The 124,723-nt window shown below is 35.3% G+C and overlaps 19 protein-coding genes, 3 long non-coding RNA genes and 1 other non-coding gene across 36 annotated transcripts; 15 read left to right on the forward strand and 8 right to left on the reverse strand.

The window, feature by feature from the left end:
* Positions 1-2,381: 2,381 nt before the first annotated feature.
* On the reverse strand, positions 2,382-5,095 carry LOC106379396 (SHUGOSHIN 1). 2 transcript variants are annotated; one of them, XM_013819362.3, is made up of 13 exons: positions 4,932-5,095; positions 4,542-4,714; positions 4,424-4,461; positions 4,241-4,349; positions 4,122-4,145; positions 3,959-4,027; positions 3,836-3,880; positions 3,677-3,743; positions 3,516-3,573; positions 3,330-3,422; positions 3,146-3,247; positions 2,984-3,067; positions 2,382-2,897 (listed from the first exon to the last, which is right to left on the reverse strand). In XM_013819362.3, exons 1-13 carry the CDS (start codon positions 4,981-4,983, stop codon positions 2,621-2,623), a joined length of 1,191 nt encoding a protein of 396 aa, XP_013674816.1. In that variant the 5' UTR covers positions 4,984-5,095; the 3' UTR covers positions 2,382-2,620. The 2 variants fall into 2 exon arrangements, with proteins under 2 accessions (XP_013674816.1, XP_013674814.1); XM_013819360.3 differs by having other exon boundaries at positions 2,382-2,900; positions 4,932-5,093.
* A 222-nt stretch (positions 5,096-5,317) lies between these two features.
* LOC106380357 (F-box protein At3g08750) lies at positions 5,318-7,234 on the forward strand. Its single transcript, XM_013820120.3, has one exon. It carries the CDS (start codon positions 5,473-5,475, stop codon positions 6,676-6,678), a length of 1,206 nt encoding a protein of 401 aa, XP_013675574.1. The 5' UTR covers positions 5,318-5,472; the 3' UTR covers positions 6,679-7,234.
* A 50-nt stretch (positions 7,235-7,284) lies between these two features.
* Positions 7,285-10,851, forward strand: LOC106380365 (putative F-box only protein 15). The gene has a single exon (XM_013820127.3). It carries the CDS (start codon positions 8,535-8,537, stop codon positions 9,678-9,680), a length of 1,146 nt encoding a protein of 381 aa, XP_013675581.2. The 5' UTR covers positions 7,285-8,534; the 3' UTR covers positions 9,681-10,851.
* Positions 10,852-16,151: 5,300 nt separating this feature from the next.
* LOC106351146 (putative F-box only protein 15) lies at positions 16,152-17,345 on the forward strand. The gene has a single exon (XM_013790967.3). The coding sequence runs from the start codon at positions 16,152-16,154 to the stop codon at positions 17,343-17,345; it is 1,194 nt and encodes a 397-aa protein (XP_013646421.2).
* Positions 17,346-17,983: 638 nt separating this feature from the next.
* On the forward strand, positions 17,984-21,297 carry LOC106443516 (putative F-box only protein 15). Of its 5 annotated transcripts, none has more exons than XM_048744746.1 (7): positions 18,016-18,120; positions 18,281-18,358; positions 18,429-18,653; positions 18,738-18,834; positions 18,929-19,035; positions 19,110-19,314; positions 19,906-21,297. In XM_048744746.1, exons 3-7 carry the CDS (start codon positions 18,651-18,653, stop codon positions 21,129-21,131), a joined length of 1,638 nt encoding a protein of 545 aa, XP_048600703.1. In that variant the 5' UTR covers positions 18,016-18,120; positions 18,281-18,358; positions 18,429-18,650; the 3' UTR covers positions 21,132-21,297. The 5 variants fall into 5 exon arrangements, with proteins under 5 accessions (XP_048600701.1, XP_048600705.1, XP_048600704.1 ...); XM_048744745.1 differs by having other exon boundaries at positions 18,032-18,120; positions 18,270-18,358; XM_048744744.1 differs by having other exon boundaries at positions 17,984-18,358.
* A 13-nt stretch (positions 21,298-21,310) lies between these two features.
* Positions 21,311-23,016, reverse strand: LOC125580373. The gene is made up of 2 exons (XR_007318130.1): positions 21,715-23,016; positions 21,311-21,577 (listed from the first exon to the last, which is right to left on the reverse strand). It is a non-coding gene; the product is annotated as an uncharacterized LOC125580373 (long non-coding RNA).
* TRNAY-GUA lies at positions 22,720-22,809 on the forward strand. The gene is given in 2 exon segments: positions 22,720-22,756; positions 22,774-22,809. It is a non-coding gene; the product is annotated as a tRNA-Tyr (tRNA).
* Positions 23,017-23,034: 18 nt separating the features above from the next.
* LOC106381202 (serine carboxypeptidase-like 49) lies at positions 23,035-25,874 on the forward strand. Its single transcript, XM_013821085.3, has 9 exons — positions 23,035-23,430; positions 23,752-23,923; positions 24,006-24,125; positions 24,219-24,362; positions 24,434-24,584; positions 24,671-24,759; positions 24,973-25,231; positions 25,397-25,530; positions 25,610-25,874. The coding sequence occupies exons 1-9, from the start codon at positions 23,081-23,083 to the stop codon at positions 25,760-25,762; spliced, it is 1,572 nt and encodes a 523-aa protein (XP_013676539.2). The 5' UTR covers positions 23,035-23,080; the 3' UTR covers positions 25,763-25,874.
* Positions 25,875-26,428: 554 nt separating this feature from the next.
* Positions 26,429-35,253, forward strand: LOC106346179 (exocyst complex component SEC8-like). 2 transcript variants are annotated; one of them, XM_013785435.3, is made up of 27 exons: positions 26,429-26,645; positions 26,938-27,059; positions 27,221-27,433; positions 27,659-27,832; positions 28,041-28,145; positions 28,380-28,489; positions 28,580-28,759; positions 29,141-29,258; positions 29,339-29,445; positions 29,669-29,976; positions 30,061-30,221; positions 30,341-30,456; positions 30,845-30,915; positions 30,993-31,123; positions 31,203-31,252; positions 31,408-31,508; positions 31,882-31,991; positions 32,167-32,274; positions 32,886-33,068; positions 33,154-33,239; positions 33,523-33,694; positions 33,799-33,876; positions 34,103-34,204; positions 34,348-34,422; positions 34,515-34,610; positions 34,694-34,743; positions 34,837-35,253. In XM_013785435.3, the coding sequence occupies exons 2-27, from the start codon at positions 27,018-27,020 to the stop codon at positions 34,922-34,924; spliced, it is 3,135 nt and encodes a 1,044-aa protein (XP_013640889.2). In that variant the 5' UTR covers positions 26,429-26,645; positions 26,938-27,017; the 3' UTR covers positions 34,925-35,253. The 2 variants fall into 2 exon arrangements, with proteins under 2 accessions (XP_013640889.2, XP_013640890.2); XM_013785436.3 differs by lacking the exons at positions 26,429-26,645; positions 26,938-27,059; positions 27,221-27,433 and having other exon boundaries at positions 27,696-27,832; positions 28,585-28,759.
* A 231-nt stretch (positions 35,254-35,484) lies between these two features.
* Positions 35,485-38,837, reverse strand: LOC106346180 (glycerol-3-phosphate dehydrogenase SDP6, mitochondrial-like). Its single transcript, XM_048744743.1, has 6 exons — positions 38,221-38,837; positions 37,515-37,988; positions 36,805-37,136; positions 36,570-36,730; positions 36,037-36,295; positions 35,485-35,974 (listed from the first exon to the last, which is right to left on the reverse strand). The coding sequence occupies exons 1-6, from the start codon at positions 38,585-38,587 to the stop codon at positions 35,675-35,677; spliced, it is 1,893 nt and encodes a 630-aa protein (XP_048600700.1). The 5' UTR covers positions 38,588-38,837; the 3' UTR covers positions 35,485-35,674.
* Positions 38,838-43,189: 4,352 nt separating this feature from the next.
* Positions 43,190-44,653, reverse strand: LOC111213942. The gene is made up of 3 exons (XM_048744749.1): positions 44,417-44,653; positions 43,830-44,204; positions 43,190-43,750 (listed from the first exon to the last, which is right to left on the reverse strand). Exons 1-3 carry the CDS (start codon positions 44,457-44,459, stop codon positions 43,374-43,376), a joined length of 795 nt encoding a protein of 264 aa, XP_048600706.1. The 5' UTR covers positions 44,460-44,653; the 3' UTR covers positions 43,190-43,373.
* A 403-nt stretch (positions 44,654-45,056) lies between these two features.
* LOC106346183 (ATPase GET3B) lies at positions 45,057-47,446 on the reverse strand. The gene is made up of 11 exons (XM_013785438.3): positions 47,163-47,446; positions 46,857-47,068; positions 46,727-46,789; positions 46,535-46,645; positions 46,365-46,439; positions 46,217-46,285; positions 46,070-46,135; positions 45,907-45,981; positions 45,722-45,820; positions 45,471-45,605; positions 45,057-45,323 (listed from the first exon to the last, which is right to left on the reverse strand). The coding sequence occupies exons 1-11, from the start codon at positions 47,332-47,334 to the stop codon at positions 45,186-45,188; spliced, it is 1,215 nt and encodes a 404-aa protein (XP_013640892.2). The 5' UTR covers positions 47,335-47,446; the 3' UTR covers positions 45,057-45,185.
* Positions 47,447-56,867: 9,421 nt separating this feature from the next.
* On the reverse strand, positions 56,868-58,478 carry LOC106346185 (probable calcium-binding protein CML49). Its single transcript, XM_013785439.3, has 5 exons — positions 57,790-58,478; positions 57,618-57,664; positions 57,359-57,534; positions 57,254-57,272; positions 56,868-57,163 (listed from the first exon to the last, which is right to left on the reverse strand). Exons 1-5 carry the CDS (start codon positions 58,394-58,396, stop codon positions 57,059-57,061), a joined length of 954 nt encoding a protein of 317 aa, XP_013640893.2. The 5' UTR covers positions 58,397-58,478; the 3' UTR covers positions 56,868-57,058.
* A 1,062-nt stretch (positions 58,479-59,540) lies between these two features.
* On the forward strand, positions 59,541-61,452 carry LOC111214030 (UDP-URONIC ACID TRANSPORTER 1-like). Its single transcript, XM_048744750.1, has 4 exons — positions 59,541-60,291; positions 60,669-60,772; positions 60,843-61,071; positions 61,143-61,452. The coding sequence occupies exons 1-4, from the start codon at positions 59,797-59,799 to the stop codon at positions 61,287-61,289; spliced, it is 975 nt and encodes a 324-aa protein (XP_048600707.1). The 5' UTR covers positions 59,541-59,796; the 3' UTR covers positions 61,290-61,452.
* A 649-nt stretch (positions 61,453-62,101) lies between these two features.
* Positions 62,102-63,812, forward strand: LOC125580374 (reticulon-like protein B8). 2 transcript variants are annotated; one of them, XM_048744752.1, is made up of 6 exons: positions 62,102-62,340; positions 62,551-62,732; positions 62,839-63,019; positions 63,120-63,261; positions 63,346-63,415; positions 63,503-63,812. In XM_048744752.1, exons 2-6 carry the CDS (start codon positions 62,555-62,557, stop codon positions 63,670-63,672), a joined length of 741 nt encoding a protein of 246 aa, XP_048600709.1. In that variant the 5' UTR covers positions 62,102-62,340; positions 62,551-62,554; the 3' UTR covers positions 63,673-63,812. The 2 variants fall into 2 exon arrangements, with proteins under 2 accessions (XP_048600709.1, XP_048600708.1); XM_048744751.1 differs by having other exon boundaries at positions 62,153-62,340; positions 63,117-63,261.
* Positions 63,813-64,595: 783 nt separating this feature from the next.
* Positions 64,596-72,451, forward strand: LOC111197976. Of its 5 annotated transcripts, none has more exons than XM_048744755.1 (8): positions 64,596-64,684; positions 65,385-65,467; positions 65,982-66,087; positions 66,291-66,473; positions 66,594-67,088; positions 67,173-67,259; positions 71,997-72,060; positions 72,156-72,451. In XM_048744755.1, coding segments are annotated over exons 2-8 (987 nt in total). In that variant the 5' UTR covers positions 64,596-64,684; positions 65,385-65,416; the 3' UTR covers positions 72,157-72,451. The 5 variants fall into 5 exon arrangements, with proteins under 5 accessions (XP_048600712.1, XP_048600710.1, XP_048600713.1 ...); XM_048744753.1 differs by lacking the exons at positions 71,997-72,060; positions 72,156-72,451 and adding exons at positions 67,343-67,406; positions 67,507-67,823; XM_048744756.1 differs by having other exon boundaries at positions 64,634-64,739.
* Positions 72,452-74,832: 2,381 nt separating this feature from the next.
* Positions 74,833-78,562, forward strand: LOC125580375 (MLP-like protein 328). Its single transcript, XM_048744758.1, has 2 exons — positions 74,833-75,099; positions 78,037-78,562. The coding sequence occupies exons 1-2, from the start codon at positions 74,913-74,915 to the stop codon at positions 78,303-78,305; spliced, it is 456 nt and encodes a 151-aa protein (XP_048600715.1). The 5' UTR covers positions 74,833-74,912; the 3' UTR covers positions 78,306-78,562.
* Positions 78,563-85,452: 6,890 nt separating this feature from the next.
* LOC106351149 (MLP-like protein 328) lies at positions 85,453-87,107 on the forward strand. The gene is made up of 2 exons (XM_013790970.3): positions 85,453-85,707; positions 86,517-87,107. The coding sequence occupies exons 1-2, from the start codon at positions 85,521-85,523 to the stop codon at positions 86,783-86,785; spliced, it is 456 nt and encodes a 151-aa protein (XP_013646424.2). The 5' UTR covers positions 85,453-85,520; the 3' UTR covers positions 86,786-87,107.
* Positions 87,108-88,724: 1,617 nt separating this feature from the next.
* LOC125580100 (tubulin-folding cofactor B-like) lies at positions 88,725-90,470 on the reverse strand (the record flags this gene model as incomplete). The annotated part of the gene is made up of 3 exons (XM_048744074.1): positions 88,725-89,963; positions 90,226-90,287; positions 90,329-90,470. Coding segments are annotated over 3 exons (480 nt in total), but the record flags the coding sequence as incomplete, so codon positions are not given.
* An 11,449-nt stretch (positions 90,471-101,919) lies between these two features.
* On the forward strand, positions 101,920-102,896 carry LOC125580376. Its single transcript, XR_007318133.1, has 2 exons — positions 101,920-102,543; positions 102,636-102,896. It is a non-coding gene; the product is annotated as an uncharacterized LOC125580376 (long non-coding RNA).
* A 10,370-nt stretch (positions 102,897-113,266) lies between these two features.
* On the forward strand, positions 113,267-116,554 carry LOC125580377. The gene is made up of 2 exons (XR_007318134.1): positions 113,267-116,192; positions 116,277-116,554. It is a non-coding gene; the product is annotated as an uncharacterized LOC125580377 (long non-coding RNA).
* A 708-nt stretch (positions 116,555-117,262) lies between these two features.
* LOC106451270 lies at positions 117,263-119,171 on the forward strand. Of its 3 annotated transcripts, none has more exons than XM_048744760.1 (3): positions 117,263-117,656; positions 118,194-118,302; positions 118,486-119,171. In XM_048744760.1, the coding sequence occupies exons 2-3, from the start codon at positions 118,270-118,272 to the stop codon at positions 118,750-118,752; spliced, it is 300 nt and encodes a 99-aa protein (XP_048600717.1). In that variant the 5' UTR covers positions 117,263-117,656; positions 118,194-118,269; the 3' UTR covers positions 118,753-119,171. The 3 variants fall into 3 exon arrangements, with proteins under 3 accessions (XP_048600717.1, XP_048600718.1, XP_048600716.1); XM_048744761.1 differs by having other exon boundaries at positions 117,263-117,527; XM_048744759.1 differs by having other exon boundaries at positions 117,283-118,302.
* A 2,241-nt stretch (positions 119,172-121,412) lies between these two features.
* On the reverse strand, positions 121,413-122,330 carry LOC106351152 (gibberellin-regulated protein 13-like). Its single transcript, XM_013790971.3, has 4 exons — positions 122,109-122,330; positions 121,919-121,999; positions 121,799-121,832; positions 121,413-121,720 (listed from the first exon to the last, which is right to left on the reverse strand). The coding sequence occupies exons 1-4, from the start codon at positions 122,196-122,198 to the stop codon at positions 121,563-121,565; spliced, it is 363 nt and encodes a 120-aa protein (XP_013646425.2). The 5' UTR covers positions 122,199-122,330; the 3' UTR covers positions 121,413-121,562.
* Positions 122,331-124,723: the final 2,393 nt, after the last annotated feature.

The raw sequence follows: 124,723 nt of genomic DNA on the forward strand, positions 1-124,723 counted from the left end.
AGTTTAGATGTAAATACTGCAAATGTTGTTCATTTGACCAATTTAACATTGCGTTTGAATGATTCTGGTTTATGCTATATAATTTATTTATTTCAGATGAACGAATATGATTTACTGAAAGAAATATCTAAAAAAAAGCTGATCAAAATATTTATTAAAAAATAGTTGACAGGTGAATCAATGTATATACATTATCAAGGGTTGATTCTTACATATTCCGTCGAATGAATCATAATACCAATATCACATTAATACACAATTAGTTGAGAAACATACAAAACACACACACATAGTATATAGTATATATGAACATAAAAAGAGATCATGATGAGACGTCCCCTTATTATAAAGGTGTACCAAACCAATGATACTTGAATTTCCAAGGCGTTGCACCATCGATAGATTCATAAATACCATCTCCCCTTATAGACCATCTTATCCAATTGCTTCTGTTTTTATATTGCTTACCTTCGTACGCGACGAAAGACGCATTGCGACTGAAATTAGGACCTGACCAGACGTTGCACCAATAAAGCGTTTTATCAAGTATATGATCTTTGAAATCAAAACCGTAAAATCCTCCGAATTTCCTCACGTGCCATCCCAAATCGTTGTCTCCTGATTTGCAATGGACTTTCATTAGGATTCCATGGCGCACCTGGTTATACAGAAAGATCGACCCTCCACTTGCTTGTTCTGTGTATACGCTTAAAAGGATCAGGATTATTGTTAGACGAAACATTTTTTTTTTTTTTTTTTGTTTTTGTTTCTTTTAGTAATTGGATGTTCTGATGTGTTTATAAGCGATTTGGTCATTGTTTGAAAGGCTGCCCGTAAAAATTTGACTTCTCGAATAGAAGTTGGTTGGTCCACCGTCGGTTTTTATATACTGATTGCATTTTACCATTAATTAAAAATAAATAAAGAAAACAATATGTTTAGCAGTTCTGTCCCAAAAAAAAAATTCTTTTGTGAGGTTACGGTCTTAATTCTTAAACTAGATTTTGATCTGCGCAACCGCGCAGATGTTTGTTTTCACTTTTCTATACATAAATTATTATTTTATAACATTAATGGTATATATTTTAACGTTAATCATATACTTAAATGTTTATATAACTATTTCAAATACAATAATTTTATAATTTACATGTTATAATTAATCAATTGTTTAAAACCGTATGTATTTGTCACTTCTTATTATATGTTTATCTTATTATATTTGCATTTAGATATTAAGCACAATTTTAATATATTCATGAGAAAACATATTTCAAAATTATTTTGTATTTAATTTATGCTAAATTCTGACCCGTCTTTCAAAGTTGGATTTCTTTTTACCAATATTTTTGTACTTATTCATTTTAGATAATATATTATTGTATATATAAAAGTCTAAGATATGTTAATTTTTAGACATGTATTATACAGTCTAAATTTATCAATTGAATATACTTTTAACATATTTAAGTATAATAATTTTATGTTAACATGATCATGACTATAAAGTAGATATAATTTATTTATTTTTTCATTTTATAATCGATAACTTAAAATACGTTAAGTTATTGTTAAAATATTTTACACAGATTTATTAGAATTTTTAAAATATAATATATAAATATATATTATATTTAAAATGAAACTATATTATGATTAAAGTAGTTACAAATTTTTTATATTATTAGCTTTAAAGAAATACATGTTAATTTTTATAAATGTATTATATAGTTTGCTAATGTTAACCTATCTTACCAACATATTAGATTTTATTTTTGAACATAAATATTTTATACTTACGAAAATAAAATATTTAAAATATATAAATTTAATATAATTTTATTATATTTAGCTCAACATAGTAATTTTCTTTTAATATGATTGATTATGATTATATAATAGATAAAATATTATATAAATTTTTATTTTTCATTTTATAAATGATAACTAAATATTAATGTATAATAATTAATTTTGAAATTAATGAAAATATTTAAATATAATTTCAAAAATGAAGATCTTGTAAAAATCTTTTAAAACAAATTTGTTCAAATTTTAAGATAAATATAATTATATTTAAAATGAAAAGATATCAAAAGATATTATGATTAAAATATTTTAAGGATTCTATGTATTATTAGTCTTAATAAGATTTCTAGTAATGGTCCAAATTAAAAAATCACGCATGAAAGAAGTCATAACTTCTATTTTAATATATAAGATAAATCAAATTCAAATGATGTTAACTAATCCGAATTTAAACTCGACGAAGTATATATAATTGATGTGGACAAAAGTATAACTTTGATTTGGTGAACTCCAAAATTGTATAACTCTAATAATGCAAGTGTCAGAGACCAGCTACACTAGTTAAAAACAAGAACAGCAGAAAAAAGTAAATCCAGATTAGGTTCCAGAATAAGAAGACAAGACAGCACCCAAGTTTCAATTTGCATACATAGCCGTTACAATGTCGCTTGTATAGTTGTATAGTAGCAAGATCACTCGTTAGCTCTCATTGAAGCAAAAACGCCCTACACATATTATAGAACATTGTGAATTTGTGGTTGGATTATAGCACCTGTTTCAACAAAGAATGAAGGCTTTAGACGATTTTCCATCAGAAGTCCCTTCGCATCTTATCCTTAAGTGAGACTTCTTTGTATGATTTGATTTTTCCTGCAGCTTGCCTTGAAGGTCTCCCAACATATGTTTCTCTCATCTCCTCTGCTTCATCGCCTGTTGGTTTGTTCTTTGATTCTCTTTTAAGCTCTGTTGAAACTGAAGATGATACCTGACTAGACTCCTCAACAATGTCATCGTGCAACGGAGGATCTGTGGATACTTTGATGTCTCTCTGAGATGTAACTTCTGTCGAATGTCTTCTTGAAGAGACTCTTCTGTCAAGTATACATTTAGTTACAACAGTCTTAACTCTTTTATTCTGAGGAATAGATGAAATTTTATCTATCACTACAAAAACCTGCTTCTCCCGGTTATCTCTTTCGTGTCATGTAGCTCTACTGTTTCGGGCTTAGACCCGATGGACAGATCACTCGCAGAGCATCTGAAATGGCATCATTTATGAACAAGTTATCAAGCAAGAAGAGTGGAAAAGGAGAGAACAAATGGAGCTTATACAAACCCGGCTTTTGCAGCAGATTCTTGATCATCATGTATACCAAAGTTTTCAGTCACGCCTAGCTCTTGGATATTAAATCTCCTAGACTGTCTTCTCAAAGAAACCCTGAGAAATATGAAAATCGCAATTTTAGCAACCTTCAAAACGGCACTCTACTTATAAACATGGCCTAACGCTTATTGCAGACCTCCTGATCATATTGGTTGTCTGTGCTGACTCTCCTGGTCTGCCAATTATATCTAATACTTCGGAATTGGCGGGATTCGACCTTCCAGAAACTCTGCTCTAAGGAAAAAAGACAAATCCAGAATGACAAGTTTGTACAAGACAGTGGATGTAACAAAAGGCAGACTTAGCAAGAGAGAAACTGGACCTTTTATTGTTGGCTTTGTCATTTATTTGCAATGAGTTACAGTCAGAACTCTCTGAAGCTTAAAACAGAACGGTGATAGGGTAAAGGTTTTAAGAGGTTCCAATGCTCCACAATGATAGCCAAAACGCTACCACTATAATCTTAACCGTTGCTTTTCTTACCAGCCTTATGATCCTCGCCATTTGGATGAAAGACTCCGGAAGCCCCATGAGAAGCGTTTGCACGATCCTGAGAGTTACAACAAAAAGTTTGAACAATCTACTAGTATGGTGCTAATGTCCTACTTTCAGAGGTTCGCAAAAGCCAATGCTCATAAGTACCTTGTCTTCTGATGCATCGTGGTGTGTACATGGAAGCTTTTGTGGCTGGAAAGAAAAGTTTACACCCTCTCAACTATGTAATAAATATGGTAATCGGAAACTAACATACAAAATAAAACAGACCTCAAGCGGCAGTTTCCTAGCCATGAGTACCCCGTTCTTGCAACTAAGTTCGTGCTGAAGTGCCTTCAGCTGAAATACACAGAAAATTCCCGCTGAAGAACTTATAGTTATTGATTAAACAGTCCTGTGTTTAAGCAACTTGGGTTCCAGACTAGGAACATACTTGGTCTTTGCTTGTTCTGATCTCCTGAAACAATAATGAAAAATAACTTTGGAAACCCATTGTAACCAAAGAGCTCCCAAATCATATATCCAAATCAATCAATCAAAAATGAGATATACCGCCAAGATACGAGTGTTGGTCTGGGAAAGCTGCAAGTTCTGTGCTTGCACCATCTGTAAGTTGATCCTATATCTCTGCAGCTCACTTCCAGTCCTCTCAATGATTGCACTATGGTCACAAAAAAAACAACAATAATCATTAGCAGCAAATCAACGTACACAAAATAGTCACAAGTCTCATACTTTCTCTCCGTGAGGGCTTTCATCAGTCTCATGTTTTCCTGCAAAAATAAAAAGAGAATGCGTTTGAATAAGGTAGAGAACGTCATAAACATTTTTAATGAACTCAATAAACATTTGCCTTCTGAAGTTTTTCAGAGAGTGACAAAGATTGCTGCTGCTGATTCGCTCCATGGTTCAGCATCATTTTCTGATTCGGCAAGTTAGTTATATCTCCCAGTGTTCTTCTCTGTGCACTGTTCATCGGAAGATCCTGAATCATCTTCTCTCCTTTCGCTTTGTTAGTAGAAACACCTATATAATTTCAAACGCAACCAAATCCAAACGTAGCTAAATCATCATACGAACACTCCAATATAACAGAATCAAACTCTAACAATCGATAAAGAACAACGAAACTCCAAAGCAATTAGCTGAGATTCAATTTACAAATCTAGATCGAAACGAAACCATATGAGATCCGATTGAAAGGATCTCTCGAAATGTGAGCTAAGCAAGGCTAACATCGAACCTTCAACGGCGTGATCGTCGACTTTAAGCACCGCCGTTCTCGTTCGCACCATCGCGAAGGCGGAGTATAAACCCTAATGCCCCCTTCGCGTCGCCTCTCTCGGGATCGGAATTGAAAAATTCCGGAGGGAAAATAAGAATATAATGTCACCAATTTGGTTCGGTTTAACTTTCACCGGTTCGTTTGCTTTATTTAATTTCACCCAGTTTAAACGATTCACTATATTTTGACACGTGAGCGGATATATTTTGACACGTGAGCGGATGAGGATTGATGTTTTTGGTTCGGTTAAATCTTTAACTGGTTCGCTTGGATTATAGGAATAGACTATTAGATTGGTTTACGCGAATGTCACCAATTTGGCTCGGTTTAACCTTAACCGGTTCGCTTTCTGTATTTAATTTTAATTAATGTGCTTAACCGATTTCATGGTTTTGGTTTTTAACAGTTTTAACGGTTAAAAGAACCACAGATTGTTTAGTTAGTCGTTTCCTTCTTTCAAGAACCTCTGAAACGACTCGAATCTTTCAGAGCGGGGTCCATGGCGTCTTCGAAGCGTTCGTGGACGTTGTCTTCGTTGCCACCGGAGATAATAGAAGAAATACTCTACAGGGCTCCGCCTGAATCTCTACTCCGGTCAAAACCGACGTGCAAGCAATGGCACGCTCTCATCACCAGCAGAAGATTCATCTACGAACACTTGCGTCGCTCCCCGCAAAGATTCATAAGAACCGATGAGACAGTAGTACAGATCATGGATCCGGTGACAAGAAGACGCTCAGATTCACCACTCCCGAAAGAGCTCCAACGTCCGTACGATGTAAATGTGATGATACACTGCGATGGACTCATGTTGTGTATGCGTGGTCACTTTCAATATAGAAAGACCAACCTCGCGCTTTGGAATCCCGTTTTGAGGGAACTCAGATGGATCAAACCGTCCAAGTGTTTCACGCCTTCTGATTACTACGGGATCGGATACGACATCAACAAGTCTCGTTATGATTACAAGATCTTGAGGTTTTATGAGCGCCGCTATGATCATTATATGCGTCATGATGATTATTATGATGAAGATGAAGATGACGATGACGATGAAGCAGAGGTTGAGATATATGAGTGCAAGACTCGTTCGTGGAGAACTCTTGGCGATGCCAAGGTTGATTGCTGGGATGTAGATATCACGTGCAAAGGCGTGTCCGTGATGGGTAACATGTACTGGTTTGCTCAGAAGTATTGGGAAGCTGAGAAGAAGCACAGAAGCTACATTCTAGGTTTCGATTTCTCAGCTGAAACGTTCAAGGACGTATGCTTTGCTCCTCCCTCTCGTGGCGATAATTATCTAGCCTGTTTCGATGGAGATAGATTGTCTTTGCTACAGCAAGATCAAGAAACGACAAGCCCGATTGAGGTGTGGGTTTCAAGCAAGTTGGCTGGTGATGGGGATGTCTTGTTCAGCAAGTATTTCAGCGTGTCCCGCCCCGATCTTCCGGCGTTACTGTTCCATACAGATATGGCTCATCCGGTGTACTGCGTTGGGAAGCACAAACGCGTTATGGCATGGTGCGAGGGAGATGTGTATGATGGTGATGATAAGATTCCTCCTACTTGCGTCATTTTCTATGAAATTGATGAGGGTGGGGTAAGAAGACAGCTTGAGACAGAGCGACACTACGGGTCTGGCTATTCTGGGACTTTTCTTTGTGGCTACGTATACGTTCCAAGTCTAGTCCCTCTTCCGGTATAAGGGGTGGATAAGAGGGTTTTGGTTCTGTCTTCTAAGCTTTCGTTTTAGTCTTTGTGTTGTTGATACTCTGCGCTGTATATATGTTACTGAAAATGACATTGGTTTTGGTTTTTGTATGACAATCTTGAGAGGGTTTAGGTTATGGTTCACAGATACTTATGAAAATGCAACTTATGAAAAACTGCAATTAGCTCAATTTGATAAAGAAAAAAAAGAGAAAAAAAAAAAATCATTTTGTAGTAAAGTTTGATTGAATTCTATTTATATATAAAGAGTAAAGAAAAATCTACAGATTACCCCTAGAAAATATTTGAAGAATGCAGAGCATTGTGTTTGTAACATTTTTCTGATAAAAACATTTGTATCGCAAATGAGTAACAAACTAAACTTATTAACAACACTAACAGATTATTATTAGATTGAATTCCGGAGGGAAAGAAGCAAGAAAGACACGGTTCGGTTGGCTTTACTGAAACTGACATTGGTTTTTGTATGACAATCTTGAGAGGGTTTAGGTTATGGTCCATAGTTGTATCATTTTCAACAAAACTTATGAAACATAATAACACAATGCTACTAGTAGGAAAGAGCTTTTCGGAACAATGATAATCAGTCCCTTGTTGAGATTCTTACTCAGGTTTTTTCACTCTCTTATTAATCTTCCTTATTCTCTAACACTTTTTATATGTTTTCTCTGTTTTTGTCTGTGCAAAACTTTATTTTACCGAACTGATTTTTCATTCATTTTTGCTTTCTTTCTTACAATCATGTTTACCTGCGCTAAGCATGTTTCCTTGCTGACTTACATCTAATCTATACTTCTAGTTCTTATACTCATCTTACATTCTAGAGCTTATCTAACAACTCTCTTATCAACTCTCAATTATCAACTCTCAAATCATTTTTAAACTTAGTTATCTTACTAGTTACATACTTTTAGTTTCGTAGACTAATCTTATTAACTAACTCTTAACATGAATATTGTTTGAACCGATAAACTAGTAAAGAGAAAGGGACGAGAACTCGTCGGTGGGTTGAGACAAAGGCGTTTATTAGATCAAGGAATCGTTCGTGGTGTTACAAAAAAGGAAAGAAGTGGTGGAAACTAGCCGGCGAAAGCTAGTTCGCCGGAAGGTACAAGTCGGCGAGAGTAAAGATATAAAACCCTAGTTTCTAGCCGAAAGTAAGTGTGTGGTCATTTGCGGATCCCTCCTTCGCTACCTCTTTCTCCCCTTTTACAGGCGGTTGCTCGTGTACCTAATTCGTCTTGATCTAATGGGTCTTTTCGTCAATTGGGTCGAACTGTCGGGCCGCTGTTTCGAGTTGTCGAATCGACTGCTTCCAGTCGCTCGTTTGGTCGGCTAAAAATAGTCTCAAGTCGAGCTGATCGGTCGCTCTCGAGTCGACGAACCGAGTTTCTCCCACATAGTCATGTGTTAAGATAACTATCTTGTGGGTCTTTAGGGAGGGTCAGACCCATACCCAACAAATATTCACTTGTAACTACTACTTACATAACTCTTCTTTGGTTCGGTTTAACCTTAACCGGTTCGCTTGCTTTATTTAGTTTCACCGAGTTTAAACGATTCATGTTTTTGGTTCGGTTAAATCTTAATTCGGTTCGCTTGGTTTATAGGAATAGACTATTAATTTGGTTTACGCGAATGTCACCAATTTGGTTCGGTTGAACCTTAGCCGGTTCGCTTTCCGTATTTAATTTCATTAATGTGCTTAACACGATTCATGGTTCTAGTTCGGTTGAATATTTTTAACTGTTTTAACGGTTATAAAAGAACCACATATTGTTAGTTGCTTCCAAGAACCTCTGATACGACTCAATCTTTCAGAGAGCGCCCATGGATTCTTCAAAGCGTTCCTGGTCGTTGTCGACGCTGCCACCGGAGTTAATAGAAGAAATACTCTACAGGGCTCCGCCTGAATCTCTGATCCGAGCAAAACCGACGTGCAAGGAATGGTACTCTCTCATCACCAGCAAGAGATTCATCTACAATCACCTCGATCGCTCTCGCAAAAGATTCGTAAGAACCGTTGGTACGGTGCAAATCTTGGATCCGGTGACAAGAACACGCTCAGAGACACCACTCCCAAAAGAGTTCCAACGTCCATATGGTGTAAGAACGATGGTTCACTGCGATGGGCTCTTGCTCTGTATGTGTGGTTACTTTAATTACAGAAACACCAACCTCGCACTTTGGAATCCCGTTTTGAAGAAAATCACATGGATGAAACCCTCGACGTGTTTCACAACATCTGATTACTACGGAATTGGATACGAAATCAAGAAGTCTCGTTATGAGTACAAGATCCTGAGGTTTACTGATCACCGCTATGATCATAATGTTACGTATGATGAAGATGGACCGGAGGTTGAGGTATACGAGTGCAAGACTAACTCCTGGAGAACTCTTGACACCGAGGTTGATTGGCAAGTAGACCTCTCGTGCAAAGGTGCGGCTGTGATGGGGAACATGTACTGGGTTGCTAGTAAAGATGATGAACAATATATTCTAGGTTTCGATTTCTCTGTTGAGAGATTCAAGGACGTATGCTTTTGTCCTCCTCCCGCTTTCAATAATTATCTAGCTTGTTTCGATGGAGATAGCTTGTCTTTGCTACAGCAAGATGAAGAAGAACCATGGCATATTGTGGTGTGGCTTACAAACAAGTTGGCTGATGTGGATGTCTTGTTCACCAAGTATTTCAGTGTGTCACGATCAGATGTTCCGGCGTTACTGGACCATACAGATATGGCTAATCCGGTATACTTCATTGGCAAGCATAAACGTATCATAGCATGGTGCGAGCGAGAGGTATTTGGAGGTGATGATGAGATTCCTCCTACTTGCATCATTTTTAATGAAATCGATGAGGGTGGGGTAAGAACACAACTTGAGACAGAACGACACTGCGGGTATGGCTATTTTGGGACTTTCTTTTGTGGCTACGTGTACGTTCCAAGTCTGGTCCCTCTTCCTGTATAAGAGGTGGACAAGAGAGAGAGAGAGAGAGAGGGTTTTGTTTCATGTTCTAAGTTTAGTTTTAGTCTTTGTGTTGTTGATCTTCTCCACTGTAAAAAATGTTACTGTAATCGACATTGGCTTTTGTTTTATGACATTCTTGAGAGGATTTGGGTTATGGTCTGTCGGAGCAAATGGAAGTACGAGAATCATGGAGATGATAGAGTTTGAGTTGGTCATTATCGGTTTTGTTTCGGTGTTTATCTTGTCGAGTCTTGAGGCTCAAGTCTTGTTAGTAGTTATCCTATTTTAATAGCTTAAGTTTTCAGAGTTTTCTATTGAGTTGTAAGGCTATATAAAGCCATATGTTTTCTATGAATAAACAGAGAGGTTTTCATATTTCGTAGCAGAGCTTTATACTTTACAAAGTGGTATCAGAGCTCCGTTGCAAAAACCTGAGAGATGGGAGATGATAAGATGAAGTTGTCGCAGTTCTACGGCCATTGGGATCACTGGAGCGAAGTGATGGAGAATTTCTTCCGAGCCAAGGGATTATGGAGCGTGATTGAAACCAGCTACGAGGAACCGACGGACACAACAGTATTGACAACCGAGCAGAGAGAGCTGCTTGACAACGCCAAGACTAGTGACCACAAGGTGAAGCATTACCTTTATCAATCAATTGATAGGGTAACGCTTGAGCAGATCTTGGATAGGAGAACATCCAAGATCATCTGGGAGTCAATGAAAAAGAAGTTTGGTGGAAACGATCGTGTGAAGAGGTCGTTGCTTCAAAAGCTCAGAAGAGATTTTGAGTTGCTTGAGATGAAAGATGCCGAGAAGGTGGAAGAGTATTTCACAAGAGTTCTGGCTATCACAAACCAGATGAGAAGTAATGGAGAGGAGATGCCAGATGTAAAGGTGGTGGAGAAAATACTCAGAACCTTAAGTGAGAAGTTTATTTATGTTGTAGTCTCCATAGAAGAGTCTAAGGAGATCGAAAACATTACACTGGAGGAACTGCAAAGTTCATTGGTAGTACATGAACAGAAGTTCAGAAAACCAGAAAAGGAAGATGATAAGTTGTTGATTGTGACTCAAGGCAGAGGAACAGGAAGCAGAGGAAGAAGCTTCAATGGAAGAGGTAGGGGAAGAGGACGAGGTTGAGGCTTCACAAATAGAAGCACCGTCGAATGCTACAAGTGCCATAAGCTTGGACACTTCCAATATGAGTGCCCAAAGTGGGAAGAAGAAGCGAACTATGCTGAGGAGAGTGAAGACATGTTACTGATGGCTTATGTTGAAGAAGAAGAGGACGAAGTCACTACTGATCTGACATTAATGACTCAATCAGAAGCACGAGAGCCTACAAAGAAGACAACATGGTTTCTCGACTCAGGGTGCTCTAACCACATGAGTGGAAACCGTGAGCTATTTTCAACTATGGATGAGAAGTTCAGGCACTCAGTCAAACTGGGAAACGATAAGAAGATGGAGGTTGTTGGAAAAGGAAGTGTGAAGATATTGCTAAGAAACACAACCTACACAATCAATAATGTTTTCCATATCCCAGAACTCAAAAACAATTTAATGAGTCTGGGACAGCTGCAAGAGAAGAACATCTCTATCGTGATTCAGAAGGGCATATGCAAGATCTACCATGATGAAAGAGGACTACTGATTGAAAGCAAGATGAGTGCAAACAGGCTGTTCATGTTGATAGAACAGACCAATGATATAGAGAGATCAAAACAGCATTGCTTTCAGACAATAGCAGAGGACGTGCCAAAGCTGTGGCATGAACGCTACGGTCATCTTAGCCATCGTGGAATGAAGACGTTGCAGAGTAGAGACATGGTACGGGGACTACCTGCATTTGATACGCAGAGCTTCACATGCCCTGATTGCTTAGTGGGAAAACAACCAAGGAATCCTATTCCTAAGAAAAGTATATGGAGAGCTAAAGAAACTCTGGAACTGCTTCATTCCGACATCTGTGGACCTATAAGCCCTACATCTCCTAGTGGAAAGAGGTATATTCTTTGCTTCATCGACGACTACAGTAGAAAGGCCTGGGCATACCTCTTGAATGAAAAGTCATAAGCATTCACACAGTTCAAGATGTTTAAGAGAAAAGTGGAGATCGAAACTAGTAAAAACATCAAGTGTCTGCGAACAGATAGAGGAGGAGAATATACATCACATGAGTTCTCTGACTTCTGTAATAAGGAAGGGATCAGAAGGCAACTGACAGCAGCCTACACACCGCAGTAGAACGGTATTGCAGAGCGGAAGAATCGAACAGTAATGAACATGGTTAGGTCATTGCTCTCAGCAAAGAAAGCACCAAAGTATCTGTGGCCTGAAGCTGCGAACTGGACATTCTATGTCCTGAATCGGTGCCCAACAAGTGCTGTAAAGAACATCACACCTCAAAAAGCTTGGAATGGAATCAAACCAAGCGTCGAACACTTCCGTGTGTGGGGAAGTGATGTCTCGAGTTTTAACCCGATTATCTAACTGCAAGTGCACAGTAAAGTACGCAGTAGTAATACGGGATCGAATCCACAGGGACCGATGATCACACGTAGAGTTGCAGACAAGTTAATAGCTACAGCGAAACAAGATATATTTTTGTTGGTTTTTATTTAATTTTCTCTAGTGTCACAAAGCATAAACAAGTTGTAAAAAGATGATTTAAACGATTTGAAAACTATTTTAAAACAAACGTTGGGCATTGGGAATTCTCAGGGATTTCTTTTTAATCAAGATACAATTAATGGAAGACACAGGGATATATTAAGAACCGTCTAGAACTCAAACACGATATTAGAATTAACCTACTTCCGTAGCGTTAATTCTCTATGTTATAGAAATCTCCACACTAACTTCCGCTGAGTTTCAATTTCTAAACAAGCATTAAGAACAGGTTCAATATGTTCACAAAGCGCAATAACATCAACTTCCGAGGGTTAAGGACACTTTGCTCATCTAAAGTATTTTCGGAAGTTCAAACAATCACTTTCGGTGCATCAAACAATCTAATATCATGAACTAAGTGATCAATTCAGTTCAAGCAGTAAGAAATCCATTAGATGAAGAACCAAAACGTAATCCCTTAGTCTACACACGTTTTATGGATCAAAACATCAAGAAATCCCCTATGAGAACCCCTAAACCCAACTAGATGACTACTCACACATAACTAAGCAAGAACAAAACGATTTTGATGAAGAAAACATGATAAGATTGTATTAAAACAGAGTAAAGGTTCAGAAGATCTTCTCCAAATGGTTTTGAGATGAACTCCTTTACAAATCTTCACAAATCACACCAAAACAAATACAAAACACTCAAATCTTCTCTCTAGAACTTCTAAATCTCCTCCTTGGTCGCCCCTGGTCTTTTCTGAGTCTCCAAAGTCGAGTTCTTCTGTGAATTATTGAGGGGAGTGGGTAAAAAGGAGTGAAAAGCTCGTTTGTGCGTGTGGAGCCCGTAGCGCCTGAGATCGGTCGATCCACATGGACCGGATCGGTCGATCTAGGGCATGAAGGCGTGGGATCGGTCGATCCACGTTGTCCGGATCGGTCGATCTGTGGCTCTGTGCGATCAATACTTCTCGTTCGGTCCATCTTGCTTCTGAATAAATCCCGAATGCGTTCTTTTCTTTCAAGCTATCTAGTAACCTGCATATTACACTTAAGAACACCAAAACGCATCAAATAGACCAAAACATTAATTAAAACCGACCATTTATTTGCTCCAAAACGAGTTTAAAACCGTTAAAAACACGGAATATCAGGAAGCATTGGACATGTACATGTGCCAGATGTAAAACGGAGCAAGCTTGATGACAAAAGCATAGCGTGTGTTATGGTTGGGTTCTCTGAAGAATCAAAGGCATATAGATTATACAACCCTAGAATGAAGAAGATGATGGTAAGCAGGGATGTGGTATTTCAGGAGAACAAGGGCTGGAACTGGGAAGAAGAGACAGACCATCAAGCAGAGTATGTTCTCACTTGGAACGATGATGATGTGAGTTGGGAAGATAGTGAAGAAGAAGGAAGTGACAATGAGACTCCAGTAGCTGCGCCAGAACAAAACATCGAACCAGAACCACCTGTAGAAGCAACAGCAGAGCCTCACACCGAGCCAGTTGTACAAACCAGGGAGGGACAAAACACAAGACGTCCTCGTTACTTAAACGATTATGTCACTGAAGGTGCAGATCTAGACGACAATGATGAAGTCCACATGGCTAACATGGTAGAGTTTAACTCCACAGACCCAACCACCTTTGAAGAAGCAGAGAAAAGTCTGAAGTGGAGAGAAGCTATGGATGTAGAGATGAATTCGATTGTGAGAAATCAAACTTGGGAATTGGTGAAGCTACCAAACGAAGCTAAGTGCATTGGTGTGAAGTGGTTATACAAAACCAAACTCAACGAGAATGGAGAAGTAAGCAAATACAAGGCACGACTGGTGGCTAAAGGATACTCACAAGAACATGGAATAGACTACACAGAGGTATATGCACCAGTTGCTAGAATGGACACCATCAGGACTATTCTTGCAACAGCTGCACACAGATCTTAGGAAGTGCATCAACTAGACGTAAAGTCTGCTTTTCTCCATGGAGTTCTTTCAGAAGAAGTATATGTGCAGCAGCCAAAAGGGTACGAAGTGTTGGGAGAGGAGGACAAGGTGTACAAACTCCACAAGGCATTGTATGGCTTGAAACAAGCGCCAAGGGCTTGGTTTAGTCGTATTGAAGAATATTTTGTCAAGAACGGGTTTGAGAAGTCACAGAATGAGGAGACTCTGTTCCTGAAAACAGAAAACGGTGATACATTGATTGTGAGTGTTTATGTCGATGATCTTATCTACACAGGGAGCAGTCTCAAGATGATGGATGAGTTCAAGAAATCAATGCAAAGAGAATTTGATATGACCGAACTAGGTAAGATGAGATACTTTTTGGGTTTCGAAGTTCTGCAAACATCAAGCGACATTCATATTTGTCAATCAAAGTATGCTCTTGAGATACTGAGACAGTTTGACATGGAGAATTGCAACTCCGTTAGAAATCCAATGGTTCCAGGGAGTAAGATCGATGCTGATGATGGAGGGGAACGAGTTGATGAGACTTTCTATAAGCAAATCATTGGTAGTCTCATGTATATTACCAATACCAGACCAGACTTGCAATTCTCAGTAAGTCTTCTGAGTCGGTTCATGTCAAAACCCACGCAACTTCATGTTCAAGCTGCAAAGAAAGTCTTAAGGTACTTAAGAGGGACTCTGGATTACGGAATCTGGTACAAGAGAGGAGGAAGTGGAGAGCTGCAGGTTTACACTGATAGTGATTTTGCTGGAGACGTTGAAAGCCAAAAGAGTACTTCAGGTTATGTCTTTCTTATGGACGATGCAGCAGTCGCTTGGCTTTCTAAAAAACAACCAATTTTTACTCTCTCAACTACAGAAGCTGAATATGCTGCAGCATCAGTCTGCGCGTGTCAAGTAGTCTGGTTCAAAAGGGTGTTGGAGGAATTGGGACATCGTGTGAAAGAAGGCACTGTGATATGGTGTGACAATACTTCGACGATTAAACTATCTAAGAACCCAGTGTTTCATGGGAGGTGTAAACACATTGGAGTACGTTTTCACTTCCTGAGAGAGTTGGTTAATAATGGAGAGATATATTTGGAGCATTGTGAGTCACAGGAGCAAGTGGCAGACATTTTAACAAAACCATTGCGACGAGAAGTATTTGAGGACTTGAGAGACAAACTTGGAATTTGCTCTGCAGCGAGTAAGCTAAGTCTTGTGAACCAAGCTTAGTTTAGGAAAGATTTGTTGGAGCAAATGGAAGTACGAGAATCATGGAGATGATAGAGTTTGAGTTGGTCATTATCGGTTTTGTTTTGGTGTTTATCTTGTCGAGTCTTGAGGCTCAAGTCTTGTTAGTAGTTATCCTATTTTAATAGCTTAAGTTTTCAGAGTTATCTATTGAGTTGTAAGGCTATATAAAGCCATATGTTTTCTATGAATAAAAAGAGAGGTTTTCATATTTTCAACAACACAAATGAAATCATTTGGAAAGTGGTCATATGTGGTTGGACCATACAAATAATGCATGATCCACAACGTCATATATAGCCTTCCAACCGTTACTTCGCATTTTTAATTCGAACACTCACTATAAAAAGACTTAGAACCCAAGAAAAGAAATTTACCCTAATCATATATACGTGATGAATTCCCGCGAGTTTTAGTTGTTACTTTGATTTGATTGGTTTACGGATCCAATTTAGTTCGGTTTAACCTTAACCGGTTCACTTATATATTAAATCAGTGAGTTGCTTAAAAAGATTCATGTTGGGTTCGGTTTAATCATTTACGGTTAAAAAAACCATGCATGCATCTTCTTCCTATATACGAAAGGAAAAGATTTATCCAAGAAACTACGTCCAATCATTCAGAGAGCGCGTCATGGCGTCATCACAGCGTTCATGGTCGTTGTCATCGCTGCCGCTCGATATGATAGAAGAAATATTCCACAGAACTCCGGCTGAATCTCTACTCCGATCTAAACCGACGTGCAAGAAATGGTACGATCTTATCAAGAACAAGAGGTTCATCTACGAACACTTGCGTCGCTCCCCGGGAAGATCCCGTAGAACCGATGAGAGACGATTCCTAAGAATCGACAAGACGGTACAAATCATGGAACCGGTGACAAGAACACGCTCAGAGAAACCGATCCCACACGAGCTCCAACCACTAGAAAACATCAAAGCCATGGTTCACTGCGACGGACTCATGTTGTGTATGTGCAGCGACATGGAATCAAGAATCGTCCACCTCGCTCTTTGGAACCCCCTCACGAGGCATATCACACTGATCCAGCCCTCGACACGTTTCACGACTTCTGATTACTACGGGATTGGACACGGCGTTAACAAGTATCGAGATGGTTACAAGATCCTTAGGTTTTCTGATCGCCGTTACGATAATCATCATCATCATCATCATTCTGAAGTGGATTTTGAGATTTATTACTGCGAGACGAGTTCTTGGAGAACCCTCGATGATGCCAAGGTTGATTGGAATGTGGATTTCACGTGCCATGGTGTGTCTGTTATGGGGAACATGTACTGGCTTGCTCATAGGGATGTTGAGGAGGAGGAGGAGCTCGAAAGCTGTATTCTAGGTTTCGATTTCACCGCTGAGAAATTCATGGACGTATGCTTTTGTCCTCCCATTTTTGATTACAACTACTTGAGCTGTTTCGGTGGAGATAGATTGTCTTTGCTACAACAAAATAACGACGAGCCAAGTCTTATTGAGGTGTGGGTTTCAAGCAAGTTGGCTGATGATGGGGGTGATGTCTCGTTTACAAAATATTTCAGTGTGGTCAGCCCTGATCTTCCATGGTTACATATCGATAGATCAGAAAATGCTAGTCATCCGGTGTACTACATTGCCAAGAACAAACGTATCATAGCATGGTGCGAGGGACTGATGGATGACGGTGATAGACTCCCTGTTTGGATCATTCTCTATGAAATTGATGAGGGTGGTGTAAGAAATCAACTTGAGACAGAGCGACATTACGAGAATGACTATGTTGGCACCTTCCTTTGTGGTTACGTGTATGTTCCAAGTCTAGTCCCTCTTCCATGATAAGAGAAAGGAGGTTATGTTTTCATGTTCTAAGCTTTAGTTTTGGACTTTTAGTCTTTTGTTTGTTGATCTTCTGCAATGTAATGATGTTAGACATTGGTTTCCAATATTGAAACGGTTTAGGTTATGGTTCACAGTTGTATACTTTCAAAACTTATGATACACATGGTTCACTGTCTTCACTCTTTCAATTGTATGTTTTATTGAAGGAATAATTTTTTTTTTAAACTTTGATGGCATGTATTTAAATAGAGCAAAGAGGTGTACAGTTTCATAACATCCTTAGAGTCCTCGTATGTAGAATATAACATGGTGACCGTATCAGTCTATCCTACAACATAGACCAGCAAAATAAACACAGAAAAAAATCACGAAAAGCAATAATTTATTGTTATAAGTCCAGGAAAATTCATTTTTTTTCTACCCTATCCATTGCTCTTGTATATTATGTTGCCTGGCTGACCATATAACTAGTTGAAGTGTACGCTTTTCTCATTCTTAGAAACTAACCTTAGACCATCTCGCAGATCCTTAATAGGGGTTTTTAGCTAAATGAGTGATTTAATTAAATCAAAAATAAATATAATTATAGTTACCGATCCTTAAGAAGGGATTCTGGTGACCTCTTTAGTGGGTTTTTGACACCACGTATCAGCCAAACAAGATATATCATTTTTTTTTCTCTCATTTTTTTTCTTTTCTCTCTCGTGCTCTCCGTCGTCTTCTCTTGTCTTCTGCGCCGTCTCTTCATGTCGTCGTCTCTTCTCGCAAGCAGGTCCTCCTCCAATTCTCTGGTTTTTCTACCTATGAATCATCGAAAGTTTCCATCTTTTTTTCTAGGATTTAACATTGTTGATTCAAATTAGAATCTCTCCTTTCAGTAAGCTGTTTGTGTCTGAATTTGTTTGCAACATGATTGGAAAGTTCCGGTACAGTTTGAAGTCATATTTGTTGATTGATTATGGAGAATCAGCCTGACATCAACGTGAGGATAAGAGGCATCCTTGATTGAGGTTAGTACAGAGACTACTCTGGTTTGGTTTCTCGGAAATAGTTTACTAACTAAACCATTGTTATGTGCAGGTGCATTACAATTTTGAGCTCATGGAAGAGACGCTTTACCTCACAATCAACCTCATCGACAGGTTTCTTGCGGTTACTCAACATGTCCCAAGGAAAAAGCTTCAACTTGTTGGTGTAACAGCTTTGTTGTTCGCTTGAAAATACGAAGAAGTCTCGGTCCCTGTTGTTGATGATCTCATCGTGATCTCTGCCAAGGCTTACACGAGAAGAGAAGTTCTTGACATGGTAAAAAATCCTTCTTCACTAGATATCATAAACCATGGATGCTCTCTCTATAAATGTTTGTGTGATGGATTTGTTTACTTGCAGGAGAAGTTAATGGCGAATACATTGCAATTCAACTTCTGTCTGCCAACTCCATATGTCTTCATGAGGAGGTTTCTCAAAGCTGCACAATCTGACAAGAAGAATTGTATAATAACTTCTTTGACCATATCTTCTTAGTTGGTAGGTATATAGAGGAGAATCAAATGTGGGTTTTGTCAGTTGTGTGTGTTTTTAGGTGGAGCTTTTATCTTTCTTCATCATCGAGCTTTGTTTAGTTGAGTATGAGATGCTTCAGTACGTTCCTTCTGATGTCCCTGGTGTTTTCCAAACCCGGTTCCAGGTTAGTGAAGTTCACTACTTGTCTCATTCATACAACAAAACGAAAGCTCCTCATCTTTGTTCCCCTTTGTGCAGACTGCTCCATTGGACTTAGATACTGAATCCTTCTACCTAATCAGGAAAGAAACAATAGAGTCACAGCTAGAGAAAGTTGCAAATGGAATGGCTGAAGAAATACTCATCATATCATACGAAACACACCGTGGAACAGCGTGCAGAGGAATGGCATGGGAGCGGTTTTCGTTAGAGGAACTGAGAGCAGCAGTGGCTTGTGTTGGAGGTAAGTGTGTAGCATTGATTAAGAACCCTTAATTAAGAAACTCCCATTTTGGATTGGACCATCCAAAATGAGAGTTTCTTAATAAAAATTCTTAAGGTTAAATTTATTACTAAAAAATCATTAAAAACCCTATTAGGAGTTTTAGAGATAATCATGTTCTTATAGCTTTCTAATCTGAGTACTCACTACAGAAAACTTAGACCCCAAGAAAATAAAATTACCCTGAATCATGCATACAGAAAACTTAGAACCCAAAAAATAAAAAATAAATTACCCTAAGTTTTTTATAGGGGTAATTTTCTATAAGAAATAATTATGTATGAATAATTAAAAAAGACTTAGAATCCAAGAAAAGCAATTACCATAAATCATAAAAACGTGTTGCTTTTTAAACTCCCGCCAGTGTTGTTATTATGTTGATCTAATTGGTTTACAGAATCTGACAAATTTGGTTCGGTTTAACCTAAAACGGTTCGCTTGCTTTTATCCAATCAATGAAGTTACAAGATTCATGTTGGTTTCAGTTTAATCATTAACGGTTTTAACGGTTAAAAGAATCATGCATGCACCTTCTTCTTATATATATGAAAGGAAAAGATTTATCCAAGAAACTACTCGAATCTTCCAGAGCGCGGCTCATGGCGTCTTCACAGCGTTCATGGTCGTTGTCATCGCTGCCGCTCGATATGATAGAAGAAATATTCCACAGAACTCCGGCTGAATCTCTACTCCGATCTAAACCGACGTGCAAGAAATGGTACGGTCTCATCACCAACAAGAGGCTCATCTACGAACACTTGCGTCGCTCCCCGGGAAGATCCCTTAGAACCGATGAGCGACGGTTCCTAAGAATCGACCAGACGGTACAAATCATGGAACCGGTGACAATAACACGCTCAGAGAAACCGATCCCACACGAGATCCAACCACTAGAAAACATCAAAGCCATGGTTCACTGCGACGGACTCATGTTGTGTATGTGTAGCGACATGGAATCAAGAATCGTCCACCTCGCTCTTTGGAATCCCCTCACGAGGCGTATCGCATTGATCCAGCCCTCGACACGTTTCACGACTTCTGATCACTACGGGATTGGACACGGCGTTAACAAGTATCGAGATGGTTACAAGATCCTTAGGTTTTCCGATCGCCGTTATGCTGATCATTATCATTGTGAAGCTGATGTTGAGATTTATTACTGCGAGACGAGTACGTGGAGAGCTCTTGATGATGCTAAGGTTGACTGGACTATGGATTTGACGTGCCAAGGTGTGTCTGTTATGGGGAACATGTATTGGCTTGCTCGAAGGATTGTTCAGATGATTATAGAAGACTTCATTCTATGTTTCGATTTCTCGGTTGAAACATTCAAGGACGTATGCTTTTGTCCTCTCTATAATATTAACAATTACTTGAGCTGTTTAGATGGAGATAGATTGTCTTTCCTACAGCAAGATGAAGCAGAGCCAAACATTATTGAGGTGTGGGCTACAAACAAGTTGGCTGATGATGGGGATGATGTCTCCTTTACCAAATATTTCCGTGTGGTCAACCCTGATCTTCCGTCGCTACTGTTTGATTATAGAGAAATGTCTAGTCAGCCGGTGTACTACATTGCCAAGAACAAACGTATCATTGCATGGTGCGAGGGAGTGGTGCGTGACGGTGATAAATTCCCTATTTGCATCGTTCTTTATGAAATTGATGAGGGTGGTTTACGTAATCAACGTATGACAGAACTACACTACGAGAATGACTATGTTGGCACCTTCCTTTGTGGTTACGTGTACGTTCCAAGTTTAGTCCCTCTTCCATGATAAGAGAAAGAGAGTTTGTTTCATGTTCTAAGCTTTACTTTTAGACTTTTAGTCTTTTTTTTTTCTGTTGATCTTTACTGAAATTGACTCAGAATCTCAAGTCATCTTTGTTGTTCAATAAAAACTAAGATACACGCCGGAAAGAAATGCAATTGTTGTTCATTTATGTAGTTAAGTGATTGATAAAATCTATTTTATAAATGCAAGAGAGTAAAGATATATTTACAGATTGCACAAGGAGACAGAGCACTGCTGTTGTAACATACATTGCAAATGAGTAACAATAACCAACACATTATTTACCAAGACGACGGATTGATGGATTCTGTTTCAGTTCAGAACTTGAGGCTAGAATTGACATCTGCTTCTCCAACATCATCTGTCACTTCTATGTCTTCTTCTAGCCCCATAACTTCAGCTACTTGAAGGAGATCAGCTTCAAGTACCTAAATCACAATAACAGGGGACAATATACAGAGTTAGTATCTTTTTCAGTTAAAGATCAAAATCACTTTCCATGGATCAGAAAGATTGGGGAAGATAAAATCAGGTTCTTTACATTGTAAGTATAAAGATCACCAACCTATATCGAAACTGAATCCATCAGACGGCCTCCGGATCGGGAACGGAGACGCCGGAGACTTGGATGAAGAGATTCTCTGACGTGCTCCATGTGTTCGACGGAATGAGGAGGAGGAGTCGGATGAAAAAGCGGTTGCGGTGGCTGAGATTAATCGCCGAGATGCTTGCCATGAGAGGTTGATGTCGATCAGAACCAGCCGCGAGTTCAACGCCCTCATCACAATTATTATTTATTTAAATTATATACTTTTTAATTAAAATAATGAAATTTAAAAATGAAAAGATTTTGTTCTTTCGACTGGTGGTGTATGTTTCTGAGAGCTACGAGGAACGAAGCTAAAATGGAAAAAAAGTTAAGGCGGAGAAGGAATGAATCAAGCGAAACGACGACGTTTAGAGTTTACTATTTGATGCGTTTAAACTGAAACTAGGGGAGGATTCCAAAGGATCAAAGCATCTGTCTACGGAAGCTGGGAGCAAGGCAAAGTAGTGTCCATTTGTGGAGCGAAAGATAACATAACCGTTTAGACAGGAGGTTGACGTAATGCCACGTGGAGAGTTAGACAATCTTGTTGACACGTTTCTAGTAGTGGAGCTGCCGTTGATTACGAATATTCAGGAACTCTTTAAAGGAATGTAAAACAAACCAGGCGGTGAAGTTAGTGTTTCCCACGGCAGATGAAAAACTTGTAAACTTTTTTGCTCTGCCAGTGAAGACTTTTAGAAAATTGAAGAGACTAGATTAAACCGGACGAAAACCAAATTAAATTAGTGAAATCAAAGTTATGAGACCCGGTTCCTTTTTCTAATTTACGGGCTTAAATCGCTTTCAGTTGTGATATGGGCTGGGTGCTTTCAGTGGTGATGGTCTTCTAATTGTATCCAGCTAGATTCTTTTTCGATTTGGTTAAGAATACTATTTTTACATTTTAATAGGCCATTAAAGAAGTTTTCCCCATTTGCGTATCTTAATTATATAAAGCTTATTGCTACCAAAATTAGCAAACCGACCTTAGCTCAGTTGGTAGAGCGGAAGACTGTAGTGGGTTATCCCAAAGAAATCTTTAGGTCGCTGGTTCGATTCCGGCAGGTCGGACATTCTTTTTGTTTTTAATTTCTCCTTGTTATATCAATGGGACCCGCATCCATCTTGCTTCCCATTTAACTCGCCTGCCTAACCGTTGATTATCCCATACGCTATTTTCGCGTAACAGATCACTCAATACTCTCAGCCAGGAAACTCCCAAATTAGCCCCGATCATGTTCAGAAGATCCTTCTAATACTATCTTGCCACGTGTACACCTTCTCCTTCCTCGTATACAACCTCAAAAAAAGAAAAAATCACAGTTGAAAAAAAAAAACGAAAATGGAGAAACACACTTTCCTCTCCCTCCTCTTCCATTTCGTCGTCTTCATCGCTTGTTCATCACCGTCTTCCTCTATCCTCTTGAACGATCGGAGCTTCGAGATATCGAACTTGCCTTCATCGCGCGCGGAGAAGCTGATCCGCGAGCTTAACCTTTTCCCGAAGCTCGACGTGAACGTGATCGATGTCGGTGATTCGCCTCTCGCTTCGGAGGAGGAGGAGGTGCCTTCGATCGTCGAACGGAGCTTCAGATTCCCGAATATTGTATCCCATAGCGACGACGGCGCTTCCGTCGAGGATTTAGGTCATCGTGCTGGTTACTACAAGCTCCCGAAATCTCAAGGCGCTAGGTTTATAATCTAGTCTCTACCTCTTGTTGCTCATGTGTATCCTGAATCGTATAGTATGATGTGTACATTAGTATCTGATTTGTTATGCTTCATTCAGAATCTGCAGCTAGGTTGCGTGTTTATTTTGATCTTGAACATTTTTGCTAGTACGGATTTGTATCGTGGAGCTTAATCATACTGATTCGTGTACATTTGTGGATTTAGTATCTGATTTGTTATGCTTCATCCATAATTTGCAGCTATTTTTTTTGTGTGTTTATGTCTGATAAAATAAATTCTCAATTAAATGTTTTGTTCACTTGTATGATTGGTGGTGTTTAGGATGTTCTACTTCTTCTTTGAGTCTCGCAAGAACAAGAAGGATGCGCCTGTTGTGATTTGGTTGACCGGAGGGCCTGGATGTAGCAGTGAACTGGCTATGTTCTATGAGAACGGCCCTTTCAAGATCGATAAGAACATGTCTCTTTCTTGGAATGAGTATGGATGGGATCAGGTATTATGATCCTTATAAAACTATCTCCCCAATTCTTACTAGCTTTTTGATCATGAGAGTTGATTGAGAGTTGATGTTGCAGGCTTCCAATCTCCTGTATGTTGACCAGCCTGTTGGAACTGGTTTCAGCTACACCACAGACAAAAGTGATATCCGTCATGACGAAAAGGGAGTTAGCGATGATCTGTATGATTTTCTGCAGGTCTGGCCTTGACTTTTTTTTTTTGTGAATACAGAACCTTGACTTGGATAAATCTCTTTTAGATACTGATTACGTTTCCTCATGTTACCTCAGGCTTTCTTTGCGGAGCACCCTAAGCTGACAAACAACGACTTTTTCATAACTGGAGAGTCATATGCTGGGCATTACATTCCGGCTTTTGCTGCGCGAGTCCATAAAGGAAACAAGGCTAAAGAGGGACTGCATATTAACCTTAAGGCATGTGATTGTTTTTTTTTTTCTCTTACTGTGTTAATGGAAGGCTGGTTTTCACAAGTAAAATCTTGCAGGGATTCGCCATTGGAAATGGGCTTACTAATCCTGCACTCCAGTACCCAGCTTATCCGGACTATGCTTTGGAAATGGGTTTAATTACGCAATCAGAGCATGATCGCTTAAAAAAGATTGTCCCACTCTGTGAACTATCAATTAAGCTTTGCGGTACTTCCCCTAATTTCTATAAAATGCTCCATGCCTCCATGTGTTGTAACCTTTAATGGATACTGAATCCATGTTTTTTTTTTCAGGAACTGATGGAACAGTTTCTTGCTTGGCATCATATCTTGTTTGCAACACGTTGTTCAGTGGTGTAATAAATCATGCTGGTGGAGTAAACGTAAGTCCAAAACAACTGTTTAATTTTTATTATTAATTGGCCTTTCATATAATATTGTTTCTGGCAACATTGTGTGAATTTTCTTTTCCTTCAAAAATGTGACTTCCATCTATCCACAAGAGAAGCCATCACTTATAGAATGCAATGGTGTTTATTATTTCTGCATTTAAAGTAGGGAGAACTCAAAGAGTAATATGGTATTTTCTTGTGTAGTATTACGACATCAGGAAGAAGTGCGAGGGGAGTTTGTGCTATGACTTCTCAGACATGGAGAAATTCTTGAATCTGCAATCCGTGAGAAAGTCGCTTGGTGTTGGGGACATAGAGTTTGTCTCGTGTAGTACTAGTGTCTATCAGGCAATGCTACAGGATTGGATGAGGAATCTCGAGGTTGGTATTCCCACCCTCTTGGAAGATGGAATCAACCTTCTTGTGTATGCTGGAGAGTATGATCTCATCTGCAACTGGCTCGGTAAGTTCCAAGAGCATAACATAATCAAATCCAGACTAAATAATGATATAGACGGAATATAGTTGTGAACCAAACTAGATTAACTTAATTAGTAAAAATGCAATTGTTAATCTGTGTTTGGTAGTAGAGTAATATGCAAAACATGATATACTTGAATTGGAGCAGGTAACTCGAGGTGGGTGAATGCAATGGAGTGGTCAGGACAAGAGAACTTTAAGGCGACTAATGAAGTTCCCTTTGTGGTTGATGGTAAAGAAGCAGGGAAGTTAAAGAGTTATGGACAACTTAGTTTCCTCAAGGTCAGGCTTTTCTTACATAAAATCAGGCTTTCTATAGTTCTATAGACTATAGTAACAACAAAGAGTTTGATGACAACAGGTGCACGATGCGGGACACATGGTTCCAATGGACCAGCCAGAAGCTGCGTTGAAAATGTTGAAGAGATGGATGGAGAATTCGCTTAGTGGAGGAGATGATGATGATGTGGCGACTACTATTACAGAAGGAGATGATCTGGTTGCTCAGATGTGATCTCATCTTCTTTCCAATTGCAGGAAAACATAAATAGCAGCGAACATTGTGGACTGTGTTGTGTACACGCTTGACGTTTCCTTCTTTAATTTGATCTCAAAAGATAATTATATGTAGGGGTGTTAACAAGTTGATATGCCTTGATGAACCATAATAATTAAGAACTGGACAGAGTTGCCTTTTTCTAGTGATCCAGACCATCCTGAGTATTCATCAACCTCTCTCTGATTCGAGCCCTTTCAATATTCATCAGCCTTCTTCCTCTTCTCGTCTTCTTCCTCCGCCTCTCTCGTTCTCAGCCTCTCCCCAGCTTCATTGTCCACCACCGAAGCCCAATTCTCCTCCTCCAATCCATCATCAGTCACATGCCCCGACCAATCCCTTTCCTCAGCCTCTCCTTCATCCTCCTTCCGCCGTCCCCGTTTCTTCGGCGGAGGTGGTCTCTCTCCGAAGGAGGCAAGGGTGGTGCTGCGATGGAGGAATAACGGTAGTAGAAAGTGTCGACCTCTCCATCCTCGCTATGGTGAATCTTCTTCTTCTTCTTCTTATTCGTCTGCACCATCTCCACTTCCTTGCACAATTATTGCTTTACTAGTTTGCTTTGTTTTCGTATTCGAATTTGAATCTAAACGACGTCGTTTTAAAGGTTGTAACTGTAGTGGTGGTGAACATGTTATTGTCGTCCAATTAAAAAAAAAAACGTTGGTCTAATTTTTTGTTTGAAGAACTATTTTCCCACGATAAAATTTTGGAGAATTAGAACTTGGTACGGGAGAAGAACGCGTTTGATTTGATCCTCCATAGCTCGAGATTTTGATTAACTTCTTCGCCATCGGAGACGCACTGATCACTGATCAGATTCAAAGGAGGATTCGTATCCCAGGTTAGATTCGCAGCTGAAAACTTTTCTCTCTAGATCCACTTCGTGTTTGATTGCTATTCTCGATCTCTGTTTACGCCAATGTTTACGTATCCGTTAGATCTTTCGTTGAACTAGTGATGATGACTGAATGTTTTACATTGTCTTCTCCTCACTTGAATTATGTGTCCTCCCTTCGCTCCATTAGCTTCCTTTTGAAATTGAGCTACGTAGCACCGTGATTCTTCGTTGGGATGATGTTAACAGCGTCGTCTCTAGCTCATGTATGTGTTGGTTTTTGAACTTTTGATTTCAGCTACAGAGAGTTTGATTGGAATGTGCTGAGGAATAGCCATTTGGGCTCAAGGAAGCCAAAACGAAGAATAATCCACCAGCATGGGGATTTTCGACGGTTTGCCTGTTCCCTCGGATAAAAGCGTAAGTCCACTTTCTTCACTCCTAGCTATAACCTTATGGTCGCCCTTAATAGGAGGAGTGTGTTCTTTTATCCCCTTAGGAATTTATAGGGACACAGAGTATGTTTTGGAGTACATTTGTGGCTGTGTGTGTGTGTGTCTAAGTGATGATGGTTATTGCAGTACCTTAGGGATGAGCTGGCACGAATAGATGAGAGCTGGGCTGTTGCACGCTTCGACTCTTTGCCACATGTGGTCCATATCCTCACCTCAAAAGACCGTGCGACTGATGTTCTTTTACTAAAGGAACAAAGTGATGTTGTCGAGGAGGTTGTGGATGAAGTTGTGCATGCTTATCATGGTGGTTTCAACAAGGCCATTCAAAACTACTCACAGGTTGGTTTCTATTATCTGACCCCTCTTCCTTTTTTATTGGATAGAGCCTTTTTACCTTAGGCTTATTGCGTGTTTGATTTGGCTGCTTCTATGATTTCTAAAGTTAGATTTTTTTTGGAGTAATGCAAGACGAGAAATCATTTAGCTAGTAAAAGTTCATTCGTGAAGTAACTTAGATTTTGATTATGTCTTCTTTTGTCCTGCTTTCATTGAATTTCTCAACAGATCTTGCGATTGTTCAGTGAGTCCACTGAAAAATTAGGCGACTTGAAGCATGATTTGGCAGAAGCAAAGAGGAGCTTGGGTACACGCAACAAGCAGTTGCACCAGCTGTGGTACCGTTCTGTAACATTGCGGCACATCATCGCACTTTTGGATCAAATTGAGGGCATTGCAAAGGTTTGTTGGATTAGCCGTAACATTTCTAAGTTGATTTTTTGGACAGTGCTTGCTATGTAATTGCGGTGCTCTGAAGTTTTATTCTTCATTCATGATAGCACTCTGTATTTATGATGATACTTTTGTTGATATACTAACATTCTTTTACTTTGTGCTGTTTAAAAGAAACTGCTTTTATGGTGGCTCTGCCTTTTGAATCATTGAACAGGTTCCATCTCGTATTGAGAAGCTCATTGCTGATAAGCAGTTTTACGCTGCTATTCAAGTGTATCTTCAGTCGTCTCTGATGCTTGAGCGTGAGGGGCTTCAAACGGTAGTTTCCTAACTGCCTATCTTAACAATTCTGAAAAAGAAATCTCATGGGAACTTTTTTGGGTCTTCCCATTCACTTGTCAATTTGGTCTCTAGGACTGTTTTGTTATTTATCCGTTGAAGGGATCTGGTATCATCTAATTTCCATCGGGGACTTCTGATTATTTTTGTTCGAGATATATACTGTTGACTTGGATATTGTACTCATCTATACTGGTCTGGTACGTTGACTTAGGTTGGTGCTCTTCAAGATGTCAGATCTGAGCTAACTAAGCTGCGGGGAGCCCTTTTCTTTAAAATTCTAGACGATTTGCATGCACATCTATACAACAGAGGTGAATACAGGTAGGTTTCTTTTCAGTTTATCCTTGGTAGTTTGCCTCGTCAATTCTATTATTGCACAATCTTCTGTTCTTGACCTTGTATATGCTGCAGTTCAGTTGCGTCAAGCATATACGAAAGAGATGATGATGTACCAACAACAACAGCTGTTGCAGCTAGTCGAATGAGCTCACAACCACTGTCTCGTAGAACACGGACACTGAAAGGTGATAGTCAGTTTGGTGTTAGAGGGCTCACAAATGGTTCACATAGAACGTCGTCTATTGAGGAAGGGTATGAAGCAACCTTTCCCTTCAGTTGTTTCTGTATGGGATATTAGGAATGCTTTTTGTGTGTAATGATTTACCTTATTCGGAGTGCTCCTTGTTCAGTAATTGTCAGTTTAGTTTCGATTCTCCATTGAGGCTCTTGGAGCTTCATTTTTAATATAGATATTAGCATACTTGCATCATTTATATAGTCATTATGTGGAGGTTGTCCTTAATATACTTCATTAAAATTTTCGTCAATAAAAGAGAGTATGGTGTAAATTGATTACGGCAGAAGTGGCTTTGTCAACCTAAGGTTGTTCTGCTTCTATAAAACTGTTTTGCTTCTTTTGCAATTCCTCTACTTCGCTAATGTGTGTTTCTTTAATTACATTGTGTTTCTTAGTTCATCATTTGATGGACATGATGAGGACTCTGTCGAACATGATGAAGCTACTGATAGTAAACTGCTTTCTCACCAACTTCCGCCATGGCTTTCTGATTCCACGCCTGACGAGTTTATTGTACGTGCTTGTTACACTTATACAACTATCTTTTGCCCAATTTTTTCAGTGTTGTGACACTGCTTTTTCTTCTGTTTCAGGAAGCAGTAAGAAAGAGTGATGATCCACTTCATGTGAAGTATCTACAGACCCTTGTTCAGTGTCTCTGCATGCTTGGAAAAGTTGCAGCTGCTGGTGCTATCATATGGTTCGCTTTTAAATATTTTTCATTTTTCTAAATGGTCTTAAAAATGCTAGGATTTCTGTCTTGTAGCTGGATATAGTTATAGAAAATTGACTCCTTTGGTATTAGTTTTAGATCGTTAAAATTTGCTAGTTTTCCATTCAAAAACGTCACTTGGTGGAAATCAGTACATTCCATTATAGAAATCGTCAAACTTTATTAGTGATGTTTTTGTGTCCTCATGCAGCCAAAAACTTCGACCCACAATACATGAGATCATTATATCCAAGATTAAAGCCCATATGGAGACTAGAAATTTGTCAAAATTCGCCTGTATTCAGGGTGATCAAACGGTAGCGGCAGGATTGCATTTTGTCAAAGGACAACCAGAGGCCTACAGACTATCGAAAGAGAAACCTCAAAACGGGATATCAAATTCAGGAACTCACCTGGCTGTGAGCCCTGTTTCGCCTCTTATGGTTCCTGGAGGGAAGGCGCAAGCTGCAGCAAAAGACCTTCTTGACTCAATTTTAGATACTATTGTCAAGATATTTGGTGAGCAATTCAACTGTAAACGCCTCTCAATATTTTATGTTCTCTGGTGAAAGCTCAAACTTTCTCTTACTATTGCTTCTACAGAAAATCATGTTGTTATTGGAGAGCTTTTCGAGTTGAAGGCTTCACAACATGACATTAACACACCGAAGTCGCTGCCTACGAATGTGAACTGGAATATCGATTCTGAAGCATCCCAAGTTACTGGAGGCTACACTATCAGTTATCCCTTGACAGTCTTACAGGTCCGCCTATTGTTTCCAAAATATATAATATGCCGTGAAGCCAAATGTTTATAAATCTACATTGAACTAATGGTTTCTTATACATAAGCTTATTGAAATTTTACGTGTTAATGGTGAAGAGTGAATGCCAGCAACTCATATGTGAGATTCTACGAGCAACTCCAGAAGCTGCTTCAGCAGATGCTGCTGCACAAACTGCTAAAGGTGCAAAGAAGGCTTCCAAAAAAGACAAAAGGCAAGTAACCTCTAACGTTGGCAGTTCATACATTTACTGAGATGGTTTTCTCATTATCATTTAGATACATAAACAACGAAACATGTCCCAAGAATTAGACATTTAAGATTTTTTAAAGATAAACCTCATTTCCATGTAGAGGTATGTTTTCATTCGGCTGGGAATCACAATATATGGTCATCGACAATATAGGGAGGATATTAGAGCAGAGATTTATTCTGATGATCTAATAAGCAGGTTTACGAAACCCAAGTCCAGGAATTTTCATTTAGGTTCTTCTCAGAGCGCTAGTAAAGTGGAGCGCTGAAGTGTATGGCACAAATTTGAATGTAAAATTCTCTAGTTTGGTTAGTAGTATTGATGCTTGATTGATGATGGTGGACTGCAGGAATGCACCTGAAGATGGGCTAACATTCACCTTTCGGTTTACAGATGCAACTATATCGATTTCTAATCAGGGTACTAATCAACTATCCTGTCTGTTCTTATGTTATAATGCCTTGGGTAGACTTAATGACGTTTTGTGTTGCTGGCAGGAGCTGATCTAATTCGCCAAGGCTGGGGAATGAAGGCTCCAAATTCATCACAGGAAGGTTATGGTTCTGCAGCAGTATTGCCTGAACAGGGAATATATCTAGCTGCATCTATATACCGGCCTGTCCTTCAGGTTTTGATTCTGGTTCATAAGCTTTTTCATTCAATGGAAACTGTATTTCAGTAGACTTATAATCTTTCGTGTCTTGCAGTTTACAGATAAAATCACTTCAATGTTGCCCAAAAAGCATTCCCAGCTTGTGTAAGTTCAAAATTTCCGCTTGCCAGTGCAGGCTGTCATTCTGGCAATGCTGAACACCTTGCTCACTGTCCAAAATGAAAGTTGAAATTATTGTTTAGTTAAGTGCTGAAAAGGTGCCAGTATTTTCACCATCTGAGTTTTCGTATTTGATACAGGATTGATGGGTTGCTTACATTCACTGAGAACTTTGTGAAGGACCACCTGTTACCGACAATGTTTGGGGACTATAGGAAAGGCGTACAGCAAGCTATATCAAGTTAGTTCCGTAGACTATAGAGATCTGATCATAGCGTTTTTGTTGCTACTTTAGGGTAATTTTCTTCTAACAGTACATAGAAATTGCATTGTGAAAGGAGAGCTGCTAATTTGGTGTCAAACACTTGGACTCTTACCATCGCATGGTGGTAGTAGAAGCATTTGCTTACAAAAATAACTGATACAGTCTGCCTATATAGGGTATGGCAAAAAGTTGAGGCGTCTTTGAGAAATGCTGCACCTATTTTGAAAGATTACCCGGCAAGAAAGTTTTTATACGAATAGTTGCATTTTCACTAGTTTATGAATAAAATGAAAATGGAGTACCAGTGTGTATATCTTCATATATTCAAGGTCGCAAAATCATTTTGCAGGTGCCGCCGCATTTAGACCACGTGCACATACAACTACTTACACCCCAACCGTAGAAAAGGGTCGTCCTATCTTACAAGGACTTTTGGCAATAGATCTCCTTGCAAAAGAGGTAAGTTGTCAATGCTTTTAAAATGGAAGCTAAACTTTGTTGCTTTTCACATATTTGATCTGCCTTAAAAGGAATGGATGGTTACTTCCAGTTCATCATTTAGTCCCTTTTTCGTGTCCTCAGCTTCATGGTATTTTTGTTTTAATGAGCTAACTTTTCTTCAACCTTTTTCTAGGTTCTTGGTTGGGCTCAAGCCATGCCGAAATTTGCTACTGACCTTGTGAAGTATGTTCAGACATTTCTTGAGAGAACATTTGAGAGATGTCGAACATCATACATGGAGGTATGAATCTTCACCGTTTCTCATTTGTTTTCCTCTTCCTCTGACTATTATAATCTATTTATATGTCTGACATCTGGTTTAGGGTTTTGCACCGTTAGAACAAATCATAGACTAAAAAGTAGCCTTCTCAGCACGATATGATTTTTAAATCTCAGTTGGAGGTGTATAAGTTAGATTAATATGACGGTGTCTTTAGAGTCTACAAAGTCATGAACATCGTGAAGCTAGCTAGAGTTCAGTTTGAGCTACGTGAAAACTTGCCTACTTGATGAAGTAACTATAGTATTCTGTTTTAGGCTTTTGGCAGTGTCTTGCGTAGCCAACAGTGTAAATGTAGGTTATTAAGCAGCTTGTGAGAAGCCATGTAGCAGAACTTGACATTAAATGCTTCAAGAAATAATCCTGAGAAAGTTTGATTCAAAGAGAAAGGTGGTAGAGTATGGTGTTAGTCAATCTTATATGCGCCTTTACGTCCATCTTTGATAAAAATTAGCATTTCTCTTCACCATTTTCTTACCATTCTTTGCTTCAAGTGTCCCTAAATCTAAAGTGATGTATCTCGTCCATTGCGCACAATTTTCTGAGCATAAGTTTAATTATTAATATATCAGGCTGTGCTAGAGAAGCTCAGTTACAGGCTTATTGGGAGGCATGATATTGAGAAATTGATGCGACTTGATCCGGCGAGTGCTTGTTTGCCAGCTCTACTTGGCCATTCTGTTTCTCACTCTGAGGCTGTTGGCTCCGACGTAGAACTCTGTGAACTATTCTTAAGTTTGCCGTCTATCAAGCAGGTAAATTTCATGTCTTGTCTGAAACATATTCAGTAAGAAATTTTCCATTCGGTGAAGATTATTTAAGTAAGTGTGTTTCTTACAGGATAATCTAATTCGTGATGACAACAAACTGATTTTGTTAGCCTCTCTTAGCGACTCTCTTGAATACGTAGCAGACTCTATTGAGAGGTGAGTTCGTTGGATCAGATTCTTTATGCTTGCCGCTTGTCTTGTTCGTATCTGTCAGTACATCTTAGATGTTACCAGGACACAAAATGGGAAGTCCTTTGAGGATTTTATAAAAGAGGAATAAAAAGGATAGAGACTAAACTAGATTGATTGCTGTCTTTTCCATCTCAACTTTAAAGAAACTTGCATAGTTGGATATGTCTTCCTTTAGTCCTCTCTTCCTTCTCTAAGTAGCAAGCAAATAAAAACTTATTCTGAAGTCTTAATTTCTCAAAATCTTTAGGCTTGGACAAGCAGTTCCTCGTGCAGCAAGTCAATCTGAAGATAATAGCAGGAATCAAGCAACTTCTCCTAGGAATCTGGCATCATTTGCTGATGAGTACAGAAAACTTGCGACTGATTGCCTAAAGGTTCTTCGTGTTGAGATGCAACTGGAGACAGTCTTTCATCTTCAGGTATGTGATGGATGTTTCCTTTGTTAGGAAGGTGCCATTGGCTATGATAAATTCAGCATGTGACATGTAAAGCTTACGAAATGCTATGCTATGGGTTGGGATAGGAAATGACGAACCGGGAATACTTGGAGGATGAGGATGCTGAAGAGCCCGACGACTTTGTGATTTCTCTTACTTCACAGGTTAGTTATATCACTTTAAAAAGCCTTGTTTACTTTCGTAGTCATCAAATATTTGTATCACTCTCTTCTGTTGAGAGAATCTAGTTAACCAAATGATGAAGCCATCTTAATATGTTTGTGATGAAATTACATTCTTGTTTAGTGCACAATCTTATTTTGAATTGGTTCTTTTCAGCCTCTATATTATCTGCACCCAAGTGTTTGACACTTCCTCTTTTTTATACAGATAACACGTAGGGACGAGGGAATGGCGCCTTTCATCTCTGGTGAGAAGCGCAATTATGTTTTTGGCGGCATTTGTGGAATTGCAGCGAATGCGTCCATTAAGGTACACCTCTTCCTTTCATAAGATCTTTCGTACTTCTAATTCAAATGTCAATATTCCATATCACAGTTATATATCTAACATTTGATCATCATCATCATCATCTTCGAAACCGTTAAAAGTTTTTTATTACGTATTTTTGCTAGGCTTTGGCTGACATGAGATCGATAAACCTTTTTGGAGTTCAACAAATATGTCGGAACACTATTGCATTGGAACAGGTAAAGATCAGTCTATATGTTTAGGTGTCGAGCTTAATCATTTCCAAAAGCATTCACTTTCTCCATCTGTGTGTTATTATTATACATGGCAGGCCATGGCAGCTATTCCATATATCGATGGTGAGAGCGTACAACAGAACCTAGATCGTGTCCGTACATACTTTGAACTACTAAACATGCCATTTGAGGTTAGCCAAAATAAAAGATTGTTTCTTCTTGGTTTGTCCTTAGCATTCTTTTACTCAGATGTTTACATAATGTTGTTCTACAGGCGTTGCTTGCATTCATAGCGGAACATGACCAAATGTTTACACCCACAGAGTCTGCTTCTGAACTTTATTTCCCTTTAAACTTCTCACATTGTGGCTAATACAGTTTCTGACTTATTAAAATAAAAACTATATGGGCCTGCAGGTATTCTAATCTTCTAAAGGTGAATGTTCCTGGAAGAGATACTCCTACAGATGCTCAATCTCGCCTTTCTGAAATTCTTTCTCACTAATATCAACTCCTCGAGCCATTTGCGGATTACCGTGGATATAAGACAAAGCTTCTCCAGCAGCCATTCTGTTTCATTATTTTCATAAGCTGCAGAAAAAATCACAATGGCAAGAAACATTGAAATGTACATCGTCTTGGTTCTTATGCTGCGATACTAGTTCGGTTCCATTAATTATTTTGTTCACTTGTCTAGCTTGGCGAGTATCTTGTTTTGCCTTGCTTTGTTTTTGTCTAAATTCTTTGGTAGAGATTTCGTTTGTATAAAACTTTCAAAGGTGAGGTCATTTATCTTCTAAGTGAAAAACAAAGACTGAAAGTGAACTTTACTCACTCTCATTTGTGATTGTATTCTCGTAGACAGCATGAAATAAATTGCTATTGTCTAAAATATTATCAGAGTCTACTAGAAAATATAGCTCTCTACGTTGAATATGAGAAAAGGTGTAAAAAATTCACGATTTACTCTTTTGTCTGTGACCGACCAGGGACTGTTTCTGTCCTCCATCTGTTGAAGTCACTAGCTTATTCAGGGACTTTTATCTCTTTAAACTTCGCATCGCATCACATCAAAGTTCTGTTTAATACTTTAATCCAATAAACATTTGAGTAGTGGCAATATTATTCCATCCGCATACCATTTATTCCTGATCTCTAGTGGCTAGTACCCAAGAGCCACCAACAACTGGGAAATAGAAGAAAATAATAAATTCAATTAGAGTAGTTTTTAAATTTTCCTCAGATTCAGGCAGCTTCAGTGGTGTTTGCCATCGTGAAACTGTGCGTTTTTGGAAGACTTGAAAGTCTGAAGAAACTCTTTAGCCTTCTGCATCTCCTGCTTCTCCCTCGACTTATCCCACTTGTGTTCAGTCGCCATAATCTCCACCACACGCTGCAACGCCCTCGCCGCCGCGTCTGTGTCCAAGAACGCTATTCTACATCTCCTCGCTATGAAATCAACCGCTGACTCGCAGTACTCGTGCCTTGCGCAGTACGCAACCTCTGCTTCCAGAAACGGATGTCCATGTGCCAACCGTTTCCCCAAACCCTCCTCCTACATCAAATAACCAAAATCATAAACCGGACCTAAACGTTAGGAAGATAAAAGAACCGAACCTGAGCTATGGTGGCGACTCGTTCAGCCATTGAACCGTATGCATGTGACAAATGCTTTGCAGCAGCTGTGTCCATTGCTCCAGGAACCACTTTACCACCATATGTTTTCTTCATGCGCACGTATTGCTGCGCAAGAGCTGTGAAAGAAGATGGTTCCCATCCATGAGAACCAAGAAGCTGTAGCTTCTGTGTTACGCATCCATTGGTTGGACTCAGCTTCCCTGATTTGATTGCTGCATTAACCGCATCTTCAGCCATACTGAAAGAAATTTACAAATCAATGAGCAACAATAACAAATTTACTATAAACATTTTTAATTTTTTTTCCATAATTTTGGAGGCCTATACTTATGAGATTTATGGAGGACAGGATCTGAGATTTATGGGGCTATAAACATTTTTTTAAGAATTTTTTTAATTTTTTTTCCATAATTTTGGAGGCCTATACTTATGTATATAACCGGTCAAGGCAAATGTTTCATAGGACTATGCTCAAATCCGGCCCTGCCTGCTAGTTTCATCAACCCCCTCACCTTCGATAAGTTGTCCACTTTCCACCAGTGATTGTGACCAGACCAGGATGTTCCTCGAAGACAACGTGGTCTCTTGAGATACTCTCTGTGCTCTTTGCAGTTGGATCCATAGCCAATGGACGGATACCACTCCACGCCGAGAGAACATCAGTACGCCGAACCTAATGAAACTTCATAATGTTATGTTCCATAACTAAAAACTGATTATTAATCTCTGAGCTGAAACTGGACATACCTTAATGTTAAGATAGTCACTTATTGCGTCAAGTATAAACTGAATCTCATCCTCATGAGGTTCAGGAAGAGGAGTGATTGACGTGTTAGAGTCTGTAGTCCCAGCTACTGTTCTTCCCAGCCACGGTAACATAAACACAACGCGACCATCCTTGGTTTTAGGAACTATCAACCCCATCCCTTCTGGTGAATAGTAATCAGGCAGCACAATGTGTACACCGCTGCTTGGACATATCATTGGTTTTGTATCTTCATCAACCATCTTCCTTATGGAATCACAGAACGGTCCAGCCGCGTTAACAACTACTCTCGCATAGCTCTCAAACTCTTTGCCTGTCAAAACAAAAAATGTTCTAAAAATCAGTCTAGACGTCCAGCAAACCGGACCTAAACGAAACAATTTTTATTGAACAATTTTTTTAAAAATAGGTTAATCAATAATCTCCTATAAAATAATCTCCAATAAAATAAAATGCTTAATTACCGCCTAGCGTTCGAAAAACCTTTCTAGACGACCGACTAATCAATAATCTTCTATAATTACCGCCTAGCGTTCAAAAAAATATTTCTAGACGACCAACTAACCAATAATCTCCAATAAAATAAAATGCTTAATTACCACCTAGCGATTTTTTGAACATTGCGTCCATCACATTAACTGCACAAGGTATAATAATACTAAATTCAATAAGTTGCAAGTTATTGTACTACCTGTGAGATTGTTACGAACCCTGGCACCAACAATTCTCTTGGTAACATCATCCGTAATAAGCGAGACAACCTCAGCATGGTTAAGAACCGCAGCACCAGCTAACGCGGCAGTACACGCCAACCCCACGTTCAAACGCGAATCATTCATTTGCCCGTCGTAATACACAACAGTTCCCCTCAAGCTCTTGTCTTTCCCCTTCCTCGCAAGAGTAGGGAAGAGCTCAGCAGACTCTTGCGCAGAGTAGTACCTCGAGAGATGCAACAACCTTGGTCCCGCCACCAAGTCGTACATCTTCAGCCCCATCCAGTAGTAGACAACCTCGAACCAGTCGAAACAGGGTGTCATACAGGGGAGCGCGTGGCAGAGATGGGGCGCGTTCTCGATGAGCTGTTTACGCTCCTCAAGCGCGTGGAAGACAAGCTTCAGCTGTCCGTAGTCGAGATTGAACACAGCTTTCTCCAAGTAACGAACTCCTAATCAAATATTTAGTTGTAAAAAATAAGAACAAGATTAAATGAAAATAATATTTACTCTCTCCATTTTAATTAATCGAGGTTTTAGAATTATGTACACAAACTAAATATAAAATCATTTAATTAAAATGTAGAGTTACTTATCTAACTAACCACGATCCAACCAATAGAAAAACAGTCTATAAAATATAAAAAAAAGTATATAACATAAAATCAATAGATGATCTAATACCTCCATGGATTAGCTTTGTTGAACGTGAAGACGTCCCCGAGGAGAAATCCTCGCGCTCCACGAGACCTACGCGGAGGCCACGTGTCGCAGCGTCGAGAGCGACGCCAGAGCCGGTGGCTCCACCGCCAATGACGAGGACGTCGAGCGGATTAGAAGAGGTGGCTTTGACGAGAGCAGACTCTTGAGCGGATCGAGACGGTACGGAGGCGGAGGGATCGCCGAGAGTACGATTCAACGAATCTAGAATCGGACCGCCGCCGCCTCCGTCGCTGGAGGCAACGGAGGGGGAGAGGTAGACGGCGCCGCCGGATGCAGCGGCGATTACGGCGGCGGAGACGGCTAAACGGCGGATGGAAGAGACTGACATGGGAGATCGTGGAGGGAGTGGGTTGCGTTGGGAAGCGAAGAAGATTAATGAATGAAAAATCCACTGTAATAACAGATTATCCTTAAATTACGTTTTTCACCCTTTCGGACAAATGTGCGGTGAGTTGATGAAGGGTGTTTTCGTCATTTAGTTAGATAGAAATCCGAGTTCCAAGGAACAGTTTGTTGACTTTCTTATTTAACAATGTTTTAAGAAATGGTTTGTGTTAATGGTCGAATCATATTTACGTTGTTAGTGGAAAGTTAATACTACTACTACTACTCGGTATTACTTGAAAGATACTAACGACATGTTTGGTCTGAACATTCTGTTTTTTTTTTCTAAAAGAAAATCAAGCGAATAACGCTTTCTGATTAAGGGTTAATTTGCTGTGTAACTAATTTTTGAAGAGAAATTAAGTATATGTTAATGATTTTGACATAATTAACTCACTGACGATTAGTCTCTATTTTAGTCGGTTATACCCTCATCTTTTATAAGTAGCCGGTAGAAAAAAAAAGGTGAATGACGTAGCTGTTAAAATATATGGATGAGAGAAAAACACCATTATTACTATCATATCACGTAATGCCACCAACTTACACACTTATTTATGGCATACTATGCAATGTAATAAAACCCACATCACACACTTATTTGCCACAAACATATTTATACATGAAAGAAGAAGGAGCTATCTATGTCGCACGTTTAGTGACCACATAAATAGGTACAGAGCTTTCTATTCCATATAGCCAAAGTAGTATAAGACTATAACCATATCCATAATCCCTAATAGTATAAGACACCAACTCCATCTCAACTCCTAAATAATAAAGTTATCCTAAACCCACCTCCAACCTTTAAATACTAAACCCTAAACCATAATCACTAAACCATAAACCAAATATCAACCATAAATCCAAATAGAATGGAACAAAATAAATAGTATAGTATATATTGGAGAAGTTATGAAATGTTTATGCTGGTATGAAAGAAGTTAATGTTGACCAAAACCTCAACCCCCATCTTCCAAATACTAAACCCTAAATCCTAATCACTAAACCTTCAACCCAAATATAAACCTTAAACTCAAATATCAAAATTATATACATAATATTATGTAATCTTAAACTATATTATGTAATATTATACTATACAATATAGGCCATTCATTGTGATAATATATTTTTAAAATATAAAATATAAAATGACACAACAACAAAACATAATTCATGCTCATATATTGTATAATAGCATTTCTATTCTATGCTCATCAAATGAAATAGAAGTAAACAAATATTACATTGCAACAGTTAGAATAAGCGAGGAGACTATGGATAGCAAGCTCAAAGATGAGAGGAAAGTGGTATTCCTATATTTTTTTGTATTCCTAATTTTTCATTACAAATATGAGAACTGTTGAATTTAAAGAGCACGACAGACTGTTCTATTTCACATAGTATAGAAATATGTGAACAAAACATACTATATCTTAAATAGTATGGTAACCCATACATATGTACACAAATATGTAAGTATCTATTTCTTCGTCTTCACTAACTGTGATTCTGCAATCTCATATTCGTTTTGACTTCATCGCCTGATTTCAAAATCCCGTAATTTTTTTTCTTCACTTTCCGCATGAGTTATTGGAAGCTCTTTTCTTCACCAAGAAACTTCGCCGTGAATAAAAATAGTTTCTTCCAAAAGATCTGAGAAGAACTCCATTTACCTTCCATATAATTTACTATTAAAAATTAGCTTCAGAGTTATATGTGAATATTAGTTGTTCACGATGTAGTTTTGAAATGATTAATTATTTACTATAAACTATTGTCTCGACCGGTTGTTTTAGGTGTAGACAAAGGTAGAAATGTATTATTATATAAAATATACATTATATAATAACTATTTAGGGTTATTAGTTAGACAGTTAATTATTGGTTTTTTTAGCCATAGAGTGCAATTTTTTTTTTTTCCATCTGAATTTCATAGATATCATAAGAAGGATACACTGAAGCCGGCAGAACACATAGACCTCCCCGGAAGCTAAACCCAAAAGACAGGGATCTAAAACCCAAACACACAGGTGATAACAACTGAGACATAAACAAAATCCTAAACTCCTTCAGCAATCCACAAACAAATCAATACTAGATAGAAAAGGTAAAGACTTAACAATCTATGACTAGCCGGATTTCTTGCCATGAACTAGGCAAGATAGCACGCAACACAATAGAGCAGATACAAGTTCACAATGACAACGCCATAACCAACAATACCTCATCTGAACCACTTGTTCTCGATGACAACAACGAACCACAACGCCTACACCAAGGCACAACCCCTGAAGCGACACCATCCGAGATAAGCTCCACCTCAGCCGCACCTTCATCTGGATAACTCCACGCCTCAACCTCGTTATATTGCTTCACCATACGAAGCCATTGAGGAAAACAGAGACTAAAAGATTCCAGGAAGAACACTTATTCAAGGCGCGAAAGAGGGACATTCGTAACCGGGAGATAAAGAAGTAACCTGAAACCATCTTCATCTCAAGGACCGCGACCTTCCCTTGCTCACCACACACAACTACGACACTGCTATACCGTTGCTGAATCAAAGATTAGTTAAGACCGCCCCAAAATCCAAGAGAGATTCACCAGATTCAACCCTCTCAAGCTGTCGTAGAACCACTCTAAACAGGCTGAGAAACAGCCACCACATCACATGAGAACCACAAAACTTGAAACCTTATTTTGATCATAGACGCAGACGGAGACCGGACAAAGGTGAACCCTTATACACCACCGAGAAAACCGCTCCACGCCCATAGATCTACCAAAGTTTCATCAGATATGAAAAACAACGATTTTAATATTAGCTCCGGCGACCGTGAGATGCGGCGGCCGCCGGCCTTAGGGTTCCATACGAGAGAACTTTTCTACTTCCTTTGCCTATATCTTTCGTTCCACTTTTTCTTCTTTCCATAGAGTGCAATTTCCCTTCTGATTATTATATAAAGGATTTTTAATTATTAACTAGTCTTAACTTGTGAGTCTATATGTATAGCGTATATCAAAAAAACATTCTTTTCTCTCTCATAAACGCTTCATCTTCTCTCTTCTCCAAGAACTTTCAGGCTTTCAGATTTGCAGCTCCGGCGGCTTCCGTAGCGTCGGAGCTGTGCTTTCATGTTTGTAAATCTTCTCAGTGTGGTTATTTTAAGACTCGTCTTGTATCTGTTTTCTTTCTTTTTTTTCTATCTCAGTTGTAGCTATCTGCTTGTGTTAAAGGTGTAATTCTTTAGGTGTTGAGGAGATCCTTCAGTAGTCTCTAAGATGTGGTGTGGTTTGATTTCTTCGTCGCTGTGGAGGCTCGCTTGATTGATTTGACCAAATCTGTATTTTTTTCTGGTGTACGGTTGCTGGTTGATGCTGTCTCTGATGTGGGTTGTTAATTCTTCCATCAGATTTGGTCAAATCGTTATCGTTTGAGTCGTTTGTGGTCGGCGTTTTGGTCTGTAGTGCTCATCTCTTTTTTAGGTTCTGGCCATTCGAAGGAGCTCCTCTTTTGTAGTGTTGTGTCCTTACCAGATTTCTTTCTGGTTTCGGATTGTGTCTCCCCATGGTTGGGGCTGTTGTTTATGGGAAAAGGTGGTTCACATAACACCATTTTCGCCGGCTTTTGTCTCCAGGAAGAGGTGATTCCTTTCCACCGTCTTCGCTGGCGTATCACCGGTTTTATTATAACCTTGGCGGTTCTATGATTCTTGTTGTCCTATGAGCTATCGCCTCTTGTTCTGATTTCGGAGCCTTGGATTCAATCCTTCTTCTCCAGTTTGGCTTCGCTAATGGCGGAGATCCGGCATGCATGCTCTCTGTCTCCGGAGGAAGCTCATGCCTTCCGGTCTGACGGGTGTTTCACGTGGTGGGAGGAGCTGGTATCTTCCTCATTGTCTCATGTATGGGCTTTAGGCCTGGTTAATTTGAATGTTTTTTCTGGTTTGAGCTATGTTTGGCCTTTACGTTTGATGTAAGTGTTGGGCTTTAGTCCTTTAATAAAATACTAGACGACAAAAAAAAAACTTCGTGAGTCTACAATAACAAATAATAATCATGAGTGATCAGTACATTTACTAGGGCCTGCCCTTGCTTTTCCTTGGAGGAATGGTGTTCAACCACAGTACAATATTTACCATCATCAATGGCTTATTATATTTTTTACTATAAAATAGAGTAATTCTATAATAAAATTATAATTTGTTCTAATAGTGCTTTATTTTAGATTAAAAAATAGAGTAATGAACAAAAAACAAATTACTCTATATATTTAGAATAAACATATTTTCACTCTATTATAGAGCGAAAAATAGAGTAATATTAGAATATTTTTTATTCTAAATTCTACGTGTGGAATATGCCAATATCTATAGTGGTTTGAGTTTTCACAAAAAAAAAAAAAAATCCAGGATTCAACTGCCCATGTAATTCGAAGAGAAATGCTTCCATGATCAGATTTTTTTATGTTTTCGTATTCCTATCTTTATAAAATTCAAGTTTAATCTGTTGGGTCAGCTTAAGGGACAAAAGAAAAATAGAGATTGTGAAAGCAATGAACATGACTGGTCACAAGATTCCAATAACAAACACAAAAGCAGGAGGACACACACACACGTAACAATTGTCTCAACTTAAAACACACACTCTGCCTAAGTAGTTCAACTTAATAATGTCTCCCAAAACACTGAAATGAAAACGTAGTAGATAAGAGTGATGATTACTCAATTGTGGTTGTTGCGAGGAGGTGGTGAGACGCGCACTTTGAGAACACCAAACTCTGCATCCCAAGCGATGCCGTGGCTGAGAAGCGGAATCCCAAAGGAACAACACTGACGATTGCTGATGGCTCCAAGGAAAATACGGCAACTCTCGTCATGCTCATACACCTCCTTGTTCTCACCGTAGAACTTGATCTCGTTCTGGTTGGGAATCACGAACACGTCGTCGCTGCAGACACCAGGCATGTCCACGGAGAAGCGAAAACATCCATCAGATGTTCGGTTGGTAGCCAACGTGTCCTTGCGACCTTTCACCACATAGGGATGTTCCTCCACTTCAACCATGACAGGTGAATTCACATCGTATCTCCCAGATTTGCCTATCCAAAACGAAGAGTAGTAGTATTATACTCATACATACGCAAAATTAAAAGGTGTGGTATTGAATGGGATTCGAACCTGCGTTAGGAGGGAGAAAGTGAGTGCACTTGTTGCTGTCATGGTCTTTGACTTTGACCCTTGTGAGAATCATCCTCAAGACTCCATCTTTCATCTTGGCATCGACCCCGGTGATCTCGCAGCAGTCGCAGCCCAGACCGGCGGTTCCAGAGTACTCGCGAACGTCGTCGGCGTTGTCTCCGTCGCCGAGAACTTCCTCGCCGGAGAAAAAGACGACCTTTTGTCTCACGGCGTCGACTCTGTGGCGGATGGCGTCGTCTGGAACGCCGGGGAGGTCGACGCGGACGTAGAGGTCGTCGTTGGGGAGGGCCTTGATTTCCATGAAACCCTTTGGACCGTACCTCTGGTAAGGGTGGTTGGTCGCGTGCAACCTCCCTGAGAGTCAAAAAAACAAACAAGAGCTCTCAGTAAAGTAGGAAACTTTATTCTTCGGGGAGGATCTTTGTTAACAAGTTTCGTGTTCAATAGAGCCAAAGAAGACACTAAAGATTGAAACTTTACATTCCCGGAGGATCAAAAAGATTAAATCTTTGCGAAAGGGAGACGAAGAGAATAGGAGAAAGAAAGAAAGAAAGAGTGAGACAGACCAGGGATGTGGGGAATCCTCGACAAGTCAATGCATGCAGCCATCTCTCTTCTTCTTCTTCTTCTTCTTCTTCTTTCTCTCTATCTACTCTCTCGGTATTATGATTTTGTTGTTTGATATACAACAAATGTATGACGAAATAGGAGTGGGGCTCTTTGACTGGTCATCGCTTGCTTATCCTTTTTAACATTTTAACCACTGTTAAAATCATTGCTTAACCCGAGAGTACGGTACGATAGAGCTGTCCAGTGTCATCTCTTTTTTACTGCCTACAGCTCAACCTTCAGTGTCTTTTTGAATGCGACAAAATAGAGAAAATGAGGGAAACTCGTCTCTCTCGCTTTATTTCCAACTTTTTACACAAAGTTCATTTAATGCATTGCATGCAAGACGTCAATGATTCCATTCTCTGAGGTTAAAACAGAGCTCTCAAACTTCTCCCTCCTTATCTAATTTTCACTTAAGACAAAACAGAAGTTAACAATGCAATGCAACGTCTCTTTTCTTTTTTTGAATCAACCGTTTTTAGATGTTTATCCCTGCACTTGTTTCCAAGTTTATTTTTATGGCTAATTAGAGTGTCAAAGTAACCTCCGAGAACACTGGTTAAGACTTTTTTTTCATCTATCTCATACCATAACTATTGTAAATATCTTGCAATAGTTTATTCTTTTTAAGGACAATTCGTACATCTGTCCCAAAACTAATGTAATGTAAGTTGTAATAAACAACACTACTATCTCAATACAACTGAACTTTGCTTCTTCTTCTCATTTCCAAATGATATCTCCCAAGAAGCGCAGAGCAGGAACACCTCTGATCTCCATGTCTACAAGCGGAGCCTGCATTAATGTCAAACCTGAGAGTTCTGAATCCTCCCTGATCATATCAAGAGCTCGCATTTGGTCCTGCAAGTTCATTTTTTTTCATGTTTAGAATATGCATTTCACCACACCAAAACTCTCTCTCTCTCTCTGATTCATTGTGGTTGATGGGCAGACAAGACCAATCTTTGGTTTAAAGTTAACGAGAAGTTTGTGCATATATATATATACCTTTCTTTTTATGGAACAAAATTTGCAGTCAGAAGAGGATGGTGGGAGAATCTGATTAACAACAAGTCTTTTGACGGGGACACTTTCTTTCTTCAACGAAGCACTTAATCTAGAAGACTCGCTGACAGCCATTACCTAGGAGATTTCAAACAAACATTAATAAACCGTGAGATGCTACTAACTCTAGACTTGGACTTAACGCATGTTTGAAGATGGGAGGACTTCTCAGGAGATGCATCTGTATAAATTACCGTGGGGATAGTGACAATGACAAACTCTGTTGACTCTGTGTCACGAAAAAGCTCTCTAACTTTAACCATCCTCTCTCTTAGCCGTTCCAATTTGTCAGCCTTTTCACATCCACAGATTTTTTTTTTAAAAAGGAACGAACCGGTGTGTACTCACAAAGATGAAGACTAGTATTATAAAAACTTACAGCATCAGGTTTGTTATCTTCTTTCCCAAAGACTGATTTGATTGCTGAGGTAGCTGAGGTTATTTTCTGCCTAAGCTGTAGATGCAGAAGAAGAAGAACAAAGTCTCAGAAACTCATAAGCGCTTTGGTAGAAGAAAAGATTGATCTGAGACATCTCTCCCACCTTCAAGATTTTACCTATGGACGCGTCCAGGAAGTCTGGTAAGGAGAGTAGCCTCAGCGTGTGACCCTGTAAGTAGCAACAAGATCTGTTTCACACTTTTACCATGCTAGAAAAAAAGGAGGGAAGTTTTTAGTAAAGCTTGCTCACCGTTGGTGCAGTGTCAAACACGATCCTGGTGAACATGTTATACTCAGGTGATTCCAAAAACTGAATGACCTGTGAACAACCTTTTGACTATAAGCAAGAACCAATCATGCAGAAAGCAACAAAATCAAAGAAGGATCAGATAGATTACTTTAGAAATGGCAATGGCTTCATCCAATCCAGGAGGCGGTGTGTCAAGCAACTCACCAAGTTTTAGTTCCCCCAACTTCAGCAACCAAGTATAAAAATTACAAGAGCCATTTAAATCACAAGTAGTAATAACAAAATCCACTAGAAAGTGCACATGATGCTACTACATACCTGTTCAACAAGCATGCCAAGACCCATACCATCCATAAAATCTTTAACCCCAGTCCCTCCATTCGCCTGAGAGGCACTACGAAACTCCTCTCTAGCCTTCTCGGGGTTTATCTGTTGCATTGCTATAAAATTAAAACTCAATTTTTTGAGTGAAAAAAAAATGCCCCCCAAAAAACAAACATTGAAACATACTTCAAGAGCAAACAAAGGAGATTCAGGTCCTTCAACAGGCACAAGCATTCCTCCAGTCAAGTCCTACAAAAATCAACACCAATCACATACCTTTCAATCAATCAAACAAGTTCAAAGTCAACTCCTTTACCTGAGCAAAAGAGTCACTCAATGAATGAGCTGGATCAGTGGAGACAACAAGAGTTGGGTGACCATTGTTAGCAAACCTCACAGCCAAAGAAGCTGCGCAGCTAGTTTTCCCCACTCCTCCTTTCCCTCCAAGCATGTAATACTTCCTCTTCGTCCCGGAGACCATCTCATCGAACTCCGACGCCGTCTCCGCCGGACTAGCTACTGATCTCACTGGAACCCACAAACCAAAAAGGAGAAAGCTTTTTCGATCACTCTAATACTCAATTCAATGTTTTCAATCGGGAAGAATGACTAGAAAAGGAACCTTGGAAAGAGTTTCTGCAGCGATGATGTTTGACGGAGAGAGAGAGAATCGCCGGCGAGGCGACGGAGAGAGTTCTTCGAGGGGAGAAAGAGATGAAGTCAGTTCTCGATGGAGAGAATCTGGATTTGCATAGAGGAGAAGAAGATAATAGAGAGGACGAAAGAGTCGCCATTTTTGGGTCTGATTATCTCTTCTTCGTCTTTCACTTGTTAGAATAATGGTAGAGAGAGACACAGAAGCGGTGGTGACGACAAGGTATTGTTATCGTGTTTTTTTTTTTTTTTTTTTACGTCAATTGTGTTTTTTTTTTTTTTTTCGGACACAATAAATTATTGAGAAACTAGGGTGTATATACACCGTTTTGACCATAATTTGCAAGCTACCCGATCACTATTATATGAACTGTAGACTTTTTTATGTCTGAGCTTAGACATACTAGATCAAAAGAGAAAGAGAAAGATGAGAAATCAAAAGAAACCATTATTAGATCTACTCTGGAAAAACTGAAAAAGACCCTTGTTTGCACAGCCAAGATCCCCGACTGCTCCTAGTTTGTAAGTAAAATCACTATCAATATGTTATTATTTGTTTGTGATTTCTTCTCATTTTGTTCTACTAGTTTTGTCATCTCCAAGTCCTAACCGTAAAACTATTAGTTTTTATTTTTTAGAGATGGAGAAGATATAGTATCTTCAGACGTCAACACATGTCTGAATGAAGAAAAAGACAAAAAGACAGAGATCTGATTTTTTTTTGTTGGGAGATTAGGGTCTAATATCTTTCATCAACTTTAACTTATTGTTTCCCACTTAACATTATGCTTACTCATCTATATATAAAAAATATATTGTAACCACAGTGACAATTATTTAGTTTGATGGTAACCCATAGTGTATAGAATATATTATAGATAACTCAGTTGATAACTTTTTCAGTACTCTTCAACATCTGTTTATATGTTTTCGATTTATTCAAGTTATCTACGTTTTTGTTATTTGAATAGGAAAACCTATTTTATAATGGTAATTAGCTGACAACTTATATTGTAACATGTATTACACTTCATTAGATTTTAACTTAGAAGAGTTTAGTAGGTCATCTATTGAAGACGACAAAGTGTTTTGGAGTATAAACAGTTAGATGGTAACCCATAGTGTATTCAGTAATAGTAGTTGTAGACGATAACAATCTATTTAGAGTTACTGATTAACGTCGTCAGTTGTATTTATAATTGTCTCTTTGTTTCTATTTTGTGAAGTTAATGTATAATAAAGGATTAAGGCAATTAAGAATTTAATTTGGTCAAACAGTTTTATGTTTTATATAAGTTGTATGAATTTCTGCATATAATTCATCGATGATGTTTCATGATAGCTAGCGTGTTTTGAGAATAACTTAGGAGAAAAATTAAAACTTTCTTAGCATTCTTGTTATGTTAGTAAAAGTATTACTAGGTATTTTCACATATATTTTTGTTGCAGGTAAGTCTAAAGCTGAGTAAGGATCATTGGATTGGGGAGTATCAGATCCCATCATCTCTTAAAACTTCATAGGTAAAAAAACTGAGAATCTTTTACCAGTAATTACCTAATGTTGTCTTTTTAGCATCAAAACAATGACGTCTTCGTACTCTATGCGCTCTGTCTGATCAAATGCAATATGTGATGGAAAAAAAAAGTGATGGACTCGGTTCGTAAGAATTAACGGGTTCTAATCAATGTGAAACATAGAAGATTGATTCATGAGAGTTGGTGAAGTGTCTAGTGGAAGTGTGATCGGTAATGCATGTCTAGGCACATGTTTTTCTTTAACTAGCATTGTCAATGAGTCACTTACTATCATATGTTATTTGATACTTCTAATGTTAGTTGATATATAAAATGTTACAGTCTAAAATTATATGATGTATGAATGTTAATATCTAAATTTATCAGTAGATGATAAAAAAATATAAATGTTTGTGGTTAACACTTTTCTGTGTCTAGTAAATGTTACAGTAGTCGCTAAGATATATTTTAAAGAAAATGTTTTTGTAATTGATTCACATGTAAGAGAGACACAAATAAACATTTATCTAATATATAAGTTAGCAGATAATCACATGAATATATGAACATGTTATGAACAAAAAAGTGATAGACTCGCTTGGTAAGAATATGTTCTAATCAATGTGGGACGTGGATGAGTGGTTCATGAGAAGGATATGGTGAAGTGTCTAGTGGAAGTGTGATTGGTAATGCATATTTAAACGGATGTTTTATTGCTATATGGTTATCGGCATTTGGCTTACTAACATACGTTGTTTGATACTTGTAATGTTAATTGATATATAAAATGTTATAGTCTCACATTATATCATATAATGAATATTAGTGCTTAAATTTACCAGTAGATGTTAACAATTATAAATATTTGTGGTTAATACTTTGTAATGTCTGTAAATGTTATAGTAAACCCCTAAGATAGATCTCAGAGACAATGATTTTGTAAGTGACTCATGTGTAAAAGAGACAATGATTTTGTAAATAAATAATTCATTTAATATATAAGTTAGCATATAACCACATGAATATATGAAGTAATTATTGTGGTTGATATTTACTTGTTAGTTAATATCCTTGTTCTAAAACGCGGCGATTTGAAGCGATTTCTCGGCGATTATGCGCTCTACGCCCATGAACCGTGGCGAATCAGTCTGATTCGGTTAAAAAAATCGGGAAAAAATTTATGGGTTTATGGAACTCGAAATTGACTATTGCATCACGAATCTATCATATTTTCTTGTTAATAACAAGGAAACAAAGGTTACTCGATGTAAATAGCCAAGAAACTCGAAAAATCATGCTGAAAAAATCTGGAGCGGCCATGACTAGGGTTGCAGATGCAAGGAAGAATATGAAACTAGAATTACAATTTTGCCCTTCATTAATAAAAAATGGAAGAAAACACACGACAGTGCATTAACTGAGTTTCGAACCCGGGTTTATTCACGAGTTGTTGCACACTATACCGCTGGACTACAGCAATCTACACGTTATCATTTCAAAATGTATTTTATCTAACCCGTAATCAATAACTACTCTAAGAAAAAAATCCCCGATTACTCCCCGATTTTTTGCCCGATTTATTGTTAACTCGTTAGGCCCGGGTCGACCGCACGCGTAGCGCCTAGCGAGTTTCCGAACAAGGATTAATATATACAATGTTACTGGCTGATTGTAGATGATATACAAAATCTTAGTGTCTAAGTAAATGATATAACTAATGATGATACATGTTGTAGATATTATATATATAATACAAACGTGTGATTTAGAATATTTTTTCATATATTTGTGAAAATTTGCAATTTAAAAGTGTGGTGTGGGATCCTCTATTACAAACACCGCGTGATGCCATTACTCTACGATATCCTAGGTCATATCAAACAATATTCTCACTTCAGCATCTCTCCTCTTACGTGTCTCTATAGGTAGTGGCATTTTGGGAAGATCACATAATTTTGCTACAGGGAAAGGAGGGTTTTGAGCGTGTGTGTATATTTTGCTAATTTCGGTTCGTTTTGGATATATTCACCTAATTGTCTCTTTATACTATGAACGCCGTGGATTTTGTTTATTCAGGTCGGGTAATTTTGGTTTCGGTTAGTTCGGTTAAACCACAATTACACCGAAATAAACCAAAAACTTGGTTCAGTTCAGTTTAGGTTTTGGTTAAGGTTCTCTCCAATAATTCTAAAATACATTTTTTTCATCAAAGAGCTCTTAAATAAGAAAATGACAAAAAATAATTTATTAAAATGACAAAAAATATTATATCCTTACTTTCTAAATATATAAACATAAACAATTATTTAAATAAAAGTAATTTTTTTGTAGTTTTCGAATTATCCATTTTAGAATTTAATTAAAAAATTGAAACAAAAATTATAGAAAAGTTCAGATTGAAAATGTATAATTCGAGAAAATACAAAAAAATAAATAATTATTTATATTTATATTTAAAATTACAAAATGTTTTAATTTGATTAGTAAATTTGTAGAGTAACTAGGAGTAAAACATTTTCCATTTTGTTTTTTTACTGTAAGAGTGATATCCAATAATGTTTTTTGTTTTTTTTTCAAGTGTTATAAATGCGATGAGATTGGCTTTATGTTGTTTTATGATAATTCAACGGCTGATGATGTTTGGTGGGGATAGGCCTGGGCGTTCGGTTTTCGGTTCGGTTCTGGTTCGGTTTTTGGTTTTCGGTTTTTTCGGTTATAGGGATATAGGAACCGTTCGGTTATCTATGAAATTCGGTTCGGGTCCAGTTCGGTTCTTTTCGGTTTCGATAACAATTATAAGAACCGGCTAATATATGATAAATTTGTGGTTCCAATTCAGTTAGTTTCGGTTCCGGTTTTTCGATTAATTTTGGATAATTCAGGGTAAAAACAATTTATTGGAGATTTTTCGGATATCAATCGGGTAATTCAGATAAATTTTAATATTTTGGATAAAAACTATTCGGGTAATTCGGTTCTTTAGGATAATTTGGATAATTTAAAATACTCTAGATAAAAAAAATATTAGAGTATTTCGATCTTTTGGATAGTTCGGTATATAAGTAGTAAGTTTTGAATATTTAGTATTTTCAATACTAAATATAATTAATATTTTTAGGTATATAAATTTTATTTTGGATATTCGGGTACCCATTCGGTTCTCGGTTCGGTTCCGGTTCGGTTTCATTTTTTCAGTTATAGAAATATAGAAACCGTTCGGTTATTTTTGAATTTTTGTTCGGTTTCGAATTCGGTTTTTCGGTTCGGTTTCGGTTTGGTTTTTATGTCCATGCCTAGGTGGGGACATACATGGATAATAAGATAAATGGGCTTGTAAAATATAACTGACCCAACATTTTGTAACCCTAATTTCTTTTTGTCCAAGAATCATCAGCTTTTGTTCAACCAGTCCAATGATCATCATATTCATGAAAATGTCAAAGAACGTAGCATATGAAACTTTAACGAATAACATGAATCATAAACGCATATTAGTTTTACATAGATTAAGATACATGAACAATGGAAATTGACATTTCACATATACATGTACCATAACAATTGACAACATACATAAGACACAACACAACTATCAAGTTTGGCTCTTAATTCAAAATGTAATTAGGATATTTTGAATGATCTTTTCAAGTGTTTTTGATACTAAAATAAGTAGTTTGAATATTTTCACTGAGCTAGTTATCATCCTCTAATTAGGAGTATAATATAAAGGTTGTGTATATATATGTGGCGTCTACGATGAAAATCATGTGTTTGTTGATTTTAAGTTACACACTTTTCGAGATAATTTTATTAAGGGTTAAAATTTCCATTTTTATGTTCAATATGGTAGAAAAGTGAAATTTTAGAAATATCATTATCCAATATTTGGTCAAACTTTCATATGCTAACTCCATTTCTCTCAAACAAAATGCCTAATGCAATATTTTATGTAACATAAGTTTATTTCAAAAGAAGCTGATCTGATTTGAATATTTGATTATCTATAGTGATTGTGGAATTGGGATGACGAGAGATGAAATAGTTAGGATCTTCGTTAGCTTTTCTCAGAGTAATGTAATCACTATGTCATCTAGCGAACTTGGTTCAGTGTTTTCAATTGCAAAATCACTATATGTCTCAAGCAAAACAGAGAAGTGTGACACTCTTCATGTATTTGATGTTGTATTTGGCTCAAACTTCTACACTCTTCATAAAGAAGAGAGTGCCCAATCATCCCTCGTAGTTACAATACATGTTAATGTGTGTAAGTCATTGCTCTTGTCTAATGAATTGTTCTTTACTTTAATATCATTTGTGTGTGTATTTTCTTTCTCTTATGTACATTAACGTTTGTATTTTCTTTTGTAGGTGGATGAAATAATTTTTTTCCGATCCAAGGATTCTCCATAAACTTGTTGCTGATTATTCCAAGCTCCTTACATACCCTATCATCCTGAAGCAGACCAATTTTAGAGAAAAATAAGGAAGTGTCTCTGCATTTTTACAGTAACTGATTGCATTTCTAAAGAAACAAACGCTAGAAGCATTTGGAGAAGGTCTTAAGTCTTACCTTAAAGATGATATATATTTTGTCATGATACTTATGTCTCTTGGGTATTTCGTCAACAAGTGATGAAAAAAATATTTTATTTTTATGATGAAAAACCAACAAGTGAAAATACCACTTGATTTTGAAGAGAAAAATGTATATCACTAACTTTTGCAAGCTTGATTGAAAGGCTTTTAATTTTTTTTTCTAAGGAAAGGATATTTTGAATGATCTTTTCAAGTTTTTTTTTTTTAAATTAAAATAAGTAGTTTGTATATATATGGAGTCTATGATGAAAATTATGTGTTTGTTGATTTTGAGTTACACATTTTCCGAAATAATTCTATTATGAGTTTACATTTCCCCTTTGATGTTCGGTATTTGGTCAGAAAAGTATTTTAGAAATATTAGTATCTAATATTTGGTCAACTTTCATATGCTAACCGCATCTTTTTCAAGGAAAATGACTAATGCGATATTATATATAACATTAGTTTGTTTCAAAAGAAGCTGATAATTTTATCGTTTGTTTATGATACTTCGCATAGAATACAACACACCTACCACAAAAAAAAAACACTTATACTCATGAATTTGTCTAGTTCACTGCATGATAACAATGTTTTAGGTAATATTTTCAGTTATGTTATATATCTAATGTTTGAGACAAGAATGCATGTTATGTTTTAGACATTATATATGCATGTTATGTATTAAACATTATATATGTATTTATGTATATCATAATTTAGTTTTCTTTGTGCTTGTGTATTGGATATCTCGGACTTGAAGCTAAGAAAATTGTAAGTAAAACTTTTTTGAAAAAATTTAAGATAGTGAATCACTTTTATATTTTTAATTAGATCTTGTTCAAATTTGTTAGTTTTCCCATTACTGAGAAATAAACATCATTTTTAGCTAATCATCATATACTACATCCAAAAAGTGTTAAAAATGTTGTTTTAAAGGTTCACCTATCATTTGTATAAATTATAGGGATTAGTTTTTACAAAATTTCATTAGAGATACTAGTTTTCTAAAAATGTAACGTTTTTGCTTTTAATCTTGTACGATGGATTTGTTTCATCCTTTAATATTGAGATATTTAAAAAAAGATTATATATTAGCGGTCAATGTTTAACCTTTCTAAATAAAAATAATAGAGGCTTACTAGTAAAGGTTTACAGATTTTTACACCATATTTAAAATTAATTTCAGGATACAGTTTATTACTTATTATAAAATGCAAATTTTATTAGAAATCTTAGAGTGGTGCATGTAAAACCGTTTATTGTTGTTGTGTATTGCAAATAAAACATATCTGTCGAAAATGTCGTATATGCAGAACCGACTGTTGATTCAAACCGCAAACCGACTGTTGATTCAAACGTTGTGGAAAAGCTGCATTGTGGAAATGTTGTTGTTAATGAAATTATTCATCGAAAAATAGATGTGGCCAATGTTAAAGAAACAAAATAATAAGAATTAGGATGAGGGCAAATTTATATGAAAATTATTTAAAAAATATCGTATGAAAAATGAAATTTATATTATTGATCGAATTAATATTTTTGGCCCTTAAACAATATTTTAAAAACTTTTTTGTTAACTACATAATTTGTTTACTAATGAACTGGTCCCATTTTTAAAAATATTTTAGGTCAAAAAATTATTTATCACATAAAAACCTAACGTTTAGGCCGAAAAATCTCATGTCTACTATTTGGTTACAATGAAACTATGTCAGCTCGGTTTTATATCATGATTTAGCAATTTAAAAGTTAATTATGGTTATGGGAAGTTTACGTTCACGTGTCATTCCTATCTATCTTTGATATTTTCTCATTTTTGTGTCATTTTGGTTATTTGCTCGATATAAATATTAATTTTTGAGTTTATTCTCATTTCTTTCTTTTATTTTGGCTTGAGATTTAGAAAATATTTAAGATTCAAAATTATTAAAGAGATACATACTTATGTTAAGATCTGCACCTTGTGCAGAATAAATATTTTATATTTATTACTTATTTTATATTTTTGTGCATATTATGAAATAATAAAATAATAATTATATATTAAATAACTAAAAAATCAGTTTCTATTATGTAATATATTGGCTTGCATATATAAATCAAATGACCGCTCTTGTATATTCGCAATCATTTTAGAATAAATAAATCAAAACAATCAATCTTATCTATAATATATGATATATAATTAAATTTGAGCGATATGAAGTATATATATATATTAACATAAACACCTATTAAAATAAAATTATTTGGTTATATGATTTTATGATTTTATTATCATTGTATGTTATTATAAAAAAAATTTAAACATTGATCATAAAAGTTTATGTAACACTTTTAATAGTTTTATTAATTTATACTCGTTTTGAAAAATTCAAAATACAACATATACAAAAGAAATCTAAAATTTTTAATATATGATTAATGTAATTGTGTAATTTATTTTAATAATAAATAATTAAACAAAAATGATAGAAAATATACAAATTATTAGCAAATCTTTATTATTTAAAATCATTAATTATTATATATATCATAATCACATTAGGTACTTTCGTAGGTTTTATTTAAAAAATAATATATAATAAATTTCAATTTGATAAATGAATGGTCCATAATGAACATACTATATAATATAACATTCTCTAGCAATTTAATTTTGGACTAACAAAATTTTCAATTGATTTTCAAGCCGCCATGTAAACAAATTAACATTCCAGTTACGTGACAACCCAGCATGATACTTTTTAGTTAGTACAAACTACATGTTCTAAACTTTTTAAATGTTTCCCTATTAATATATAGGGGATGTTAAACCATTGATCATTAATTTTTAACATAATAATTTTAATAGTTTTAGTAATTTTGTCGTTTTTAAAAATTCAAAATATAACATATACGAAAAAATCTATATTTTAATTTTATAGCTAATTTGATTGTTTAATTTATTTTAATAATATAAAATTAAACAAAAACATTGGATGGGATATAAATTGTTATCAAATCCTTATTATTAGAATCATTAGGTGTGACTGGTAACCATTGAGGAACATTAAGAATGAATAAGAAAATAATGAATAGGAATAAAATTTTGAGAATGATGAGGAATGAGAGTTCCTTATCAAAATTAACAAGGAACAAATTTGCATTATAATTCTCTACAAAAAAAGGAATGAAGAGGAATGAAGAGAAAAAAATATTCCTCATGAAAGGTAACATTTTTAAGGAACGTTAAGGAATGTAGTGTTCCTCTTCGTTCTCTTGGTTATCATTCAAATCCTAATTATCATATATATATTAGTCATATTTGGTAATTCCGTAGATTTTATTTAAGGGGAAAAAATAGTAATTGTCCACTTTAATTAATTTTATGATTAGTTTAATGAAAAATATAATATATACTTAATCGAGGTGATGATAGTGGCTTACATTTAAAGTTGTAATGTTTCTGGAAGGGATTATAAGACGTATTGGGCCGTTTAAACTCTTATTTCATGGGTCCACCCGAAAAGAAAACTTATTTAATGGGGACTTTAGTAAAGTTTTGTTTTCCCATCTCGTTTGGAATGATTGGAAATAGTAAATACATAGGATTCTACTCCATTTTTAACAGTCAAATTTATTCCACAACACTTGTGTAATTGCTCATATAGAGAGAGCCACTTCCAAATCTTACAAAAGCAAAGACGATAAAAAGGTAAAAGAGCAAACTCCAGAATTCAACTACTACAAATAAATTATTCCAAAAGCTCCATAACAGCAACGAACTTAAGCGACGAGGAACGGTAGAACAGTGAGCATGAAGGCCTCGTAGTTGAAAGTAGCTGATCCTGACAACGCCGTATCCTTCTCCTTAAACTTCTCAGTCAGCCCCTGCAATTTATATTTCATCAAACATCAAAACACTACTCTACACATTGTCTAACTAAGAATGTGATTCAAACAATGATAATAGTACTATACCTTAACAGTCAAACAGCACCTGCAACAATGGAACAAACCAGAATCAGTACTCTTCACAGAGGAAAAACAAGAAAGTGATAAAGGTTTGAAATCAAATGAACATACTCGATGAAGTTGTCATATTCAATAGCTCTGTTCCTGCCTCCGCTCTTGTCAAACTTAGAAACTAGCAGATCCAAAACCACAGGAGACACTGAAAACCCGAGGCTCAAGAGTGCATCTCTCAGCTCATTCGTATCGATTTTACCACTTCTGTCCTTATCAAATCTCTCAAATATGCTCTGGAAAAATCAAACACAACACCACACAGTTTATATTAACTCCATAAAAGATTTAACAAAACCATTGTCTTTTTATAAATTACCCTCCAACTCTGAAGACTGTAGAAAAGTGAAGTAAACTCTTTCGGTCCTGCAACGTCGCCATTATTAAAAATCATTATAATACTCAAAATCAAAAAGATGATTACTTCAACTTGAATTATAATAACCGTTAGTACCAAAGATCAACACTTTGACCAAGATCAAGAAACTGACCGATCTTTCTGACGTTGCTGTTGGTGAAGAGATACATGAGGAGATGAACAGTTCTCATGCTGAAGCTCTGATTATACGAAGAGAGCGCCCCCTGAAGCTCCTTATCGTCGATGAAGCCGCTCTGGTCCCGATCCGCCGCCTGGAAGCAAGTCACGATGTTCGGATCCGTACCCGGAGGAAACGCCGACGGGACCAGAGACGCGAACGGGCTTCCGTAAGCAGCCTGCTGAGGAGGAGGAGGAGCTCCGTATCCTCCGCCGTGTCCCGACGGAGGAGCTCCGTAGCCACCGTAACCACCAGACGATCCGTAGCCACCGGGAGATCCGTAAGCGGCCTGAGGCTTTTCTTTGTGCGGCTTGTGGTCTCCCGGAGGAGACGCGTAAGGTGCCGACGGTGGCGCGCCGTAAGGAGCGGAGGACGGCGGAGGCTGAGAGCCGTAGGGGACGGCGTAGGGTGAGGCAGCTGAGGATCCGTACGGTGGAGGATTAGCGCCGGAGGATCCGTAAGGTTGAGGCGGTGGTGGATTGCCGGAGGATCCGTAGGGTTGTTGCGGCGGTGGGTTACCGCCGTAACCGTAACCTTGGCTCGAAGGAGGGTAACCAGACATGGCGAAAGAAGAAGCTTTTCGGACAGATCAAAGAAGAGAAGGGGAGAAGTGGTTAATGCGATGTTTTTGGTTATATATTTATTGTCACGTCGGGATATTTATATCACCATGGGATAAGCTACACATGGCTTTATTATACGCGGTCTAAGAAGGGTGTAATCGTAATTATCTAGATACGGTCTACGCGTGAGCGTGAGCGTGACGCGTCAGTTTTTGTTGCTGGTTGTACGTTCTTTGACACTTGGTCCTCCGTCGTCAGATCAGCTTTTCTGGCGGTCCCGGTTTAGTGTAAAAAACAGCGGAAAATTGGTTCGAATTTGACCATGTACCAGGACTCGGTTCTTAAAACGTTCCCCTGAAATTGAAGTTTTTGATGCAACTTTGACAATGTAATAAAAAATCATCTTACAATTGCGATTCCAATTTAAATATTTAACTAGAGAACTAAGAAGGATATGTAACACGTAAAAGTTTATTTAATATAAACACAGGAATTGGATTTAAGACAATTAAAAAAAACCTAGTCCTGAAAGAGAATGAATCTAGATTTTGGACCAATTTTTATTTGGTTGATAAACCTAATTTCTTACCTAATCCTGAAAAGAAATCAAAGTAGATAATCTTGACTTTTTGAGTAATATAATAAGTTGATAACTCCAATATTTTTTCCCTTTACAATGATGACAAACCAACAATTTATAATCTTGTAACATAATTGCATTAATAAGAATAATTTCAATCTGACAAAAGAAATAATAAAAATTTACAATGGTTATTAAAATTAGTCAATCCGTATATTTTTTGTTTTGGAAAATTAATTTTTTATTTTCTAAAAAAAAAAGCTGTGTTTTTATCAATCAATAATGATAAATTAAATTTTTAAACTAAATTAATTTAATAAATAATATTTTAAAACTATAAAAAAGTTTATTAATAAATATTCCCTCTGGATTTAAATGTATGATGTTTAAGGTTTTACACACATATTAAGAAACAATAAATGCACTATTTTAATTGTTAATTTTTGGTTATATCAATAAAGTTTCACCACTCATAATTTTACTTTTTAATTTATGTTTAAATTTTAAAAATAAATACATTAATTATATCTCAAAATATCATACATTTGTATACAAAATAAAAAGATATAACATCATACATTCGTATCCGGAGGGAGTAATAAGTAGTACATTAAATATTGTACTTTGAAAATAGAAAAAAATATTAAACTAGTCAATTTAATAGTGCATTAACTACTTTTACCAAACAAAGCAAACACAACAATTCAACACTTTCCTATCTCTCTCTCCCCAAATAAAAAGGCTTCCTTTGTCCCATCAAGCTTTCTTCTTCTCCCCCCTCTCCCATCAAAAATCCAAACCAAAAGTTCCGATCTCATCATGAACAACAAGAAGAACCCAGATCAGAAACCAGAGATGCCACCATCCTCATCCTCCCCGAAGAAACAAACCCTCTTCATCTCCTCCCTCATCCTCCTCTGGTACACCTCCAACATCGGCGTACTCCTCCTCAACAAGTTCCTCCTCTCCAACTACGGCTTCAAATTCCCCATCTTCCTCACCATGTGCCACATGTCCGCCTGCGCCATCCTCAGCTACGTCTCCATCGTCTTCCTCAAGCTCGTCCCCCTCCAGCACCTCAAATCTCGCTCCCAGTTCATGAAGGTCGCGACCCTCAGCATTGTCTTCTGCGCATCCGTCGTCGGTGGGAATGTCTCTCTCCGTTATCTTCCCGTTTCGTTTAATCAGGCTGTTGGCGCTACGACGCCGTTTTTCACGGCGCTGTTTGCGTATCTTATGACGTTTAAGAGAGAGGCTTGGGTCACGTATGGTGCTCTCGTCCCTGTTGTTACCGGTGTCGTGATCGCTAGTGGGGTAACGCTTTTTTGTCTTTTCTTTGATGATTTGTGTTCTGTCTCTGTAGATTTACATGTCTGATCCATCCATTGTTTGGTTTTAATATTAAAGATGAATGTTTGTGTGTCTGAAAACCCAAAAAGGTTACTTCTTTTAGTATTAAAGATGAATTATTACGTTTAGTATATTAAAATTCACCGGAAAACACAATTACGAGTGATGGGTTATCTAAAGTTTCATCCTTTTTTACTTGGCTGCTTTATTCGAGTCCTGTGTTATATAAAGTTTCAGACTTGGTTGTGTTTTTCTCTTACAAGGCCTTTGTCTGTTGTTTGTTTTTGATTATGGAAGTTTGTATATTAATTTAATGAATGATTTAATGATCTGTGTCACAGGGTGAGCCAGGTTTCCACTGGTTTGGGTTCATTATGTGCATTAGTGCAACCGCGGCAAGAGCTTTTAAATCTGTTCTTCAAGGCATCTTACTTTCTTCCGAGGGGTAAGAAGAATCATTACTCAATGGATCATAACTAAGCAGATTAATGAGTTTTTAACATGTTCCATTGCAGAGAAAAGTTGAACTCGATGAACTTGATGCTGTACATGTCCCCTATAGCCGTCATTGCGCTTCTACCCGTCACGATTGTTATGGAACCAGATGTGATGAGCGTGACTCTATCGCTCGCCAGACAACATCAGTACATGTGGATACTTCTTTTGGTGAACTCTGTAATGGCTTATTCAGCTAACTTGTTGAACTTTTTGGTTACCAAGCACACAAGCGCGCTTACCCTCCAGGTAAGAAAAAAATGAGAACATTTCAACATTTACAAAGATTGGATCAAACGTTTGTATGTTGAATGTTTCAGGTTCTTGGAAACGCTAAAGGAGCGGTTGCGGTTGTGATCTCGATCTTGCTTTTCCGAAACCCGGTCACGGTGATGGGGATTGGCGGGTACAGTATAACAGTGCTTGGGGTTGTTGCCTATGGAGAGACTAAACGCAGGTTTAGATGAGCGCAGAGACTCCGTTTTTACTTCCCATCTGATGGCTCTTAGGACCTGATGGAACTTTTTAACATTATATACTTTAGAGATAATATATACATCCTATCTCATTCTCATTTTTGTATCTAACCTATAGACCTTTATATATATAAACATAACGCATTGAGTTAGATTTTGTGGGTTTTTTTTTTTTTGTCTGGAGATGATATGCCATTGACTTTTGTTGGTGTTTGAAGACACTTTCTCTTGTCAACTATGTGTGTTCTCTAACTTGAAGAAAACCAAAAAGAAACTTTGGGCCGAGACTTTCAGACTTCATAATATTCCTACTTTGTTTCTCATGCCACACCATGGGAGCCTTTGATAAACAGAGTAAGCATCAATAAAAGCCTCGGTAGATTTTGAAGCCTACCCACGTGCAATGTTCAAAAAATCGATAGCCGGAGACTATGCATTTTATAGAAAATAGCGATTATGCGGATTATTAAAGTTCAGATGAGATCTAGACATTAACGGATATTGATATATTTTATATTTATATTAGATATTTTAATTTTATGTCTAGTTGTAAAATTAATTATTTTGATAAATTATAAAAAAAATTAGATAGACGCAAAAAAAAGCTAGACTAATATATAGATTTGCATTAACATTATTATTTGACTAAAACATATTTCTATCAATTTAGACTAATTAAAATGGTTTGAACCAATTTAAATCATATGAAGAAAATCGTTTTGCCTATCACTACACCAACTTTAGAACATTGCATATGAGATATACTATTTTATGGGTCACGTCAGAACAATGTCACGAGTAGCACGTGGGCAGCTGAAACTCCCATCCATACACAACAAAACTCCAAACTTACCCACATTTTTAAAACATAAAAACCATTACAGTTTCAATTCAATTATCCCACCTAACCAATCCCATCGCTTTCTTTTCAGTTCAATCTTTCATTCTTTGTGGTTCATCTCCCTCAGAATCCACAAACAGAAAAACTTTTCATTTGTGTGAGATTCTCAGAAACCAAATTCTTGTTCACCAACTCCTCCAGGTCTGTTCTTTGTCATCTCCATCTTTACTCTCGTTCTGCTCTTTCTCGCCAAGTTATAAGATCTGGGTTTCATGTCATTGTAATCATCACCAACGAACTAGTTAAAAAGTTGGATACTTTCAAGGGTTTTAAGTTTTAGGACAGTATTGGTCCGAAGATCCGATTTTTATATGTTTGTTTGAGAATCTCAGATTCCATTTTCTGTTTCAGAATCATGCATGAGAAGAATATTGTAGAGGACGTTATCAACGATTTCGTTGATAACTTCACTGAGACAGTTCAGAAGAAAAAGAACGTTTCGTTCTTCGAACAAGATGATACCGTCTCTTCTCGTTTCAACCGCATGTTCGGTCGGGAGAAGCCGATCCATCATGTCTTAGGCGGTGGCAAATGTAAGAAAACTCAATGATATTATTATGTGAGATTGGTTTTGTGTGTGTGTGTGTGGTTTTTTTTTTGGTTCTAACAAAGTCTTTTGAGAGATTCTATTCTTTTCAGCTGCTGATGTGTTGTTGTGGAGGAACAAGAAGATCTCCGCAAGTGTTCTGATGGGAGCTACTGCGATCTGGGTGCTTTTCGAGTGGATCAACTTCCATTTTCTCTCTCTCGTTTGTTACGGTCTCTTGCTTGGTATGATCGTGCAATTCGTCTGGTCTAATGCCTCAGGGGCTCTAAACCGGTTGGTTCTCTATGTTTCTGCTGTTATATAAACATATCATTAGGTTCCTTGTGATTGCAATCTAAACAAGTTTTTATTTATTATAAATGTCTCAAAGCAGCTCACAGTCTGGAGTGCCTCGCCTTGTCCTTCCAAAAGACTTCTTTGCTGATGTGGGTGTGACCGTTGGAACAGAGGTTAACCGCGGTTTGATGTTTCTTCAGGACTTGGCTTGTAGAGGGAGTTTGAAACAGTTCCTCATGGTAGTGTATATCTTATTAACATATCTGCATAATGTATAATGTTGTCATGGAACGTTAATGATTCTGTATTAACATCATGTTCAGGCTGCGATTGGACTATGGCTAGCCGCAATGATCGGGAGCTGTTGCAACTTCCTAACTGTTTTGTATATTGGTGAGTGAGATTCTTTAGAGAGATTGAGAATTTGAGTTAATAAGATTTTTTTTTTTCTAAGGGTTGATCCATTTTGTATGTGTGAAGGGTTTGTGGGAGCTCATACAATGCCGGTTCTGTATGAGAGATATGAAGACGAAGTTGATGGTTTTGTTGATTCTCTGCTGATGAAGTTTCATAGTCACTATAAGAAGATGGATACTGGCTTTCTCAGTCGAATCCCAAGTGGAAGGTTTGGGTTCAAGAAGCGTGACTAAACCAACTTCCTTATCTAAATCTTTCTTTCTTGTTAGAACAATGGATCATGGTTTGTTCTGTGTTGTGTTAATGCTTTGAGAATACTCATGTAGATTTGTGTAGTGAATCTTTTTATTTTGTTATTACAAACTTGTCTCCATTGGTTTCCTTGTTTAGTTAGTTTTGTCTCAAAAACATGCAATGATCACTCTTTTAGCACATACTATCAAAGTTATACAAGCAAAATAGAGGAAAGTTTTAACAATTGATATAAATTTATTATAGCAAATCTCCAAAATAACATACATTAAAAGTTTATAAAAAAAAATAGCACTTGATAGTAAAAAATTTCAAAATAGTATTCATTTGACAATAAAAAAACAACTAGATCACTATAATCCCTAATCCAACACGAGCCTTTAAAAACTTAACTTCAAATCTTAGTCACTAAATCCAAACTCAAATGTAGAATAAAAATCTATTTTAAATTTTAATCGATTCTTTTAGATATTGTTTTTCTTTTGTGTTGATTTTTTAACAAATGGTGTTAATGCTATTTTAGAATATTTATTTACATATATTATATTTTTAAGCCAAATCAAAAAGAAATCATAATTCGGGTAATAATCTGAATTAGAGTGATAAGATAAAATTAAAATAGCAGATTTTGGAATATAAAATAATCATCTTAAATTTAAAGCCTAAAATATTAATTTTCTTATAAAAGTTCTAATTTAATGTATAAAAATATAATAAAATGTAAATTATCACAAAATAAATTAAAGTTAACATGATATTCTTCTTCTTCTCTCCGTATCGTTGACCAGAAAAAAATTGACTGTCCTAACAAGAAGATCAGATAACTCTCCATGCATGGGATCCACCATAGTCACACATTTTACACGTGGCAGCTTCCTGAGCTCCAGAGCCGAAATGTGTAATTTTAAAAATAAATAAAATCAGTAAAATCAAAAAGAAAATGGAAAAAAATGAGTAAAGGAATCGATCCACGACGACGAAGATCAAAGTGAGGTTAGGTTTCTCTCTCTCTCCCTCGACGACGATTGATCTCGGATTTGCGACCGAGGTTACTGATCTTGTTAAAGCCTCTGTCTTATTTTTTCGTAAATCGAATTGGTTCTGTGTTTGTTTTGATTGAGAGTCGCATGTTCTTTTTAAAGTATTGTTTTCTTAATTTGATCCGGTTGTGTCCGAAAACGAAATCGATTGAAAGTTTTGATTTTTTGAATCTTGATCGATAAAGTTTTGATTTTTCATCTCATTTCTGGGGGAAATCAGCTTTATGTGTGTTGTAATGGTTTTACCTCTTCTGGAAACATATTACATAGTCTGTTTCGTAATAGAAGCTGGTTGATGTTTTTTGTAGTCCTTGATTGAACATAAACCTTTGGCCATGTTGACAGAAATTAGTATTGATTGTTCTAGAAATGGCACCATTGATTGTTTGATGTTTAGACATTGTTTTATTTATTTATTTTTTGAGGACACCAAAAAGTACTGTGAAAGTACATTATTTGTTTATCTGGGTTCTTGCTTTTGAGTTCCTGTCTAAATACTTGAGTTTAGAATGTGAGACAGAGTCTTTGTGTCTAATGATCGAGGATATTGCAAGATGTATTATCTCTCCATATAGTGTTGGAGTTTTTAACCGTTTCAATCTCATTTTCCCATGTACAGACTCTATGTATAATATACTGCTTCTACATGACAGGAACAAGCTCTGTTTAACAAAAAATCTCAGCCATGTCAAGTGGAGGAACAGTGAGAAGGGTTTCACGTCAAGATATACAACTGGTAATTAAATTTAAAGAAGGGTGTTGTTAGCATAGTGAACTACAATCTCAACTTTTTAAAATTAAAATATTTACTTTCTGTCTGGACATATTGATGTTGTTGTATCTTTGTAGATTCATATTATCCTATAGAATGTCATTTAGATGGCATATCCAAAAGGTTTATGTTTTTAGTAATGATAGAAAGAGCCATTTTTTTCCTTTCTGCCCTCTTCAAATACTTTTGAAATAACTTTTATGAAACTGTAGAAAAAAGGAGATGTCTTTTTTTTTTTAATTATGTATTGGAGGAGGAATATGTTTGATAGTGGTATATAGCTCGATTTTTAACTAGAAATTTGTAACACCCTCTAATATCAAAAGCATCATACTTGATGAAAAAGACATTCAGCTTCATTGTGTGAATGAACCTATGAATATACAATTATATATTTATATCTCTTGTCTACACTTCCAACTTTTCTGTCGAACCTTAAGCAACTAACTTAGTTTTGTCTGTTATTTTCCCATCTCAGGTTCAAAACCTTATAGAACGATGCCTTCAACTCTACATGAATCAAAAAGAAGTCGTGGAAACTTTACTGGAGCAAGCTAAAATCGAGCCTGGTTTCACAGAACTAGGTAATCCATATTCTTTAAATTAGTTTTTGATTTACACTCGAGCCTGATTGTGTAGTCATTTTTTCACTGATTGTTCTACTTTTCTGGATCCAATATACTTTGATTAAAAGTGTAAATATGTTCAGGACATCCCTATCCAAAATCATGTGTAAACGAATAGTCTTGCTTTAAAGCTGGATTTCTCTTCTTTTTTTTATTAACAGTTTGGCAGAAGCTTGAAGAAGAGAATCGTGAGTTCTTCAAGGCTTACTATCTTAGGCTCATGGTCAAACACCAGATCATGGAATTCAACAAGCTTCTTGAGCAGCAGGTTCACCACATGCAGCAGATGCATCCAAGTGGAGCTGCTTCCGTCCAAAACACAAATGGTTCTCATATTCAATCAAGTAAGATTCCTTTGGACTGAGCCTAAGATAGTAAGCCTTTATTACTTTAGGGTCTCTTTATTACTGGTCCTACAAGTTTGTACTAATCTATGCAACTGAAATCGATTCTCTTAATAACAGTGAATCAGAAACATTTGGGTTATGCCTCAGAGCACACTGATCAATCTCTGAAATCAATGCCCTCGAGTCTGTCTAATCCATACCTCAATGGATCTTCAACACTCAACACAACAAACGTAGCCTCTTCTGTGAACATATCGACCCATGCAAGGAGAGTTGATACTTCTTCTCCGAACATGCTCTCATCGCAGACCACCACAAACATTCCTATGATGCAAGGAATGAATGGAGGAGGAGGGATGATCAAGTCTGAAACCGCCTTTACAAGCCCTGCTTCTTCATTCATGTATGGTGGTGAAAGGAACGCCTTGGAAGGGCATTCCACAGTTAGAGACACTACTTCGATCTCAACCTTTGGTAACGAGTCCAGCAACAACCAACAACCTCTCAGTGAGACGCTTCTTGATTCGGAAGCTGCTACTTTTGGGTTCTTAGGTCAGATCACTAGGAACTTCAGCCTCTCTGATTTGACTGCTGATTTTTCTCAGAGCTCAGGTCTTTCTCTCTATCATTATTACTCCTTTGTATCTCTCGTTGTTCATACATTGTTTGTAACATAAGCTTTTCTGTTGATTCCAGAGATTCTGGAGAGCTATGATAAGTCACCTTTCCTTGTTTCTGATGGTGAAAACTTCCTGGACTCATGCGACAGGGGAGAGTATCAAGGTGAGAACATTGAGACTTTGTTTAAAAAAAAGAATGAAGAAGAAGGTATCTGTTGTGTTTCTCTAATATAGTGTTTATTGCAGGAGACAGCAAGAGACTGGAGACTATATCTGAAGGTTTCAGTTATGATAACCTTGGAAGCGAGTAGTAAGAAACAATGCTCATTACATTTGCCTCTTAAGATCTCAGGTTTGGTTCTTGAATGTGCTGATCTTAACATGGTCATCATCATCTTTGAACTATGCAGGTTTTGCTTCACTACTCATGACGTCGGACACGTTTGTGTGTAACATATTCAGGCCTTTGATCTTTTCTTTGCAAAAGACTATTGGGTGGGGTGTATAAAATGGGATTTCTATTTAACATTATTACTTTAGCTTAGAGTTGATAAGTGTGAGATGGTCATATGTAATTTGCAGTGTGTGTTTTTTTTTGTCTCTTTTCCCCTGTGTGTTAGTTTTTGTGCTTGTTATAAATTTTGTGTTGAGTGTGATTTAACTAATTATGTTAAAGAATGAAAGTAGTGGTATGCATCAAATTCAACATTATACATAGATTTGAATTTTTGATGCTCAAGTTGAGGTAGTGGTTGGTGTTGTTGTATCTTTAGTTTTTTTTTTTGGCTTTAAAATTTAATTTGTAAATATTTTGGTTGTGACTGTTTTTTTTTTTTTGAAAAAGTTTTAAAATCTGGGGTATCCCAGACCCATGGAGAGGTCCAGGCTAATCTCCAAATGAAGATACATCCCATGGATAGATTTTTTTTTCGGATATTCAAATGCTAAAGCATATGTCTATATCTGTGTTAGGTGACCAGGATAATTGTGACTTAGTTTCGCGCAGCAGGTGGATCGAAACTGAAACGTGCTGTGGCTTTTTTTTTTTTGTTAGCGGTTATTTGTTTCCCAAGATATCCAAAACTTTCAATAAAAACTTAAGCAAAAACTGATTTTTAAAATTAACATATTTTTTCAAAAATTTTGGTTTTAAATTTATTTTTGAAAATTAAAGCATGATTGCTTCGTTAATGAGCTTTACTAAGAAAACAAACCATAAACATAAAACAAAACAAAAACTCAACGACACACCTTAATCTTAAGGGAAAGATTAAACAATCATTGGTGTGTGAGCTCATGCCGGACCGCCAGGAGCCAAAGTAAAGCTCAAACCTTCCATCCCTCAGTACACTTCTTGCGATAGCATGAGCAATGACGTTAGTTGAGATCGATTCTTGTTAACCACAGTAAAACCTTAATGTCTCACAGACAATCGATCTGATCAAGTAAGTTTCGATAGCTAGCGAGGCCACAACGAAGGATTGGTGATGGTCCAAACTAGGTCTGGGCGTTCGGGTACCCGTTGGCATTCGGATCAGATTTTTCGGGTTTTCGGATTTTCGGGTTTACGCTTCTAGGTCCCATACTAAAATTTTATTAGTACGGGTCGGGTTCGGATAATAACACTTCGGGTTCGGTTCAAAATTGTATTGCATCATAAAACTCATAAAGTAATCATATATCGTACGGATTCGGGTTATATCGGTTCGGTTCGGATATAACCAAAGTAAAAAATAATTTTTTTGAAGTAAAACATAAAGAAAAATATCTAAATTAAATAAAAATTAATCTATCACATATAAAATTGATAAAATAACAATAAAATGTTAAATCAAACATGAAAACAAACATCATTTGTAAAAAAATATGTATTGCCTTATAGAGAGTAGATTTTTTATTTCAATGAGCAAATTATAAAATACTTATTTATAACTAATTATGTACTTAAAGCATTTATTAGAATTTTAATATTTATTATTATATATAATATTATCACAAATATTGAATTTAATAATTGGGATACTTATATATATTTCAAAATATTTATATTGACTATTAATTTCAGATTTTTCGGGTTACCCGTTCGGGTTCGGTTAATAACACTTCGGGTTCGGATATTTTTTGTACCACCCTACAAGACCCGTTCGGGTATTTTTACGTTTCGGGTCGGATAACGGTTCGAGTTTTTCGGTTCGGGTTCGGTTCAGATTTCGGGTTCCGGATTTTATGCCCAGGCCTAGCCCTAACGGCATCTAGTCCACACCAATGATTATCTCCTGGCCTCTTTAAGTTTCGCAGACTTTAGCGACCATTATAAATGTTTCAACCACTAGATCACCCTGAACTAATTGCTGCTTTTCTTTCTTGAAACATAGATTTATTAGCGATATAGACACATCAAAAACATTTAAAAGATATGACCATATTTTTGTACATAGTCTAGGTCTCGCAAAATTCCACCTTTCTATTTTTCAAATCATAATGGAGTTCAGCTAAAAATTACAACCCCAATCTGAACTATTAATTCATCACCACCATGCCAGAAATTGGATTAAATTCGATTGCATATTTTATTTTCTATAAAAGATAAAGATTGATTATTGATATTACGTGTATACGCACACCAATTAACCTAATGTGCACACTACCACAATCGAATGGTATGTCGATGTAGCACTTTAGGATCAAATCCACAAAGACCAATGATTACACTTTATTTCTATAGGATCAATATCAAGCTAAAACAATATGGGAGTTTTAAAATTTGAGGGTTTCGGATGATTAAGAATGCTAGCCTAGGGTGGTTTGATCGGGTGTTAAACAAGAGTGAGCCAAACAATCATTCAAGTTCAATTAAGAGTAAGTCCATAACTCGGATCACTCAGGTTGAATCAACACACTCTCGTGGTATTGATTCCTTTGCAAGTCGGTCTTGATGTCTAAACTCTCGTTTGGATCAAGACGCGCTAGCAAGCTTTAGAGATCAAGTCCGATATGTTCACAATACACCCTAATATCCACTCCCACTAGGGATGCAATGCTCATTCATAACAGATCTAGCAATCTATTACACGGTTAATGAACATGTTAAAACCTAGGATCTAATATTAAGCGGCCAGTTTAATGCAAGCATTAAAAATAGTTATGAATGAAGACAATCAAGGGATTCACTTATCTATGTTTAACTCACGGATCTAACACCCTAACACCTTAGACTAAGCAAGTGGATTACTCAGCCATGGACAGAGAAATCACAGAGATAACAGATGAAGAAAACATGTTTGAATTAATAATAAAAAGCAAAGAAGATTTAGAAATCTTTTCCAAAGGATGTAGAGATTCTTCTCCCTTAACAAGGGTACAAGTTTTCTCTCTCCAAAATCTCTCTAAAAAGTCACGTAGAATGCCTAGAATAATAATAAAATATATATTGCAGGTCTCCGGCGACTGCAGGAGAAAAATGGGGAAACCCTAGGTAAAATCCCGAAATATTTGGAAACTTCCTTAAAAATCTCTATCGCTGGAACATGCACCCCAGACTGCTCTGCACGACTGCTCTGCGTGAAAAACTCCAAATTGCACTATTTTTCTCTTCTTTTCCTCCAACTGGTTTATCTCCCATCCAATGCAACTCCATACCTGTAATGACTCGAAAAGGACTAGGAAGACTCGATAAAAACTTGAAAACCAATTAGAAAACACATATACAAGATGCCAAAAACACCAAATATCAATTCTCCCACACTTAGATCCTTGTTTGTCCTCAAACAATGTCAAGTATCAAGAATATGGAGAAAGGTTTGAAAGTGTGGGAACTCTCATATTCTCAGCAACCATACTTTAACCACGAATCTCTGAACCATATAAGCAATAAAACTAGGAAAACACACCCTTACCGGAACCCCACTGATTGCTGTTCAAGATCGGCTCTATACTCTACATCTCAAACCTGCAAAAGCTACACTTTCCAGACAAAGCTCCTTACATTCAATTAAGAGTAGCGTGAGCTTCTCATCACATGCACTATTAAGGGTGGACGGTCTAGGTGTGGAACATGCTATTTAATGGTGGAGTTAAGAGTGTTTAGGGGCTACCATTTTTTTGTAGAGGATGCAGGGTATCGCGCAAAACTGCAAGAGAGGAGGGATCCATTGATGTCCACAGCCTCTACTCGTTTTTGCTATATCTGGTGCGACTATTATGATGATGGAACATGCGACTGATTGTTCTGCTTTCCACTTTTCTCTGCATACTCTTCAACACTTGGTACCAACTTCTCGCTCGAACCTTCTCAGTACCTCCATGTTTCTTTTCTTTCTTCCCTTTCTCCATCACCTTATTTTCGTTTTTTTTTTTTTATCAATTCTGAGACCGCCTTTACAAGCCCTGCTCCTTTCATGTATGGTGGTGAAAGGAACGCCTTGGGAGGGCATTCCACAGTTAGAGACACTACTTTGATCTCAACCTTTGGTAACGAGTCCAACAACAACCAACAACCTCTCAGTGAGACGCTTCTTGATTCAGAAGCTGCTACTTTTGGGTTCTTAGGTCAGATCCCTCGGAACTTCAGCCCCTCTGACTTGACTGCTGATTTTTCTCAGAGCTCAGGTCTTTCTCTCTATCATTATTACTACTTTGTCTCGCTCGTTGTTCATACATGTTAGCATGAGACAGCAAACAGGAAGTAATAGGTTTCATTGTTTGTAACCATAAGCTTTCTTGTTGATTCCAGAGATTCTGGAGAGCTATGATAAGTCACCTTTCCTTGTGCCAGATGCTGAAAATTTCCTGGATTCCTGCGACAGGGGAGAGTATCAAGGTGAAAACATTGAGAGTTTGTTCAAAAAGGACGAAGAAGAAAGTATATGTTGTGTTTCTCTAATACAAGTGTTTATTGCAGGAGACAACAAGAGATTGGAGACCATATCTGAAGGTTTCAGTTATGATAACCTTGGGAGCGAGTAGTAAGAACAATGCTCATTACATTTGCATCTTAAGATCTCAGGTTGGTTTTTCGAATGTACAGAGCTAACATGGTCATCATCTTTGAACTATGCAGGTTTTGCTTCACTACTCATGACGCCGGACACGTTTGTGTGTAACATATTCAGGCCTTTGATCTTTTCTTTGCAAAGACTATTTGGTGGGGTGTATAAAAGGGGATTTCTATTTAACATTATTACTTTAGCTTAGAGTTGATAAGTGTGAGATGGTCATATGTAATTTTCAGTGTGTGTTTTTTTTGTCTCTTCTCTTGTGTTTTAGTTTTTGTACTTGTTATAATTTTTGTGTTGAGTGTGATTTAACTGATTATGTTGAAGAATGAAAGTGGTGGTAATGCATCAAATTCAACATTATACATGCTTTGATGCTCAAAGTTAAGGTATTTGGTGTTGTATCTTCAGTTTTTTTTTTTTTGCTTTAAATTTTAGTTTGTAAATATTTTGGTTGTGATTTTTTTTTGGTTAGCGGTTATTCGTTTCCAAAGATATCCACAACATTCAATAAAAACTTTTGAAAAACTGATTTTTCAAATTAACATATTTACTTTCAATTTTTTTGCTTTTAAATTCATTTTTGAAAAATTAAAGCATGATTGCTTCGCTAATGAGCTTTACTAAGTAAACAAACCATGGACATAAAAAGGAAAAACAAAACCTCAACGACAAACACCTTAATCTTAAGGGTAAGATTAATCAATCATTGGTGTGTGAGCTCATGCCGGACCGCCAGGAGCTAAAGTAAGGCTCAAACCAATTCCATCCCGCAGTACACTTCTTACGATAGCATGAGCAATGACGTAATTTGAGATCGATTCTTGTTAACCACAGTAAAACCTTAATGTCTCAGACAATCGATCTGATCAAGTAAGTTTCGATAGCTAGCGAGGCCACAACGAAGGATTGGTGATGACCCTAACGGCATCTAGTCCACACCAATGATTATCTCCTGGCCTCTTTAAGTTTCGCAGACTTTTGCGACCATTATAAATGTTTCAACCACTAGACCACCCTGAACTAATTGCTGCTTTTCTTTCTTGAAACATAGATTTATTAGCGATATAGACACATCAAAAACATTTAAAAGATATGACCATATTTTTGTACATAGTCTAGGTCTCGCAAAATTCCACCTTTCTATTTTTCAAATCATAATGGAGTTCAGCTAAAAATTACAACCCCAATCTGAACTATTAATTCATCATCACCATGCCAGGAATTGGATTAAATTCGATTGCATATTTTATTTTCTATCAAAGATAAAGATCGATTATATATGAAAAAATAAATTAAATTTTAACTTACAAACACACTAGTACTTGATAATGAGTTATTATACAGACACAATAGTATAAATTATTAAGCAACTAAATAATGTTTGAAAATTAGAAATTATTAAAATAAATAAATTAGTTGATTGTTTTATATAAAACTGCATATATGTACACAATTCGCTTTCTTATAAAGTCGGTTATGCGATTTTAGATGCTTTTTGATGGCTAAACATATTACAAAAAGTTATGTACAAATTAATGAGTTAGACCTAAAGTATAGTTACAACACAAGAGAAAGAAAAGACTTCTGGATTTGGACACTACCCAATAAAATATTGGTTTGAGTTGTTAAATTTTTTTTTGAAGGATATATATATATAGAATAGGCCTCTAAATTATTTTATTTATTAAAAGTTCTTTATAAATATCTATACTCTCCAAATTTTTATATACGGTCTTGAAAAACTCTACACATTGTATTTTGATGAAGAGATAACAGTAGTGTGAATGAACGTAAAACCGATACTGTGGAACGCGCCATCTGAAAGGTTCGAGCCTATACCTTCTTCAGTATATTACTTATATCAAATGAAAACGATCTGATACTGTTGCATAACAGTTGTGAAACGTCACGAATAAGCACGCCACCAGAATGTTTCGAGTGGATTCGGTTCGGTGAAGTCTAAAATTGTGTTGTACAAGATTTGCTCAAGTGGAGTTTCGCAATAGTCCGCTAACATGTGAAATTGTTATAAAATTATTTATTTTTAAATTATAATAATAATATTATAGTTTTAAACATAATAGATTAATATGAAATTTTATTATTTACAAATCAGGACATTTGGTATTTATATTATATAATATTGTTATCATTTATGAAGACCGCCTAAATAATAATTTAAGTTTTCGATTAAGCATTGTAGTTACTAGAAGTTGTGTTATCGTCACTTAATTAGCGCAATAACGCCTAACGTTTTAGAGCATCTCCAACCCCATTCCAATTTACTGTAAAATGGAGTGGAAAATGGAGGGATGAACAAATAAAAAACAAATTACTCCATTTACGGAGTAATCATTTTTTTTGTTTGTTCATTACTCCATTTTTCATTCTATTTTGTAGTAAATTATGGAGTGTGGTTGGAATGATCTTAGACAATGATTTTACGCTGGATGAACAATATAATTTACATAAATAGATTAGTAACTTTTGTGACCCAATGGCAATAATGCTCATTAAATAGTGGGTTGAAAAAAGATAGAAGAAATAGACACAATAATGTGTATTTTGGCATGCTTATCTTCTAAGTTCTGCTGTGCCGACTACCCTCATTAAAAAGCGATCGAGAATTTGATTACCATTGAAAGTAACATTTATATAACTTGACCGTCAAATGATTGATCAAAGAAACAGTAGAACCATATTTTTACTATCACGCCACTATATAAACAAACAAACAAAAAAGAGTCGAAGCGTTATTTCATCAACCAAAACAAACAAACAAACAAAAAAGAGTCGAAGCTTTAAAACGAGAGACAGAAATGGCGACGTCGGGAACATACGTGAAGGAGGTTCCATTGAAAGGGACGGTGGAGAAACACTACAAGAAGTGGAGGAGCGAGAACCATGCCATCTCGGAAGCCATCGGTCACCACGTCCAAAATGTCACCATTCACGAAGGCGAATGGGACTCTCACGGGGCCATCAAGACTTGGGACTACACACGCGGTATTACTTATACTTTCTAGCTAATTTTCCCCAATATATATTCCTATATAAACATTATTAAGTTAAACTATAGCCTATGTATGAAACCAAGGTATCGGAAGTAGTACTATACTGCCTTATGAATTAAGATTATTTTGTACGAGATATAAGCCTGTTGGAACGCAACGGGTTTTGTTTTTTTTTTTAATTTAATAAAAACAATAAAATTATAAATTATTTTATTATAGTTTTATGATTGATTTTTGTATGTGTTGTTTAAGATTTATTTTATAATTAAACCCTGTTTCCACAAATAAGTTCAAGTTTATATTTTTATTTTATAATCATGGTGCATAGATGAATTGTTATAAACTTTGTATTTAGGATTAGAGAAATTATATACTTAGACGTTTAAACGGAACAAAACACAAAATAAAGAAATTAAATGAAAATTAAAAAGAAATGAAAGTCAAATACATCAATCGAGTCAATGACAACATTATACATGTTCTTATGTACTAATTCAATATTTTATTAAATAAGTCTTTAAAATTTTATTAATAAAATAAATATAGAAAATATAGAAAATATAGAAAATATAAAAATTCATAAACAATTTAAAACAAATCATTCACGAGAATCATTTTGAAGATAATGAATTTTTCTAATCTGAATTAGAGTAATCATAACCCAGAGACTGACTGCTATTTTGGATTTTTTTTAATATGTTATGTTCTATGTGTGTGTTGGTTGGATTTGGAAAAGTTCAGGATTGTTAAAGGGAAGAATGTATACTAATGATAGCTTCAGGGTAGCCAGTTTATAGCACTCAATGCACGTTATTCCTTAGTCGCTTTTATAAAACCACATATAATTTTATTCTTGATTTTTGTGAATTTTTGTGATTTGTTTCGATTTTTTAATATTTTATGTATTTTATACTTAAATATTGTTGTGAATCTTTTATTTTTGTAAAATTTTGGGTGATTATTTTTATATTTATTTTATCAATAAAATAATTTAAAATAATTTTGTGAATTTTTTGAATTTTTGTGAATTTTATTGACTTTTTATGATTTGGTTGAATTTTTTTTTGATTTTTTTATATATTTGTATTTTTTGATTTAGTTTATTAATAAAATAATTTAAAATTTTGGTGAATATTTTTTTTTTTGAATTTTTAGTTATTTAATTGATTTGTTTTGAATTTTTTTATGAATTTTTATATTTTCTTTATTTTAATATTTATTTTATTAATAAAATAATTTTAAAAAAAAATTCAAAAAAAAAAAACCGACACATCATCGATTTTGAACAGTACCGGTTACCGTTTTGACTTGATGAACAAGTAAGCCAGGTTAGAGGTCTTTTTTGATAAAAGTGTCACTTTGAAAGTTTAAACTGCTCGTGAAATACCCTCAAGATTTAAAGTGTAAGTGGCTGCCACTTTAAAGATTTTTTATGCGATTTTCTCCAAGTATTTGTGTTTACTATTAACAAATAAAATAATTGCTTAAGATGTTAGATGACATGTTTTACACAGATTGAACACATAACCAAATGTAAGCAAACATTCAATATGTACCATAGTCATGAGTCATGACTTGAATTCAATCAATCAGGATTGGCTGGTGCAATCAGTAAAATATCATTGTAATTTTGATATCGATAGATTATAATAGTCCAAGTTTGATTTGATTTTCCTACCACAACAACATATCTATACTTTAAATTAGTAATTTAGTATGCGTCAGAGCATTATTAATGACAAAAAATACACATGAATATCTTATCAATATAATAACAACATACATTCTTAAGTAGTTTAGTTAAGTAACTAAATTAAAAACCAGAAAGTTGAATAAACCAATAGAGTCAAAGCAATTGTTTCAAGAACTCTTCAAAAAATTTATTATATAATAAACCATTTCACTTTTTTCCCTCGTACATTTTTATTATTTAAACTATTTTATTGTTGAGAGACCTAATGAAAAACTTACGATAAGGGTGTTCTCATGACGTTTGACAAAAAAAAAAAGTGTTCTCATGACTAGTACGGTCTGGCAAATATATATATATATAAGAGAAATTATTGGATTCAACCTCTAGGTTCACCATCCAATAGTGTTTGAGTATTTGGTATTTGATATCTTTTAAAAAAATATATAAGTAAATATCCAAATTAGATTATATTTTTAAACTAAAACAATAAAAATACATAAAAATAGTTACAAAAAAATAAATAAATTAATATTGTTAAGTCTTCAGCAAAATACTAAATCCTAAACCCTAAATACTAAACCCTAAACCCTAAACGTTAAACCTTAAACTTTGGATAAACTCTAAACCGTTGAAAAATCTTAAACCCTAAATCATACATTAAAAACTAAATTTTAATAACACTAAACCCTAAATCCTAATCCCTAAACCCTAAACCCTTAGGTAAACTCTGAATCCTTGGATAAATCATAAACTCTAGGGTTTAATTTTAAATATTTTTGATTTGAAGTTTATGATTTATCCAAGGTTTAGGGTTTAGTGATTAGAGTTTAGTGTTTAGTGTTATTAAGATTTAGTTTTTAATGTATGATTTAGAGTTTAAAATTTTCCAATGGTTTACGGTTTATCCAAAATTTAAGGTTTATAATTTAGGGTTTGGAGTTTAGGATTTAGGGTATAGGTTTTAGTATTTTGCTAACGGTTTAACAATATTTATTTATTTATTTTTTGTAACTATTTTTATGTATTTTTATTGTTTTATTTTAAAAATATAATTTTATTTGGAAATTCAATTTTGTTTCTTTTTTTTAAAAGATATCAAATATCAAATACTCAAACACTATCGGTTGGTGAATCTAGAGGTTCACGTTAGGGTGAAACCAATAATTTCTCTATATATAATTAATGAAATGACCGACCGATCGAAATTTAAAGAACATTTTGTGTTCGCGTAAAAAGATGGGAAGCCGGAGGTGTTCAAGGAAAGGAGAGAGATAGACGATGAGAAGAAATCGGTGACGTTTAGAGGACTTGAAGGTCACATGATGGAGCAACTCAAGGTGTATGACGTCATCTTTGAATTTATTCCGAAGTTGAAGGATGGCTGCGTCTGCAAAATCACTATGATATGGGAGAAGCGTAACGATGAGTTCCCCGAACCAAGCAGCTACATGAAACTCGTCAAGAGCATGGTTGCTGACATGGACGACCACGTTCTCAAAGCTTAATCATCATCATTCATCATCATCGCCATCACAATCCACCATCACCAATTCACCATCACAATCACCGTCACCATGATCAATATCATCTCCACCTTATTAAGATGCTTTTCAATTCAATAAATGGGGTCTTGCTGAGTTTATATCTTTGTAAGACCATGATCTGATATGTTCTTGTGGTCATCGACCGGTTTGATATGTTATGCTTTGATAATATGTTCTTGTTTACTTATCAATATATTCCAGTGTTATTAAGTGTGTCATAGGTTTGTGGATAATTTTCTAAATGCTGTGCGTTCTTAACCCGTAGTTTGATTCCTGTTGAAGAAGGAAACAAATGGTTTCGACAAAGAAATGTACAGAACTACCAATTCAAGCCGCCAAAGTGGTTGGTGTATAGTTGCATTCCCCACAAGGGTCCAACTCATATTGGTCTGATCAAATAGAAATGTAAGGATTTGGTCCTCAGTTAACTTGAATAAAATAATACAGTTTCAGTGTTTATTTTTCTCAAAATCATAATGCCGTTCTATTACTTATATTTGAGATGGTTTGAAAAATCAAACCGTAATAGAATAACTCTCGAAAAAATATAGCACTTTTAGCTAACAAATCTGCACTTTTATTATTTTTCCGAAGAACAAAGAATAAAATGAAAGCATGGAAACTCTTACTCGATCTCTTAAGTTCTTTATCTCTCTCAAAAATTTGTGCCAAACCTCATGTTTTTTTTTTAATAATGCGAACCTCATGTTGACGCGTCTTTCGCGTCTTTTCTTAACTAAATGTTCCAAAATTTTATACTATTAAGTGTTTGAGCATACACTGCCCAAGTGAGTACTTCAAATTCTGAATGGAGTAGACGACATAGTCAATGTGTTCATTACGAGCACCTAAAAACTGATAGTACACCATATGCTTTTTTTAAACCCAACCAAATCCACTATATGTTTAATCACTATCGCAAAAACCATCGACTAGGCATATACTTCTCAAGGTTAAGATTTAGTAAACTGTCAACCATTTTGTTAACCAATGGTATCAGCACCACTGTTTGCATCATGCCATGCAAAACATTCCTCTTATGCATGTCGAAACATTGCTTAAAGGATTTCTATCAATTTCTTTGAACAATTTTATCATTACTTTTTTTTTTCAGTTTATCATTACTTAATTTTCAAATAAAGCAGATTATCCAAAATAAAATCTTGATCATCTATATAATTATATATTTCCAGTGTTTATAATTTACAATATTCATATATAATTAGACATGTAGTTGTGCGCTATGAATTGCTTTGGTTCGAAAATATGCTTATCTCTCATTTTACTATATATGTTTTAGTTTTACCATATTTTAAGAATCTCTTAATTAATCCTTTATATTTTATTGTCATAGAGAATACTATTATTCACAAACCGAAAAATGACGAAACTGGACCAATTTTTGATGGAACACCATTCGAATACAGTAAATTAGGGTTCTCATCTAATTCTAATTTTATGGTCAACTAATTTAGATCCTAGGGAACTAGTGGAGTCGTCATATGTGTATTCTCATTGGCCCCCACCGATCGCAGAGTTGAAAGCATGATTAACCCAAATAGCCATTTGAGTCTTTTAATCATTATTTTAGTAATTAAAAGCAACTAAGAAACTCACTTAAGAAATATCATGATTTTGGGTCTCCAATGTTAGTTTTTTATTTTGGGGTTCTTAATTAAACATTGTTTTTGATTATTATTGTATAATTTGTGATCAAAATGTATGAATTTGTGATCAAAATGTATAAAAAGTTTTTGATTATTTTCTGAACACGAGAAGAATGGTAAGACAAAGAAGAGTTATCTGTGTTGTAGGCTCCTCAGCTATGCTTGGCTTCTTTGGTTCTGCTTGGAGGAGGTCATCGTAGAGTTCTTCTGTAATGACCCCAACCCTAGGCTTTGCCCAAGGGTCAAGTCATTTTTCTTTAGAGAGAGAGAGAGAGAGAGAGAGAGAGAGAGAGAGAGAGAGAGAGAGAGAGAGAGAGAGAGAGAGAGAGAGAGGGAAGGAAGAAGCTCACCAAGAGTCCTCGCCGGAGCCACCGCACGCCAGGACGTCATCAAGCTCGTCATCACCATCAACCGCAGCTCGAGGTAACCGGAAACCGCCATGTTTTGAGTTATGTTTCGGTCGTTTTAGTAAATCGATCATAACTTTCTAACCGTAGTGAATCTCGTGCATCCAAGGCCATCATCGTGTTCCTCTCGTCAAGACGAAGCCGTAGACACCAACCGCGTCGCGATCGGAGCCTGGACGAAGCCGTACGCGCCCCCCGAAGATTCGCCTCTGCGCGCGCGTGAGTTCCACGCGCCGCCGTCGGACCACCGTCCTCCGCCGCATCGCCGCCGCCGGACCACCGTTCTCCGCCGTCGCCGCCGGCCAACTTTCCGGTAAGCCACCGCCGGATCTCCGCCGTCGCCGCCGGTGACCGACACCGGTGACTCGCCGGCGACTCGCTAACTCGGCCGAGTCGACCCGGTGAGTCAACTCGGTTGACTCGGTTAACCGGTTGGTTAGCCGGTTTGAATTGATTTCAATTCGGTTAGGCTAAACCGGTCGGTTTAAATCAATTGAAAATCGGTTAGGATAAACCGGATTAATTAATTAAATAATTAATTAATTAATTAATTAATTAATTAAATAATTAATCTTTGACCAGCGGGTTGACTTTTCCGTAAATACCCGTTTTAAACCGTTCGAAAGGCGTTCTGACTCGAAATTTCGATCTGATTTCAGATTTGGAGTCCATTTGAGCAGCTGGAGTTCATATATACCACTTCTCTTCATTGCTAAGGTGAGGGCTACTCCGTTAAATCCCGAGCTAGTTTAGTACTACCGTTATGGAAAGTTTAGTTTCGAAACATGATCCGTCTCTGTGAATCGAGTCTGTTTGAGAGTCTTGCTTGTTTATTATTATTATTGATTGTTAAACCGGAAATAGGATAATAGAGGATTCAACGGTTGATTGAAATGATTGATGTTAAGAATTGTTATATATATGTATATATATGCGAGTCCATGTTTTGGAGATTTGCGGGGTGCAGAGACGTTTGCACTGGCTGCCTATGTTTGAGGAGTTTTGCGGGGTGCAGAGACGTTTGCACTGGCTGCCATGTTTGTGGAGATTTGCGGGGGTACAGAGACGTTTGTACTTACGACGCCTTAGAGATTTGCGGGGTGCAGTGTGGACTACTGTGCTAGCGACGCCTGTAGAGTTATATATATTTATATCCTTATGAGGAAATGTGATATGCTATTATCGCATTGGTTGTATCATGTCTAGTCCACTAGACATATGTGATTGTTCTGTGTGGTGTAATAGGCACCGTGATTGTCTCGTGCTAGAGCTAGGCCTACATAGTTGTAGTGCTATGAACTGAGTCAGTGGTTTGCGGTTTAGCATCCCATACCTCACTGGGCGATTCCCCTGTCGCTCACCCCTCCTTATTTCCCCCTTTCAGGTGAGACCGATGAGCAGGAGTGATTTTTCGGACCGGTGCTATTGGGCTTTTGGACTTCTATCGTTTTATCGATTTTATCGTTATCGGGCCTCTAGGCCTTTGGACTTTTATCGTTATGGTATTTCGTATTTTGGATTCTCGGTTTATGTCGTACCTTATGTTTCAGATTTTATTTTATATTATGGAATTCATGCGTGGATGTGGACTTTCAAATATTTATATATGGATATTTCAGATATTTGTATTTATCGAAGTATTTTTACTATTTCGAAAGTGACGGGTGTCACATCTTCATTCCGATAAAGAATAGCAGTGCCCCGAGAAGCGCAACACTCTGCGATCAAACATCATAATCCAAAAGAATGAGACTCATTGAAAGATTACTCAAGAGCAAGTTCAGCTCTAAGAACAAGACTTCCATGGCAAAAGCAAGCAAAGAATGTGAAAATGAAGAGAAGTGTTTAGACAAACCTGCAAGAACTCGGTCAATAGAAGAGAGAGTTGGCGGTCCTCAGGTCCATAGTTGTAGAAATCATATAAGATGGGACTAACAATCACCAAGTAGAAAGCCGTAGAGAACGGAGACAGAGATGTTGCAGGATCCTCAAGGAAAGGTTAGTTTGATTCCACACAAGCTTCTGGGGTCTGTAAAGCACGTTCCACCATGAAGCTACCTTGTGTATCTGCAGCACACAAAGGCATCAACAGTAAAGAAGAGCCCAACCAAGAGACTGTTGAAGAAACAATCAATAACCAACCATCATCAAAAGTCAGAGTCAGTAGCAATTAGTAAGCTTAATTTGACATCAACGCATCCAAAGCTAACATATTTAACCACAAAAAAAAAAAAAAAAAACAGATCAAAATGCCAAAAATGAAACCAGAAACCACATATCATTCCTCAGTATCTAACACATTAAACTGAGGATCACATGATTGAAATCGAATGGAAGAGGACCTGGTGCCGTAAGTTTAAAGATGACTCAGAAGCGAAATGTGGAGAGGAGGAAGAAGACAAAGACGCTTGAGGTTGGCTCCCAGACAAAGCTCTCGATAACCACACCCATCGATCACCGGGGATAGCCACCGTCTCCAGCAACCAATCAACCACCGCGCCACCACAATCCTCGCTTCGATATATCGTAGAAGAGCAGAACCAACACTTGACCAATCTCATCTTGTCTCCTCCTTAAAAAGATCCCTACAAGAACACAGATGAATCACAACAAAGAAGAGATTCAGTCAGACATCAAAGTGAAGCAAAATCACAAAACCTGGGAAGAAGATCGGAGGTGAGATGCAATTGAGGTGTTGTTTAGCAAAAACGCCATCTAGCAACGCTTTCAATAAGAGTACTGGATCACTGAAATGCAAGAATCAGCGTCTCCCTCACTGCAAATTGACTTATTTAAAGATCTTAGCAAATATTTATTTAAGTTTTGTAAAGTAATTTCCGTTACTTTACAAAGAACAGAAATCCTGTGGTTTCAAGATGTGTTTAACAAAACCACAAAACCATATGTTACAATTTATTAATCTATTAATTTGCAATTCAACCATGGTCCGGCGATCCAAAAGGTAATCTGGTTCAGTCCTTGCGTTTAATATTTTTACCTTTTTATTAGAAATGCAACTCAATATTTTTTTAACAATTATAACAAAATATTTAAAAGATATTTTTAGAATTTGTTTGAAAAATATGAAAATTACATTTTAAATTAAAATTATCCTAAAATATGATAAGTTTTGATGTAAACGAAAACTCAAATTATGTCAAAAATAATGATATTCAATGATAATAACAATTTTAATTGATTATTTTTAAAAAAATACATTTACAAAAATATTGTTTGAAAGAAAATTCATTTATCTTTCAGATATAAAATAAAAATATTATAATTAAATAATAAAAAATATAAATAAAAACCATAAATTTAGCAAATGACAATTGATTTATATTATGCTAAAATTTTATTTCTAACAAATTATCAAATGACAAATGAGTTATGAGCAAATAATACCATATAATTCTTTAAAACATAGCCATTCTTAAATATTTTTTGAATAAATAATTATTTTTAAATTTAATCAACTGAAAATAATATCCGTACAATTGTGTGAGTCAAATTCTAGTTTTATTGATGCATGTTATATATTAGTGCTGCATGTTTTAGGTAACATTTTAATGATGCACGTTTTTAAAAATCTCCATTATTAAAATTATGCACGTAAGGATAACTCATGAGTTTTTTGGGTTGATTAAATGACATTATGTCCAAATTTATTTAAGGACATTTCATTAAGTTAACTGAAAAAGACAAACAATAAAATAGGAAGTTTAAATTCATTTAAGCATATTTCATTAATGTAACTGAAAAGACAAGTAATAAATTAGGCAGTTTTATTCGTTTTAGGATATTTCATAAATGCAACTGAAAAAGACAAGCAAAAAAAAAAAGGAGTTTAATTAATGAAGTAAGAACATTTTCAAATGAGTACTTCTCTTTTAATACTATAGATAATAGCCCAACTACCCACATGCCACATTAATAACGTGGTCGACTATCATTTTATTTTTATTATTGAAAAGAACAAAATTTAGTGGGTGAACCTTTAAATTCACTACACCCTTTAAAACCAATCAAATTGACACATAGATTATTAATTAAAAAATATTAAATTAAATAAAATATAGCTACAAAAAATAAAAACGCTAATTTTAACGACGTTAACGCTTCCAGCGAAACCCTAAACCCTAAATCTTAAATTCTAAACCCTATACCCTAAATTCTAAACCCAAATTCAAACCTCTAAACCCAAATCCTATACTCTAAGCCCTAATCCTAGACCCTAAACCCAAATTATATATCTTAAACCCAAAAAATCGACTATAAACCTAAATCCTATACCCTAAACCCAACTCTTAGACCCTAAACCCAAACCGTAAACCTTAACCCAAACCCTATAGCATCTAAGTTTGGGGTTTGAATTTAGGGTTTACCGTTTGGGTTTTAGGTCTAGGATTTGGGTTTAGGGTATAGGTTTTGGGTTTAGGATTTACGGTTTGGGTTTAAAATTTACCGTTTGGACTTATGGTTAAGGTTTTGGGTTTAGGGCATATAATTTGGGTTTAAGATTTACGGTTTGGGTTTAGGATCTACGACTTGGGTTTATGGTATAGAGTTTAGGTTTATAGTCTAGTTTTTGGGTTTAGAGTATATAATTAGGGTTTAGGGTCTAGGATTAGGGTTTAGGGTATAGGGTTTGAGTTTAGAATTTATGGTATAAAGTTTAGAATTTAAGATTTAGGGTCTAGGGTTTAGCTGAAAGCATTAGCGTCGTTAAAATTAGCGTTTTTATTTTTTGTAGCTATTTTTTATTTAATTTAATATTTTTTAATTAATAATCTTTGTGTCACTTTGATTGGTCATAAAAAGTGTGATGAATTTAAAAGTTCATCTTGTGGGGTGAATCTAAGTTGTGTCCAATTAAAAACACACACATTTCGATGACCAGTACGCTCATTAAATAGTATAGGTTTGAAAATGAAGAAGATAAGATTCTAGCACGCACTATCAAATGATTGGAAACGGTAGAAACCATGTTTTAACCGTCACATTCACTCTGCTTATATAAACGAAGGCGATATGTGATAATTCATCAACAAAAACAAAGCAAAAAAAAACACAAGTGGAAGCTTTAAAACAAAGATAGAAAAATGGCGACGTCGGGAACATACGTGACGGAGGTTCCGTTGAAAGGAGCAGCGGAGAAACACTACAAGAAGTGGAAGAGCGAGAACCATATCTTCCCTGACGCCATCGGCCACCACATCAAAAATGTCACCGTCCACGAGGGAGAATCTGACTCTCACGGATCCATCAGGAGTTGGAACTACACATGGGGTATAGTAATACAATTTCTTATATTTTCTCCATATATATATATATATATATATATATATTCTGCTTATACAATAATTTGATTTTCAGAAATTCTGTCTATCGACTTTGTAATCATTTGATTAAATCAAACATTTTTATAAATACAAAAATTCTAACTTTGTCAAAAATATATATATATATATATATATATATATATATATTCACACTTTATATACACACTATATTGAGTTTAAGTTTATATATAGTGCCTGTGTGAAACTAGGGTTTCAGTAGTCTTTTGCCAAGTACTTTAAACACACAACTTTTCATTGTTTATCATATTTTTGAAACTGTAAACAAAAATACATGCTAACGCTGGCGTTTATTTAGCAGAAGTTTGTTTTCCTAAAAATATTTTTTCATGTTTATTTAGCAGAAGTTTTTTGAAACTGTAAACACAAATACATGCTAGCGTTGCGTTTATAATTAGCAGAAGAATTTTCCATTATCGACTCGGTCACATTAAACAAGAATGGAAAACAAACACTAAAATCATTCATAGCTAGTCATCATATATCGAAAGCCATCTAGATTGGTTGGTCTAGTTAAAGAACGTAGAACTGTGAATTCAGCTCTCTCTCTCTATGGTTTGATTCACTTATCGATTCGTGACGTAGTACAACCTGTACAGACTATTTAAACGGAACATTAATCCGCTGAAATTTCATTATGATCTTATAATATCCTTATGAGTATATATAGCGGTATGATAAGTCACATGTTGGTAATTTATTAAATTAATGAATAAAAATGAATTTCTGTTTGTAAAGATGGAAAGGAAGAGGTATTCAAGGAGAAGAGAGAGGTAGACGATGAGAACTTAACATTGGTTTTAAGAGGACTTGAGGGTCACGTGATGGAGCAGCTCAAGGTGTTTGATGTCATCTACCAATTTATCCCCAAAACTGAGGATACCAGCTCCTGCAAAATCACTATAATATGGGAGAAGCGCAAAGATGAGTACCCTGAACCAAGCACCTACATGAAATTCAACAAGAGCGTGATCGTTGACATGGGCCACCACGCCAGCAAAGCTTAATCGTCATCACCATCGATCATCATCACCATCCTCATCACAATCATGCACCATCATCACTATATATCTCTATTTACTTATTAAACAGGTTTCAAAATAATAATCAATAAATGGGGGTCTTGTACGTGGCGTTTCAATTATAAGTAATTGGTTGGCTTTTGTAATAGAGCATATGCAATGGCGGACTCCTTCTTGGAGTCCTTACCATTATTTTAGTATATTTTTTTTTTGAATAGTCAAGAACTCTAGTAAAAATGGTGTGTCCAATGGTGATCTCCGATTAGGAGTCTTTAAGAATAAAAAAATATTTTTTTTTAAAGTGAAATTTAATTTTTATTTATTAGAAGATAAAGTATAAAGATATATTGATTAAAAATAAAGATACAATGATTAAATATAAAGATAAACTAATTATTAATCTTCATCACCAAATTTGTTCCAAATATTTTCGATTAAATCATTCTTCAATCGTTCATGCATATGCCTATCGCGAAGATCATTCCGATTGGGAAATATATTATTCAGATTTGTAGGCCTCTCGGTTTCGACCTCTGAACTTCTGATGACGTCTCCTTCTTCAAATTCAGATATATCGTAACGAATGTATCCATCTCGTTCATTTTCGACTATCATATTGTGTAGTATGATACATGCTCTCATAATCTTTCCTATATTTGCTTTGTTCATTGAAAGAATCGGGTTTCTCACAATCGCAAACCGGGATTGTAGTATTCCAAATCGATTAATCTAGAAGAGAAGCCTTCTATTTACCTTGAGGATCCGAGGAAGACCAATTGCGATGGTGGGTCGAGAGAATCGCCGTCGAAAGTCGAGAGGATTTTTTTTTCTTTGCTTCGGTCGAAATGATCCTTTTTTTCCCCATACGAAACATAAAAGCGGCCCGATCCACTCAAATTCAGACACGTAACACGAGGATCGAGTCCGTCAACCACCTAATTACGGATCAATCCTTACGTTTATTAAACTTAATATTATTATTATATTAAAACTAATGGGACCATTAAGCGCTAAGGATTCGGGGTCATCCCCGTTGCGCATGCTCTAAGATGGTTTAATTTGATGTTATGGTCTTCATCGAGTTCGATGTAATGATCACTATGAATAATGTATGTTGTTCACCTATCTACATTTTTCTGTCTTTTACTGAGTTAATGGTGCAAGTGGTTGTTACTAAAAAAATAGTTACATAAAGATTAACGGACCCATCTAATCTTGATTTCACTAGATGACATAGATATTGTAAGAAAACCAGGGTTCGTGTATCTACTTAATATTTCTATCATGGCCGATTAATCTGGATCCTAAAGAGTGTTAATAATTGTGTAAGTTGAAGTCAATTTTATTAGATTTAAATTATTGATTTATTTTAAAATTTAAGATATTTAATTTATTTAAATTTTTTAATCTGCATCGATGCATTTATAAAAATCAACTAGGATAGGATCCACATTAGGACACTGGATTATGTTTTTTTTTATATATATAGCTTACTAAGTGAAAAGCTAATCTATTAATATAATGGCAAGAATAAAATGTTTAGTGCGCATTGTTTATTTGAATTTCTGGATGTTATGGTTATAGATTAGGTTGTTTTAGCTATATTAAACATTTCTCATAACTCTGAATCAATAATATATTGGTAAATTAATTTTAACTAATATTTGACCAATTTGTTTTAAAATTAATATATTGTTTTAAAATTTATAATTTAGTAAAAAATGTATAAAAAGCTAAAGAATAATCTATATTTAGGAAAATAAGATTATATCCTTTATAACGGGCGGACCCCCACCAGAGGACTCAAACCACAAACACAGAGACTCAACTCAACTCTGTCTCTCCCTCTTATACGGTGGGAAGAAGATAATAGTCTCCATCTCCAATCTACATGAAGCTACTCTTTTCTCTGTAAGTCCTTGTGGTATCCCTTCTCATCTTTTAGCTATGGACTTGCTAGATTGCCTTGGTCCGGTGATGTTGCCTATATCGATGATAATGCCAAGAAGGATCTAAACCGGCCTTACGGGAGAGTTAACCGGAAACAGCTCAAATCCAAAATGCTTCAGAAATGCATAACAAACGGCGTTACGTTTCATCAGGCTAAGGTCACTAGCGTGGCTCACTAGGAGGTGAGCTCCACTGTGGTCTGCAGTGACGGTGTGAAGATTAAGGCTTCGGTGAGAGGAGATGAACTCTCTGCTGAGGTGTGGAGAGACTTGTAGCCTGTTTTGGGATGGATATTTTGCTGAAGCTCGATTTGGAAGCTACTAGGAGATTCTTTGATGCGTTCTTTGATCTGCAGACAAGTTACTGGCATGGCTTCTTGTCGTCGAGGCTGCTTCTCCCGGATTTGGTGTTCTTTGGGTGTTCTCTCTTCTCGCATGCTTCTAATAGATCGAGATTTGAGATCATGACAAAGGGAACTGTTCCTCTTGCTAAGATGATCAACAACTTGGTGCAAGACATAGACTGAGAGTTCTTTTCCCTTCGTGATATATATATATGCAAAGCTGTTGAATAATTGAGTATATCATAACTTTCATAAAAATTTAATTACTTAAGCGTTGTTGCATTGTGTTTTAACCAAGCAAAGTGTAGTGAATAGTAACATAAAGAGTGGATGTAGAACACAAAAGCCAAAATCTCTCAAACTCCTTTCTCTGGTTTGACGTAAAGGGTCTCTTTCAGGATACTCACCAACCTGCAAGCCAACACACAGAAAATGTGGCTTACAAATTCAATCTATGCAGCCAACTAAATAAGAACATAGTCCACCCTAGAGCCAAATATAGTAGAATTCAACCAAAACTTAGATTGAGAGTGATACATAATCTTAGGCCTATTAAGGCATTAACTAGTCTTATAGCTAACCAATATAAGAACCTCAAAGAGGTTTTACTAGCACAGAAACATGAGCTGCAAGTGGAAACAAAGTTGGAGAACAAGAAAAGACTTGTTGTATGTACTTTATACTGTGAAGGAGTTCAAACTTAATGTGACTATAATATAGAAAGAAGTTTACATACATGCCATCGTGTTTGCCAAGGGGTTCATCATACTGGATCCCAACCCAATAGCCAGGACCCAACGACTCTGCTCTTCCAACATATTTGACCACTCCTCTTTTCTCCCCTGCCTCAAATTGGCATCTATCTCCCACCTTAAATATTTTTTTGACATCAAGACAAAAATACTAAATTAGAAGCAGAATACAAAGAGATCTTGTCTCACAAAAATAACAAGACAGGGAGAGAAGTCTTTAAACACAAAAAAAAAAGAAAGAATCTAACTCACTTTGATATTTACACATAGATATTCCTTCATCTGGTGAAACGATCAAACCATCATATTTGCCAGTGACTATGCCAAAAAAAACTTCAGTTTGACCGAATGTTTGACAATAAGCAAAAAATTACAGTTACCTTAACCTCAGAAGCAGCTGGATTCTGAGACACTCTTTTTTCTTTGAACTTCCTAAAACTGTCTGGTATGTGAAACACCAACTCTAGGCAGTAGAAAACTTACCAGTTCGTTTAGCATAGTCCTCTTCTGAGATGTTATACTTCTCAACTAATGAGGTATCTTCAAGCCAGCCTCCAGTTGTGACCGAGGAAGGATCAAGATCCACTATGTGCAACTGAAACCTTTTGAAAGCACCACAAAAGACCAATCAGATGGAGTGATAAAACAATAAGCCATACATTTCACTAAATGCGTCTATCAAGATCACAGTAAACATCCGCAGCGAAGCTCTTGAGGTTGGAGTGAGTAACGTGTAGAAGTACAGAGTCTTTCCACCCTCTAGACCTGACAAAACTACCTTGTCGGAAATCGAATCAATGTGGGAGAGAGAGTTTTTCCGACAGAAGCGGAAGTAAGTTCAAGCGAAAGATTTTTTGTCTGTTTCAATGTTTTTAAAAGCCGAACCGGCAACCGAACCGGAGAAGTTCTTAATCATGGTTTATTTTTCCGGTTATATGCGGTTTTTAGCCGATTTGGTTTTCTTTAATTTTTTACTTTTTTTTCATCAGATATTGTACTGGAAGATCAAGTATGTGAGCCGGTTACAGTACCTTTGGGACCAGATTAAGAAAGGAGAAGTGGAAAGTTCCTGACTTACTGGTAGCAGAGTAATTGAAATTTGAAAGTTTCAACATTTTGATAGGATACAAGAAGAAGACGAAGATAACGTTGAAGTGGCGCCAAGAAAGTCAACAAGGCCACGTAAACCTATCTTTAAATCCTAAAGATATTCCTTTTCTTTTGTTATTTCAGTTATTAATAAGTAGAACGATTCTTCCGTAAACGTTCTCCACCTTTCCCATGTTCCTGAATTGTAGGAGTCAATGACTCCACCTTTTGTTATTTGCTTCATGTACTTTCCTATTTAAAGAAATGAAAAAGACAAAAAGAGGTAGACTTATCTACCCAAAACTACTTGTGTTCTTGTTACTTAAGATCAACATTGATAACCTTTGGCAAGGGACCTATCAGTGGTATCAGAGCTACAGTTTTCTCATCTTGTTAACGGCATTCACCTGAATCAACGTTCAAACAAGACCCTGTAAATTTTTTTTTTTTTCCTTTCTTTCTTTTTTTTTTACCAACCACCACCCAAAAACATCATTCCGCCCCGTACCACCAAAAATTCACAAAAAACCCGCCCTGTGTCTCAAAATCTAAGGAACGAGACCATGGCTAACAACAGAGAACGTCTCAAACTCACCACCAATGTTAACGACAGGATTCGAGGCTTGGAAGATTCCCTCCATCGTACAATGGCAAATTCACTCAAAGAAATGCGAGGGCTACTCCTCGGCAATCGCGAGACCGGATCCAGCACATCACAAATTCCACCGAGACCCGAGGCGACACCACCACACACTACCCGCACCGACGATGTCAACCCTTTTGCAGGAGCTCATCACAACCGACGACATGTTAAGCTCGAACTCCCACGTTTCAGCGAGGGAGATCCAACCGAATGGCTCACCAAAGCCATCCAATACTTTGCCTACCATGAGATCACCGGCAACCAGCGCGTCAGTTTCGCCTCCTATCACCTCACAGAAGAAGCAAACGAATGGTGGCAGGCGACTGTACGAGCACTTGGTGTAGATCAGACGCTTATATCTTGGGAGACATGTGAGGGAGAATTGTGGACACGGTTTGGTCCGACGCGTATCACCAACTTTCATGAAGAGCTCTCTAAGATCCGACAGACAGGAACATTCCGAGAATACCAACGGGCCTTTGAAAGACTCAGCAACAAGGTCTCAAACTGGTCAGAGGAAGCGCTTGTCGGGACATTCCTCGGAGGCCTTCACCACACCATTGCCGATGATGTCCGTATGTTCCAACCAAAGACTCTGCAAGAAGTCATGAACTTGGCTCGTATGAAAGATGATCAATTGCAGAAGCAGAAACGCTTTGCACCCATAAATAACTCATTCTCTACCTCGACTCCCAAAACAAACACGTCGACACCAGCTACACTGCGTCCCGCACAAACACCTCGCAAACTCAGCTGGGAAGAGATGAGACGAAAGCGAAGTTTGGGCCTCTGTTTCAGCTGTGATGAGAAGTATTCCCCGGGCCATAAGTGCGCAAACCCACAAATCTTCATCATGGAGGGTAGTGATGATACCGAACCCGATGCTGACAACGCAGACACAGATGAGGATTACTCCACACCGGAAATCACTCTCCATGCCCTCACCGGCTGGGATTCTCCGACAACAATGCGCCTCTTGGCTATCATTCACCACCGCCATCTGCATGCTCTCGTGGATAGCGGCTCCACACACAACTTCATCAGCGAGAAAGTCGCATCAGACTTAAAGCTGCAGGCGACGCCTATCAAACCATTCAATGTCCGTGTGGCCAACGGAACGCCACTTCGCTGCAGTAGGAGGTTCGACGACGTCGGGATCCAGATCGGAAGCGCTCATTTCCGTATTACACTTTACGCCCTTTCCTTAGTGGGCCTGGATTTGGTGATGGGAATTCAATGGCTCCAAAGCCTTGGGCCTTACTCACAGATTGGAAAGCCCACACCATTCATCTTGATTGGGGGGGACAAACCCATCTTCTTACCGGGCTTCAACAAGACAAAATTAGGCCCACATCCAGAGAGGAAATAGAGAAGGAGGCCCGCCAAGGTCATCTTCTCTTTGCGCTTTGTCCGACGGAGATAGCACCTGACCTTAAGGAACTCAACGACGACTTACGCTTGATTCTCGATGAATTCACCGGAATTTTCAAACCTCCCGAGGGTCTCCCTCCACCGCGAGACATCGAGCACGCCATTACGCTCAAAGTAGGCATATCGGTAACTTACGCTTACCGATACGCCTACTTTCAGAAAGACGAAATCGAGCGACAGGTTGCCGACATGCTCGAGGCCGGCATAATACGTACAAGTTCGAGCCCGTTTTCTTCTCCTGTTCTCCTAGTCAAGAAAAAGGACGGTTCCTGGCGATTCTGTACTGATTACAGAGCACTCAATTCTGCAACCATCAAGGATCGATTTTCGATCCCTACAGTAGAGGATATGCTCGACGAGCTCCACGGTTCAGCTTACTTCACCAAACTCGATCTCACAGCCGGTTTTCATCAGGTTCGAATGAGCTCTCCTGACATTCACAAGACTGCATTCCGTACTCACCACGGTCATTTCGAGTATATGGTCATGCCCTTCGGACTCTGCAACGCTCCATCCACATTCCAATCACTCATGAACGACATCTTCAGGCCCTATATGCGCAAATTTGTGCTCGTCTTTTTTGACGACATTCTCATCTACAGTCCAACGTGGGAGTCACACTTACACCACGTTCGAGAAGTCCTGACCCTAATTCAACATCACAAGCTTTCGGTGAAGTTTAAAAAGTGCGAATTTGGGAAGAGAGAGCTTGAGTACCTTGGCCACATTATCTCCAACACCGGCGTCACAGTGGATCAATCTAAAGTACAGGCGATGACAGATTGGCCGGTTCCCACTTCTGTTACTGAGCTCAGAGGCTTTCTTGGCCTTACTGGTTACTACCGCAAATTCGTACGGGATTACGGACTGATCGCTCGTCCACTTACCAACCTCCTCCGCAAGGGTAAGTTCACATGGGGCTCTGACGAAGAGAAAGCCTTCAATAACCTTAAGGAGGCAATGACATCTACCCCAACGCTGGCTCTCCCCGACTTCTCTCAACCCTTTGTGATTGAAACTGACGCCTCCGGCGACGGCATTGGGGCCATTCTCTCGCAACATGGGCAACCCATTGCATTTATGAGTCGATCACTGGGTGTCACGAAGAAGGCATGGTCAACTTACGCAAGAGAAATGTTAGCGATCATCGTCGCAATACGCACATGGAGACCTTACCTACTGGGACGCAAATTTACAATCCAGACTGACCAGCGGAGCTTACGCTATATGTTGGAACAGAGGATACTGACACCAGAACAACAGAAATGGATGTCTAAGCTCGTCGGGTATGATTACGACATTGTTTACAAGCCTGGCAAAACAAACTCAGCAGCAGACGCCTTATCTCGAGTCCCCGATAGCCCTCTCCTCAACGCACTCTCCGTCCCACAAACCTCCATTTGGGCTACCCTCCGCGCTCTCACATCATCCGATCCATACCTCCTCCGTATAGGAGCCACTGCTAAGGAGAAACCAGGTCATCCCTACTCTTGGAAAGATGGCATTATCTGCTATAACAATAGGGTTGTCATCCCACCAGGCTCTCCTCTTATCAATCAACTCCTATATGAGCACCACGATACGACGTTGGGTGGTCACTCTGGCGTTTTGCGAACATTCAAACGGCTCTCTCATCACTTCTATTGGCCTTCAATGCACAAAACGGTAGTGGACTACATTTCTCACTGCGATACATGTCAACGTGCGAAGTCACAAACAATGTCACCTGCTGGACTTCTTCAACCACTTCCAGTTCCTAACAAGCTTTGGGAAGACATATCAATGGACTTTGTCGACGGATTGCCTCGTTCTGGATCATTCACGACAATCATGGTAGTCGTAGACAGGCTTAGTAAGTCAGCTCATCTCATACCATTATCTCACCCATACACTGCTTCAGTTGTTGCTTCACAGTTTGTCGCTCATATCGTCAAACTTCACGGTCTACCTCGCACAATACTGAGCGACCGTGACCCAGTTTTCCTCAGCCACTTCTGGAAGGAACTATGGAGACTCTCCGGTACAAAACTTCAGATGTCCACCGCGTACCATCCTCAAACCGACGGACAGACAGAGGTGGTGAACCGGTGCATTGAACAGTATCTTTGCTGCTTTGTCAAGCAACGCCCAACACACTGGAGCTCATTCCTTCCTTGGGCCGAATACTGGTACAACACAACCTTCCACGCAAGCACCGGCACAACCCCTTTCCAAGCTCTCTACGGTCGCCCCCCTCCAGCTATTCCACGGTATGAAATTGGTTCTACCCTTGTCGGTGAGATTGATGAACAACTGCAGGGAAGGGACGAGTTGCTGGACGAGTTAAAACAACACTTGGCGGGTTCCAACAATAGAATGAAACAGCTCGCCGACACACACCGCCGCGATGTCGAGTTCGAGATAGGTGACTGGGTCTTCTTACGACTCCAACCATACCGCCAGAAAACAGTTCTCCGCCGTTCTTCACAGAAACTTTCACACCGCTACTTTGGCCCTTTCAAAATTGAGGCTCGCATAGGACAGGTCGCCTACCGTCTTGCTCTTCATGCAACTGCACGAATCCATCCAGTCTTCCATGTTTCACTTTTGAAGAAGCGCGTGGGGGACGACAAACCTGTTTCAGTTCAGTTACCACCTTTGAAGGAATCAGGTACCTTGCGCCTCACTCCTTCCAGGGTTCTTCAACAACGCACGGTCCTAAAATCGGGACAACAGCTCTCGGAGATATTGGTCCAGTGGGTTGACTTACCTGCTTCTGAAGCAACTTGGGAGGACACGCAACAAATCACTACCAGCTTTCCTACGTTTCGCATGAACCTTGAGGACAAGGTTCTTTCCGAGGATGGGAGTGTTGATAGGATACAAGAAGAAGACGAAGATAACGTTGAAGTGGCGCCAAGAAAGTCAACAAGGCCACGTAAACCAAACAGCAAGTATCTTTAAATCCTAAAGATATTCCTTTTCTTTTGTTATTTCAGTTATTAATAAGTAGAACGATTCTTCCGTAAACGTTCTCCATCTTTCTCATGTTCCTGCATTGTAGGAGTCAATGACTCCACCTTTTGTTATTTGCTTCATGTACTTTCCTATTTAAAGAAATGAAAAAGACAAAAAGATGTAGACTTATCTACCCAAAACTACTTGTGTTCTTGTTACTTAAGATCAACATTGATAACCTTTGGCAAGGGACCTATCACATTTTTGGTATATGAGAGATATACAAAGACTTCCAATTCACTAAATTGGTATGTGATAGATATATACAAAGACTTTTTTGTTGTTGACCAAGACAGTGAAGGAAAATACTTTCATTATTGACTGATTATATTGGCAATAATATATTTACTTGTCTCCAACCCACTAATCACGTTGTATAAATAATTGCCACACCTATGAATCCACAATCATCTCCCTTCAAACATATAAGTAGGACGGTATAAGAAAATAAATGGGAAAAATCTCAGCAGTTTTTGTCATTCTTTTCCTGGTCTCGTCATGTAAGCATTATACGTTTTATGATCTCGATCATTCGATATGTTACATCCTTAATATATCTAATAGTTTTGGTGTGTACGTACATGAATGATTAACAGGCATGGTAAAAGCGACTGTTACAATGCCTTTGATAATATGTCAAACAGACGAAGATTGTCTGAAGGTTGGACTCCCAAAATGTGAGGACACAGGGAAGATGCCAGTTTGCCTCCACAATTATTGTGGCTGTCCCGATAAAAGGCATCCTGCTTCCTCCACTTCTTCATCAGTGACCTCCAACTCTTGATGATCTCCATATACATTCATGTTGATTAAAAATAATGAAAATACAATATATATATATATATAACTCCATCGTTATTTTCTCTCCATCTCCATGTATCTACCATCGGTAAGAGCATCTTAAAAAAAAAACTTTATTTTGAATTTTCCAAAACTCTATATTTGAAGTTTAAAGTTGTTATTCTCAAAAAGCAAAATTTCAAACTCAATTTCAAAATTATTTTTATTTTATAATATGGTCCTTATATTTCTCATAACTAATTTAAATTCATAAAACTTTTGTAAATAACTAGCACATATATAAACATATTACAAAAATATTAATTAATAAAATATTATATTAAAATATAAAATTTTAAGCAAAATAACTTAATTAATATTAAACTTCAAGCAAAATATCATATTATTCCATAAAGTGATTTTCGTAATGTATATAAGATCTACTAGTGCATTTCGAAGTAAAAATGGCTCTCCTCATTTTTAATTTGTAGATTAGAGATGAAAAATTGTTGAAATTGGGTAATATTAATACTTGTAAATACATTAGATCAGAACAAGAAAATAAAACAAGAAAAAAATATTGCTAAAAGACTAGCTTTTATCGATGATATTTATACTCATGAATATATTCAATATGAACAAGAAAGAATTGTACGAAAAGATATCATCAACAACAACAACCATCTTCAGTTACACAAACAAAAATTGGTCAATATTTGGAAATTTTGAAGGTTCCAGATCAAACTTACCTGACTATTAGTGGTGTTGTAATATTTAAATTTGTGTAATAGTTATGTCTTTTTTAAAAGCTTTTTTTGTTAATTTTTCTTTTGTATATTTTTGTTGTCTAAATCTAGTTTTAAATATTTTAAATCTTATTTTAAAGTTTTATTTAATTTTATGTGTAAAACTTAGATTTTGTAAACAAAACTTAAAATATTTATGAGATATAATTTTTATAAGGATTAAAAAATATACAAGAAAATATTTATATGAATCATAAATGTTATGTATAGTTGTAGGAACCAAAATGCAAATAAAAATATGAAACTTCAAATTTGAAGTTTTGAGTAGTGAAACTTCAAATATAGAGTTTCACTCTTCAAAACTTCAAATTTGAAGTTTTGAAGTTCCTTTTTGGAGAGCAAAAAACTTCATATTTGAAGTTATATAGTATCTTTTGGAGTTGAAGTTATATAGTATCTTTTGGAGATGCTCTAATAAGATGTTTTGCTTGAATGTACAAGAATTAAGAAACTTAATTTTTAAAAAAATAATATTATTAAATAATATAAATTAAGCATAAGTTAACCAATCATAAATAATGCAATAAAATGTAATTGGTTGACCAATTTTCAATAAAGTTAAAATACATTAAAAGTATCAAAACATCTAATATTTTGAAATATCAAAACTTCTCCAAAACATCTTATACCGTGGAACAGAGGGAGTAAAATAAATACATGGTCTGAGCTCTATTAATTAATGGTATAAAAATAATTAAACCACTAAAAAAACTTTTGTTCCTAAAAACAACAAAACTAAAATACTGTAGACTCTGTAAATTCTCGAATCTAAATATATCTCTACGAAGAATTAAATAAATGGTTAGAGCAACACTGAAAATGCAAAATATCCATCTGAAGAGTTAATGTCAAGTGAAATGTATGATTATGTTTCCCTTGGAGCATCTCCAAAAAGGAACTCTATTTTGAAGTTTCCAAAACTCTATATTTGAAGTTTAAAGGTGTTTTTCTCCAAAAGCAAAACTTCAAACTTAACTTCAAAACTATTTGTATTTTATAATATGGTCCTTATATTTGTCATAACTAATTTGAATTCATAAATTTTTTGTAAATAACTAGCACATATATAAACATATTACAATAATATTAATTAATAAAATATTATATTAAAATATATTTTTTTAAACAAAATAACTTAATTAATATTAAAATTCAAACAAAATACCATATTATTCTATAAAGTGATTTTCGTAATGCATATATGATCTACTAGTGCATTTCGAAGTAAAAATAGCTCTCCTCATTTTTAATTTATAGATTAGAGATAAAAATTGTTGAAATTAGGAGATATTAATACTTGTAAATACATTAGATCATAAGAAAAAAAATAAAAGAGAAACATAAAATATTGCTAAAAGACTAACTTTTATCGATGATATTAATACTCGTGAATATATTCAATATGAACAAGAAAGAATTGTACGAAAAGACATCATCAACAACAACAACAACCATCTTCAATTACACAAAAAAAATTGGACAATATTTGAAAATTTTGAAGGTTCCGGATCAAACTTACCTGATTATTAGTGTTGTTGTAATATTTAAATCTGTGTGATAGTACTTATGTATTCATGTAATTTTTAAAAAGTTTTTTTTGTTAAGTTTTTTTAGTATATTTTTGTTATCTAAATCTAGTTTTAAATATTTTAAATCTTCTTTTAAAGTTTTATTTAATTTTATGTGTAAACTTAAATTTTGTAAACAAAAGTTAAAATATTTATGAGATATAATTTTTATAAGGATTAAAATAATAGACAAGAAAATATTTATGAATTATAAATGTGATGTGTAATTGTATGGACCAAAATACAAATAAAAATATGAAACTTCAAATTTGAAGTTTTGAGAAGTGAAACTTCAAATATAGAGTTTCACTCTTCAAAACTTTAAATTTGAAGTTTTGAAGTTCCTTTTTGTAGAGCAAAAAACTTCATATTTGAAGTTATAAAGTGTCTTTTGGAGATGCTCGTAGTGATTATGATTGATCCTTTTAGTCCAAGAGAATCAATGCCAATAAAATTTGTCAGTTTTAACAAGATTGAGTCATTTGATTGGGTGTTATCTTTTCCGAGATAACCAGTTTACATATTTCTACTGCATTTGATTGCAGGATGCAGATGCAGACAACAAGGAGAAGGCTAAGCTAAAAATGAGACTCATGGGGACTCGAGCACGCTTAGAGTCTGTATAAGGCATGCATCTGCAAAGCTAAAGGAGAAGTTAACATTAAAAGCACTCGAGGTCCTCGACCTTAAGAAGTAACTCTATGCTTCTTCAAAAGCAATATAATGAAGTCAATTCAGACAAAAAATATATATTGAAGTCAACCAGTATAACTCTAATCCAGTAACTAATTCACGGCTAGTAGTAAATTATTTAGGTGGTCCTATTGATGTGATACCGTCATGGCTGGCTTAAGAATAATTAAGGCAAAAAAAGAAGAAAAATTATTAAGACCCTAATGCAAAAAAAGTCTGGGCCTTTTGGCAAGTTTTAAAAAATATTTTTAATTTAAAATAAATTATACAATCTTCGATGGTTTTGTACTCTCTGTTTCAGAGTTTCTTGAAAAACCTAGAATTTGATCTACATGTCCACGTGGATATTTTATTTTATAAATGTATGAATCTGATATTAAACTTAAACAATTTAAATATATGATTTATATATTTCAGTGTTATATGTTTTGTAGTAGTAGCTCAATAATCTTATTGTTTAAGTTCTTATTCCACATGATTAATATGTAATCATTTGTTTTATACATAATTTAATTTGCTATTAAATGCTAATATATTTTCGAGTGTACAATAAATTCATATATTTAAAATAATTAAATAGAGAATCACCTTCAAAATATATTTTCCAATTTCTACGGGTTACATACAATACATATTTAAAATTTATTTAGTTATACTATTGAAATGCTACTTACTTAAGATTATTTATATTTTCATGTTGTGTTTTAACATTTTGTAGCATCTATCATTTTAGTATATTGCGATATTTTAAAACTAAATACAATATTTTTTGTTTAAGGTAATTTAAAAATATTGCAAAAAGAAATATTATCTTTCAATATATTTCAAGTTTGGAATATTTTTTTTATCAAACTTTATTTTGGTCCAGATAAATTTCCTACAAATGGAATATTTATTTAAGATGCTATACAATCTCGATTCTGTAAATATTATAGATTACGATCATAAAAATTTATTTTAGATATTAAGGAAATATAAATAAATTACGGCAACATATTATTTTAGTAAATTTTAGTGATATATGATATTTTTGGATGCTACAGTATTAAGATTTTCTGATTTTTTATTATTAAATTAAATTTTCAAAATATTACACTACTTTTGAATTTTACAACATAATACTTTAGCATCTATGATTTTATCTTTTGTAATATTTGGAATATTATCATTCAAAGTTTGGAATATTTTTTTGTAATACTTTTTTGTAACACTTGGAATATTTATTTTCAAGATTTATTATTTGGTCAAGAGAAATTTAGAAAATTACATAATAACTTTGAGTTTGGAAAATTATGTGACTTTATAATTTATAATTTGTAAATTAATTCATTAATTTATAAATAATATTTAAAATTTGGACATGATTTTTAATATTTTTCTTAATAGATTTTATTACCATTAAAATAAAATTTATTATTAATATCCTTAATGAATTATCAAAATTTAAAAGTTTTCTAATTGCATATTTTGTAAATAACACATGAACTAAAGTTTTTTTGTCACTGAATAATTATGCTATTACAGACTATGAGAAATATTACGTAGACGATATTACATCCGATAATTCTATGTCTTATAAGGATTCAGGTCTAACTGCATCACTCTGGGCCTATGTGATCCATCCTAGCGATACTCCTTGCGCTTTGCTGAAGATCTCTCGTAAGCCTTTTCTCTAATATTTTGCATAATTCGCCTTCTCTGGAAAATGAAACCCAGACTTCTTGGTGTAAAACCATTAATGAACATTTGGTCAAAACCACTAGACCAAGGGACTTTCACAAATGAACTAAAGGTTAGAAATATATTTGTTATATTTTTATTAACCATTTTAGATAATTTATTTATTATATTTTGTACTAACCATTTTAGATAATATACTTTTGTGAGTATCAAAACAAAATATTATTATAAATGAATAATCTTAAAATTCAACAGATTTTGTTATATTTATTCTCAACAGATTTGATTTTTATTGGAAAGTTTATTAAGATTCTATTATATTTATTATCAACAGATTTTATTATAACTAAAAATAAAAATTTAGATTTATAGTTAAAATTTAATTACTATTAATATTTTTATGAATTATTAAGATTTGCTTGAAATGTTATATATTTGATAGATTATGACTTTTTATAGAGTAGATTTTTAGTATCTCTATTTTGATAGAGTAAGATATTCATTAACTGTTTTAGGATTATTTGGAAACTCATACTCCCTCCGTTTCATATTAGTTGTCATTTTAGAGTTAAAATTTTGTTTAATTTTAATTGATGTTTTATGTTTTCAATGAAAATTTTACTAACAATATTCTCCATTTTATTTTTCTATTGGTTGAAATATTGTTAGCTGTATAGGTAATGATGTTTTTATTTTAGAAATATGCAAAATTAAATATTTTCTTAATTTGTGTGTATAAATCTAAAACGGCAACTAAAGTGAAACGGAGAGAGTATTGTGGAAAGAATATTTTTATTGACCAAGACATTAAGAAAATAATTTGATTATTTTGTAATTATATTGTCAATGTATTTACTTGTCTTTAACCTGCACTAATCACGTTGTATAAATAGATGCTACACCCTATGAATCCATAATCATCTCCATTAAACAGATAAGTAGGACAATATATAAAAAAATAAATGGAGAAAATCTCAGCATTTCTTGTCATCCTCTTCCTGGTCTCGTCATGTAAGTATTATCCGTTTAATGATCTTGATCATTTGATATGTTACATCCTTAATATGTCTAACTGTTTCGGTGTGTACGCGAATGATTAACAGGCATGGTGAAAGTGACTGTGACAATGCCTGCTATAAAATGTCAAACAGATGAAGATTGTGTGAAGAAATATGGAAGATGTAAAGTCACAGGGGATCTGCCAATTTGCCTCCATTACTATTGTAGCTGTTACCATGAAATGCATACTCCTTCATTGACAACCTCCAACTCTTGATGTTATTCATATGTTTATATATATATTCATGTTGATTTGAATAATGAAAAGGCTATATATATATATATATATAACTCTTTTGTTGTTATCTTCTCTCCATGCATCTTCCTTCTACAATGTATCTCTCTGTAATCTAATCTATTAATTTAGGCTTCTATTTTTATCTACCATTAACAAGTCATAGTTGAACCACTGAAAGAATTAATTAACATTATTTGATTAGTTACATTAATAATAAACCAACTATAAATTTGAATTTTATTTTTTAATTATAACAAAATCTGTTGAGAAAGAATCTAACAAAAATCTTATTTAAACATTTAAATATTTTAGAAAATAACATATTGATTAATTTCGTAATTAGAAATATAATATTGTTATAAATCAATGTTAAGTAAAGTTTTATTATAAAACAAGTAAATAAAAATTATATACTACTTTTTTATAAATTCTACAATTATATTTTGTATTATATAAAAATAGAGTGCTATATGAATTAAATATTACAAAATTAAATTAAATAGGTAAATTAACAAATTTTATTATATTTTTTTCATTTAAATAAATTATCACTCATCATTAAAATGGGTTAAAATTTGTAAACTATATAATATTTTTATAAAAAAAAATTATTAACATAGGTTAAACTTTTATATCTACAACTATATATTATCTTTTTAAACTCTCAACAGTATATTTTTTAAAAACATTATATACAAAAATATAATAGTATATAATAACATTTAGTTCATATACTATTTAAAATATATGTTATTAGAAAACTATAAAATTTTAGTAATTCATATAAAATATTAATGACAAATCAAATTTTAATTATAATATTTTATATTGTAATTATATTAAAATCTGTTGAGAAAAATTTAGAAAATATTACCAAAATTTTAGTTACTTTTTATAAAATGATTTATTAATGTAGTAACAAAAAAAATTCAAAATTCATGTAATCTTCCAAATTCAAAAATAGTAGTGTAATTTTTCAAAGTTTTTTTGACAAAATATAAAATTTTAAATAAATATTTAACTCAAAATGATAATACTTCAAATTTTATATAAATAAAATCATAGATAATAAAAAATAACTTTTTGAAATGCATCACGGAAAAACAAACTATATATATATGTTGTAAGAATTAAAAAAATCTAATTTTTTGAAATCTTAATTAAAAATAAAAGAAAACTTAATATCATATATCAATATAATACTAAAATAGAAATTATATAATTTATAATAATATCAAATATATTTATAAAATGAAAAAATATCCGCACGGAAGTGCGGGTTAAAATCTAGTAATAAGTTAAAACTAATGGCTTGGCTTTGGACCACTGTTTTTCTTTTCCAGTATAATAAAATAATACAGATGTTATATTACATCTTTAAATTAAAAATGTAAATTTTTATTTATTAAAATATTATTGGTCAAAAAATTATAGAAATTTGGTAATTATAGAAATAATATACTCCATCCGTTTCAGTTTAATTTTTTTGTAGAGTAAGATTTTCGTTTCAAAATAAGTGTCGTCATATAATTTCAATGTAAAAAAATTATTATCAACCAGTTTATTTTGCTATTAGTTCAAATATGGTTAGGTTTATAGGTAACTAGGAGAAAAGCCCGTGCTTTGCGCATGATTTGATATTTTGCCAACAAATTTTTTGTTGAAGTTTATTTGTAAGTGCACTGGGAAATTACAATAATGTTTAGATTATGATAATTTATATTTTTTTTAATTTGGAGTATACAAATTTTTGTTTTAAATTATTTTGTGTTTTTTTTTATATCTAAGAAGGATTAAAAATATTTTATTCACAATATTATATATTAGTTAAATTTTATAAATTTGAATTTCAGCTATTTTATTAAGAATATTTGATATTTTATGTGTGTTGAATCCATATGATAGAATACAAAATTTTATATGTAATTCGATAACAAACACAATATTTAAATGCAAAGTAAACTAGAGATTCATTTTATAGTACGATAAAAAAAATGATTTGTTTCTGTGTAGACCAGTATCATCGAATTGATGGTTTATAATCCAGCACAAAGACATATTTTAATCTTATAGTTTACTTTGCTTATACTATTTGGCAGAATATATTTTACAAAGACATATTTTAATCTTATATACATTTATACCAATTGCATTTCACGTATGCACAAAGAAAAACAAACCCGTACACAAATTCATTAAATAATAATTTCTGTGGTATTTGAAAGCCTGAAACACACCTTCTTTCGGAATGTTTTAAGTAACAAAAATAGTTGGATTTTCAGTTTTTGTCTTGACTATAAAATAATTATATAAATAATTCATGTTTATTATATTTCAATTTTGGTTTATGTATATTTTATTATGTTTAGAAAATTTATAACTTTGATTCAAAACACACAAAGCTACTTTTGTAATTTTCAATTCACATGATATTTAACTATACACTTGAAGTTCAAATAAAATATGTTTTTACTTTGTGAATGTTTTGATGTTTTAAAGTGAACTTACTGCATGAGAAACTGATGTTGCACTATAATTCCTACAGAATCAGAAGCACACTAAACTAAATCAAAACAAACCATCTAAAATCGAAATGTACGTGACTGCATGAGAAACTGATGTTGCACTATATACACTTGAAGTTCAAATAAAATATGTTTTCACTTTGTGAATCTTTTGATGTTTTAAAGTGAACTCACTGCATGAGAAACTGATGTTGCACTATAATTCATACAGAACCAGAAGCACACTAAACTAAATCAAAACAAACCATCTAAAATCGAAATGTACATGACTTCCTTGTACAACAAAATTGTTGTTCTTCTGTGAAATAGAAATTTTGGACTTCTTTTATCAGAATTGAATCCATAATCTGTATCTACCCGTTTTTTCTATAGCAGCAACACATTCTATTGTCTTTGGAATGTGCTTTCTTTCTCCATTGTTGTTACAGGTCGGTCCAACCGAAGCATCTTCCAAGAGTAACACACCTTGGCTAATTTCACTGTAATCTCTGATACTGTGTAGTTTCAGAAGCCACTTAAGACAACATTGAAAGTTAACGAAGAACAAAGTCAAGAACAAGAGAGAGAGAGAGTGAGAAGAGAAATCAAGAGTAAGAGAGATAGAGTAAAGAATGATTTATTTCCTTAACCATAATGTGCAACATGTTACAGAGATTTAAAAGCAAGATGCCTTGGTACAACAATGAATAAAATATGAAACTCATAAACTAAGAAAAGAATAAAGAATGGAAATTTGATCGATGGATAGTGACAGGTTCTCGACGGTCTTGGAGCCTTCCTTGTCTTCTTCCATCCTTAAGTAGATCATGTGACTAATACTATAAATAATTCACCCAACTTGTCTCCTTACTCTCCAATTGTTAGGTGCTTTTTGTGAGTTTAAATTCGACCAGCTCCATTATGTTCCTGAAAGTCCAGCTCCTTAGCCTTGTTTCTCAAGTCCAGCCTCTTATCTCCTTCATATCCTTTGTCAATAAACATTATGCTCCATCGTTTACAAAAATATCAAGCTCCTCAGCTAAAGAGCATCCCAAATCTGTCATTGGAACAATCTCATGAACTTGTTCCTTCTTAGCAAGGCTTCTGATGCAGAAAAAAATCTAAAGAAGTGCCTTTTATTTTAACTCTACAACTAGATCTCGATCCGCGCAACCGCGCGGGTTTTTGTTTTCATTTATTTTTATATAAATATTTTGTTTTCAATTCTAAATTGGTATATATTATAATATATATGTGTTTATCATGTGTTTATCAATTTTTAATTTTTTCATGGAATAGATTGTTTCAAATTTTCACATGTATTTGTATCTTCTTCTATATATATATATATTTTCGGATTATTAAAATCGTAACTATATATATAAGATCAGTAAAATATTATTTTATTGTCATATTCAAAGATATTGTAACATTTCACAAATTTAGAAAGTTTTTTAAAAATTAAAATTTTCGCTTCATAGATTTATATTATCGAGTAAATAATTAAAAATTTAGTTTTTGTTTAATTTTTAAAATAAACTATATAGTTTAAAATTTGTTTTCATTGGTTTAAGGTAGTAAATATTAATCATTGTTAGATAATATGATTTTTGTTATTTAAAAAAAAATCTTTATAATTTTAAAAGTTAACATCGACAAATATTTAAATATTTAACATATGGAGATATAGTATTACAACATTAAATTATATCTATTTAATTTATATTATCTATCTAATGGATCATCTATTGTTTAAATTCAATTATTAATAGCCCAATAAAAATTGCTGGTAGGTCCAAAATTTAAATGATAAGATTAAAGACTAAATATAACATGACTTTCTAGGAATATGTCCATTAGGTTTATTTTTTTTTAAATCACACATGTGAATAAGGTTGTGAATTCTGTTTTAATATATAAGATAAGCAAAACACAGCCGACAAAGTTGCATAAACAATCGCAAGAACTGGTGCATTCTTCAGGATTTCTACTTTGTTTAAATGGAGAAGATGACACTGATTCCATGAATTGATCCAATAAATCGAAAATCCTTAGTCAAACGGAAAAGCAAACGCTAAAATTCACTGAAATTACAAACCTTTCTACCGTGAATTTTTTTTTAAAGCTTATGATTGAGAGGATTAAACTGATGGTTTTCACGGAAGAGAATTTTTATAGTTGAAGAAGATTCATTGAAAGGGAGTAAAGAGGGGATTAATTCATTGATGAATCGTCTGAGAAGTGGGAAATATCGTTAATGATTGCGTTAGATACGGCCCTTGGATTCAGCTTGATTCTGTGATGTTTTGCAGTTTTTTTGTCGCCAAGAATATGAACCGAAGAAGAAGGTAGACAGCGAAAAGCTGTGAATGGAAACTAGGTTTTTCATTATAGATGGATACATGGCATTATTATTTTAAGATGCCCAAATTTTTTTGTCATAAAGGTCCATAGAACAATGACCCAACATTATACCCAATAAATTCATGGGAAACCAAGTTTTTCACTATGGATGGACATGTGCATTATTCCCAGTATGGAAGAAAAAAACAAGTTTTTTCTGGAAATATACAAAATTAAATGTTTTCTTAATTTATGTGCATAAACTTAAAACGATATTAAAAATGAAAAGGTTGAAGTATTTGATATCAAAATTTTAATAAATTATTAATATTTGTGAAACACACAAAAATCATAGTATATCTTTTAGAAACATAGAGAATATACTTAAAAAATATTTTCTAAAACATATGTAATTAATTAATGAGATTGTTAGCTTTTTCTGCAAACCATGTACACAGACATTCTAAAATCCCTGCCAGCGCCAAAACCAAAGCTTCATTCGGTCATGTATATATTACAAAAGACAATCTGATAGTGACCAAAAGGGTTTTGATTCGATAGAAACTGTGCCAGAATAACCGAAAACTAGGATAAGACATGTGCTTTGCGCTTGGTGAATTTATATAGTTAAGATATAAAATATATAGAATTGACAAATTTAAAATTTATATATGATCGATTTTTTTATATGTATACCATTTTGAATTATTTATATAATCATCTATACATTAAACAGGAACCAATTGTAACTGAAATTATGGACCATAATTTAAATTTATGATAGGCTCGATACATCAGGGCAGGTCCGGTTTTGACCACATGCACATGAAACAATTGAATGGTGTCTATGTTTTTTAAAGAATTTTGGGACTTATTTTGTTGTTGTTAGTAATATGTTTTTTTTTTATGACCCTGGTATCCGGAGCCTCGAGTTGATCCGACTAACGTCAATGACCGTCCACCGGAGCTTAGCCGTGGAACCCGTCGAGGCATCTAAGAGGGCTGGTGATCACCCCATGTAAATCTCACCAGTGGCTACACGTTAGTAGTAATATGTTTTTTTTTAGAGAAGACATTAGTAATATCATCTTTAGAAGAAGATAGGAAGCTTACAATTTGTGACACATTAAAAAAAATGTATTAAATATTGTTTTCTTTTTATACTATAATAACAATCTTTTTTTTTTTTTTTTTTTTGTAACACCACTATAAGAACAATCATAAAGGTTAATTCTTTATAAATGTAAATGTTTAGGAATTATTTAGGGCCTTGATTCTTATTTTTGTATTGGACCCATAATATCTTAGGACCTGCATTTGGGCTTTAAAATCTTACACTAATTTTCATAATTCCATACTTTTACATAAGATGAAAAATGGAAATATAAAAAGTGACAAATACAAATTGGGTTATGCTTATAATTTGTAAGTATGGCTGCTTATAATTTGTAAGTATGGCTGATTATGGCCCATATTAAAACATACAAAATTGAGCATGCCGATATACTTATTGTCCTAATAAACTAAAGCCCGATTATTAATATACATATGGGGCAAATAAACTATTAGTATACTTCTAGGTCAAATAAAGTAAATACTCTTAAAACATATTTTACACAAAAATAAAGAAAACCTTTTATCTTTTTTTTTCCAACATGGCTTTGACTCATCCTTTCTCATTTTTGTCATGGCTTTGACTCATCCTTTCTCATTTTTGTCGGTTTAGATATTTTCTTTCTCTTATCGAAAGAACTTTTGTTCTTCACCGATGAAAAAAGTTCTTTGATTTATATGAAATCGAAAGTATTGAAGGTCCCATATATTCTTTATAGAGTTTTGTATTTGCTTGGTTAATGAACAGCACCTTTTAAGGTTAGTCTCTTTTACTTATCAAGATTTGAAATTTACAGATTATCATATCTAAATTTTATTTGGTTTTTAAATTTTTTTTTTTTTTTTCATTTTTTTTGATAACTGAACCACGAAGCTCGGCCGGAAAATTTGGACGTCGAAACTTTGCAACAATGCACATTCAAACTCGAAAGGAGAAAATGGATTTCAGTTAGTGCATGTCTACGATGATAAATCGTTATCATTCATATATTAGTTTGTTAGTATTCACGGAAAAATAAAGTTGTAGAGAAAAAACCTCGACATGAAAATGTAGACAAAAGAAAGACTCGAGAAAAGAAACACTCGACATGGTCGATGAAAGCTAAGTGTTTTCCTTATTGACAATATATGTTGTACGAAAATATTAAGCTGAATAGATACTTAGAAGGATGATGATTTCCTTAGATTGCAACCAAGAGTTTTTTTAACAACTTGCAACCGAGAGTTTATACAAGATTCACGTTAGGTTAACATGAAACATGTATTAGAATTAACTACTATGATAATAGTTATCATTGTTTTCCTTTACTACGAAAAAGTTAGGCAATTCATTCCTTGATGCCAAAGTATATTTTAGTATTAAATATAAATTGCCATAATTACGTACTCAAGAATTGTGTAGAGAGCATAAATATTCGATATATACATTTGTTTAATGATTAAGCTTTCCGTATTAATTTTTAATAGATAAATAAATAATTAAATTATACTCACCTAAATTTCTATTATTCTGTATGTGTGTATTACGCTTTTGTTAAAAAAATTTTTTTGCTTTCTAAACTTATACTTACCCAGTCTCACTCCTTTCCAATAGCTGGCAAAAAACCCCGCTTGGAGTTAAGTGTAATGTAGGGTCTTCATGGGATGCGTCATCGCAAAAATGCGGCACAGCGTGGATTGTTAGAGATCATCATGGTATATCTCTGTTCTACAGTCGAAGAGCCTTCTCTAGTGTATTCTCTCCTTTCGAAGCGGATCTGTTCTCGATAATGTGGTCTCTGGAAGCACTTCGCGACTTGCATATCACGAAAGTGATCCTTGAAGTATCTTCGGTTGAAGCTTGGAAGGCACTCATCTCTCCTGAAAAGTTCCCTAATGTTTCTTATGTTCTATCTCGTCTCCGCAGAATTGCTAATGATTTCGAGCATTTTCAAGTGTTGCTGTCTCCTCCAGATATCAACTCGGTGGCCCTATCCATATCTCTTAGTGTGACTAAGGATCGTCGATACCAATCTTATCTGGCTCGAGGAGGTCCTAGTTGGTTATCCAGCTATTTGCGTTCAGAAGCCTCGGGTGGTTCGTCCGCTTCCTAGGATCCGCAGTAGCTGCAAATACCGCTTTCCTCAATTGGTCTATGCACACGATCTGCTTCCCCTTATAAGTAGCCCTATTTCTTTCTCTCTACGGCATCTACTGATGTCTTTTGCTGTCCTTCTTTTCATACGCTTTCCGTTCTTGTGGTGTTTGTTATCCTTTCTTGACTTTGATACTTCATAAGTCGTTTGACTTAATTTTTTTAATGGAGTTTTTTCCAAGACAAAAAAAAACCTTAAAAAAAACCTATAATATTTGATTGATTATGGTTCGGTTCAATTTAAATTAAAATGACACTTAACCAACATCAAAAATAGACAAACTGTATATTAAGTTATTAACTATATTTTCTACTGATATAGTTTTCATATATTTTTTGTATACAATATAAAAGGATTTTTAAATTTGTTAAAATACATATTTACTCATTAATTCAAGAGGTCACTGAAAATAAGGTTAAATACATGCGAACTCATTGTATGTCAATTCGAGTATAGTTTATAAAGTTCCACGAATATTGTTGTCTTCAACCCAGCATAATTCCAAAACTCAACTAATTTAGAGATTAAAAGTGTACGTGATGACATGATGAACATAATAATAATGAACCGAATGTAATATGTGTTTGTTTTATTGCTTAGTTTTTGAATGGATTTAGACTAATTGTACACAATGCATATTTTTATCCAAAAATGAATCACATAAATAATTTCTTCTTTGATTTGTTTAATACTTGTGTGATTGGTTCTTCATATCTCTACGGTGTGGTTCTTTTGAAAGAAACGTTTGACAGCTGAAGAAGCTCAAGTATTATCATGAAGACATTTAGAATATTCAAGGTTTGACAACTGGCTATGTATTATGATGAAAAAACTTAGTAATTATCAGTTTTTAATGTATGTGTTGTTTGATCGAAACTGAAATACCGGCGGAAACTATATTACTTTTTTGCTTTATCATAATATCCCTTATATATTAATAAAAAATCATTAAAAAAAATTGTAACATTAAATTTGTACTAATTAAAAAGAAATTATGCTTAGCTGTAACTTAATTAGGATTTGAAATGTCAATTTAGCTTACGTAGCATCTTAATAATCAATTGAAAAAAATGTTTGTCCAAATTCAACTACTACGAAACATTATATTAATCCAAAATATAAGAATCGTGTATTCTTTCATTAACAAAAGCAACAGAATTACCTAATATGATTAACATATATATGACAATTAACGACTATAATAATAAAGATTTGATAACAATTTTTGCATCCTTCTTCATTTTTGTTTAATTTTATATTATTAAAAAAATTAAAAAATCACATTAACCGTATAATAAAAAAATTAGATTTTTTCTTATATGTTATATTTTGAATTTTTAAAATGACTTTAAATTATAAAAATGAAGAAACCTTATATGTTATATTTTAAAACGACTTTAAATTACAAAAATAAGGAAACTTTATATGTTATATTTTTTTATATGTTAGATTTTTTTTTATATGTTATATTTTAATATTTTTAAAACGACTTTAAATTATAAAAATGTAAGTTTTCCTTAAAAATACGACTAAAAGCATTAAAATGACATGTATCAATTCGACGGTTGATCTGAAACCTTTCAAAATCATATGGAAGATAAATGTCAAAATAATTCAACTGTAAAAACAGTACTGTTCACTTTTTTCAAAAATGTGTTCGGTGGATAAAAATAAGGTTTTTGTATCATAATTTGTTTAATGTCCAATCCGATCAACCCATGATATATTAATTTTAGTTTAATTCCACAAATTTTAATAAAAATTGATCCGGTCCATCAGAAAGAAATTATATAATAACAACAAAAAATATTGTATATGTATAAATAAAATGATCAAATATATAAAAACAATTTTCGATAATATATACAAATAAACTCACTCTGCGCAAGATGCATGTATTATCCTAGTCATTAGATTATTTTCATAAGGCTATTTGCCGTTTTCTTCGTTTGAGGCAATGTTAATTCGGGGTATAAATGTTTTCGTCTGTAGGAATTACTCTAGATCACATTAATATTACACTAAGTTTTAGTGTAAGTCTTTGTAATGATGACGCATCACCAATGAAAATATATTAGGGGATGACACATAAGCAAGATCACTTTGTAATTAATACAAAATTGAGATTATAACTTTTTAAAATATTGTCAATTAAGACAGTACTAGATTTTGATTCGTGTTTAGAAAGCGCGGGTTTTGTTTGTTTTTCATTTATTGATCGAAAACTGATTTACAAACTAACAGTATTTTTTTTTCGAACTATGACAATTGAGTTTTTAGGTTTTTATCATTTGTTTTTTTCTCTCTTCAAAATATGGTAGTTGTTCTATAATAATGTTTGAGTTTTATATTTGTTTCATATCCGACCTAGATTCGTGGTTGAACCTATAGACCCGATACATTGTATATAATTTGTTAGGATTTAATGAAAATGCGTTAATTAAAAATCCGATAGAGCCCGGTAAAAATCCAAAAACTTACTATTAACCTGCGATCTGATACCATTGACCTGATAAAAATACAAAATATCTGATAGTATTTAAAAAAAAAATTGATTAAATTACTCATATATTTTTTAATATTACATAAACTAGATAATAATCTGCGCTACGCCTCGGGAGTCTTCATATATTTTGTTTCTAACTGTTATTTTAGTATCATATTTCGACTGATATGAATTAATAATTTAAACAAAAAATAATATATTTAATTTAGTATAAAAATTTTGACATAAATATTTAAAATGGATAAAACTAAAACTTAAACAAAGAGTAAAAATGTGCTTTCATAATATCAAGAACATGTTTATTATTTTGTATTTGGTATCAACTCTCATATTTAGTCTAATTTGGATATAAACCTAAACCTTTCAAAATAAAAGAATACCACTATTAACTTGTATGTATACTTCTTTTTGAAGTTTTGTAGTTTAAATATATCACTTTGATTTATAAATTTAATCTCATATATATTGTGTCATATTTCTATATTTACAATAAAAAAGCTCGTGTATCTCTCACAAAAATTATTTTCTTATCACTTGTCAATGCCACACTCCCTGTTGCTCTATTTCCGCAACCTCTTATCTTCATTTTTTTGTCATAGAAACTTTGATTATTTACATTATATCAGTTTGTACATTTCATTATATCTTCCATATTTCATTGTAACTTGTAATATGGAAAATATGCAAACTGATATAATGTAAATAATTAAAGTTTTTATCTAAAGAAATCAATATCTAAATATTTATTTTTGTAACTTGATATATATACAACTATTTTAGATAGAATATACAAACTTGAAATAATTTAGAACTGCTGTAAAGTTGTTCCTTAATTCATAGCTTCGATGCATCCACCTTCTCAATGCTTCATCCGCATTCTCAACGGGGCCACCCATATACTCTACAACTATATCTGTAGTTTTCTGAGTCAAATCACTTACACCTAATCACAAACGAAGTCTGGACATTCCAAAGACAAAATAAATGCTCTGCTCTCTCAAATTTTTCAGTTCATGATCAATTAATCAGTTCACCAAAAATTCAAAATCATCACCTTGTAATCTACATTTTCTGAAACAGAGATCTCTTGAAGATCCCATACACAGAAAAAACCATACACATTGTATCCTCCCTTGTGAAATAAAGTTAGATGTAGTCACGTACACATCGCAAAAACCATCTTTCACTTTCTGGTTCAAGTTTGTGTCAGTGACCGGAGCCTTAACCTTAAGGCTAATCCGCTTAGCAGCATCAAGCTGAGCTGCATCTGCATTCTCTGTCAGATCAGGATCAGACAAGCTGATTTCCATAGCTAAATGGGCTTGATACTTTCTCCTCGGTCAAATTGAAATAAACACCATCCACAGCCGCCGCAAGATCACGTTCTAGACGTTGCCGAAACCTAACGAAGAGACAGATAAAGTAAAAAATGGGCTCGAGGTAGAGCTACTGAATAGGGGCGGGATCGATCATCGGTCTAGGCGACTCGTCTAACCTGTGATGGTCTCTGAATCCGCAGCCAATGCCACTACTTCCTCCGATGTGGAGTTTCCAAAGGATGCTTCATCTTCGGCATCGTTCTTCAACGATGAACTGATCTCTCTCTCTCTCTCTCTCTCTCTCTCTCTCTCTCTCTCTCTCTCTCTCTCTCTCTCTCTCTAAGTCTCTAGTTTATTCTCCAATTCATCATGGGCAAATCAAGGAAGAAGAAAATGTAGAACACCACACGATGACATAGAAAAACAAAATGTTCTTATTGGTGCTACAACTTTTTTCATTTATTGACATGTCACCTCCTCAGACTTCTAAAAAGCTGAGGTGTCAAATGCTGGAGAGAACATTGTGCTGTTATTGTGTTGATTTGTGATTCCTTAGAATTTAATGAAATTTTATTATGTTATCCAAATAAAAAATGATAATATAAGAAACTTATTGATATGACAATATTAATTTATTTTCGTTATCAATAACCTATTATAAGTTTGTATTTTTGTTTTTAGATTTAAAAATTGATTTTAAGATAGTTTTTAAAATATTCTTAAACACTCGTAATTTTCATATCAATATTATGTACAAAATGACATTATAAATGGAAAAATAATATTCAAATATGTATATGGTATAGTGTAAGATATAGGATTTTGGTTGTTATTGAAAATCTGTATAATATTCGAATGATCTATTTTGAATATTGATACGTAGATTTAAGAAAATAATATTTTCATGTTTATTAATTTATTTATAGTTCATAATATATTTATAGTTATATTAAATTTTAAGTTAGTATATTTTTTAAATATATATATATATAGGCTCATTATTTATAGATCTATTTAAGTATATCGGTAATCCAAAATCAAAAGACTTAATTGTCATTAATGAATTTTATTAATCCTTGTAAAAATAATGGTATTTTTGAGAAAACTGTAATTTTCATTAAAAGTATAATTTGAGAATGATCTTCTTTTAATGGTATTAATTAATTGAGGATCTTTTTTAATTGAGTATTAATGTATACTGTACAAATAATATCTTTTTGTTGACCAAAAGATTAAGGAAATACTTTGACTATTGACCAATTGTATCGGCAATGTATTTACTTGTCTTGAACCCACTAATCACGTTCTATAAATATATTATACACCCTACGAATTTGTAATCATCTCCATTCAAACATACAAATAGGACGATATAAGATTATCAAATAAACTAAATGGAGAAAATCTCAGCATTTTTTGTCATCATCTTCCTCGTCTCGTCATGTAAGCATTATATGTCTTATGATCTCGATTATTCGATATATATGTCTAATAGTTTTTCGCTGGGGGTACATGAATGATAAATAGGTATGGTAGAAGTGACTGTTACAAAGAGCTTCTTGAAACTGTGTCAAACAGACCAGGATTGTGTGGACTATAAATTTCCAAACTGTGAGAGCACAGGGAAACCGCCAATTTGCCAGAACAATTATTGTTGGTGTCCCGATGAAAGGCTTCATGCTTCCACCACTCCTTTATTGACGGCCACCTCCAACTCTTGATAATCTTCATATATATAAAACTTGTTCATCGTTATCTTCTAATAACTAATGGCGATATTTTAATAATATAATGATGCCGACTCACATGGTATGAGCTCTATTAAAAGAATTAAAAACACTCGTACGGCAATAAACCATAAGAAGATGCAATCTCTGCAAATTCTCAAATCTAATTAGTTTTAGAAAATTAAGAAATGGTTAGATCTTGATATGTTTAAACTAGATTCTCCAAATATATTAAAAAAAAAAAGTATTTTGGTCATTAAATAATTTTTCTTGTTTTTTTCTTGATATATTAGATTTTACAAATTACTTTAACACGAGCAGTTAGAATCCTGATTTAAGTAATCTAAAAACAAAAAGAGATGTAATTTGAAAGATCACTCTCATTTATTCGTTCAAACTCCAGATTATATACATAACTTAATCCCCAAGAAAAGGTTAGGGCAAAAAGAGTTTTGTGAACCAAGAGCTCTTGGCCTAGTGGTATTGGAACTCCGGCTGCAGTGCCTGCCCTGGGTTCGAGTCGCCTTGGCCACCTTCCCGCCTATAACCGTGCGTGCCCGAATGGAAGGCCTCGTGGGGATTAGTCTGGGTTTACCGCCTGGGAACCCCACGATCATCAAAACAAAAAAAAAAGAGTTTTGTGATAACCTACAAAAAGAACAGAAAGACTGAAACATATAGGTCGTGTTCGTTTGCTGGTCGCTAGCGTCAGCGACCAACTTCAGCGACCAAACGCTGTTTGTTTATCGGTCGTGAGTTCAGCGACCAAACGCCAGCGATTTAAAATTTTGAACGCCAGAAATTTCAGCGGTGCAACCAAAATCGTGCGACTAAAAAAAAACTTAAAAAGACAAAACTACCCTAAATATATTTACAGAATCACAATACATTGCCATTAACCCTAAGACAAATTCAAGCCAAAAAGAAAAAAAATCACAAAAAACTTCTCTCTCTCCCCGATCTATTTCCTGGCCACACATACACGTCTCTGCTCAAGCTCTCTCTCTCTCCGATCTATTTCCGGCGGCTACAGGGAACTTCTCTGCTCAAGGTCCTCTCTCTCTCTCTGTCTCTCTCTCTCTCTCTCTCTCTGTCTCTCTGTCTCTCTCGCTCTGTCTCTCTCTCTGTCTCTCTCTCTCTGATCTATTTCCGGCGGCTACAGGGAACTTCTCTGCTCAAGGTCCTCTCTCTGTCTCTCTCTCTCTCTCTCTCTCTCTCTCTCTCTCTCTCTCTCTCTCTCTCTCTCTCTGTCTCTCTCTCTCTGTGTTTTGTGTTATGCTAATAGAACCTTTAGATTAATTAAGTTGGCTGTTGGGTTTTTTGATTCTTGATATGGGTTTGAGTTGGCTGTTGGGATTTTGATTATCAAATCTCTGTTTTTAATCAGATTATCAGACATGCGTTTGAGTTCCTGTGAATGTTTTCAGACATGGGTTTGAGTTCTTTTTGGTCTGTGAAAAGTGTTCTTGCATTTGCTTTAAGTCTTTTATAGTTTGGTCTGAATAAAGCTTGGTTAAGTAACATATTTATACGTTTGATGCATAGATGATAAGAAGACTAAGAAAATGATATATTACTACAAGACTCTTGTTAGTTCGTATGCTTATGAAATATTCCTTCCATATTATAACAATGATTATAGCTAGGTAGTTTAAATTGGTTGTCACATATCATGCACGCACCTTGGTTACAATAATCAAGTCGATATGATTAGTAGAAAAGCATATGTCAAGTTCAAGAAGCTTACCCACAATAGAACCGGGCTTGTCTATGATGCTTTGGGAAGGTTGGAGATGTCTGATGCTTGGTGGGATCAACGCATTGCGGTAAGTATCTTTCTCTTAGTCTTCAGTGCTTTAATAATGTCACTATTAGAGTTCTCTTTCTGCTTAGAGTGGTGTTTAGAGTGAAAAATATTAGACATTGAATCAATATTAGCTTGAAAAAAATATTAGACATTGAAAAATACTGTATGTTTCAAATATACTAAATTTTGTTTTCTTAAACAGGAATGGCAAGGTGCAAGAAAGTATAAGACCAAAGTGCCTCCAAACATGGATGTGTTTGAAGCAGAGTTTGGTGCTGTTACTGTAACTGGAGCAGAAGGATGGTGTGCTCAGCAAGGAGAAACTAGCTTACATTCTAGAGTAGATGCAGAAAAGGATGACGAGTCTGATTCAGTTGACACTGAGATGCCAGCACCAAGAGAAGGACAAGTAGAGCTGGAGGTTCAAAAAGAAAGCGTAAGGAATTTGATCAAGAGCCTTATGTTCTAAGGAATGCAATTCTGGCTGAAAAAAATAAGATAGCAGAAAAGATGGTAGAGATAATGGCAGAGGATCGTGTGGTGTTGCAGCAGGATCGCAAATTCCGTGTGCACTCTGTGTTGGAGATACTTAATGAGCTGCCTGGAATTATCAAGTGGTCACCATTTCACATTGCTGCAGTTAACCATCTCAAAGCTGTTGAAGAAAACATAATGGCTTTTATGTCTTTCTCTAGTGATGATGATAAGATTAGCTATCTTGAGAATATGATTGGAGTTAAGATATATGAAAGATTGTAGTGTCTGTTTCAGTATGACTGTTTTAATATGACTCAGATTGTAGTGTTTCTTTTAAGTATGACTTTTGTTTCATTTCTTTTGTTATGACTCAGATTGTAGTATTTTAATGTGATAGGAAGTTAAGAACCATGACCATCTGGTACCATTATTCTCGTGTCTGTCTGCTCAAATTGGAAGTTGTGTTTTTTTTTTAATGTGATAGGAAGCTGGATTTTTTTTTCTGTCTCGCAACTTATATATATATGTGATTTTAATGCTTTGCAGATGGTTAGGTGGTACTTGGATGATGATGATGAGGATGATGATTATGAGGATTATGAGGAAGAGCATGAAGTTGATATGCTTAAGCTAGAGAGATTGCTTCATAGAACAGATCGAGGTGCTGGATGGAATCATGTTCAGCAACTTATGCACGGGTTTACATGATCATATTGGTAATGAGTTGAGTAGAGGATATCGATTACCTTACTAGTTTATTTGATTTGAGTTTGTACTGATTATTATTATAAGTTACTCGTATGATCACTTTTTTTATTATTTAGACTTTTTCAATATTCTAAGTTACAAGGAATAATATTCAAGTGTAGACTTTTTAATTAGAGTTATAGTTTATTAATGTGACAACTCATAAACAAAAGTGAACTTGTACAAGGAAAAATATAAGAAACTGAAAAGATTAAACATATTGCATCCATAGTGTGATTTATTACACTTTACAGTTTTAGTGATTTAGCCACGTTTTTGACGAAACCCAAGTACACAAGAGCAAATGTATGTCAAAAGTAAATATTTGGTCGCCAACGATACAGAAACGAACAGCATAGCGACAACCGCTGCGATCAATCGCGCGACATAGAAACGAACAACATAGCGACAACCACTGCGATCAATCGCGCGACCTTCAAACGAACAACTATCAGCGACATCATGTCGCAGTCGCTGGTCGCTGACTCTGGTCGCTGACGCTGGCGACCACGAAACGAACAGGGCCTAAGGAAGATCATCACTGGAGATCCATCATTCATGAGAACTCAGTGAAACATACGGATCCGTTCTCGTCATCGTCAACCGCTACTATCATGCGCTTGCAATCGTCTAACGTGCACCGCTCGTCTCCATTGTATAGCTGAGAACACTCGGAGGAGCTCTCCTCAACAGGGTTTTGATTCAATATTAATGGTACTAGAGTTACTGAAAGTCTCAACTTTTTGGTATATGAGAAACACAAAGATTTTCAATTCACTAATTGTGTTAGTATTCAGGCTTTACGGGGTTCATTTCATAATCTGATTTTAACTCCATAACAGTTTGTCCGCATGTCTGCTGCCCAATATATCTCCAGTAAACTTTTCAACTGAGATCATATCGTTACGATCCAACAGGGTTTTGATTTAGTAGTAATGGTGGCAGAGTAATTAAGAGTCTTTTTTGGTATATGAGAGATACAAAGACTTTCAATTGTGTTAGGATTATTTGGAAACTCATAATCACAGGCTGTACAAAGACTATTTTTTGTTGACCAAGACAGTAAGGAAATACTTTCATTATTGACTAATTATATTGGCAATGTATTTGCTGCGTCTTCAACCCACTAATCATATAGTATAAATAGATGCTACACCTATGAATCCATAATCAGCTCCCTTCAAACATATGTGACAACATATGAATTTAAATGGAGAAAATTTCAGCATTTTTTGTCATCCTCTTCCTGGTCTCGTCATGTAAGCATTAGCCGTTTTATGATCTCGATCATTTGATATGTTACATCCTTAATATGTCTAACAGTTTTGGTGTGTACATGAATGATTACCAGTCATGGTGAAAGTGACTGTGAAAGTGCCTTTGATAATATGTCAAAAATACAAAGATTGTCTGAAGTTTGGACTCCCAAGTTGTAAGGACACAGGGAAGATGCCAATTTGCCTCCACAATTAGTGTGGCTGTCATGAAATCCATACTCCTTCATCGACGACTTCCAACTCTTGATGATCTTCATGTTTATATACATGTGGATTTAAATAATGAAAAGGCTATATATATAACTTTGATCAAAAAAAAGGGGCTATATATATAACTCTTTCATTGCTCTCTTCTCTCCATGCATCTTCTTAATGTATCTCTCTATAATAGACTAATAACTAATGGCTATACTTGGCTTTGGACCGCTTTTTTTCTTCTCAGTTTAATAAAATAATATAGATGTTGTATTACATCTTTCATTTGGAAAAGTTAATTTGTAATGGTATTCAAGCTTCTGGTATGTCAGTTAAAGACCAGAAGCCATCACTTGCAAGTTTTGTACGTTAGAGATGCATAGCTTTATAAACAAAATCTTTATGTGCACTCAAAATCTTTATAAAGGATAAGTAAGCATCAAAAGCACTTTTGACGTGGTCCTATTGATGTGATTATGCAAATGAGTCCAAATACATATAGAACATTATGGTAGATAGATTAACAAACTATATGGAGGTTATGCATTAAGAGGATAAATCAAGGGCATTTGGGTCCACCGAGCTAAGTCTTCCAGTTGTTGTAGCAAGGACAGACTTGCTTGTTGCCATAAGTACCTGGAGGTACACACAAGCACTTGGCACAGCATTTGTTACAGAAGAACAAACATGGCTTCTTGTATTTTGTATTCGAGCATCTATCTCCACACCGTGGCCCACACTCTGGTATAGTCAAAAAATGGATTTTAGTTTGCATTCAGCTCAAACAATATATTGAACGCTAGCTAGTCATTGATTTACCTTGGGGTTGAAGACTGCCTTCAGTGGTACCGTACTGTCAAAATCAACAAGAAGGTCAATGGGGATTGTGTGGATTTCATGAAATTCTTTTTAGTGAGTAGTGAAGCCGTAGAAACTCACTTGGGAGCTATTGTGATGCGGTGTTTGCGGTTGGGACTGTGGTGGATGTGGTTGTGGAGCAGGAGACTCCAGGTGTATTGGCTGTACAATAATCAAGAAGTATGAAAATAATACAAAGTTTGATGAATGTGAAGAACTGAAAAAAGTAATTACGTACATCCTAAAATAGAACGAGTGTTCAAACACTTACATGCATTTGAGTTTGAGCAGACAGAACAAGATGTAACATAACAATGGAGAGAACAATGGTGTTAAGATTGGTTGCCATTTTAGATAACATAAATGATTGTAATGAAGCTCACATAGAGGATTTATTTTGCAGACTAAGCTCACTATGAACAATGATATAGGGGTCAATATATATAGTCCAATTTCCAAATAGAATATTGAAAACATATTTCTCCTGTTATTGATTATTTTTTGGCAAACTAAATCGTGATTAATGTGTGTATATATATATATATATATATATATTTTTTTTTTATCGAATAGATAAATTATCAAAATTGGTACGAATATAGACTTCATGTTCCCAATCTTGTGCATGTGAAGGAGAGCGAGAGCAAAAGTTGTGATAACGAACGTATCACATGTGTGTTTTTGCTGCTATCAGTCCCTATCTCTTTCTGGTAACTCCAGTTTTTTTCTCCCATTCAAGTTAAAAACTTATTTTGTATTTTTGTGATTTGTTTCTAAATGTTATTGGAAACGAATTTCATCAAGAAAGACACGTACATGGCTAGAATTTCCGAGGTCCAAAGTGGGTTTCCTCTTTAGGCATCCCCGTGATCTTATTGTGTTTGCATGCATAGCCATTGCATGTGGTGACGATGACGATCAGGTATAACGCCTTTTTTTTAAAAGGAATGTTTCGAACGCAACGAACGTTTTTCTTTTTGTTTTTACATCCAGTAAATGTTTTGAGGTGCAACAAAAGGAATAAGATAACCGGTGGCCTAGTGGTTTCACTAGAGTAGGAATTGCTCTGTTGGTCCAGATCAGGGATCGACTCTTTTCTAGTGCGAAATTATTAGTTTCACATGTAGCCACACAGATATGGACCTATGCTTACGGTCCATTTGAATACCCGAAAGAGGATCCATCTGTAGGTTACACCTCCCACTACAAGAAAATAATTATATTGTGACAATTTTTTTGGTAGCAATGAACACAATTTCGTAACAATATAATTATTGTGACAGAATTGTGACAGGTTATGAACGGTTACAATAAGGACGTCACAAATTTTCATCGTAACAAAAAACGTCATAATTTGTGACAAAATTATTTTGTAACTAGTTTGTCAGTAGCAGTGACGAAAATTAAAGTAACAATAACGTTACAATTATTGACGAAAACATCGTCTAAAAATGGTCTCCTTTTGTGACGATAAGAATGTCCCAGTTCCGTAGCTGATTACAACGAAAGTTTAGTAACATACTGTCACAAATAGAGACTACAAGGTCATCACCAATCCGTTACACTCACATCCATCAAATTATTTGACTATTAAAAATTTTAGTTCCGTCAATTGGTTATTACTAAACTCCAGTCACATTTTTGTCTTAAACAGCTACTAATTTCTTGTCTATAAACTGTTATTTTGTACTGAAGTATGGTCACAGCTCACTTATATTCTTAGCCTTCCATGTTAGCTAAATAAGCACTAATAGTGAAAATAGTTTAGAGTTTCACAACATTTTAGCTATTTTTTATTATTATGAAAGTTTTCAGAAATATATAATCGACATACATAGAAACTTACAACATAATACAATAGATTAATCATCATAAATATTAACAAAAAAGACTAAAATCATAGCAGAAAAAAAAAACTAAACGAAGAAAGAGATCCCAAAAGCAGATGAAAACAACTGTAGAGATTCATCAAAGCATGTCTTGTTATCTCCATAGTTCCCTTGTCAATAGAAATTGTTGTGTCTTACAAGATCCCGATTAATTAATCGACGTATTATGGAGCTCTTATTGTCATCATCACCATCTCCAAAAGCCACATCTACAGTTGACAAACAAACAAAATAGAAAAGGATGAATAACCAAAGAAAGTTAGCATATGAAAAGAAAAATCCAAAAGTATGAAATCGTTTTGAGTTCAGAACAATAAGCCATTTAAATAATTGACTGCGAAAATATAAACCTAGAACAGAAGACTAGCCACATGTGATGTACTCTTTGAAATCATGAAAAGTTATTAAAAAATGAGGGACTGCTTTAATTTTGCCTGAGAAGAGTTTTTAGGGTAAAACTGAAAGAGAGGATATTGGACTTCCCATTGAAGTGTAGGAGGAGTTAGTGCTTTATTTATTTATATATGGTGTATTAGTTGAAATATTAGGGTATTAGATGACGATGGCAACAACCCAATTTAAAATCCTCTTTTACCGGGATTCTTGATTCTCCTATTAATTTTGATAAAATTTGGTTTGTTTTGGCTTTCTTTCCTCTTTCTTTAACTAATTAGATTTTCTTTTTAAATCTACGTAGATATTCATTCTAATAAGTGAAAACTGATTCTTTCAAAAAAAAACAAAAGGAATAATATGAGGAGGGGCTAGCGTGTTACAAAAAAGAGGAGGGGCCCTCCAAGCGATATGTATGCTGTTTTTGGACCACAGTGTAGAAAATTTGTGTAGAGTAACGTTATAGTTATACAGATTGTTAACTTTATATTTTAGTAAGTTACTACTGCGACTCCATAAAATAAGAAGTTCAACTATTAAATTGACATTTTTTTTCTCAAAAAAAGCAAATATTGACATTTTACAGCTATTATCAGCGTTGTTA

Source organism: Brassica napus, chromosome C1, assembly GCF_020379485.1.
Source record: "Brassica napus cultivar Da-Ae chromosome C1, Da-Ae, whole genome shotgun sequence".
NCBI lineage: Eukaryota > Viridiplantae > Streptophyta > Magnoliopsida > Brassicales > Brassicaceae > Brassica > Brassica napus.

Coding starts and splice junctions, on each gene's coding strand:
- LOC106346180 (XM_048744743.1), bottom strand. CDS start 38,587: ATGTCAGTCTCTTCCATCCGCCGTTTAGCCGTCTCCGCCGCCGTAATC. Junction 37,989..38,220: donor AACAAAGCTAATCCATGGAG/GTATTAGATCAT, acceptor ATATTTGATTAG/GAGTTCGTTACTTGGAGAAA. Junction 36,296..36,569: donor AAGTGGACAACTTATCGAAG/GTGAGGGGGTTG, acceptor AATTTCTTTCAG/TATGGCTGAAGATGCGGTTA.
- LOC106380357 (XM_013820120.3), top strand. CDS start 5,473: ATGGCGTCTTCGAAGCGTTCGTGGACGTTGTCTTCGTTGCCACCGGAG.
- LOC106351146 (XM_013790967.3), top strand. CDS start 16,152: ATGGCGTCATCACAGCGTTCATGGTCGTTGTCATCGCTGCCGCTCGAT.
- LOC106351149 (XM_013790970.3), top strand. CDS start 85,521: ATGGCGACGTCGGGAACATACGTGACGGAGGTTCCGTTGAAAGGAGCA. Junction 85,708..86,516: donor GAGTTGGAACTACACATGGG/GTATAGTAATAC, acceptor CTGTTTGTAAAG/ATGGAAAGGAAGAGGTATTC.
- LOC125580375 (XM_048744758.1), top strand. CDS start 74,913: ATGGCGACGTCGGGAACATACGTGAAGGAGGTTCCATTGAAAGGGACG. Junction 75,100..78,036: donor GACTTGGGACTACACACGCG/GTATTACTTATA, acceptor TCGCGTAAAAAG/ATGGGAAGCCGGAGGTGTTC.
- LOC106346183 (XM_013785438.3), bottom strand. CDS start 47,334: ATGGCGACTCTTTCGTCCTCTCTATTATCTTCTTCTCCTCTATGCAAA. Junction 45,606..45,721: donor TCATTGTCACTATCCCCACG/GTAATTTATACA, acceptor GAAATCTCCTAG/GTAATGGCTGTCAGCGAGTC. Junction 45,324..45,470: donor TTTGTTCCATAAAAAGAAAG/GTATATATATAT, acceptor ATGAACTTGCAG/GACCAAATGCGAGCTCTTGA.
- LOC106351152 (XM_013790971.3), bottom strand. CDS start 122,198: ATGTTATCTAAAATGGCAACCAATCTTAACACCATTGTTCTCTCCATT. Junction 121,833..121,918: donor CGCATCACAATAGCTCCCAA/GTGAGTTTCTAC, acceptor TGATTTTGACAG/TACGGTACCACTGAAGGCAG. Junction 121,721..121,798: donor AGGCAGTCTTCAACCCCAAG/GTAAATCAATGA, acceptor TGACTATACCAG/AGTGTGGGCCACGGTGTGGA.
- LOC111214030 (XM_048744750.1), top strand. CDS start 59,797: ATGAACAACAAGAAGAACCCAGATCAGAAACCAGAGATGCCACCATCC. Junction 60,292..60,668: donor GTGTCGTGATCGCTAGTGGG/GTAACGCTTTTT, acceptor TCTGTGTCACAG/GGTGAGCCAGGTTTCCACTG. Junction 60,773..60,842: donor ATCTTACTTTCTTCCGAGGG/GTAAGAAGAATC, acceptor GTTCCATTGCAG/AGAAAAGTTGAACTCGATGA.
- LOC125580374 (XM_048744751.1), top strand. CDS start 62,555: ATGCATGAGAAGAATATTGTAGAGGACGTTATCAACGATTTCGTTGAT. Junction 62,733..62,838: donor TGTCTTAGGCGGTGGCAAAT/GTAAGAAAACTC, acceptor TATTCTTTTCAG/CTGCTGATGTGTTGTTGTGG. Junction 63,020..63,116: donor GCCTCAGGGGCTCTAAACCG/GTTGGTTCTCTA, acceptor AATGTCTCAAAG/CAGCTCACAGTCTGGAGTGC.
- LOC106451270 (XM_048744759.1), top strand. CDS start 118,183: ATGATTAGTAGAAAAGCATATGTCAAGTTCAAGAAGCTTACCCACAAT. Junction 118,303..118,485: donor GGTGGGATCAACGCATTGCG/GTAAGTATCTTT, acceptor TTTCTTAAACAG/GAATGGCAAGGTGCAAGAAA.
- LOC106379396 (XM_013819360.3), bottom strand. CDS start 4,983: ATGGTGCGAACGAGAACGGCGGTGCTTAAAGTCGACGATCACGCCGTT. Junction 4,350..4,423: donor AAAGCCCTCACGGAGAGAAA/GTATGAGACTTG, acceptor TTGTGACCATAG/TGCAATCATTGAGAGGACTG. Junction 3,574..3,676: donor TGGCGAGGATCATAAGGCTG/GTAAGAAAAGCA, acceptor TTCTGTTTTAAG/CTTCAGAGAGTTCTGACTGT.
- LOC111213942 (XM_048744749.1), bottom strand. CDS start 44,459: ATGGCTGCATGCATTGACTTGTCGAGGATTCCCCACATCCCTG. Junction 44,205..44,416: donor GAGGATTCCCCACATCCCTG/GTCTGTCTCACT, acceptor TTTGACTCTCAG/GGAGGTTGCACGCGACCAAC. Junction 43,751..43,829: donor CTTTCTCCCTCCTAACGCAG/GTTCGAATCCCA, acceptor CGTTTTGGATAG/GCAAATCTGGGAGATACGAT.
- LOC106380365 (XM_013820127.3), top strand. CDS start 8,535: ATGGATTCTTCAAAGCGTTCCTGGTCGTTGTCGACGCTGCCACCGGAG.
- LOC106381202 (XM_013821085.3), top strand. CDS start 23,081: ATGGAGAAACACACTTTCCTCTCCCTCCTCTTCCATTTCGTCGTCTTC. Junction 24,363..24,433: donor GACTGCATATTAACCTTAAG/GCATGTGATTGT, acceptor AAAATCTTGCAG/GGATTCGCCATTGGAAATGG. Junction 24,760..24,972: donor ATCATGCTGGTGGAGTAAAC/GTAAGTCCAAAA, acceptor TTTCTTGTGTAG/TATTACGACATCAGGAAGAA.
- LOC106346179 (XM_013785435.3), top strand. CDS start 27,018: ATGGGGATTTTCGACGGTTTGCCTGTTCCCTCGGATAAAAGC. Junction 33,695..33,798: donor AGACAGTCTTTCATCTTCAG/GTATGTGATGGA, acceptor GGGTTGGGATAG/GAAATGACGAACCGGGAATA. Junction 34,611..34,693: donor TACTAAACATGCCATTTGAG/GTTAGCCAAAAT, acceptor GTTGTTCTACAG/GCGTTGCTTGCATTCATAGC.
- LOC106346185 (XM_013785439.3), bottom strand. CDS start 58,396: ATGTCTGGTTACCCTCCTTCGAGCCAAGGTTACGGTTACGGCGGTAAC. Junction 57,665..57,789: donor CAGCAACGTCAGAAAGATCG/GTCAGTTTCTTG, acceptor GCGACGTTGCAG/GACCGAAAGAGTTTACTTCA. Junction 57,535..57,617: donor ACAGTCTTCAGAGTTGGAGG/GTAATTTATAAA, acceptor TGATTTTTCCAG/AGCATATTTGAGAGATTTGA.
- LOC106443516 (XM_048744744.1), top strand. Junction 18,835..18,928: donor AGCTGCACAATCTGACAAGA/AGAATTGTATAA, acceptor GTGTGTGTTTTT/AGGTGGAGCTTTTATCTTTC. Junction 19,315..19,905: donor AGCAGTGGCTTGTGTTGGAG/GTAAGTGTGTAG, acceptor TATATATGAAAG/GAAAAGATTTATCCAAGAAA.
- LOC111197976 (XM_048744755.1), top strand. CDS start 65,417: ATGTCAAGTGGAGGAACAGTGAGAAGGGTTTCACGTCAAGATATACAA. Junction 66,088..66,290: donor GCCTGGTTTCACAGAACTAG/GTAATCCATATT, acceptor TTTTATTAACAG/TTTGGCAGAAGCTTGAAGAA. Junction 67,260..71,996: donor CGACAGGGGAGAGTATCAAG/GTGAGAACATTG, acceptor TGTTTATTGCAG/GAGACAACAAGAGATTGGAG.